Source organism: Staurois parvus, unplaced genomic scaffold (genome assembly GCF_062004578.1).
Source record: "Staurois parvus isolate SC_StPar_1 unplaced genomic scaffold, SC_StPar_1.0 ptg001507l, whole genome shotgun sequence".
In the NCBI taxonomy this organism is placed as follows: Eukaryota; Metazoa; Chordata; class Amphibia; order Anura; family Ranidae; genus Staurois; species Staurois parvus.
Genome location: NW_028319303.1, coordinates 162,279 through 306,457, shown reverse-complemented (window position 1 = coordinate 306,457; position 144,179 = coordinate 162,279). Strand labels below are relative to the sequence as shown.

The following is a 144,179-nucleotide window of genomic DNA, read 5'->3' as shown; positions in this document are numbered from 1 at the left end:
CACAGAGCTCTGTTCTGTCTTCCTCTTCACCGATCAGCAGGTCCCGGCCGTCAATCATTGGCCAGGACCTGCTGATCGGCTTGTGCTGTGACTGATCACAGCACAGCCAGGGCGACAGGCATGCGTGCACCCCTACCCAGAAGAGCTGGATCAAATATGCAGCACAGGAGAGCCGCTCTGCCTCTGTACTCATACGTGAGGAGATTGGCAGACATATCCAATAAAATAAAATTTTGTCAAATTTAGGCCAAAATGTATTCTGCTACATGTGTTTGGCAAAAGAATCCAAATAGGTGTATATTTGGTTTGTATAACCAGGCTATTTTTTGCTATTTAGCACTGTGCTACCTTAACTGGTAATTGCACTGTGCAATGCTATAACACAGCAACACTGTCCCCAAACAAAATTTTTTTTTTTATACCTTTTTTTTTTTTTTTTTTTTTCAATGCTACTAACGGCGAACAGCAACCTTTGATGGGACTGTGATAGTGTGGTGGGAAATCTGATGCTAACTCACACTGGGTGGGAACTGAATGACTGACACCACCAGTGATGCTAATACAGTGATCAATGATAATACGCACGGTCACTGTACTAATGTCACTGGTTGGTAAAAAGTTAACATCTTGGGTAATCAAGGGGTTAAGTGTGTGCCTAACAGGTAATATGTGCCTTTTTTTTTTTTTTTTTTTTTTTTTTTTTTTTTTACTAAAATCCTTTTTTCTTTCTCCCTACTTTTGCAGGGAGCAGAAAAAGAGAGGGATATTATTCCCGCTGTGCAGAGCCCCGGACACGAATAATTGGCCCACTTTATGGCTCTATGTATCTGTTAAAGCGTCTCTAAATGCTGCAGCCAGTATGCTGTGCTGTATATGTTACACAGTCCTGAACCCTGTGACCAAGCCCCGATGGGTGGGATGAAATGCATCAGAGGAACTGGCTAGCACAGTGCTGAGGCTACTCTACACATACACGCTGGTCCAGAGCTGCCCCTTATCTCTGCAGCCTATGTGTTGTTATTCATTGCATACTCCTGATTCTGGATGGAGCCTCTACACACTGCTATACACCCTTTCTAGCTAACTTTATATAAAATCAGGGATTTTTAGTTCACATGCATTGCTGGATATGTTTAAGACGACCAACTACGTCAAAGTTATCCCTCTCTGGCCAGTCCCTACTCTGCTCTGTAAAATGCAGAATATTTTCTTGCTTTGATGTGTGTTTGCCACATGTTAGCATTATATCCAAGTCCTGAATGCTGCATTCTATATGCTGTGTTGCACAATTATTATTCGTCAATTATTTTAATGATGGTCTTCTTTGAAGTCAGAGCAGAAAGGTTTCTTTCTTGTGGTGATACAACCATATTTTACATGGGTCATGCCCAAAATTTGCTTTAATCTGCTATGTTTTCCTCAGAGTGGAAACAATATCTGCATTTTTAGGTATTTTTTGTTAGGTATACATTTTGCAGTTTAAGCTGGGAGCTGTTATTGCAGTGATGATGGAATCGTACTGGACATTCACTGAGCTGTTGGTCCACATCTGTTGTAGCGGTGAAGTGATGGCACAGATCATTGTGAATGATGGAACCCTTTCCTTGAATCTTTTTACTGATGAGCGTACTTTGGGTCTCTATAAAGACAGTGGACTTGTCCTAGACTATCACTGAGCTGTTGGGCCACTTCTCTTGTAGAGGTGAAGTGATGGCACAGCTCATTGTGAATGATAGAACCATCTGTTCAATCACTTTACTGATTAGTGTACGTTGTCTCTATAAAGATAATGGACTTCTCCCAGACTATTGCTGAGCTGTTCGGCCACGTCTGTTGTAGCGGTGAAGTGATGGCACAGCTCACTATGAATGATGGAACCATCTTCTTGAATCATTTTACTTCTGAGCATATGTTGTGTCTCTATAGAGACAATGGTCTTGTCCTAGACTCGCTGAGCTGTTTGTCCACTTTTTTTGTAGAGGTGAAGTGATGGCACAGCTCATTGTGAATGATAGAACCATCATCTTAAAAAAATGTTACTGATGAGCATATGTTGTGTCTCTATAGAGACTATGGACTTGTCCCAGACTATCACTGAGCTGTTGGGCCACTTCTTTTGTAGAGGTGAAGTGATATGATGGAACCACCTTCTGGAATCATTCCTTTGAATGTGAGTTATGTCTCTATAGAGACAATGGACTTGTCCTAGATTACCACTGTTAGGAAATAAAAGGTGGCGCCCTCTAAGTGCAACATAAAACTCTTTAATATGACTAGATATAGTACAGGCCACTCACAAAGGTATGGTGGTATGTGCTTTTGATCTGGTATATGGGTAGGCATCCGCTAGGGGAAGAGACTCAAGCCTCTGAATGTGTAGGGTGATGCTGGTGGCTCCCAGCATATCCTCCAGGCTCAACCTGGATTTTAAAATCAAACTTTAGAAAGGTTGTTGTGGGGCTGGTGGTACAGAAAGTGAAGGTGATGGTATATTTAGAAAACTGCCCTTTGGAATTACAGTAATTATGGCACTGTCCTAGAGCATGGATTCAGTAGTAGCATGGCACAAGGGCTGCGCCATCCTCCTGGAAGACTGGGTGGAAAGCCACTCGATAGTACGGAGCTTCTGTTTCCCAAGGTGATGGCCAATTTACTACATCAGAGAGCATGGCACTCTCCTCCTAGAAGACTGGGTAGACAGCAGGCTGATGGTATGGATCTGCTGTTTCCCAAGCTGATGGCCAATTTACAGCAGCAGAGAGCATGGCACTCACCTCCTGGTAGACTGGGTAGACATTAGCTTGATGGTACAGATGTGTTGCTTCCCAAGGTGAAGGCCAATTTACTGCAGCAGAGAGCATGGCGCTGTCCTCCTGAAAGACTGGGTAGACATCAGCCTGATGGTATGGATCTGCTGTTTCCCAAGCTGAAAGCCAATTTACTGCAGCAGAGAGCATGGTGCTCTCCTCATGGAAGACTGGGTAGACAGCAGGCAGATGGTACGGATCTGCTGTTTCTCAAGCTAAAGGCCAATTTTGCAGCAGAGAGCATGGCCCTCTCCTCCTGGAAGACTTGGTAGATAGCAGCTTGATGGTACAGAGCTTCTGTTTTTGAAGGTGAAGGCCAATTTACCGAAGCAGAGAAAATGACGTTCTCTTCCTGCAATATTGGGTGGGCAGTTGCATGATTTTGTGAAGCTGCTGTTTTGGAAAGAGAAGGTACATTTACAACCAAAATAATGGAGCTATCCTCCTGGAATGTTGAGTGGACAGCAGCTTGATGTTGTGAAACTGCTGTTTCAGAAATGGATGGTACATTGACAACAGCAGAAGTAATGGTGCTCTCTTCCTGGATAATTGGGAGGAGAGTATATTGCTGTTGTGGAGCTACTGTTTCAGAAAGGGACAGTACATTTACAACAGCAGAAATAATGGCACTGTCCTTCAGAAATATTTGGGGAGCAGTAATTTGTTGTTGTGGAGCTTGTGGCTCAAATTGTAATGGGTAGTAAATCTACAATTCCAGAAAGGATGGGACTATCCTCCTGGAGCATTGAGTCCAATAGTAGATTTCAGTTGTGGACCTGGTTTTTTAGAAGTTGGAATGGACAGTAAATTTACAACAGCAGAAAAAAAGGCACTATCTTCCTGGATTATTAGGTGGAGAGTATCTTGCTGTTATGGAGCTGCTGTTTTAGCAAGGGATGGTACATTTTACAACAAATAATGGTGCTGTCCTCCAGTAATATTAGGTGGGCAGTAGCTTCATGTTGTGGAGCTTGTGGTTCAGAAGTTGGAATGGACAGTAAATTTACAACAGCAGAGAAAAAGGCACTATCCTCCTGGATTATTGGGTGGGCGGTAGCTTGCTGTTGTGGAGCTGCTGTTTTGGAAAGGGATGGTAGATTTACATAAAGAGTAAACAGGTGCTGCACACACCTAGCTCATTATCCAAGGTTTATTCAAAGGTATAAAAGACAAAAACACTCATGGACGAAGCATGTATAAAAAGCTTTTACATAATGAAGATGGCCACAACGGCAGGCAAGGTCTTCCAACTGTCAGTGCGGTCAAAAGGTTGACGTGTTTTGAGGACAAGTCCCTTTCCTCAGAGCTGCTGACTAGCCTGTATGAAGGTCAAGTTATAAATAACCATGGCTGCTCATTACAGGGGGAGGTATTAGAGGGGGTTATTTGAAGTGCAATATTAAGTTACTTATAAGAATATATACATAAATAAGTAAATGCATCATTTGCAAATATGAATAATAATCTTAATAATAAAAGTGAATACTATAGAACGAAATGGATTATATATTTGTAGTTAATGTTGTATGTGGTTGCAGACAATATATATTAATTGAAGTATATTTGAACATAAAGTTAAAAACTTATTATTGGAAATAGTAAAAGGTTATAAAAACTTATTCGAATAAATGGGGAAGGATGTGGAAATAAAAATACAAAACAAAAAAAAAATTATGAAAATGTGTCTGAGTTGATACATCACCATCAGGTAGCAGTGAACTGAAAAAATAAATAAAATGAATGAAATGGAGTAGAGTGTAGATACCTCTCAGACTGGTTCAAATGTGATGTGAATGAGGTACCAATGGTAGAAACAAAACAGTGGTGCTGCCGATACCTGGATGGGATTGTGTGGGTAAGAGCAGATATAGTGTGGAGGATGGCCGCTGGAACACACACCAACATGGCTGTGCACTCCAAGGCCAAATGGGAGGGACATGAGGATGCTATCCCGCCTGTGGGGAGGGAGGAGCAGCCGCTGGAACGCACGCCGCGACCGCCCTGCGCTCCACAGGCTGGAACCAGAAGTACGCTGAGGATGACATCACATCCGGCATCGCTTGGAAACACCGCCGACACCAGCCATGCCTACAGGACTCCTCCCAGGGGAGAGGAGGGACTGGAGCCAGCACGGCTGTGTGACTGATGACTGTGAGAGGGTGGAACAAATATGTATAACACTGAAGATGGCATGAATAGCCGATGGGATGAGTGTGGATGGACAGGAAGATTATGTGGGGGCTGGAAGTGGATATGAACAGTACTGGGGGAGAGATGAGAGAAAGGAATGCGATGAATGATGTTTACTGGGAAGTGAAAAGAACACTCTGCACAGCCTTGGTCATGTTGAAAAAATATAATCAGAAAAAATAATAAAAAAAAAATAAAACAATAAAAATTATGAGAACAAAAAAACACACATGTACTGGTATAGTTAGTTATTTTTATTATATATATATATATATATATATATATAATATGTCTGAGTTCATGACAAGTAATGTTAATGAGCGTGCTCATAGAAAATGAATTAAGGTGATAGAAAAATGGTGGTGATAAAAAAATTACAAGAAAACAATGATCCCAATACATGTAATGGGACCATAATTAAAGGAAAACGACATCTCTAAGAACTCAAACGGCAATGCGCCTGATGTAGAGAACACAAAGTGAATGAGGGTGTCAACTCCTACAGGGTCTCCATCATTCATGTGGGCATGTGTATAGTGGAGTGGTCAGAGGGAGCTTCTGTTAGTGAATGCTAGATGAGAATTGATATCTAACCCCTTGTTTAGTCCCCTGGGTGACAGGGTGCCCAAGCGATGGATCCAGAAAGTTTCTCTCTGGCATAAGCGTCAAAACGTCTGCCTGTGTCTGTCTTTGGGTATGCTGTCCAGCCCAAACACCCTAAGACCCACTGGGCTCTTATCGTGTTTGCCTTTTGAAATGGTTGGGGATGGAGTGTTTCTCACGACCATGTTTAATGTTCCTTTTGTGCTCCCCAAATCTGATACGCAAAGTGTGGATGGTTCTACCCACATATAACAGACCACGGGCAAATGAGACAGTACACCACATACTGTGTGCTAAAGTTAATTAACTGTCTGATGTTGTATGAGATGCATCACAGCCCATGACCTCCCCCTTCTTTTTTTTTTTTTTTTTTTTTTTTTTTTTTTTTTTTTTTGTGCCACATATATTTGCAACAACAGTTGCTGACACCACACTTGTAGCTACCCTTCTGATCGAAAAGTATGGTCCAAGGGGACCCCATTGAAGTCTGAATGTTTCTAACTCTATTAGTGGCTATGTAACTCCTGTAGTCTTTGGGTTTTCTGTAAATAATCTCTGGATGTTCTGGGATGGCATTATTAAGGAAGGGGGTCCTGTTGTAGAATGCCCCAATATTTTTTGAAAATATTTTTTTATCTGGAAGGCCTTAGGGTTATATTGGGTACAAAAGTCAGTTGGTTTAGTGAGCTGTTTTCTTTCTACAGGAACTGGATCTTGCTCTGGAATGACCAAAGAGTATTGTGTTACTCTGCGCATCGTAATCCTCTAGCCGTGAGCAGGTTCTTTTTAGCCTACAAAATTGGCCCAAGGGCACAGAAATAGTAGATTTCTGTTCTGGAGCTGGTTTTTCAGAATTTGGAATGGACTGTAAATCTACAACAGCTGAGAAAAAGGCACTATCCTCCTGGATTATTGCGTGGGCGGTAGCTTGCTGTTGTGGAGCTGCTGTTTTGGAGAGGGAAGGTAAATTTACAACAGCAGAAATAATGGCACTGTCTTCCAGGAATATTGGGTGGGCAGCAGCTTGATGTTGTGAAGCTGCAGTTTCAGAAAGGGATGGTAAATTTGCAACAGCAGAAATGGTGCTGTCTTCCAGCAATATTGGGTGGGCAGTAGCTTGATGTTGTGGAGCTGGTGGTTCAGAAGTTGGAATGGACAGCAAATCTACAACAGCAGAAAGGATGGCGTTTATCCTCCTGGACCATGGAGTTAGTAGATTTCTGTTGTGAAGCTGATGGTTCAGAAGTTGGAATGGACAGCAAATCTACAACAGCATAAAGGATGTAGTAATCCTGCTGGCGCACAGTCTGTAGTAGATTTCTGTTGTGGATCTGATGGTTCAGATGGAATGGACAGTATATCTACAACAGCAGAAAAAAACACTCTATCCTCCTGAAGTATTGGGTGGATAGAAGCTTGATGTTTGGGAAAGTGAAGGTGATGACACACTTCGACTACCACTCTTGGGTGTAATGGACGTGCTATCCTCCTGAAGTATTGGGTGGATAGTAGCTTGGGAGCTGTTGGTTCAAAAAGTGAAGGTGATGGTACAGTTAGAGTTGATAGATTGGATAGCGGAGCTGTCGGTGAAGAACTTCTGGTCTTGGGCTGCCTGGTTCTTCCCAAACTCCTGTTTATACGTTTTACAGGAAAGATGGTGGCCAACTTCAGGAAAAGTAATGTGATGGCATACAGCCTGAAGTGGCAGCTGTCATGGCCAGGCTCCATTTGCAGTTTGATGACAAGCAGGTAGAGTATCAACATCCACTTTTCACCAGAATTCCTCAAAAAAACAGAATAGGTAGATTGAGGCCAGCAAAACATGTGCTCGAGCCAGTTCTACTGATGCAAACAAGGTGGGAGATTCAGCAAGGCCTCTGTGAAAAATTTATGACTGTGTGTTTGCAATTGGAATCCTTGTATGGAAACCCTGCAGCACGTTCTTTGTTAGTACGGGCATGTGCCACAAATCCAGGTAGATCTGATTTGTCGTGCTTTCTCTGTACGGCATTGTTGCCGGAGGCTGATAAGGATATACAGCAGGGTAGGTCAGAGCTGGTTTTGGTGGTGGTCAGTTCGCCCACTGTTGTCTTCTCAGCATCTTCAAGGTTGTCAGAGGTGACATTCAGAGATGGAATCGGTACTTGGGTACATCAGATATCTACTAGTGTGTAAAGGGTCGCAAACTTTGTGGCAAATCCATGAAAATCCTGCAACATGTTCAGCACCTGTGAAAAATCTAAGTAGTTCTGATTTGTGATGTTTCCTCTGTATGGTGTTGCGACTGATCCATTAGGAAATCCAGCAGGGTTGGTCTTTGCCAGCGTGGTCGGATCGGGTGGTGAATGTTTGGTGTCATGAAACATATCCTCATTCATCAACTATTTTCTTCACGTTGTCATCAGCATCCATTTGCGAGACAATTTTGGTGGTGGGGATGTAAACCAAACCGCCATTGTCATCTTCATGTTCCGAGGAACATCCAGGATCCCAGTGGCGTTATGCTGATGTTGATCTTTGTGATCTGCACTGTTCCGGAGAATAGCAGAGCTAGTATGTTTACCAGCATTATATTCAGTCTGTGGATAGAAGAGACTAGATTAATAATGTGACTTTACATCGTGAGATTAGAACAAGGAAAATGAAGAGGTTTTTAGTGAGTTCCAAAAATTGGATTTTTACTTAATTGAGAAGCTTATAAAGTTCCAGCATATAATTTTTATTTATATATATATATATATATATATATACTTTCTTTTCAGTGGAAGAGAAACTTTATGCAGGCTTGGCACCGGACATCCTCACAAATCTTGCTGAGTCCATCATGCTGTATTATGCAACACACTTCAATGCAGCATTATAGCGTATACAGGGCCCATAGAAAGTGAGGGAATTCCCTTTTATAGACAATCGTCCTCAGGTCAGTTGTCTACATTGGAAGATTTCCCCTCATCTCCTGTTCTGGGAACAACTAACCTTTTACATTTCTCACTTTCCATTAGCAACAGTGACCATTGCTGTTGATAAAGAGTCAATCACCCCTCCAACACTAAATCTAACCCTTCTCCTCCCATCCAAAACTAAATCTAACCCTTTCCCCCATCTAAATTGAAATCTAACCCCCCCCCCCCATCCAAAACTGAATTTAACCCTTCTTCCCCCCCCCCCGGTCCAAAAGTAAATCTAACCTACCCCCCCCCCCCCCCCATCCAAATCTAAGTCCAACCCTTAATTTTCCCCCTTCCTCTATCCAAAAATAAAAAATAATTGCCCCATGCGCACATGAGCCTTTCAAGGGTCCATGCTACACCTGTATAATAATACCATGGAATATTACAATATAAAGGGGTAGTGCTACATCTGTATAATAATACCATGGAATAATATAAGGGGGTAGTGCTACACCTGTATAATAATACCATTGAATAATATAAGAAGGTAATGCTACCCTGTATAATATAAGGGAGTAGTGCTACACCTGTATAATATCATAATGTAATTTGTAAATGCAATACAGTAGAGTCCACACTGTCATGCGTTGCTGTAATGCACACACCACTCTGCTCTATCATCTTTTGCATTGCTCTCCACTACCACAGCCCACTGTGTCCCTGGTGCGTTCTCGTGTTCTGGAGATCAGGTGTGATTTGTAGGGAGGTTGGAAGGATTATGAACACCATTTTGAGGTTACATTTTACCCATCATTAGGATTCATCAACCCTGTTGTTCATTAGCCCTGGTTTACATCAATGCAACCCCCAAAGTCGTGCAACTTCATTGCTGCTCGCTGCCACTCTGTGACTTGCATTGACCTCTATTATTCAAGGCTCACTATGAAATTCCACAAAAGTAGTGCAAGGAACCTTCTTTCAAGTTGCCACGACTTGAGTTGCAGGGGTTAGACCGGTTCCATTTGTAGATATGGGATACAGCTTGTCCTGCGACTTCAAACTCACAAGTTGCATGACAAGTCACATTGATGTGAACTGAGGCTTAATCCTAATTGCTATATGAAACAAACACAAATGAGGACCACTGAGGTTAGATATAAAAATGTCATATAGTAATTAGGATTAAAGGACAACTCCACCCAAAGCTGATATTCTGGTTCCATTGCTGTCCAGTAATATGCCGGCTTGTTCTATCTGCCTGGCATGCTTGTGGTAATCTATCCACACCAGAGTTCTCTGTATCAAAAGGTGCTGCTGTGATTGATGCATCAATGTGTACATCTCACCACACTGTATACTGTACAGTCTGTGGGGGTCCTCTACCTCCCAACACTGTGTGATGGACTGATCATTAGTGCTCTGTGTTATGTGACACCTAATTAGCTCATGTCTAACTACACTGTATACTTAATCAATGATTGGGTGCTGTGTCATGTGATACCTTTTTATAGTCAGCAACATGTCTACCTATGCTGCATACTAGTCTGCCCATTTGGTGCTCTGTGTCATGTGACACCCCCTAATTGGCCCATATCTACCTACCTTGAGTACTATACTGACCCTTGTGTGCTCTGTGTCACATGATACTTCTCGCCAACACTGTCTACCTACCCTGCGTACTAGTCAGATCATTAGGTTCTCTGTGTCACGTGGCACCCTCTAATTATCCCTTCTTGATCTACACTGCACACTAGACTGATCATTGGCTGCTCTGTGGGATGTGATACCTCTCACCAGCCACATGTCTACCTACTGTGTGGGGCAGCACAGTGGCTAAATGGTTAGCACTTTCGCCTGACAGTACTAGGGTCGTTGGTTCGAATCCTAGCTACGGCACCGCCTGCCTGGAGTTTGCATGCTCTCCCTGTGCGGGTTTCCTCCGGGTACTTTGGTTTCCTCCCACACTCCAAAGACATGCTGGTAGGTTAATTGGATCCTGTCTAAATTTGGCCCTTTGTATATGAATGTGAGTTAGGGACCTTAGATTGTATGTCCCTTGAGGGTTAGGGACTGATGTGAATGTAAAATATATATGAAAAGCGCTGCGTAAATTGACGGTGCTATATAAGTACCTGAAATAAATAAAATACTCTGAATACTAAACAGATTATTCCAATCTCTGTCACGTGACACCTTTTGCAATCACCATGTGCACATACACTGTGTCCTAGACTGATTACTGGGTGCTCAGTGTCATGTATGTATACATTATATTGCCAAATGTATTGGGACACCCCGCCAAATCATTGGATTCAGGTGTTCCAATCACCTCCATGGCCACAGGTGTATAAAATTGAGCACTTAAGCATGCAGACTGCTTCTACAAACATTTGGGAAAGAATGGGTCACTCTCAGGAGCTCGGTGAATTCAAGTATGGTACTGTAATAGGTTGCCACCTGTGCAATAAGTCCATCCGTGACATTTCCTTGCTACTAAATATTCCACGCTCCACTGTTAGTGGTATTATAACAAAGTGGAAGCAACTGGGAACAACAGCACAAAGTAATAGGCCACGTAATTTGACAGAGCGGGTTCAGCGCATAATGTGCAGAAGTCGCCAACTGTCTACAGAATCAGTAGCTAAACACCTCCAAACTTAATGTGGCCTTCAGAATAGCACAGCACCAGTGCGTAGAGAGCTTCATGGAATGGGTTTCCATGGCCAAGCAGCTGCATCCAAGCCTTACATCACCAAGTGCAATGCAAAATGTTGGATGCAGTGGCGTAACGCACACCACTTCTGGACTCTAGAGCAGTGGAGATGTGTTCTCTGGAGTGACCAACCACGCTTCTCTGTCTGGCAATCCGATGGACATGTCTGGGTTTGGTGGTTGCCAGGAGACCAGTACTTGTCTGACTGCATTGTATAAAGTTTGGTGGAGGGGGGAATTATGGTGTGGGCTTTTTTTTTTTCTTCAGGGGTTGATCTTCCAGTGAAGGAAACTCTTATGGTGACATTTTGGACTATTTCATGCTCCCAACTTTGTGGGAAGAGTTTGAGGATGGTCCCTTCCTGTTCTAAGATGACTGTGCACCAGTGCACGAAGCAAGGGTTGAAGCTGTTATAGCTGCAATGGGTGGGCCAATTCTATATTCAATAATGAACCCTACAGACTAAGACTGGGATGTCATTAAAGTTCATATGTGTGGAAAGGCAGGCATCCGAATACTTTTGGCAATATAGTGCATACACAAGTTAAGAAGTGTTATTTAAAAAAAAAAAAAAGTAGCACAATCCAAAAATTCAGCATTGTAAAGCCAATGTACATCACCATGAATGTCACCTACCGATCGTTGAAAGAAAACATTCAGTTTTAGTAAGAGGCGGGATGTCCTCTTTGAAGAGGCAGGTTTTCAGGGATGGCTACAAATGGAGAGGACAAGGGGCAGGAGATAGGTCAGCATAGCAGCAGGTTTTTACTCAGCTCATCCATAACACATTATCTTTTGTATCAATTCTCTTTCAGATTGTAGTGCTCTCTGATCCCTCTTGTATTGTAGCTGTACTGTCTGCCTCCATTCTGTAAAGTGCCACACATACTGGCAGTGCTATATAAATCCTGCATGACATAGGTCTGAATAGGCAAGGGGAGGGGTCTCTATAAAGTCTGCTACTGCACTAAGTTTCCTTTTACTTTATGGAAGTTTTCTTTTATAAGAGTCAGGTTTAATTCTGCTAAGAAATGATTCCTCTAAGATTTCAGACTGGCTAGGTGTTTGGCCTGTTCCCAAGTCTAGACCTGTTTTATAAGGCTCCTTTCACACAAACCTTCCGATCGGATTTGTCTGTTTTTCAGGTGGACAGGCAGGTGGTCCATTTACATCTGACCGGCAATAGAGGAGAGTGGGATGTGTGCTTTTGCTTGGGTTGTACACTCACCAGCCACTGTATTAGGTCCACCTTGCTAATACTGGGTTGGACCCCCTTTTGCCTTCAGAACTGACTTCATTCTTTGTGGCATAGATTTACCAAGATGTTGGAAACATTCCTCAGAGATTTTGGTCCATATTGACTTGATAGCATCACGCTGGTGCTGGAGATTTGTCAGCTGCACATCCATTATGCGGATCTCCCATTCCACCACATCCGAAAGGTGCTCTATTGGATGGAGAGCTAGTGACTGTGGAGGCCATCGGAGTGTAGCGACCTCAATGTGATGTTCAAGAAACCATTTGGAGATGATTCAAGCTTTGTGACATGGCGCATTATCCTGCTGGAAGGAGCCATCAGAAGATAGGGACACTGCAGACATAAAGGGATGGACATGGTCAGCAACAATACTCAGACAGGCTGTGGCGTTTAAATGATGCTCAGTTGGTACTAAGGGGCCCAAAAGTGTGCCAGGAAAATCTCCCCCAAACCAAGACAGCACCAGCCTGAACTGTTGATACAAGGCAGTATGGATCCATGCTTTCATATTGTTTATGCCAAATTCTGACCCTACCATCTGAATGTCGCAGCTGAAATCCAGACTCATCAGACCAGGCAACATTTTCCAATCTTCTGTTTGTCCAATTTTTGTGAGCCTGTGTGAATTGTAGCCTCTGTTTCCTGTTCTCAGCTGACAGGAGTGGCACCCAGTGTGGTCTTCTGCTGTAGCCTATCTACTTCAAGGTTGAATGTGTTTCAGAGATGGCATTCTGCATTCCGTGGTTATTTGAGTTACTGTTGCTTTTCTATCAACTCCAACCAGTCTGTGCATTCTCCTCTGACATCAACAAGGCATTTTCCTCCACACAACTGCCACTCACTGGGTATTTTCTCTTTTTCGGACCAGTCTCTGTAAGCCCTAGAGATGGTTGTGCATGCAAATCCCAGTAGAGCAGCAGTTTTTGAAAAACGCAGACCAGCCCATCTGGCACCAACAACCATGCCATGTTCAAAGTTACTTAAATCCCCTTTCTTTCCCATTCTGATGCTCAGTTTGAAATTCAAGTCATCTTCACCACGTCTAGAGGCCTACATGCACTTTCTGCCAAGTGATTTATGTCACCAAGCAATTGAACATATGGACCTATTAAAGTGGCTGGCGAGTGTATTAGATGTTAACTTTCTGCTTACCTTTTAAAAATGTTCAATAAAGAATAATATGGGGACAAAGGAAAAAAATGACAATTTTTTAAAAAGGTCTTTTAGAGTCCAACTTAGTTACCAGTGAGTGAAGACCCCAGAATTATTGCTCTTACTCCACTGCTACTAATGTGGATACGAGTGCATGCTTGTCTGTGTACATGGGGTGATGCTGTTGGTTTTAACAATTTTTATTACGTTTTTTTTTTTAATTTTAAAGTGTCCTTACGCTTTTGTTGTGAAAAGAACAATTCCCTCTGGGTGATCTATGTACATTGCAGGGAACTTAAACTTTGTAGCAGATTCCTTCCTGTTTCTACTCTAAAAATAAAAGCTGTTTTGTAGTTCTCTTTTGGATTCTGATTGTGAATGGGAGTGATTTAATCAGCGGTTGCATTTGCAGGGCTCTAAGGAGGAAAGCTGCAAGGTCTGCATCCCTTTTTAGAAGTGATTAACCCCTTTGGAGCATCTCACCAAAAATGACATTTTTGATGCAGAGGATACTTAATATCTGACTTTGTATAGACTTCTGGGAAAATAAGCAAGCCAATCAGATGAGCAGGAAAAGGCATTTCTGGAGGCTTTACAAACATCAACTGTATACAGAAGGACTCCAGGTTGCCATATTGCCTTGAATTTTACAGACAACTACAACATTTCAGGCACCATACAGTACATACTCCACAAGAGAATAGACAGGAAAAGGTTATGGTTAGTTTTCAATTTTTGAGGGAACCCACTCTGGGATTCCTCTAGAACACAGATGTCAAACACAAGGCTTGAGGACCAAATCCAGCCCTCCAGGCTATTTCATGTGCCCCCCCCCCCCCTCTCATCTCAGTAAGCAGCAGAAGAGAGTACAGAACTTCTCTGCCAGATCCTATTCAGTGCAGCTGCGGAGAGGCTCATCTGTGCAACCCCACCCTGGGACTCAGCAATTGGCAGCAGAGAGGACAGAATTCCTCCTACAGATCCTGCACCTCTCTGTGCAGCCACAGCACCCCCTCATCTCCAACTCCCTTGGTCTCAGCATTCAGCTGACTCCAGCCCTCCCCTCTGGGCCTCCTCAGACCCTGCAGTTTCTGCTTACCAGCTCTGCCTCCAGCAGGTAAGGGAAGGTGCGCTTGATGTAAGGGAGGGTGGGGTGCTCTAGACATTTAGTCTTACAAATACAGTTGTGTTCAAAATAATAGTGTGTTTGAAAAAAGTGAATAAAGCTCAAAATCCTTCTAATAGTTTTTATTTCCATACACACAAATGCATTGGGAACACTACACATTCTATTCCAAATCAAAACATGAAAAAAAAATATATCAAATTTGTGTCGTTCCTCTAAAAAAAATTTAAGAAAAGTGAATATTAGACTGTAAAAAAAATAGCAGTGTTTGTATTCTTCTTTACAAACTCAAACATTCACTATATAAACTAAAAAACGTTTGAAGATTTTGCTTTCCTTTGAATCACTTAATTAATATTTAGTTGTATAAGCACTGTTTCTGAGAACTGCTGTACATCTGTGTTGCATGGAGTCAACCAACTTCTGGCACCTGTGAACAGGTATTCCAGCCCAGGATGATTGGACTACATTCCACAGTTCTTCTCTATTTCTTGGTTTTGCCTCAGAAACTGCATTTTTGATGTCACACCACAAGTTTTCTATCGGATTAAGATCCGGGGATTGGGCTGGCCACTCCATAACATCAATCTTGTTGGTCTGGAACCAACATGTTGCACGTTTCTTTGTGTGTTTGGGGTCTTTGTCTTGTTGGAACACCCATTTCAAGGGCATTTCCTCTTCAGCATAAGGCAGCATGACCTCTTCAAGTATTCTGATGTATTCAAACTGATCCATGATCTCTGGTATGCGATAAATAGGCCCAACACCGTAGTATGAGAAACATCCCCATATGATGCTTGCGCAACCATGCTTCACAGTGTACTGTGGCTTGAATTCAGTGTTTGGGGGTTGTCTGAAAAACTGTTTCCGGCCACTAGACCCAAAAAGAACAATCTTTCATCAGTCCACAAAATGTTGTGCCATATCTCTTTAGGCCAGTCAATGTGCTCTTTGGCAAATCGTAACCTCTTCAGCACGTCTTTTTTTCAACAGTGGGACTTTGCGGGGCTTCTTGCAGATAGTTTGGCTTCACATAGGCGTCTTCTAATTGTAACAGTACTCACAGGTAACTTTAGACCTTCTATGATCTTCCTGGAGCTGATTGTTGGCGTAGTCCTTGCCATTTTGGCTATTCTTCTATCCATTCGAATTGTAGTTTTTCGCTTTCTTCCACATCTTTCAGGTTTTGGTTGCCATTTTAAAGCATTTGCGATCATTTTAGCTGAGCAGCCTATCATTTTCTGCACTTCTTTATGTTTTTCCCTCTCCACTCAACTTTTTAATCAAGATACGCTGTTCTTCTGAACAATGTCTGGCATGATCCATTTTCCTCAGAATTTGAGAGAGAAATGCACTATAACCAGCATGTATAACATTTGCTGCCTTCCTTCCTTAAATAAGGGCAATAATTGCCACCGGTTTTTCAAAGACTGAATGACTTCACTAAAAGAACTCCATACTGCTATTATTTTGAACATGCCCCTTTAAATTAGTGATTCAATTACACAGAATCAGCAGCATGCACGTCATGACTGTTGGGTCTGTTGGATTTCTATTACTCTACTACACCTGCTAGTAAATTATTTGGCATGTAGAAATATCATATCTACCAAAATCAGTGATTGATCAGGTTAGTGATGTCTGACTGCTATTATTTTGAACACAACTGTACATCTGGCCCTTTGAGGGCCACCATAATGCTGATGGGGCTCGCCATGAAATTGAGTTTGACACCCCTGCTGTAGAGAGTACTCACTTTGATTTTTTGGAGATGTGAAGGAGTAAAATAGGAAGGTTCGCCTCTGTCTCAACTCCCAAAGGGTATCCATACAGCCCATCAATCCACCCCCCCCCCCCCCCATATTGGCACTCTCAATGTAGCAGCCAACTGGGACATGTGTATATCTAAATAGGTTGAGTCCCAAAAGGGGCACTGTGCTACCCTAGGTGTGCCCAGGGCCCCAGAAGGACTGCCAAGGGCTGTCTGCTGCAGCACCTGAGCAATGGGGATTACTTTCTGTGCATTCCTTGGAGCTCTGTTACCAATGCCTAAAGTGGGGTCTGTAGGCTATTTTGGACACAAGCCTCCCTAAGAGGTTAGGAGGACCCACCAGGGAGCAGGAGCCACCCAGGGCTATGATACTCGTGATTCTGCAGATGCATATACCACAAGGCGTAAAAGGGAGTAAAACTTTACATTCTCAGCTTACTTCAGAAGAGCACACATCACAGAGGTGGTTGTCTGGGTCATACCGCTGCAGAGGTCTCTGCCCTGTTTAGCACCATGCAGGTAACTTAACATATTACACTACATGCCAAGGTGGGTACCTAACAAAAGATCCCATGCTCAAATCAACTTTACAGGCCGGCTTCTCTGGCAGTGTCTGGGTATCATCCTTGAAGCGCTCGCAGTGGGGACCGGCCTGGAAACTGCACAAGATGCTGCTGTGGAAACCATGCTGCGAGGAAGATTGATAAAAGAAATTCAGTAAGTAATAAACACAGTACCCTTAATAGAGAGGTGACATTCAACAGCAAACATCAGTAGGCACAGAACTGAGGATTTCTGTGAGGGGGTGGGATTATATACAGTTTATCCAGAAAGTATTCACAGCGCTTAACTTTTGCCACATTGTTATATTACAGCCTTATTCCAAAATAGATTAAATATATTTTTTTTCCTCAACATTCTACAAACAATAATGAAAATGTGAAAGAAGTTAAGGTTTGAAATCTTTGCAATTTATTCAATATAAAAAAAATGAAAAACATAAGTAGTCACAGCCTTTGCCATGACACTCAAAATTGAGCTCTGGTGCATCCTGTTCCCACTGATCATCCTTGAGATGGTTTCCACAACTTGGAGTCCACCTGTGGGAAATTCAGCTGATTGGACATGATTAGGAAAAGCATAAACCTGTCTATATAAGGTCTCACAGTTAACAGTGCATGTCGGAGCACAAACCAAGCCATGAAGTCCAAGGAATTGTCCGTAGACCTCCAAGACAGGATTGTATCAAGGCACAGATCTGGGGAAGGGTACAGAAAACTTCTGCAGCAATGAAGGTCCCAATGAGCACAGTGGCCTCCACCATCCATAAATGGGAGAAGTTTGGAACCACCAGGAATCTTCCTAGAGTGGGCCGCCCAGCTAAAATGAGCGATTGAGGGAGAAGGGCCTTAGCCAGGGAGGTAACCAAGCACCCCATGGTCACTCTGAAAGATCTCCAGCGTTTCTCTGTGGAGAGAGGAGAACCTTCCAGAAGAAAAACCATCTCTGCAGCACTCCGCTAATCAGGCCTGTATGGTAGAGTGGCCAGACGGAAGCCAATCCTCAGTAAAAGGCAAATTGCAGCCCGCCTGGAGTTTGCCAAAAGGCACCTGAGGGACTCTCAGACCATGAGACACAAAACACTCTGGTCTAATGAAACAAAGATTGAACTGTTTGGCCAGAATGCCAAGCATCATGTCTGGAGGGAAACCAGGCACCACTCACCACCTGGCCAATGCCATCCCTACAGTGAAGCATGGTGATGGCAGCATCATGCTGTGGGGCTGTTTTTTCAGTGGCAGGAACTGGGAGACTAGTCAGGATCAAAGGATAGATTAATGCAGCAATGTACAGAGACATCCTTGAAGAAAACCTTTTCCAGAGTACTCTGGACTTTAGACTGGGGCGACGGTTCATCTTTCAACAGGATAACAACCCTAAGCATACAGCCCACATAACAAAGGAGTGGCTACGGGCCAACTCTGTGAATGTCCTGAAGTGGCCCAGCCAGAGCCCAGACTTAAATCTTGAACGTCTCTGGAGATATCTGAAAGTGACTGTGCACCGACGCTCCTTATCCAACTTGATGGAGCTTGAGAGGTATGGCAAAGAAGAATGCGAGAAATTGCCCAAAAATCGTTGTGCCAAGCTTGTAGCATCATACTTAAAACGACTTGAGGCTGTAATTGGTGCTTCAACAAAGTATTGAGCAAAGGCTGTGAATACTTATGTATATGTTTTTATTTTTTTTAATAAATTGCAAAGATTTAAAAACAAACTTATTTTGTCATTATAGGGTATTGGTTGTAGAAAAAAAATTAATTTAATCCATTTTGGAATAAGGCTGTAACATAAAATGTGACAAAAGTTAAGCTCTGTGAATACTTTCTGGATGCACTGTAGGGGTCCACAGTTTAGTCTGTTTTTTTTTTTTTAAACCAGTGTCCAGTCAACTGAAGGTACTTTCCTATAACCCAGTTGTCTCTGAATATGCTCATGTCCTGTACTGGTACTGTATAAATTTCCTGTACTGGTACTGTATAAACAAGTACTGCCCATGTCCTGTACTGGTACTGTATAAACAAGAAAGAGGCCTTGAATATTTCTCTGTATATTGATGTGTGGGTATGGCCTAGACACAGCAAATTAAACAGTTCTGAGAAATGCTATCTTTACCTTTCTTACAATTTTACACCCATAACAACACCCATATACATATTTACACCCATATACATGATGCCAAGCTATTTGTAGTTATCAATGGAACACAAAGGCAGTGATGATCACACTTGTATTACATTGACACTTGCTGCTGCCTTGTAACAGCAGGAAGTGTCAATAGAATGCAAAGCAGCAAATGTGACTTTTTAACATAAACATTCACTGGTGGTGATGCAATCGCTGTCATCCAAAACACATGAATTGGGAATATTCATCTGCAGTAAAATGATTGGTGAAAGTCAGATTTACTGCTTTAAAAAAGTGTAACCCTTTGTGCATCCACCTCCAGCCACTGATAGGAAGACAAAGAATGGAACAGGAGCAGTCATGGGAATGCTAGTGAACCTGCAACAAAATGTTACTTGGTAAAATTAAGCATAGTATTGCTTAGATGTCAGCATAGTGGTCAACATGCACTACACGGACATTCTACATGCACATTTTGAAGCTACAATAACAGCCGCCAATGATGATTCAGATGACCCAGGTGCTCCTCACAGCTCCCACTTTATTTTGGGAAACCGAAAATCAGTCTCAGATTTCACTTGCAGTGTTGCCTGCTCTGGTGTATAATTCATCTGAAAACATATAAAGGCAATCTTTGAAAACTGGTACTGTTTAAAAATTATTTTTTTTCTGCAAATGTGTAAAATCCATTTCTTTGAGTACATCACAGGACACAGAGCAGGCTATTCATGACTGTGGGTTATATGCCACGTATAGGTGAATGGACACGGGCAGATCAATCAAACAGGAGGTACTCCTCTATATAGCCCCTCCTACACAGGAAGTGCTTCAGTTTTTATAGCAAACAACAAAATTCCAGAAAGATGGGAGGGAGCTCGGTGTCCTCTGATGTACTCCAAGAAATGGATTTTACAGGTAAGTATGTAGAAAAAAAATCCAATTTTCTTTATCTTACAGCACGGGACACAGAGCAGGCTATTCATGACTATGTGGGATGTCCTAAAGCAATAAATCTGAGGGGTGAGTGACACCATATTAACCACCATCAATCCCAAAGGTCCTACTCAGCTGTACGTGACAAGCTGCAGCCAAAGGCAGAATCTTCCACAACTCTGACATCTACCTGTGTAAACCTTGTGAATGTATGAACTGAAGACCATGGAGTGGCCTTGCAAGCCTGAGCCATTGACGCCTGATGGCAGATAGCCAAAGATGCTTTCACACTCCTGGTAGAGTGTGCTCTCACCCGAAAAGGTGGAACCTTATTCTTCAAACCATGAAGAGATTACCTGGCGGATCCAATGAGAATTGGTCAACATTGATGCCGACTGCCCTTCCTGGATTCCTGACCCGTGCCGCCAAACTCAAGTAGATCCTGACCACCCGAATTACATTCAGAGTATACAGCGATATTTCCCCTGCTGACTGTGAACTAGAAAAAAAAAAAGGCAAGACACTATCTTAATTCAAGTGAAAACTAGAAACCACTCTAGGCAAGAAGATGGATGAGGAGGCAACATCATCTTATCATCATGATGCAAGACCAAAAATGGCACCTTACATTAGTGTCTCCAGCTCTGACACTCTTTCTGCCGAAGTGATAGTAATCAAAGAAGCCACCTACTGAGTGAAAGGATTAAGTTTCTTTAATTGGTTAAAAAGGTGGCTTCTGCAAGGACAGCCAAGACCAAGTTCAAGTCCCAAGGACACAAGAATGACCTGACAGATGGGACTGTCTGTATTACACCCTGCATGAAGTATGAATCAAGGAGTGAGAAACAACAGTCTCTGGGGAAAAAATGGATATAGCAGAAATTTGACCCTTTAAAGCAGTGGTTCTCAACCTTTCTAATGCCGCGACCCCTTAATACAGTTCCTCATGTTGTGGTGACCCCCAACCATAAAATTATTTTCATTGCTACTTCATAACTGTAATTTTGCAGTGGGAGGAGTAGTGCCATGTCATTGGTGTCAGTGGAAGGAGTAGTGCCCCATCACTGATGTCAGTGGGATGAATAGTGCCCCATCGTTGGTATCAGTGGGAGGAATAGTGCCCCATCGTTGGTATCAGTGGGAGGAATAGTGCCCCATCGTTGGTATCAGTGGGAGGAATAGTGCCCCATCGTTGGTATCAGTGGGAGGAATAGTGCCCCATCGTTGGTATCAGTGGGAGGAATAGTGCCCCATCGTTGGTATCAGTGGGAGGAATAGTGCCCCATCACTGATGTCAGTGGGATGAATAGTGCCCCATCACTGGTGTCAGTGGGAGGAATAGTGCCCCATCACTGATGTCAGTGGGATGCATAGTGCCCCATCGTTGGTGTCAGTGGGAGGAATAGTGCCCCATCGTTGGTGTCAGTGGGAGGAATAGTGCCCCATCGTTGGTGTCAGTGGGAGGAATAGTGCCCCATCGTTGGTGTCAGTGGGAGGAATAGTGCCCCATCGTTGGTGTCAGTGGGAGGAATAGTGCCCCATCGTTGGTGTCAGTGGGAGGAATAGTGCCCCATCGTTGGTGTCAGTGGGAGGAATAGTGCCCCATCGTTGGTGTCAGTGGGAGGAATAGTGCCCCATCGTTGGTGTCAGTGGGAGGAATAGTGCCCCATCGTTGGTGTCAGTGGGAGGAATAGTGCCCCATCGTTGGTGTCAGTGGGAGGAATAGTGCCCCATCGTTGGTGTCAGTGGGAGGAATAGTGCCCCATCGTTGGTGTCAGTGGGAGGAATAGTGCCCCATCGTTGGTGTCAGTGGGAGGAATAGTGCCCCATCGTTGGTGTCAGTGGGAGGAATAGTGCCCCATCGTTGGTGTCAGTGGGAGGAATAGTGCCCCATCGTTGGTGTCAGTGGGAGGAATAGTGCCCCATCGTTGGAGTCAGTGGGAGGAATAGTGCCCCATCGTTGGTGTCAGTGGGAGGAGTAGTGCCACATCGTTGGTGTCAGTGGGAGGAGTAGTGCCCCATCATTGGTGTCAGTGGGAGGAGTAGTGCCCCATCATTGGTGTCAGTGGGAGGAGTAGTGCCCCATCATTGGTGTCAGTGGGAGGAGTAGTGCCCCATCACTGGTGTCAGTGGGGGGAGTAGTGCCCCATCACTGGTGTCAGTGGGGGGAGTAGTGCCCCATCACTGGTGTCAGTGGGAGGAGTAGTGCCACATCATTGGTGTCAGTGGGAGGAGTAGTGCCCCATCATTGGTGTCAGTGGGAGGAGCAGTGCCCCATCATTGGTGTCAGTGGGGGGAGTAGTGCCCCATCATTGGTGTCAGTGGGAGGAGTAGTGCCCCATCACTGGTGTAAGTGGGGGGAGTAGTGCCCCATCACTGGTGTCAGTGGGAGTAGTGCCCCATCACTGGTGTCAGTGGGAGTAGTGCCCCATCACTGGTGTCAGTGGGAGGAATAGTGCCACATCATTGGTGTCAGTGGGAGGAATAGTGCCCCATCATTGATGTCAGTGTGGTGGAGGGGAGAATAGTGGGAGTGTCAGTGGGAGGAATAGTGCCCCATCACTGGTGTCAGTGGGGGGAGTAGTGCCCCATCACTGGTGTCAGTGGGAGGAATAGTGCCACATCATTGGTGTCAGTGGGAGGAATAGTGCCCCATCATTGGTGTCAGTGGGAGGAATAGTGCCCCATCATTGATGTCAGTGTGGTGGAGGGGAGAATAGTGCCCCATCATTGGTGTCAGTGGGGGGAGTAGTGCTCCATCACTGGTGTCAGTGGGGGGAGTAGTGCCCCATCACTGGTGTCAGTGGGAGGAGTAGTGCTCCATCACTGGTGTCAGTGGGAGGAATAGTGCCACATCATTGGTGTCAGTGGGAGGAATAGTGCCCCATCATTGGTATCAGTGGGAGGAGTAGTGCCCCATCATTGGTGTCAGTGGGAGGAGTAGTGCCCCATCATTGGTGTCAGTGGGAGGAGTAGTGCCCCATCATTGGTGTCAGTGGGAGGAATAGTGCCCCATCACTGGTGTCAGTGGGGGGAGTAGTGCCCCATCATTGGTGTCAGTGGGGGGAGTAGTGCCCCATCATTGGTGTCAGTGGGAGGAATAGTGCCCCATCACTGGTGTCAGTGGGGGGAGTAGTGCCCCATCACTGGTGTCAGTGGGAGTAGTGCCCCATCACTGGTGACAGTGGGAGGAATAGTGCCACATCATTGGTGTCAGTGGGAGGAATAGTGCCCCATCATTGGTGTCAGTGGGAGGAATAGTGCCCCATCATTGATGTCAGTGTGGTGGAGGGGAGAATAGTGCCCCATCATTGGGGTCGGGGGGGGGAAATAGTGTCCCATCGTTGGTGTCAGTGGGGGGGGGGAATAGTGCCCCATCGTTGGTGTCAGTGGGGGGAGGAATAGTGCCCCATCATTGATGTCAGTGTGGTGGAGGGGAGAATAGTGCCCCATCATTGGGGTCGGGGGGGGGGGAAATAGTGCCCCATCGTTGGTGTCAGTGGGGGGAGGAATAGTGCCCCATCGTTGGTGTCAGTGGGGGGAGGAATAGTGCCCCATCGTTGGTGTCAGTGGGGGGAGGAATAGTGCCCCATCGTTGGTGTCAGTGGGGGGAGGAATAGTGCCCCATCGTTGGTGTCAGTGGGGGGAGGAATAGTGCCCCATCGTTGGTGTCAGTGGGGGGAGGAATAGTGCCACATCGTTGGTGTCAGTGGGGGGAGGAATAGTGCCACATCGTTGGTGTCAGTGGGGGGAGGAATAGTGCCACATCGTTGGTGTCAGTGGGGGGAGGAATAGTGCCCCATCGTTGGTGTCAGTGGGGGGAGGAATAGTGCCCCATCGTTGGTGTCAGTTGGGGGAGGAATAGTGCCCCATCGTTGGTGTCAGTGGGGGGAGGAATAGTGCCCCATCGTTGGTGTCAGTGGGGGGAGGAATAGTGCCCCATCGTTGGTGTCAGTGGGGGGAGGAATAGTGCCCCATCGTTGGTATTAGTGACACAAATGATGGGGCACTATTCCTCCCACTGACACCAATGATACTTACTTTGCTGACCCCTGCTCCAGCCTGGGCTCGCTCTCTCACTTACCTGTCAGCTGTCTTCCTTCTCTGGCCGCTCTCCTCTTCACTCGCTCCGGCAGCTCCCTCGGTCTTCTTTGATGTACGCGCGCTGCCGCTCGGCTCCTCCTCTCCAAGCTCCACCTCCTCGCCGGTGATTGGCCGCCTGTGTGCCTCTCCTGAGCTACAGTTCCGGTGGCCAATCAGCGGCGAGGAGGCGGAGCTGCTGAGCGATCCCGGAGGTGTGGCCAGGTGACAGCAGCGTATCATCCCGCCCACACATCGCCGGAGACTGCAGCGGTGTCTCGGTTCCTAAGACCATCGGAAATATGTGTTTTCCGATGGTCTTAGGCGACCCCTGGGAAATGGTCGTTCGACCCCCAGGTTGAGAACCGCTGCTTTAAAGGTTAATTTAAGTTCCCCTCTCGACTGGAAAAAGGAGAAAAACCTTTCAATCACACATTTCCACGGGTGCCACTTCCTAGCTTCAGACCAGGCATTTAAAATCTCCAGGTCCTGTAATGGAAGCTTCCTGAAGTTGGCTTCATGGCACTCAACAGAGTGGAGAAAACAGGACCCAAAACCCCCTGCTCTTTTCAGACTTTGACTTCAATCCTAGCAATCGAAAAGCAGGATATATTACTGGACCCAAGACAATAGGTCTGGGCGGACCGGAAGTGCCCAAGAAGCAACTATACACTATGTTGTTGTACAAGCCCTCCTGGGCTAGGCCGGGCTACAACTATAAACAGTGTTACCTCCTCCTAGATCCAACGCAAACGACATGGCAATAGTTGAATTGGGGGAAGGCACAGATTAGGGGAACTGGTCCCTAAGGTGTTTCCAGTGCATCTACCCCTATTGCCAGGGGGACTCTTGTCCTGGACACAAGTCTAACTTGTTGTAGAACCTGGAAGTCAGTAGATTCACATCCAGTGTTCCCCAATGCTGGCAGATTGCCGATAACATCTTGGGATGCAGGACCACTCTACTGGTATCAGCTGCTGAGCTCTAGGGAAAAAAAACGCCTGCAGTTTCTATACCTGGAATGCAAATGCTGGTCTGCCCCAGACAGAATGTGGTTCACCTTTTACTGAACCTCACGACTCCTGGTGCTGCCCTGGTGGTTGATATATGCTACTGCCGTGGCATTGTCGGACCGAATTCTGACCAAAAACCTGTGCCATTGGTTTGTCCAATAATCCAGAGCAAGGCGTACTGCACGAAGTTCCAAGATATTGATGGGCAGTATTCTCTTCGGTGGAGATCAAGTCCCCTGATCTGTAGCCACCTCCAAACCAGCCCCCCTAACCAGAGAGACTGGCATCGGTGGTTATATCTTCCATATCACTGGAAGGAAAAATTACCCCTTCTCCTGATTCTGAACAACCAACCACCAATTCAGACTCTGCAATAGCCTGGAGACAAAGCCCTCACCGACAATCCAATGCTTGGACCTTCATGATCCAGACAGAATGTTCCTCTACAAAAGACCTTTAGTGGAACCGAATGTAGGAAACCGCTTCAAAGTAGATACCATTTCCTCATGGAGAGACATATTGAAGGATACCTTTTGCTTCTTATATTTTGCTGTAAACTTGAAACCGACTGCTTCTGAGCAAAGGAACATTGAGGCATTCTGAGATTGACACCCCAGTGCCAGGAGCTTTGTGAACACTCAGGGGGCTGAAGACAGCCCAAGGGGCAGTTCCCCCAAAACAAACAGTGGCAATTCTTTATTGCAAATCTCTGAAACCCATGATGAGCGTGCAAAATTGGCGCACAAAGATATGCGTCATTGAGAACTATGGGCACCTGAAATCTATCTCTTGCAGAGAGGCTACCACTGATCAGACCAATTCCATCTGAAACCAAAGGACGTCTAGACTTATATCTAGTGTCTTGAGATCTAAGATATAGGGTGTATCAGAAACAGTTGCACAAGCCCCCTTGGATTACGCAGGCTAATGCAGTGTATAATCGTGTCCTCTCTGGTCATGCAGCTCCCCCACAGGTAATACTCACACATTGTCATCCAGCCATAGACTGTCCATGTCCTAGCTATCTCTCAAGGGCCTCACTAATCCGTCAGCCCACATGTGACTTCAAGCATAAGCCAAAATAGCAGCCCCTCTACTTCCTGCCTCCACTGCACAAGAGAAGGCTATAGAGAGTGGTCCCATGGCCTCTAGTGGCTGGAGGAGAAAACTGAAGCCCAATACTCCTTCAGAGATACACAGAGCATGGCCTGGCCAGACCAAACAGTACACTGTCCCAGTGGCCAATGGGAGAATGGCCAGTCAGATTTTCAAACACTGCAAATGTAAACTTACCATTCCTGCCGTAGGACTCTGAATCATAACAGGAGTCCAACCATCATGACGGCCCTGTCATAAAAGACCTTCAAGGACTCTGTCCCCCTTACATCTGGGGTCCTGCCCCTTGGACCTGTATAGTACCCTGCTGGAAAACACCTTGGTCAGAAAAACACTGCACAGGGTTCCATTATGCAGGGTCCAGCATTGTAAGGCTGCATTACAGACACACCTCGAGGATTCTCCTCTCCTATCCAAAGAGGCTCAGATACCATCCATTTTGGCTAACAGCTTTTCAAATGGATTCAATCGAAGTCCTTGATTCTCAGCAGAACTGTTTTAGACCTCCAAGTATACTCCAAGAGCACACGCAGCACATCAGTGACATCTACCTTACAAACACTGGCGAAAAAACTGAAGTACTTCCTGTATAGGAGGGGTTATGTTGGAGAAGACTTCCTGTTTGATTTATCTGCTAGTGTCCATTCCTCTATAGGTGGCATATAACTCGCATTGTCATGAATAACCTGCTCTGTATCCCGTGATGTACGTAAAGAAATGCCAATCAAAAATATGAGTTCGGGAAAAGGTCCTGCTATTAGGCTTGCTAGAAGCTTGGATTGACAGGTACAATTCATGCAAAAGCCGACTGTCCTGTAGCACCAAGAGGTGTTAAATAAAAAGTTACAGCAATTTCAATCTGTATAGCAGTTACATACATGAAAAGATTCAAAGGATACACTACCAGACTCTGGATTTGGTACCAAAATAATCATTTTATTGTTTTTTTAATTCCAAAAGTATCATTTGCATATAAATATCCTTCCCAATGTAGAGATGTCATTGAACAATATAAAATGGTGGTGCACATCAGAAACTGAAGAAAGTAGTGGTGTAGTTATATTAAGGCAGGCAATTCTCCTCTTCATGTACCTGCTAGAAACACTATTGTTGGCGCAGAACAAGCGTTATTTTACTGACCCTCCTTTTAACAAAAATATAGCTAAAAGATAAAAACGTGACATATGCTTGAATTTCTAAAGCTGAACACCAGGCAGATAGACGCAAGTGAATGCAACTCTGTATTCATTCTTAAATAAAAAAATTTCTCAGAGCAGCAATCAGACAGAGCAATTTAGTGTGCTGCATGCAAATGCACAGACAAGCAATATGCTGATAGGAGGAGAGAGCAGAAAGATTACCTCATTAGCCAGTGGCTGCTCTTTCACTGTCCAGTCAGCAGACGGGAGGTGGAGTGAGGAATCCACTGAATGCTTATTACAGTATTATAAGAGAAAGTGGTGTCCACTGGCCTGGCTGTGATGAGTGGCATGTAAATGACAGAACTGGATCAGCAGGAATACAAATACTTTAGCAGGTAAAAAGTAGCTCTTTATATGTTTCCTCTACACATTTAGCCACTTGCCTGGGGTTCAGCTTTAAAGAGCAAGTTTTCCCTTTCCAAAAAGCGCACTATACTATCCCCATCAGTGGCTTTCACAGGAGAGAGTACATTCTGCAAATGTGCAGCCTGAAAGAACGGACAGCACTCCCTCCCATGGCACTTGGGGGAGCTGGTCCTAACAGCTGCTTCGTCCCTACAATAGTTCAGGACAGAGATATCAAAGACTGCAGAAGATTTCAAGAGGGCTTCTTTTTAATGTGGTTTTGGCCTAGGTTCTTTAAACAGTAAGGGAGCCCTGGCTATCAGTTAGGTTTAGCACACTATACTGCTATACCCATATGTGGCAGCACAGTGTGCTTTATGGTAAAGATGAACTTAAACTTTAAGTGGTTAGAGTTCACCTCTATTCAAAATGAGATCTGTTTTAGGTAGATGGGAGTTGGCTGCATCAAAACCACAGCAAGATAAACCCATTAGAGTTCACAGCTCTCTCTCCACCCATGCAGGAATTTACAGCCTAAACCCCTCAGAGTTATATACACACAAATAGTATAGGCTAGTTTAGGTGTAAGCCAGCTAGCCTACCCACATGGTTTTGGAAGGGTGGGAGGCACATTCTAACAAAGAGAGAAAGAGTTCAGTCTTGCCAAGGTGAGATACCTTCAAAACTGGAATGAAACATTACAGCAGATGAGAACAGCTAAAAGATCTCCCTAGAAAAAAACCCAAGATAATATGACGACACAATTATAAATTGAAATATTCATTTTAAAAAATTATATCAATTTTGGGTGGACTAAATCTTTAATACTGGCAGCGGTAAACTACTAACAAATGCTGCCTTTGAATTAATTTAATATACATCTTCTTAAACAGAATACAACATCTTAAACTATTTTTTAATAAGTTCCAATGAGTTTGTAATTCAAATGAAGCACTTTTGGGTGGATATAAGTGATGGGAAGAGTGTTGCCTTTTACAAAGTGAGAACACTATCCTGCCAATCAAGGATGTAGGAAAACATGGCTACTAGAGAGCTGCAGCAGGGTGATCTTATTTAGAAAAAGGGGGAAGGGTTTAATTCCAACCAGTCACAATTCAACTGGCTGATCATATCTACATTCTTGAACACATGCTCTTTAGCTTCAATGCACAAAATGCCAAAGAATGAAGGACAAACTTGCAATCCTTCAGATTATAATGTTATCAGACTTTCACTTGAATGATCCTGCTGGTTAAAAATGTACTGCAGTCAATTCATGCCAAAAGATACTATTATTGTCATGGGCAGATTGGGATATTAGACAAGCTGTTCCCCTGAGAAAAGACTGGAATCTGAGATTTCTACTGTGTACAAAGATGTGCACTCAAATGCAAGCAAGTATATTTATTTACGTATATCAAAAAAAGTTGCGCTACAACCAAACCTCAAGCTGTTGGCACAAAAAAAGTGTATATAATGAAATTCAAAGGTAAGATACTGCTCTGCTAAAGTATATGTGAATAATCCAATCTATAAAAGATCAAACACAGTTTAAATAATGCACACAATACATCAAAAACTTGTGTGCAAAATTTTGTGAAGAACAAAGTTCCATATAATCAAGTCCGTGTCAAAAAGTTGCAAGTCCAAACTCGATCTGCGAACACTGAGGTCACTATTGCGTGTTCACAGATGGAGTTTGGACTTATCACTTTTTTACACGGACTTTATTATGTGGGATTTTGTTCTATGTTATTGTGTACATTATTTAAACTGGTAATTTTTAGATACAAATTAGCGAAGCTCCATCTCTTATCTTTGAAGTATATTAATATAACAGCTATTGAAAAAAAAAAAAATAAAAAACAGTTCAGCACGCAGTGTTACGCCATCGTACGGATTCAAATATCATCTAACACTGGTGGGGCAGGTTAAAGTAAACCTGTACTGAGAGAAAATAGAGGCAGCCATTGTTGACCTCCTCCTGAAAATGGTAGATTCCTGGCTGCCTCTGAACTTAAACACTCTGAGCCATTGATCCAAAAAAAGTACATAGAAGTCAGAACTGCTGATCTGTATACTAATTCTGTCTTGATAACTCGGACCAGAAGACAGGCAACTAGCATTTTCAGGCGTAGAAGTCTATCACTTTTCTCTCTGAGTTACTGGATGAATACGAGCATTTAAAATAGAACTTTTTTTTCTCCATTTTGGATAGAGTAAGGGAGGGTTATAAATAAAGGTTTTTGTTTTGCCATGTGTCCCATGGGAGAGATTTACCTTCACTTTCTGTTCCATTTCCAAAACAGGAAGTGAGAGGAAATCCCTTTAAATTGAAGGGAATCTCTTGGGGGCCACCAGGTCACCAGAAGATTTCCCCTCTATTGCTTTTCTGTGGACAACCCAAAATGTGTGATTTTTTTACTTTCAATGGTGATGGCAAACAGGACAAATAGAGAAAGTGATTCTCCCCAATGGGGACACAGACATCAATAAAAACAGAGGTGTTCTAGTCCTTCTCCACTCTATCCAAATCAAAAAAAAAAAAAAAAGGGTTGCCTTTCGTTTAGTTAGGAAGGCAATTATTAGGTCATGTTTTCTTCCAGTAAGATGAAGCAATGAAATTGTTACCATTCCAAAAAAATATACAAAAAAATAAAGTAGTTAATAAAAATATTCAGTAGCTTTAGTTATTTCTCTCCACCTGCTAAGCAACCTCAGGCATATCAGTTACAATAATCTCTATTAAACAAGACAGACTAACATGTTTGTTCTCCCTAAATAGTACATTTTTACTTATTTTTACTTAACGATTTAATTCAATTATTCAAATAATGAGCATTAGCTGATACCTGTAAAACGTTTAATGTCTCTATTTTTTCAGACCTTGTCCACAAGCACCAATGTGCTTCACAACATTCTGCAAGCTCCTTAGAATCAGAGACTGTAAAACTGTATAAACACCAAGAAAAGTAGAAGTTAAATAAAATGTCTGTCCTGCATCAAAGCTAATTCAGATGAAGTGCTATCAGTGCTGGTGTATGCCAGTCCTTAAAGTGACTCTGTCGCTGATTTAAAAAAAAAAAAAAAAAGCCCACCCTGCAAAAGACTATTTATACTTACCGGATGAGCCACACATTCTTAAAGTCTTTTTCATTTTTTTTTAGCAAAATTGGCTGCAGACTTTCAGCATCTGTCACACATTTCCAGGTATGCTGGATGTCTGTGGTTCCACCCAACAGCTTCTACTACTGTGGCTGCAGGGTAGAACCAAAGCACTTCTAGGATTCTGAGATGCTAAAGATTTTAACAGTGGGTTCCTTTGGGGAAAAAAGCAAAAGAAATGAAGAACAGGCAGAGGGACAGTTAAGTATATTTTCTTTGGGTGTACTATTTTTAATATCCCTACAGAGTCATTCTCAAGGAATTTTTAATATATAGATTCTTTTTAACCAGTCTGCAGAATCTAATATGGGCCTAGATTCAGTTTTGTGGGAAACAAGCACCAAAAAGAATTTCTGAAAACTCAGAGCAGCTCACAACCTGGATACACTTTCTATTTACAGTAAGACAACAGGAAATAAAGAATAGGATGTTCAGGACAATCCCAGATATCGGCCAAAGCAACGAATACCAAAAAGAACCTGCTAAAAATGCTTGTACAAAAGTGGTGAAAGGACAGCTTTCTGCAACAATCCATTCAATGACAGAAGGCCATCTTTATCGTGTTCATGGGATCTTTCAGAGAGGAATCACTGAGATGTAAGTCAGTTAAGACTGGGGTTTGCATCTCCTGGATTTCTCAAGGTCACTATAGTGCAATGAAGACAGTACAGATAGCACAGTTGTTAAAGCCATCACAACAGACCATAAAATCCTTTTTCCAACTGAATTCTGCCTTCCTTTAATATTTAATTATAGGCACTGTATACAGAACAACACTTCGCTGCTTCTGCAAACAGTAATCCCAGCCTTTCAGCGTTAACCTCTAAGGGTTCAAGAGGCACATTTTAGAAGATGTAGTGTCTAACGGACAACAGCCCATGACTGCTTAAAACGCAGCTGTATGCGAAGCTCAGTATGAGCACCGGGTATCATCATTCCTATACAGCTTGATGTTCAACTGGAAGATCAAAGAAAAGATGGAGAAAGGCTAACTATTGTAAGAATGTAATTCAAAAAGGAAGAAAAATCATGAGCAAATAAAGTGGCAGTTGACGTTTTATGATAAGTCTTCAGAAAGCTGTTGTGCTTGATCGGGTTGCATCCTTATAGCTTCTTCATATCCAAGAGGCTGCAAAGAGTCTTCCCTTCAGCAGATCATCTTCATGATTTCCCAGCCTTCTTCTGAGACTTGCTCTCTCTGTCTGAAAATCCTCCACCATACTGCTCCATTACTGGAGGTTTCAGAGAAGAGGAATCCATAAACATGCTGGGAATGTCACTTCCAAAATAGATCTTATTGTTCGCTGATATGGCTTGATACTTTATGAGCTCCAGATACTGCGGTGTCAGTTTTAACTGAAAAGGAGAATGTGACAAATGTAGAGATACATAGTAAGTTAATGCACATAGAAAAGAGAGATCCAGAAACAAATCTATTTCTCAGCTATTAATTATCCTTAAATGAGAAGTAGGGCCAAGTTATTTTGGCTAGATCTCTCCTATGGAGCAGAGGAGTGAACTTCGTTCTGCACTCCTGTGACCCCCTTGTAGCTGGCTAAAACCCACTATCATCTGACATCACCCAGCTGGAGGGGCAGAGCAGAGAGCCAGTGACCTACAGTCACCAGCTCTCTGCAGACTGAATACAAAGAAATGAGCCATCAGCCGGCAGGGGACAGCTGCAGCTGGGTTTGGTCTGCAGCCATCTAGATATGATTTTTTTGCTTTTATTCTTTTCCCAAACTTCTCTTAAGGTAAACCTGTCATAAACCTGGGAAATTTAAACTAAGGTGAGAACATTTCTTAAAGTGTTACTAAACCCAGGACCCTGCATTCACTATATCTGCTCTCCCACAGTACACAAAATGTGGAAGTGCAATTATTTTAGTAAATATAAACTGCTAAATACCTTTTATCATCAGCAGTTAGAGCAGTCTTGTGACTTCAGCAGAGCACTGGTTAAAAAGTTTTTTTTCTGATCTAGAAGGATGCAAAACCCCTGACTTTTGTCTAGACTGTGCTGATCGGCCCTGTGCTGATTACATGCACTCTCCTAAAAAAAAAAAAAAAAAAATCTCTCTAGCAATACACACTAAACTGAGCATGTGCTACGGGTTAGGTCTGTCTTATCAGGTGGACATCTGAACAAGAGGAGGGACAGAGAAAATGGTTACTGTTGTGGGTTTAGTAACACTATAAAGCTTGTTTTAGTAACAACTTTTTTCAGGTAAATGTCCCTCTTACCTTGTTAGCCTCTGCAAACTTCTCAGCAGTGTAAAATTCAGCATCCGCTCTGGCTCTTTCCCTAGCAAGGTAAGCTGAATCTGAGATGAGAACACAAAGGGCAGGTGTTAATCAGCAAGCTAAATCAAATATGACCTCCAGTCTTACCTTCCATCTTGCACAGTTGCACAAGCTCCTCTCCTATACTAGAATTATTCATTTTGATTTCACTGAATACTGTGAGCTTCTAACAATGTGCATTAGAAACTGCAGCAAGTCAAACAACTAGCCATTTCCTCCCCAGCCTTACTGTACCTGGCTCATCCCTTTTATTAATTTCCTTCAATCTTGGAGGCTCAACATCACATGTAGGCAACACCTAGGGCAGTCTGAAGGAATGGGCATTTCTAAGCAGACTGCTTTTGGATGCAAACAGCCAGCCACCCGTCAATGAACTTCAACATAATTTCTCCCAAGAGCCAGCTGACTCCTTGCATCAGGGCAAATGGCTCTTGAGAAGAGTACTGGGGGGGATTGGGTGCTGTGATGTTTTCAGGAAACCATGTGCACCTCCCACTAGCCATGATCAGCCTGCATTGCATAGCAAAACAGAAAATGAAAAGACTGTATTTAAAAATATCATTGAATATTTTATGATGGGGAAATAGGAGAAAAACAGGAAGCAAAAGTATAAAAACAGCTTAAATCTCAGTATTTCTGCTAAAATGTCAAATAAGTGCGTAACACCGGTGATGTCTAAAGCAGAACCCAGGGCAAATAGCTAAATACACATTTTCAGTTTTATTAACCTAATGTACGGTTTACTATCTTACTGTTAAGCCAGTCTTGTGTTTCACACACATCTGCATAGTGAATGAGCCGTAATGTAGGTGGACCATTCTCCTTCAGATCAGAATGTCAGAGTGAAGTTTTAAAGGATAATTTCACCTTTAAAAAAGAATTATAAATGCACATTTTTTTGGCAGGTAAAATAATGTGCATTATTTTTTTCTTGAAAGCCTGTAAAGCGGTGCACCCACCCGTGATCTGCAATGTCAGGCTCTTGCAGATTTTCAGTACAGTCAGCCCATACCAGCAGAGAGTTACTGAATCTAGGAAGCTCAGTGGACCACAAGAGCAGTCATCAGTGCCCCGGAATTCATTGAGAACTGCAAGCTGTCTGCCGCAATGACTGACGGTATTTGTAGGCATTTGGTCACAGAACTCTGTGAATGAATGCCACGGCTGTGGGGGCGGAGCTCTGCAGTTTTCAAATGTGACAGTAGGTGTGGAGAGAATATCCCCCACACAACATCACAAGAAATGAGTGGATGAGCAACATGTTACATGTTCTACTCTAAATATAGGTGTAACATCTTGAGAAAGGTGAACTTATCCTATAACTAATTTACATACTTGTTCCAGATAGTGCCTCACATTATGTCAGGTATGGAACTAGCATTTTGTGAAGCAGCAGTCAGCCATATCAGCATCCATATTCTCTTGGTATAGGTTCCTTTAATGTCCATCTATGTAGCATACTAATAAAGTATAATTTTATTAAACCATGAGGTGCAATGTCAAATTTCACCAGCTGGTGGCACCTCTAACTATACAAAACAGTCCGAAGCCGATGTGAGATTTGCATTAAAACTAAAACATTTTTCAATTTGCTTATATGGCTATATTCTAGTAAACTACACTGGTGAACATCTTAAATGCAGTACCTATAAAACACTAGAACGTTTAGTCTATGAATTATCACTTTGGCATTTCTATTTCAAGGCATTTTAGAAGTAATATACAGCAAAGTTACACTGCAATTTTTGCTTGATTTAAATTATTGTATTTTAAGTGGATCTGTTCATTGTGCCTTGAACTGAAATTATGAGCAGAGAAAGCAGAACCCCATAGCAGCAGCTGACCAGGACTAAACCATTGGAAACCTTTAGGACGGTATGCATGCTTGCTGTTTATTGCAAAACCGATGACAAAATCAGCATGGGCACAAATAAGACAATGAACAGGCTCTATGGCAGGGGTACTGAATTCAAGTACATGGAGGTCCAATCAGTAAAAGATTCTTCCAACGAGGTCTGGATCGCATGTTTGTGCCATGACTCAAATTCTTCACATCACAACCCCTATCTCCTCTTAGGTTCATTACCTTGTAGCTGGAGAACGTTTGTGAAATTGAACGTGGTTCCACCCCGCATGGAAATGTGCTGTACTTCATCAGGTGGGCAGGGGTACCACTAGTTCCTAAATGCACCCTCACACATCGCCACCTATGGCACATTTTCACATACACCAAGCGGCTTGGTGCAGCGCAATTTTAAAAGCAGGGTCAGGAACTTCTTTACGGTCTCTCTTTAGGGTAAGGCAGCACTTTAAAATGAATGGGCTGCCCAACATGCGACACGTGCATGCAAAGTCCCTCTCTTCCCTGCCCTTCACATCAAAATCCCTCTTCACATTACTCTCCTCAGCCCACCCATAATTGTTCTCACCCCCCCTCATAATTGTCCTTTGCCCCATTACTGTCCTCAGCCCCCCCATTAGTGACCTAAGTCCAGCCATAAATGTCCTCAGCCCCCTATTACATTACTGTCCTCAGTCCCCCGCCTCACATTAATGTCCTCTGGCTCCGCCCACTAACATTACTGTCCTCTGTTACACACACTACAGTTCTCAGCCCCCCTATAACTGTCCTTAGCCCCCATTACGGTCCTCTGCTCTCCCATAATTGTCCTCAGCCCCCCATTACATTACTGTCCTCAGCCTCCCTCACATTACTGTCCTCAGTCCGCCGCCTCACATTAATGTCCTCTGGCTCCCCCCCCACTAACATTGCTGTCCTCTGCCCCCCCCCCCCCCACCCACACACACACAAACATAACAGTTCTCGGCCCCCCTATAATTGCCCCCATTACTGTCCTCTGCTCTCCCATAATTGTCCTCAGCCCCCCATTACATTACTGTCCTCAGCCTCCCTCACATTACTGTCCTCAGTCCCCAGCCTCACATTAATGTCCTCTGGCCCCCCCACTAACATTACTGTCCTTGGTCCCCCCCCCCCCACACACATTACAGTTCTCAGCCCCCCTATAATTGTCCTCAGCTCCCCCATAAATGTCCTCAGCTACCACATAATTGTCCTCAGTTCTCAGCCCCCCTACAATTGTCCTTAGCCCCCATTACTGTCCTCTGCTCTCCCATAATTGTCCTCAGCCCCCCCATTACTGTTCTATCTCCCCATTAATGTCTTAAGCAGCCTTACTTCACATTCTCTCCCTCCCTCCTGTCCTACCTTACACAGGAGAGCAAGAGGCACAGGAAGATTGGACAGAGGCCGGAAGCTGCAAGCTGGTGATTGGTTGCTAGGGCTGAACTAGCAACCAATCAGCTGCCTGGTAGCTCGGGAAACAAACCCGCCATACTGAGCTGTCTATCCTCCCGCTGGAAGCTACAAGGATTACAGCGGTGACGGCTGCAGGGCGCAACAGGCTTCTCAATAGTACGACCACGGCAGTCTGGGCAGGATAGGGAGTTGGTCTGCCATTTAGTGATGCTGGCTCTATGGAAATGATTTACTAAAACTGGAGTGCACAAAATCTGTTTTAAAACAAAAAAACTGAACTAAACTATTTTACAATATTTCATGATATCTTTCTTCCAGGTCAAACTCTATTAACCTTTTGAATGGATCATCAGCCAAAACCCTTTGTTCAAACTGAAAATAGTGATGGAGGGTTAGAACTTCTATCAGCTCTTAAATGTATATTCTCAGTTTTTATCAAAATGATTTTCGGTCATATGTTAGCAAGTTGTACCCCCACAGAGGAGATTTCTCTTTTCTGTCTGACACCTGTCCCCTGGACAGGAAATGAAGGGAAGTTTTCCTCATGAATAAAATCCTAAAAAGACTTCTAAACTCACTGTGCTAGCAAATGAGTTTTTATTGCTGCCAGTATACCATGGGACCCTGGGGAGGGATTGCCCATCTTTCCTGTTTTGACACACAACAAGGGGAAGCTTTTCTGTCAATTCTTGCTCTGTCTGACACCTGTTAAATAGGCTGCAAATGAGGAGGATATTTTGTCAAAACAAGGACACAGAAAGTAACTAAACCCATTTATTTAACAGTGCAATATAAAAAGTTACATTCCAGGCATGCCAGAAATGCCAACTGTCACATGTGTCTGTGCTCCCAACCAAATCCATCAAACTATCACATGGCTGGTGTCATAACTGACCACAAGTGCAGCACCACAGCAGTTACAGATCAAACAGTAGCTAAGATGGCAGCTTTCTTGGCTGAAAAGGATAGGAGGGTTTACTTCCACTTTAAAGCAGAGCTAAACCTAACAATTTAAATGTTTACCAAAATGGTTACATTCGAAGCATGCCTTGAATGATAACCATTACAGTTATTAGTGTGATCATGTTAGGTCTCAACCAAACTGTCAAGCCATCAAATGTCTGGTGTCATAACTGATCACACCTGCAACACCATAGTAACTGCAGATCAAACAGGCTAGGATGGCAGTGTCTTTGGCTATAAAGAATAGTAGGGTTTAGTTCCACTTTAACAGAGGTTCTAATCCTCCTCTACACTAAATAAAATCTTACAGCAGAACACATTAGTTCTTCTGTCTTATGACCTCATCTGTAAATGCACAGATTACTGATTATTCACCAGAGAAAAGAAATCTCACACTGACCTTCAATCTCAGAAATGCGTTTCTCAGTTTCCTTCTCCATTACTTTTTGTTGATACTGAATTTTTGCCACTTGTGCAACTTTTTCTGCCTCTGTCATGAAAACACAGCAAAGTGCATTGTTACAGACTATCATTAAAAGGAGAAAAAGCTCTTATGACTGTATTTTATAACATTCGAATACGCATAAATCCCACAAAATACAGCTCGTTTTTCACCAAACTTCCTTTTTAAATCTAAAAATGTTATGTATACACTTTACAATGTGTCACAAATATTTGACAACATGTTCAGGTATAGGTTTAGAATTAGAAACAAAAGGTATGTTTAGGGATTAAAAGCTACATTGTGGGAGGCAAGAGAGAAAATCACATGCTCGTCTGTTCTCCTGCTTTGCTTTAATTTCTAATTCTTTAATTCAATTTTCTCTTCAAAGCAGTATTCCACTTGGAAGGTGCAAACTTACCTATTACCGCTTTTTTCCTTTCAGTCTCTGCCTCTTTCTCTACCACCTTTTGCCTCTGCGCAGCAATCAATAGCTTGGTCTTCTCCCCTTCCCTGAGGAAAAGGTAAACACTGGCCAGGTAAATACACAAGGTTTTACATGCTGCACATTGATAAATATTTGAAATCATTACCTCTTCAGCATTTTGGATGTGTCTGATATGTCCAAAGTCTTAAGAGGTAAAATAAGGTCACAATTGCAGTTCTGTGAGGTAAATCCCACTTAGGCCCCCATTTAGCCGTTTACACAGTCAGCCATCCTTCCCTAACTGCAGGTAACCCCATGGTGTGTGGCTACATGTGAACGGCTGCTATCAGCCTGTCATTGGTTTACATATACGCTGAGCAGATACCATCATTTACACACACCTGGGATTCCAGTCATACGAATCCATGTGAAGGTGCATTAAACAGCTCCTACAGAAACAAGTGTCCTCAGCGGAAGATTTTTCCTCTATTCCTGTTCTGCTTACAATTAAAAAAAATTTCCTTCACAGTCAGTGCTAGTTACAATGGTCACCTAGACAAATAGAGAGTGTTAATCTCCCTAACAGAGACACAGAGCAATTAAATACTGACACCCCTTACACCTCTATTCAAAACTTTTGGTATTAGCTACACCACTGTAATGCATACAGTGGAACAGAACTGCTTCAAGCTGGCCAGATCAGCATGCCTTACATTGACTGCATTTCCCCTTCTGCACTAAGCCCATGATCATTTCAGTGATCATTATCGTCACTCTTCTGATTTAATGAATAACTGTTGTATCCTCGCTGTTGTGTGCCTACACTGTGGTTGCCTGCGTGCCCCCACGGTTTTACCTCAGTATGCCTTTCTGATCTCCCTCAGGCTTTCTATGTAACCATCACTTTCCTTCCTAGTCTATGTACTCTTTAGTGAACAAAAGGGACATTCTCACTGGACAGAGGGAAACAACTGGGCCTTGTCCAGAATTTAGTAAAGTCAAGTTTTTATTAACCCAGTGAGTTTTCTGTTTCAGAAACCTACAGAGTGAATGGTTTTCTAAATAATAAAAGGTGTACTTTTACTTAAATACTATTTGTATTAAATACTATTTTTATTTTTAGTATTTTAAACTTTTCTTTTTATTTTAGATTTTACTCAACTCTTCCTATTGTATACATGCATTACTCTTTTGCTCACTCAGAGATTACAATCAGAAATGACTTGCTGTCACTAGTTTTCTGTGTCAATATATTAGGGATATTAAAAAGTTAATACTAGGGATGCACTGAAATTTCGGTGGCCAAAACGTTTTGGCTGAAATCACTCCTATCAGCCTTTGGCTGATATGAAAAAAAGCACCAATACAGGTGCCGAAAATAACCGACCTTGCCGCCACTGCCACCACCGCGACCAAGTGGTTCTCACCCTTAGCTTAGAAACCACTGAATGATCCCGGCGCTGGGCATAGAGATTAGTGAAGGAAAGATGGCCTCAACTCATCTATATGCCCTTGGAGGACTGAAGCAATGTCACTTCTGGCTCTGGCACCTTGTAGAAAAGGCCATTTTTTAAATTTATTTATTTTAAAGCTCTACATCAATGCTTTTTTTGATCTAATGCTTTACATTGTAGAGGAGAGACATGGGGTCTTATTGACCCCATATCTCTCCATACTTATTTCTATCACAAGGGATGCATGCCTTCCTTGTGATAGGAATATAAGTGACTAAATTTTTTTTTAAAGGGACAGTGTAAAAAAATAATTAAATAAAATGTAAAAAAAGTTTAAAGTGCCCCTGTGCTCGCAAGTAGTGGTGATACGTAGGCCACACCCACATAAGTAAATGGTGTCCAAACCACACATATGAGGTATCACCACAAACGCCAGAGCAAGAGCAATAATTCTAGCACTAGTCCTTCTCTGTAACTTTACACTGGTAAACTGTAGAAATTTTTAAAGATTCACCCATGGAGATTTTTAAGTACCGCAGTCTGACACCATTCCACGAGCGTGTTTTAAATTTTAAAGCATGACATGTTGGATATCTATTTACTCGGCGTAAGATTATCTTTCATATTTTACAAAGTTTTTTTTAATCAGTGTATTTTTATATTAATTATAATTATATTAATTTTTTTTAAAAAACTGTCCATTTCGGTTTCTGTTTTTGGACAAGTGCTTCCTGACTTTTCGGTTTCGGCACCAGAATTTTCATTTAATGCACCACTAGAGTTAATATGCTTGTGAAGCCTGCACTATGTTTGTTCACTTAAGAACTTATGTTCTTTTCATGGAGAAAATCTTCAAAACATGCAACAATTGCAAAAAACATGAAATGCTAGTTACTGGAGCCATGAACAAAAAAAGCAAATTAATTGACCTAGAAAAAAGCACAATAATAAAATATTTTTCTACGGAATATGACAGACAAACATTTTCACATCTACGTTATAATCTGTAGGTCGGCCACGTGACTTACATTAGTTCAAAGTTTCTGCGGATAGCTTCTGGAATCTTTGGCTTAGTTACACGTACCGCCTAAATAGCAAAATTTACAGACAATACCACAGATTAGCTTGCAAAATCATAACAATTCAATAAAACTATATTATTCGGAAGCTGTTTAATACCTGTATCGTGAGTCCAGGGGCCATGGAATTAAGCTCCTTCTGTAGTGACAGTTTAAGGTTCTCATCAATCTGATCTATACAGACACACATTGGAAAATGTTAAGTGGCCTACCTAAATAAAACAAGTTCAACAGTTTACAAGCACAAAACACTGAATAAGGGCTCGTTCACACTTGACTGTTTTTCCAACTCTTGCCAAACGCCCCTATAGCATTTGACAAGCATTGGTCCGGCGTTTGCCAAGCGTTAAAAACGCCCCACAAACGCCTCTAATGAAGTTTGAATGGTGTTACCACTCCGCAAACGCCTTGCAACCGCACCGCAAATGCTGGCCGGGCGTTTGCAGAGCGTCACCATAGACTTGAATAGGAGGCTTCAACTCCTCCTGACTCGACCAGAGGCGTCCATTTTGCCGCGACGCTAACGCTCTCGTTTGAACAGCACTATGTGCTGCAATGTGCAGAATTTTCCCAGGCATTAGGGAAACGGTAAAAACGCTTCCCAAACGCCTGTCTGCCGCTTGCTAACAAGGCTAGTGTGAACGTAGCCTATGTGTCATTAGCTTAACAACAAAGCAATATACAGTAAGACATTTTGATGAATAGTACACAGGAAGTATCTCTATTGTTTGTACGTGGTGCTCCCCACTATATTTTCTTTAGTCTATAAACAGAGGAGTGGTGTTGTAGACTGAGCGGGTGACACGAAACGGACTTGAAATAAACAGAGAGGACTCATACACGAGGGAGAGGCAGATGGTGCTGAATTGATAGCTAATACCCAGCTTTTGAACATCATAAGATACTATCAAGATTGTAACAGAAGGGAGAAGCATTTGCCAACTACAATAGACCTTGAGGGGTTTGCTGCTTTTAGCAAAATTAGTTTAATGTCCATTATTTTAATTATGGCCAGTAAGATTTATGTTGTACATAAGAGATTTGAGCTGCGGTTGTTGTTGTTTTTAACAGTTAAAATGCTACAGAAAAGAATTTAGAATTTTTATTTTATTCCCACATGTTGGATTAAGATTGACATAATGCCTGCACACATCTAGTCTACTGAAAGAACACGTCAAGAACCCTAAAAGCCTGGGAGCTCTATTAGCCAGTCAGCGATTTCCTACAATCTTTTTCGCATAATAGCCCTTGGATTTTGAGGGCTGCAAAAGCAATGAAGTATGTTCAACTACCTCTAGGTACCTGCTAGCCCATCTAAAGGCAATTTAAAAAGAAAACAATACTTTACCATACCTCAACAGCCCCCCTTGTACTTCCCATGCTATGTACAACCCCTTTACAGAACTCAGAGCAGCGGGCAACTTGTACTGCTAGTTTACCCTTCCATTCTCCACTGAGCCAGCAAGGCCATAGGGTAATCAACATGAGTTGCTTCCCTCCATAGATTCTAATGGAGAAGCAATTTCCATGCATACTTGCAAGTAGATGTCAGATCCCCTGTTGATTTGATTTATGTAGAGAGAGTATACACATCATGGGGAAAGCAGAGTCGGGCCTGACAGGTTTGAGATGTCAAAGTACAGTGATTCTTAAATCCACAGGATTACCCTGAAGTTGGCCATACACTTATAGTTTTTTTCTATTCATCCTGCAGGCTGAGCCTCATAAATTACGGATTCCTCCATCCACACTGTACAGTGTAGATGGATAAATCACCTGCTGTGGTTACTGTATTTTGACAGCCAGCCCTGCCAAACAGTGGCTGCATCTGAATGGATGTGCTGCCGTTCAGTTGATAATTTTCCACATGGACAAAATTCAGTGTATTGCCAGCTTAAGGCAGAAAAAAAAACAAAGTAAAAAACCGTAAGCAGGACAACCCTTGAACAACATGCACATTTCCTATTTTCCCATGTTTTATCCTTTTGAAGTCCCTGTATGGACAGAAAAATTAACTCCCAAGAACTCGGGGCTAAACAGACTCCGAGATAACACAGAAGTGTGCAGAGAACACAACAACTCGGAATATCTGACAGGATTAACAGGGTTTTTGTGCACTTATGAAATAACAAAACAAAATGCTTTCAATAGTAACAGACCAAAAGAGATCATGTAAGAGAAGTTTATTGTTAGGGTTTACATAAGTTTTAGTAATATTAACATTTCAACTTTTTAAGGTCTCATTAAAAATCTTAAAAAACTGTTTTTCTGTAGGATAAATAAAACACAGATTCCCACACCTAATGGAATAAAAAATTAATGGAATAAAAAAAAAAAAAAATGAGGCCGAAATGTTAGAAATCTGGGTGTTACATAAATGTGTGAATTATTCTAAGTACACTTAGAACTGTGTTAAAGCTGAACTCCAGGATCTGTGTTTTTCTTTCAGATCTGAGCAGTAAACCCATCTAAATCACTGCCTCTGTGCAGGAGCTTCCTGTATTACAGTTCCTGCTATTCTCTCCTTGTGAAGACTGTCTTGTATCTGCCCCTTCCTCTAGTATTTTGATGTTATCTTGCAGTAGGTGGGCCTGCTGAGTTCCTCTCACAGCTCCAAAATCTGCACAGCACAGTGATGCCACCTTTGTATGGTTATATATGAGCTTGCAAAGGTGTTTGGTGCATACAAAGTTGATGTGGAATACTTGGGGGCTATTGAGGGAAGAAAACGGAATGAAAGTTTTGGGCCCAGAGTTTAGCTTTAAGTTTTACTTTGTCGAAAAATAAAGAAAAAGTAACCTTGTGTAGTTTTCGTATAAGCAGAAAAATAGCTTTTAAAAAATGTCATAAGTATTCATAATTCAGAAATAAGTAATCCTCGCTGATTACTCCAATGAATTTTACTCACCAAACAGCTCTATATACACTTCCTGCAGTGTGTGAACGCTGCAAAACTGATTCAGCTCATGGTGGATTTTGTTAAAAATTAATGTTTTGTCATAATCTGCTGTGTAGTTCCGCACAATGTCATACACTGTAAAAAGAAAGAGAACACATTTCAAGTACATCAACATTGCGCTTTGCAGTAAGCTGAAGATGCTGCAAGGTTCTTTTCTAATTTTCATACAACTAAAGTCTATAAAGCAGCTTCTGTCTGCCATAATAAATAGGAACCTTCACATCTTATTTTCTATAGGCCCCTTTCACAATGATGCACTGAATCTGACCATGTGTAGCACAATGTACTCGTGAGTTTGGTGCGGGTTAGCTGCACTTTCCCATAGAGTTCTATTATGCCCCATGGTTTGGGTGCACTTTCTGAAAGCACACCAAAAGTCCCGCATGCAGGAGTTTGGTGCACCTTCAGAAAGAGCACCCAAATCATGGAACATAATAGAACTCTATGGGAAAACACAGCTTACCGCCGTGCGGTCAATCCATACCGCATTAGTATGAAAGGGGCCATAGGCAATGATTTAAAAGTCCCTACAGGTAATCAGTTTGAATTAACCCTGAATAATGGGCCTAGAATTATTGCTCTTATGAAGACATGCACAAGCAAGTTTCGTACATAGGTGGTCCCCACATATGCATTTACATGCATTTGTACATGCTCAACATTTATTCTAGGGTTGGGTGGGTGTAACTAATTACACTTTTTTTTCTTTAAATAAGAGTTCAATTACCTTCTTTCCTGGCCACAGAGGCTGAGAAAAGTGACATTATACATGTTAATTATGGGGTTTTACTAATTAGGGGAGATCAGCAAATGTTCACTGGTCGCCATCCCATCTACCCATTGACAGGCCTAAGCCTGCAGCCGCAACAGCAGAGCCAAGGAACCATGACAAGAAGGAGAGGGGGGGGGGGAGGGGTTCGTGAATGCAATCAGGCAGCTGTACAGCTTTCACAAGAAAGTCGACAGTCAGCATGTGAGATATACACACACACTCATGTAAAACTCCGCACGGCAGTAAATAAAAGGGTGAAAAGGATATGTCGTCTTTTCTTACACAGCTAATCAGGTTTCTGGTACTTACAGGAAATGTGCTTACAGGAGGAAAGTACAGGGATAACCTTATTAATGTGTCGTTGTTCCATTGATACACATATAGACTGAAACAGGAGTTGAAAATACCTCAGAAAGTTCCCAATTTCTGAGTCTGAACAAGATGTACCTTCTGAATACTGTGACATGTTTTATTTAACCTTTCAAATTATGACATTTGAAAGATTATCAACCCCTATGCTAAGATAAGGGGCAACAAGGCCCTGGAAATATTTGATTTGTTTCAGTGGTGGCTGCTGGAGTGTGAATTCAAACTTAGCTTAAGCCAACCATAGATGATGAGATTTTATTTCCTGCAACCACTGGTTTCAAGACAAAAAATCACTTGATTCCTCTATCAACACAGTGTTGATGGGCGAATCCCTCCCGTGGAGGTATTGTAGCTATCTCTGCCGGGAGAACACAGTGAATATTGCTAGCGGCTATAGCCTGAAAAATCTGACATCCTGGTTGTACAAAAATTGAACTGGTTACAACCAGCCTGCCCATAGATGGTTCAAATCTTGACCGCTCCCTGCTGAACTATGGCCGGCTGTAGGCAAGATTGAAGAATCACCATATCAACAATCCCTAGTTAACAGTTAGTTATTGCATATTGCTTTGAATACAATAAAACAGCCACAGACACCACAATACTGACCTGCTGAAGGAGTCAACATATTCACAACCTCTATCCGGTCAAAGTAAATCATAACACCCCCACTAAAACGAAGAAAGCATAAATGTACAGATGTTAGGAAGCATGTCCTATCAACATTTCATACAGATAAAATAAATACTGCAGAGTCTAACATGAGACATTTGCAAACCTCCTAAATAAGTATCAGAATAGTATCTTTCAGATGAATGGGGGGACCATCAAGGACCCACTTGTGTCCAGTCACCTGAAAGTGCACTATATAACCCATCCGTTATTATTGGAGACCTTTGTCCTATACGATAAAGAAATAGGTTTAAAGTGTTAGTTTGTTTTCTTTAGAAAGTACCCACAGCCTGAGTGGAAAAGCCTATTCCCTACCTGCTTAATGCACAGTGGAACCCTTGCTCTCTGTGGGGGAGCAGTGGTCTATCTATAGAGATCTAACATCCCACCTGTTGAGCCAGAATTAGATTGTTTCAAACAGCTGCATGCATGAACTTTGCTTATTGCAAAGCTCCAGCCCTGATTCATTGGTGGGTTTGTCAGACCGCTGCTTTTACACAGAGATCAAGGATCCTGCCATGAAGCTGCTGGCAGGGGCAGGTTTTTCTACTGAAGCTGTGGCTGGTTAAACTTGAGTTCTGGTGCTAGAATTATTGCTGTCACTCTGAATTTCCCAGCGATATGCGGTGCAATCAGTTTACATATGCATGCCAGATCTACATGCTCCTTTGCATTTGCACGTGAGCACAGGGAGGGGGGGGGGATGGTGCTTAAAATTATTTATTCGATTTGCATTTTTTTTTTCAGTTCAACTTTAATACTATCACAAGGGGTGAACAACACTTTGGGCATTGACAGCATTGACAAGTACTCATTATGGAGAGTTCAGGGGGTCTATTAAGAACCCCGATTCCTCCTTTGCCCTCCAAAGTAGCTGATGAAACAGATTTGCCGTTACAGCCAGGGAAGCACAGCTCTGAACCTGGAAGTGACAAAATCCTAACTGCTTCTGGCCCGAATTTTTCATGGGAGATTGGGGAAGGGATGTTCTTCCATCTCCTCTGTGGGCAGCCGACCCAACTGCTAACAGTGGTCCTGGACTCTCCAGCGGAAGAAAGCCTGGAAACTGTGGAGGACAGCGGTGGGGGGGCCATCCAAGCCCAGGAAAAGTGGTTGGGCAGCGCGGAACACTTTTACATGAAAGCCGATCACTGGTGGTAAAAAAAACCCCAAAACACAGTATCAGGATCACGGCTGCAGTGGTGATCCTGGTATAACCACCTCCTGTACGCTAGATGAGAAGCTTTAAAAATGATTATTAACTTTAAGACCCTGAATATCTTTTGCTTTGCTGCACTTGGAATGTAATTCCATTTAAGCAAAGAAAAAAATACTGTTCAAATGCAATTTTTGACATTATAATCAAACACACAACTCCAAAAATATAGGATTTATGTTAACAAAGACTCCGCGTCAGGCCCTACTGGGAAGTCCTATAGAGGGGGTGCCGAAACATGCATAACGGTTGATAACCTTTATCTTTACAGCAGCTAGAATCTCAATTGCGAGATCCTGGTAGTCTCCTGTGATCCCGTTTTATCTTTTGAAGGCCAAGTTAACATACATCATGACAAATGAACGCCTGTCAGCGTTAATCCTAAATGACAAACTGGCCCTCTGCGAAAACCTGGGACCGATGGATCAGAAACCTAATGGACATCCCATGACTCGGATAGCCTACTTATATTTTTTTAGATGAGGGTGCACCTCTTTTCCCTTTCTCCTCTTTCATTCTTAGTTTTTCTTTTCTTTTTATTCCAGTCTTCCCCTTTCTTAAGGGGTGATCTCTAAATTATCCGCTGTATGAGGCACACTGACTATAATTGGTCCCATGGTGAGCAACAGGTGATATTGTAGGGGTGCCCACAAGGAGGACTTGTTGCACACCATCTGAGCAATGCGGAGTGTACCTTGGCTATGGAAGCCTTGTCATAGGCACAGCAGAGAAGTAACTTGTTTGTTGGTTTTCTCTCCTCACATACCCAACTTGGTATGTCAAGCATGTTAAAGATACACCCCGGCATACAAGACCTTCTATAACACTTAGAAATATTATTGTATTTTTCTTTGTCCTTTACACCGATATGTGCCTGGATGTGTATGAAGTTGTAACTGTTTTTTCTCCATCTCATATGTTTACGGGATGATTTTTGCACGTTCTTGGAAAATAAAAAAAAAATCCCTGGACCGGATGGCATACACCCACGGGTCCTTAAAAGAATTGAGGTCTGTCATTTCAAAGCCATTGTTTCCAATTTGTAGGGACTCTTTAATGACTGGCATAGTACCACTGGATTGGTGTAAGGCCAATGTGATGCCAATATTTAAAAAGGGGTCAAAGTCTTTACCAAGTAATTATAGATCTGTTAGTGTAACGTCTATAGTTGGGAAGATACTGGAGAGTGTAATAAAAGACAACATAGATGAGTTCTTGCTGGAAAAAATATATTTTAAGCAACAGACAGCATGAATTCATGAAAGACAGAAGTTGTCAAACAAATCTGATTTCTTTTTTATGAGGACGTGAGCAAAACCTTGGACAGAGGGGTGGCGGTGGACGTGGTATACTTGGATTTTGCAAAAGCGTTTGACACAGTTCTCCACAAACGGATGTGTAAGGTAAAGTCTACAGGATTGGAAAAATCCATATCTAAATGGATAGAAAACTGGCTAAAAGATCGTATTCAGAGAGTAGTGGTTAATGATTCATACTCTGAATGGTCTAGGGTTGTCAGTGGTGTACCCCAGGGTTCAGTGTTGGGACCCTTACTTTTTAATACATTTATAAACAATATAGGGTCTGGGATTAAAAATACCATTTCAGTCTTTGCAGATGACACCAAACTGTGCAGTGGAATAACGTCCTTACAAGATGTTTCCAACTTACAAGCCAACCTCAATGCTCTGTTTAATTGGGCAACTATGTGGCAAATGAGGTTTAATGTTGATAAATGTAAGGTTAAGCACTTGGGGGCTAAGAATATGCATCCATCATACATACTAGGAGAGAATACAACTGGGGGAATCAATGATGGAGAATGTTTTGGGGGTTCTGGTAGATTCACAAGCTTAATAATGGCATACAATGGCAAGCTGCGGTTTCTAAAGCGAGCAAAATCCTCTCTTGTATTAAAAGATCTATAGACTCCAGAGAGAGAGATATATCATATTACCCCTGTATAAATCATTAGTAATACCTCATCTGGAATATGCAGTTCAGTTTTGGGCACCACATCACAAAAAGAACATTGGGGAACTGGAGAAAGTACAGAGAAGGGCAACCAAACTGACATGAGGCATGGAGGAGCTCAGCTATGAGGAAAGATTAGAGGAACTGAATTTATTCTCTCTTGAGAAAAGGAGATTAAGGGGGGATATGATCAACATGTATAAATACATCAGTGATTCATATAGTGAGCTCGGTGTAGAGTTATTCACCCTGAGGTCATCACAGAGGACAAGGGGCACTCTTTACGTCTGGAGGAAAAGAAATGTAATCTCCAAACACAGAAAGGTTTCTTCACAGTGAGAGCTGTGAAAATGTGTAATAGACTCCCTCAAGTGTTGTTGTAAAAAGACAGCAAGATATCCCAAAAGAGTACAATGAAACACTATCTATACAAGATGGCAGAGCAAATTTTTAATACTATTAAATCTATTTTAACATTTTTAGTAATTGATAAGATTGTAAGGACTGAGGACAGTATAAGGCAAGTGGTTTTACTTGTATCAGAGCTGCTTTTCTCCTTATATAAATCAACAGAAAGGCAAAATCACATTGGTACCACTTAGAAAGAAGCCAAATACACTGGTAAATTAACTATAAATGATGTCAGAAGCTTCTTAAATGCAAATCAAATGTAGTTTGATTGCACACTACATTTGCCCAGTGACACAAGCGCAAAGCCTGTCGAAACTGGTCCTAATACTGAAATCAACTCTGGTGTCAGGAACATAACCTACTTTCAACAAGAACTTACAATTTGGACATTTTCAATGGGCACCATTTAACTACATGTTCAGAATAAAAAAAAGGGTTGCTTTAATGCCCAAGTGTGATTATGTTTCACCCATTTGGAAATGTGTCCTCTTCACATAAAAACTTTTGCTTTCCAGTGTCTCTTAATAGTTAATGCATCACAAGGTGTGGGCATTGTCACATCACCAGTGTGCACTTATCCAAACATCAGCCATATAATGTGAATAGCTCAGTCTTCCTCTGCCATATGGCAAATAGACATACCTGGTACCACAGGGTACATTTTTCACTTCATCAGTTTGTAATGTTGTCTGGAAAACAAACAATGTAATTTATTTTTAGGTAAACTCAGAAAAGTGAATAAAACATCAATATTTTTCCAGGATCAGACAAACATACATATGAAAGGCATTCATCTATTAATACAGAAAGGAGTGGTGCCAAGCATGAAATCACCATCTTCTTTAACCACTTGCCACCCGCTCACAGTAGTTGTACTACAAGCAGCACTAGTAGTAGCGGCAACTGCAGGCCGGGCCCTGTACTGGTATGTTGCAACCTTGGGCTCCCCTTTTGATCCATGCTGTGATTGGACACAGCATGAGTTTGGCAGTTGATTTGAGCCAGGTAACAGTGATCTGCCTGTTTATTCTCCTGCTAAGGAAGAAAAAACAGACACATAGTAAAGTAAAAGCAGCACATATTACACAAATTACACTTACTAGGCATACAGTCAATCCCTTGATTGTTCCCCGATGTTAACCCCTTCTCAGCCAGTGTACAGTATTAACACTATCGATGTCAGTGTCAGTTAATTGACCCTCTCAGACAGTGTCTCTTAGCGCAGTGTTTCTTAACCTTTTTTCAGCCAAGGCACACTTAAACTGGTAGTAAACTTTTTTTCTTAAAATACACAACATGGGCTCCGGTGGTTTAAGCCATAATGTGCTAGTATGCACCACATACTAGCACATTATGGCATACTTACCTTAAAACAAAATTTCCTCCTTCCCAATTCATGGGCTGTGGCCCCTTGAATTGCCAAGCCATGATGACAACACGATTTAAGAAGAAATTAAGTTTGCAATTTTTTTATTTTTTTTATTATCAGATGCGTTTTATAAAAGAAGGTAGTAAATGTTTTGTTTGTTTTTTAACCATTTGCCCTCCAGAGGATTTACCCCCCTTCCTGACCAGGCCATTTTTGTGTTACGGCGCTGCATTACTTTGACTGACGATTGCACGGTGATGCAAGCCGCACCCAGATGAAATTTACATCCTTTTTTCCAACAAATTGAGCTTTGTTTCGGTGGTATTTGATCGCCTGTGCGTTTTTTATTTTTTGCGCAAAAAGCAAAAAAAGACCGACAATTTTGAGAAAAAAAAATATTTTGGACTTTGTGCTATTAAACATGTCCAGTAAAAAAATTTTAAAAAATCAAATTTCATCAAAAATTTAAGCCAAAATGTATTCTACTACATCTTTGCTAAAAAAAAATAAATTCCAATACGTGTAAATGAATTGGTTTATGTGAACGTTATAGCGTTTACAAGTGGCGGTATAGATACTGTGATTTTTTTTTTCCTACTAGTAATGGCGGTGATCAGCGACTTTGATCGGGACTGCGGCGGTCATTCTAACTTGGTGCCACTGACATCCCCAGTGACACCAATACAGTGATCAGTGCTAAAAACCAGCGCCGACAGTGTACTAATGACACTGGGCAGGAAGAGGTTAATATGAGGGGCGAACAAAGGGTTAACTGTGTTGTGTAGGGAGTGTTTTACTATGGCGGGGGGGGTGGGGGTGCTTCACTGTAAGCACACTGATCGGGATGCTGACGGAGGAAGACTGTCTGCAAACAAAACAGTCTTCCTTCCCCGTCTGTGATTTGTCAGTAATCGCTGGGCGCCGGTGCGTAATCACCGGCCAGGACCCGGTGATTGACATCAACACTCATAAATGGCGGTGCGTGCCCCCTCTTTGGAAATGAAAATTCCGTGTATATATACGTGATTCTGCGCACCCGTGCCGCCGTGTAGTAGTATATCTGCTATACGGCGGCAGGAAAGCGGTTTATTTGGTTTTTTTGTGGAGATCACAAAAAAATAAAACCCAGTGGTGATCCAGTACTACCAAAAGAAAGTTCTATTTGTGTGAAGCAAAAAAAATGTCATGAAGGGGGTAAAACCTTCTAGAGCTCCAGTGGTTAATCAATATTCACATGTGGTCACACCTCTTCCATTCCACAGCTTCTCTATCTTTTGTATACAGAGGCACTGATACAAACAAAGCATACATTTAATTTCCTGATTTACCAGCAAAGGGTTACAATCACCTTACTAGTATCAAATAGGATAAAGGTTAACTGAGAAGTCTAAGTAAATCTAAAGATCAATCATTAGCCAGAACCGTATTATGATTGACTGTTACATCTGCATATTGTTGGTGTCCTCTTTATATGTGTGGTTTCTCTATGTGTGCTCAAGTTTCTTATGACAAATCTACATATTTCTGGTAAGAACCTTTGATTTAATTTTTTTTTTAGGAGGCCAGGATTGATGTAAACTGTTACATATACACTGTGAATCAGATAAGCGACATTTGAAGAAAATGAATTAAACCACTATACTCAACCACTATACTGTACTCTTTTAAAAATGGTAATCATATGCAGGCAAACATATTTCGGAAGAAAAATGAAAGTTCAGACATTAACTAATAAAAAGATTATTAATGTTGCGCTATGTCTGAAAAAGTTCAATAAACTTAAGTACAGTTGTACCTCGGTTTACGAATGAAAAACCATTGAAAATAATGCCTCGGTTTACTAATGTTTTACTAATTTTTTTTCTCAATATGAAGTGTATGTCAGTGCTGATTTTTAAATGCAATTCCCAGCATTTTCTTTTTTCTTCACTATAGCTCACAAGATTAGCTGTCACTTTCCCCAGAGTTAAAGGAAACGTTGTTTCTTTTAAGAAACTAAAAGGAAACTGTTTCTTTTAACTTGGGGAAATAAACTAAAAGAAAAAAAAAAAAACTTTTAGCTGGGGGGAAAGTGAAAGCTGAATTTCTGAGCTATAGTCAAGAAAAAAAACAAACCAACACAATAATACATAAAAAAAACCGGCATGGGGTCCCCCCTCCCATCTATACCAAGCCCTTCGGGTCTGGTATGGATTTTGAGGGGAACTCTCATGCCAAACTTTAAAAAAAAAAAAAAATGGCATGGGGGTCCCCCCCAAAATCCATACCAGACCCTCATCCGAGCATGCAGCCCGGCAGGCCAGGAGAGGGGGGGGGAGCAAGCGCCCCCCCCCTCCTGAACCATACCAGGCCACATGCCCTTAACATGGGGGGGTGCTTTGGGGCAGGGGGGCTCCCCGCCCAAAGCACCTTGTCGCCATGCTGATGGGAACAAGGGCCTCTTCACCACAATCCTGGCTGGTGGTTGTGGGGGTCTGCAGGCAGGGGGCTTATCAGAATCTGAAAGCTAAGCCCCAAATCCCGGCCCCCCCATGTGAATGAGTATGGGGTACATGGTACCCCTACATATTCACAAAAAACAAAAAAGGTGTAGTGTGAAAAAAGACAGGACACGGTCTCTGACAAGTAGATCCAACGTCAATAATGATGGCTGCCGCCCCGAAACGAAAAAAAAAAGAAGAAAAGGTTCTGTTCCTGACGATGGCTGCCTGCCCTCTGCCTTTGAGCTGGCTTGACAGTTCTTAAACATGTAAGGGGTGGGGCCACCCAGGGGCATCACGCATGTGACCCGTTACATGGGGCGGGGTCACTCGGGTGATGTCCCCAGGTGGCCCGGCCCCTTACATATTTAAGAACAGTCAAGCCAGCTCAAAGGCAGGGGGCTGGCAGCCATTGTCTGGAACAGAACCTTTTTTTTTTTTCGGGGCTGCGGCGGACATCATGGTTGACGTTGGATCTACTTGTCTACTTGTCATCAGCATGGGGACAAGGTGCTTTGGAGGGGAGGGGGGAGCCCCCCCTGCTCCAAAGCACCCCCCTCCATGTTGAGGGCATGTGGTCTGGAGGGCTGCATGCTCGGATAAGCGTCTGGTATGGATTTTGGGGGGGACCCCCACTCCATTTTTTTTTAAATTTTGGCGCGGGAGTTCCCCTCAAAATCCATACCAGACGCTTATCCGAGCATGCAGACCCAAAGAGCTTGGTATAGATGGGAGGGGGGACCCACGCCAGTTTTTAAATAATTTTTTTGATGGACGGAAATTCTTTTACATTAAGCGGTCAGTGGGGAACCCCGCTGACAGCTTAAACATTAACACATGGTTGTCACTACTAAAATACCGCATGACTTGATAAAATAACTCATGTGGTATTTTAGTAGCGTTTACTTTTTTCTGCCCTCCGGAACGGATTAATTGGTTTTCAGTGCATTCCTAGGGGGAACGGCGTTTCGGTTTACAAATTTTTTGCTATACGAAAAGTCCTGCAAGACAAATTAAATTTGTAAACCGAGGTTATACTGTACACGTAATAAATGTGAAAATAGCCATAAACATAATAACTGAACAAATTAGTGTATATAGGCAGTGACATACATAGTCCATGTAGAAGGCATAAAAGTCCACATGAATATTAAACTTCGCAATAAATTTGTGAAACAGATTCTCATTCTTTAAATGTGATGCTGATCAAGTTCTTTTTCATCCAATTAGTCACCCATGTGTGCAGACCACCCCCATATGAATAAATGGAGGCTTACCAGATGAAAAGACCCCTTAACAATAGGGGATAATTTTCAGCTTTCTGTAGATAAATTATCATCCTAACTTCCATAACCTGTCAGGACCCAAGATCTCTCAAATCATGTCAGGACCCAAAATCCACATACATCAGTAGGTCATCCCTGTTGCGGTATCAGGATAGTGTCATGGAAAATAAAGCATGCCTCTCATAGTGCAAGATGATCAATGTACCTTTATTTGCGCAAATAAAATCCTACTTACAAGTTTACAAGAAATAAAAGCATTAAAAAAAGTTTCCAAAATGGACGACAGCGCGGTGACATCAGAGGGAGGCTCCACTGACGCGTTTTGTCATCAAAAGACGTCTTCCGGAAGTTTATTGAACTTTTTCCTACTTAGCGCAACTTTAATAATCTTTTTACTTTTTATAAGAGAGGATGTCCTCTTAAGTGTTTGAGGCTTTGTATATTGGAAAAATGGGGAATTAGCGCAGTTGAATTTGTTTGTGTTATTATTGATCAGACATCTCTGTCTTTGCTCTCCAGCCCTTTGCAAACAAAACTGCCTGCTGCTCAAGCCAAATATTTGAAATTTTGACTCATCAGTCCAGAGAACTTGTTGCAATTATTCTACACCCCAGTTCCTATGTTTTCATGCATAGTTGAGTTACTTAGCCTTGTTTCCATGTCCTAATGATGAAGGATACAGGAAGTTACTTCTCCATTATGTCATACTATCAGGGTGGCGTATGGTTGATCCCAAATTTATTCTGCAGTGGGACAACGACCCCAAATATGCAGTCAACGATCTTCAGTGTAAAAAAGAACAAGGCATTCTAGAAGCGATGGCTTGGGCCCCCACAGAGCCCTTATCTCAACATCATGGTGTCTGTCTGGGATTACATGAACAGACAGAAGGATCTGAGGTCTACATCCACAGATCAATGGTTAGTTCTCCGAGATGTTTTGAACAACCTACCTACCGAGTTCCTTCAAAACAGTGTGCAAGTGTACCTAGAAGAACTGATGCTGTTTTAAAAGCAAAAGGTGGTATGGCTACGAAGGAGAGAGGACGTGCAGCCTGAGAGCTCCTGCTTGCTCTGAGCTAAATGAAGATTCACAGGGCATGGACAAATCTCGCACTACACACTGAGGTGCAGGGGAGGCAGCAGGTATGTTCTACCCCATTCGACCCCCACAGACTTGCTCTGGAGCCCTTGATTCTTATTTTGCTGGGTCCCTGAGATCGTGCCACGAGGAATCCAAGATGGCGCCGGACCGCCCGACACTCACGGCCTCTCCTCCTGCCGTTACCTATGATCAAGGGGATACCACAGGCTCGGGCCAGGTATGCAGCGACAGCCCCACTACCTCTCATGCTTCCACATTGCCCTTGACCGCGGGTTCGGTCCTGGACGACATTGTTGGAGACTGGGATATCAGAGAGCACATTAGGGCCCTCCCTACTAAAGCTGACATGATTCAGTTAATTGCCACTGTTAAATCCTCGTTCAAGGAGGCCATAGACACAGTGCAGGCAGATATCACTGCTATAGGCCACAGGGTGGAAGCTGTAGAAACTGCTCATGAAACTTTAGCTCATTCAGTTACAAAACTCGGGGAGGCCTCACGCACGCATGAACATATGCTTGACTCTTTATTGATACAGCTAGAAGACTATGAAAACCGGGAAAGACGCCAAAATATAAAGATCTATGGTTTGCCTGAGGAAACTCGTGTGCAAGATTTGGTGCCCACACTTCAAAGGATTTTCAGTCTGATTGTGGGAGACTCTGCTGCCACATCGGTTGAAATTGACCGGCAGCATCATGCCCTACTTCCGCTGCCACAAGACGTTAATAAGCCCAGAGACATACTATGTCGCTTACATAAATATTGTGTTAAAGAAGCAATCATGTCGGCTATACACGCAAGGAACATGTAGATTTTGATGGGGCCCACCTGCTACTCTTCCCTGACTTGTCCAGATGCACCCTTATGATGCGGAGAGCCCTAGGCCAGGTCTTGGCCTTGCTACGACAAGAGCGTGTGCTCTACCGCTGGGGTTTCCCCTTCTGTCTTACTGCCCGCAGGATTGGTAAGACTGCTGTTTTGCGCACCAAAGACAACCTTTCTACATTCCTGAAAACTCTGGAGCTACCTCAAGTGGACTTCCAAGACAGGCGATACTCCAGTGATGTGCAAATTCCTATGGGCCCAGACAGCTGGCAACCGGCTCCTCAACGCACCCATTGACATCAACGTCAGAGGCAGGAGACTTCCCCCAACTTCTGTGGACAGTCTACTTGAAGCGTTCAAGTTTTCTGGTTTGTTTCATGGTTGTTTACAACTAGTTAATTGTGCAACTTAAATGTCTTTCTGCATGTTGTAGTGCTCTTCCTCTGTGCCCTACTGGCTACATACTTTCCTTGGCTGGTGGTATGGGGGCGCAGAGAGAGATAGATTTTGGTTACACCTTACGGGCTTCTCCGTTACAGTCCCTCTTCTTAGTTTACTGTTCAGCACGGCCCCGGGTTGGTGTCTGTTTCTCCCTCATGGCTAGTCACTACCCCCAAGTAGGATTGTCTCCAAATTAGAGAGATATTACTGTGAATTACAGTTCTTTAGGGGGATCTGGGTGGCCCTGTCCGGACCTGTTTTTCCCCTTTTTTTCTCGATATGTGGCACGTGGCCCTATTTGTGAGTTCATTGCCCTTTCTTTCTACCCCTCTCTGTTTTCCATTTCTTTCTGTACTCAGGTTTTGATTGTGTCTCGGGATCCGTGGATTTGGAGTTGTTTGGTTTTTCCACTGTTCCCTGGACTGGGCCTCCTGGAATGGAGATCTTGGTCACCCCTTAAGACTGTCTGATTGGCGTCTTCATTGACAGTAGTTTCCTATGATGACAGTGGTCTATGCTCCAGTTCTAAGCGGGGGAAGCTTTAGCAGGAATTATGCCGCACAGGCCCGACTGTGTTGCTGTTCCAGGAGACCCATTTCACGGGGGCTTCCGCACCCAGGCTCCGCCAATCCGTATTTAAATCAGTGGTTCTCCTGCCCGTCCCCGCTCCCTAAAACATGTGGAGTGTTGATTGCAGTCCATAAGTCTTGTCCTTTTGTCCCTGTTGACCAGCTGGTAGACCCGGAAGGTAGATTTTTGTTCCTTAAGGGTACTACTATTGGTGAGGTTTACACGTTTGCTAATTTGTATGCTCCCAACACGCGTACCATTGACTTTTTTCTAAAACGTTGAAGAAGCTACTTTCAAGGAGGGCCTCCTTGTGTTGGGTGGGGATTTTAACTTCCCCCAGACACTGATCTAGACTGTTCATCTGGGAAGTCGACCTTTTTATTTAAGGTTCTTAAACATTTTCGTAAGTGCTTGCAGGATCTTCACCTAGTGGATAGCTGGAGGGTGGACCCATCCCCTTCTGACAAGGGCTATACCTATTTCTCCCACGTTCATAACTCTTTTTCACAGATTGACCTAATTTATCTCAATCAATACCATTTAGGCAGCATTGGCACCACGGAAATTGGCTCTGTAACCATTTCTGACCACGTTCCAGTTTCGCTGACTGACTCTACACTCCCCCCACAAATCTGCTTGGACTTGGCGATAAAATTAAACTTTGCTAGATGACGCTACTACCCGTGCCGCCATTGAATCCTCAATTGCTACTTACTTCCAACTCAATTCCAATGATGAGGTTTCCCTGGGGGCGTGGTGGGAGGGCCACAAAGCAGTAATTAGAGGTGAGCGGATTGCTCACGGTTCCCGACATAAAAAAGCCAAGAGCTTAGAAATTGAGACTCTGGTCCAAAATATTCGCTTACTTGAACAGACTCATAAAAGTAGACTCAGCCCTTCAGATTTGTCTGCATTGACGGATCTTAGGGCCAAACTGTTGAACTGCCTTGAGAGACAGGTTAAAAATAAGATGAGGTATTATAAATTTTATGAGCATGGGAATAAGTGTGTCCATCACTTGGCTCGCTAACTAAAAAAACGGCAGGCCTTATCTCATGTGCATAAGCTGATAGTTCGCGACAAACCTGTGGTTGACTCCACCCGTATTGCAGATGCTTTCCGGGAATATTATAGCTCCTTGTATAATATTAAATGGACTCCGGACCAAACTATTCCACATAGGACCTTTATTCATCAATATCTTAGTGAGGTGAAGTTCCTCCGCCTGGCGACAGACGTGATCGAGGCTAGAGCGCTCGGTTACTTCTCTTGAGGTAGCCTCAGTTATCTCAGACCTTCCTAATGGTAAGAGCCCGGGACCTGATGGCTTTTCTAACGCTTATTATAAACACGTGTCAACCTTCTAGCTGGTCCAATGAGTGCCCTCACAGCCTCCTCCCCTTTATCTAGAGAAGCCTTGCTAGCTCATATTGTTGTTATTGCTAAACCAGGGAAGGACCCCTTGTACTGTCAAAACTACCATCTCATTTTGTTGCTGAACTCTGATGTTAAGATTTTCTCTAAGCTTATAGCGACCAGACTGAGGGAACTCCTTCCGGGTATCATCCATCCTGATCAGACAGTGTTTATTTTGGGCCGAGAAGCCAGAGATAATATGATTTGAGCCCTGAATGTCCTTCATTGGACCCGTTTTGGCCCACATTCTTCCTCCTTTCTGGCGCGGTCTAAGGATTGCCGAGAAAGCATTTGATAAGGTGAATTGGCAATTCATGGAAGAGTCCTTGCTGGCGTTGGGGGAGAAGATGATGGGTTGGATTATGGCTCTGTATGTTGAACCTGCGGCTAGAGTTAAGGTTAATGGGACATTCTATGAACCACTACATATTCGTAATGTTACTAGACAGGGTTGCCCTCTGTCCCTTCTCCTGTTCGCCTTGGATTTAGAACCACTTCTGCAGAAAATCCGGGGCAATGATGAAATCAAGGGGGTGTCTATTGACTCTGGGGCATATAAACTTTCGGCATATGCTGACGATATTTTGTTCTACATTACTAATCCCTTCATGACTCTACCAGTGCTGCTGTCTGAATTTCATAGGTATGGCTCCCTTTTGAATTTTAGAATAAACTATGGGAAGTCAGAGATTCTGCCGGTTACGATCCCCACGGACCTCGCACACTCATTAAAGGCCAACTTTCAATCTGGCTGGCGGCCCCAAACGTTGACTTATCTGGGTACCCAAGCTCTCCCCAGACCCTAAATTGTTATATTCAGAAAATTACAGGGTGTTCTTAAGGGGGGGGGGGGGGTAGGGTGGAGAGGACCCTTGATGTTTGGCATGACACAGCTCTCACATGGTTGGGCCGAATTAACGCTCTTAAAATGATCATGCCTAAAATTTTATATTTATTATCGACGATCCCGATCCATCTCCCACCGATATTTTTTAGCGGTTAGCGTCGGTTGTTTACGACTTATTTGGCAGGGGAGGAGGCCTCGATTGGCGTTTTTGCTTCTCCGCAGGCGTAAGGAGTATGGGGGATAGGGAGTTCCAGATGTTACCCTTTAAAGCTATGGCCCTGGTTCGTATTCTAAACTGGACGCATCACGCTACGGATAAGGTATGGGTCCCTTTAGAAAAGAGTATAGCCAGTAGAAATTTGGCTGGAGCCCCTTGGGTCCCACATGCGCATCGAGGGCTATCCAGTTGGACTTTAACATCTGGGGAGGAGAAGGGATTGTTAGATGTCAGACCTTAGCCCCATCCGGGCGTCTTCTACCCCTGGATGGTCTACACAGGTCCTTTGGCTCGTTCCTTATGGATTTTTGGCATTATCATCAGATTCATGATTTCTTTCAGAGGTTGCTCCCCAGAGTGCGAGCCTGGAACTCCCTGACTTCCTTTGAGACTTCATGTGTAGAGTTGGGGGATTCCAGACACTTGTTATCCCTGATGTACAGAGGTTTATTGTCCACTTTTTCTCAAATGACTTCTAACTATATTCGGGAATGGGAAGCTGACTTGGGTTTTACCCTGGAGCCCCCGCAGTTGATGAAAATTATTCAGATGACTCATGCCTCATCCATTAGCTCCAATACGCAAGAGTTGTGCTATAGGTTTTTTGTTTTGTTTTTTTAATCGGTGGTATAGGACATCTTCTCGAATAGCTAGAATTTTCCCTGGTGCTAATAATAGATGTTGGCCGGGATGCCCTCAGGGAGTCACCTTTTTACATCTTTGGTGGCAATGCCCCAAGATTCAAAAGTTTTGGAGGGATATTTCCCCCTGGATGCAGAGAACGACCCTTCAGCCTATTGATTTCACCCCTTTACACTGTGTTTCATGGCACCTCTTCCTCAATCAAAATGTATAAATGTAGTGTTACCCCGCATCTTTTGAATGCTACTAAGAGCCCAATACCACGCCTATGGAAGCAGAGTAGATGCCCTACTGAGGCAGAGTGAAAGTGAGTTTGATAGGGTTTATCAGGCGGAACACTGGAACCATACTGTCAAAAACTTCCTTGAGAAATTTCATAGCATTTGGGATGGGTGGCTGTACTATTCTATGGAATTGGAGGACCCAGTTACCTCTCCTTCAAATATGTGCTCTATATGATTTTTGATCCTTTCCTTGGGTCCCTTGTCTGGGCCTCCAGACCTCCCTCCCAGCTGGTCCCCTATACTTGCTCAGACCCAGAATCTCTATAGACGGCTAGCCGTGTGGTTGGTCTCTCAAGGGTTCTTCTCCCCCAAGTTGCTCCCCTCCTGTCCTGCCCTGAGCATTGAGCCCTCAATCCTGTGTTACTATTACTATTCTACTGGCCCTGTATGGCCTTTACTTTTCTTTTTTCCTTTTGCTTCTCCCTCTTATTTTTCTTTTCTCTTGTTGTTTGTTATATGTCCCGTCTTATAGCACATTAGTGCTGAGTTCCTGCAAATGCCCTTTGTGCTATATATGTTATTTATACAATCTATGTTTGAAGCTTAAAGTTTATGAGGGCATGTTTGACCTTTCGCCCTGAGATTGGCTAGCCTCGTGCGGAGACGTAGCTCCTGCGTGGCAGTCAGATCTCTAGGCGATACGTTTTGTGCCGCTTCTCACTGCCCAGATGGCAGGTGGGGGGTATGTGGCATGTTATGTTAAGTACCATGTGCTGGACTTATGCATGTACTACATTATTGTACACTGGGACTACTGTTGGACCCTTTTCTAATACTGCTATTTGCCTTCTATGTTTCAGAACATCTTATCCTTACTGCTTCTTTACCTTCTGTTTTAAAAATCTTTAATAAAAACAGATTATACAAAAAAAAAAATGGCAAAAAGGTGGTCACACCAAATATAGATTTAATTTGGATTACTCATCTGTTCATTTACTCTCCATTTTGCTAATTGATAAAAAATAAACTTCTGCACAGCAATAAACACACACACACACACAATATAAAAAGTCTATACACCCTTTAAAATGTTAGGTTTCTGTGATGTAAAAAAATGAGACAAAGATAAGTAATTTCAGAACTTTCTCCATCTTTAATGTGCCCTATAAACTGCAAATTCAATTGAAAAACATACTGAAATCTTTTAGGCTGGTGGGACGTAAACATAAAAAACTAAAATGCGGTTGCATAAGTGTGCACACCCTCTTATAACTTGGAATGTAGCTCTGTTCAGAATTAAGCAATCACATTCAAAATCATGGTAAATAGGTGTCACCACACCTGCCATCATTTAAAGTGCCTCTGATTAACCCCAAGTAAAGTTCATCTGTTCTAGTAGGTCTTGTCGGACATTTTCTTAGTCGCATCCTACAGCAAAAGACATGGTCTCAGAGAGCTACCAAAGCATCAGAGGGATCTCATTGTTAAAAGGTATCAGTCAAGGGAAGGGTACAATAGAATTTCCAAGGCATTAGTTATACCATGGAACACAGTGAAGACAGTAATCATCAAGTGGAGAAAATATGGTGTAACAGTGACATTACCAAGAACTAGACATCCCTCTAAAATTGATGAAAAGACGAGAAGAAAACTGGTCTGGGAGGCTGCCAAGAGGCCTACAGCAACACTAAAGGAGCTGCAGAAATATGTGTCAAGTACTGGCTGTGTGGTACATGTGGCAACAATTTCCCATATTCGTCATATGTCTGGGCTATGGGGTAGAGTGGCAAGATGGGTGCCTTTTCTTACAAAGAAAAACATCCAAGCCCAGCTAAATTTTGCAAACACACATCTGAAGTCTCCCAAAAGCATGTGAGACAATGTGTTATGGTCTGATGAAACCCAGGTTGAACTTTTTGGCCATAATTCCAAAAGATGTTTGGTGCAAAAACAACACTGCACATCACCAAAAGAACACCATACCCACAGTGAAGCATGGTGGTGGCAGTCATCATGTTTTGGGGTTGTTTTTCTTCAGCTGGAACTGGGGCCTTAGTCAAGGTAGACGGAATTATGAACAGTTCCAAATACCAGTCAATATTGGCACAAAATCTTCAGGTTCTGCTAGAAAGCTGAACATTAAGAGGAACGTTATCTTTCAGCATGACAACAACCCAAAGCATACATCCAAATCAACAAAGGAATGGCTTCACCAGAAGAAGATTAAAGTTTTGGAATGGCCCAGCCAGAGCCCAGACCTGAATCCGATCGAAAATCTATGGGGTCATCTGAAGAGGTCTGTGCCCAAGGGTTTCCCCTCACAATCTGACTGATTTGGAGTGTTTTTGCAAGGAAGAGTGGGCAAATATTGCCAAGATGTGTCATGCTGATAGACTCATACCCAAAAAGACTGTTTGCTGGAGTAAAATCAAAAGGTGCTTCAACAAAATATTAGTTGAAAGGTGTGCACACTTAAGCAGCAATATTATTTTAGTTTATTATTTTTACTTCCCTTTGCCTAAAAGATTTCAGTTTGTTGTTCAACTGAGTTGTACAGTTTATAGGTTAAAGGTGGAAAAAGTTATGAAATGATTTATATTTGTCTCATTTGTTTACATCACAGAAACCTGACATTTTAACAGGGGTGTGTAGACTTTTTATATCCACGGTATATTGATACACTGTTGTGCTCAAAAGTTTGCATACAATTAGAGAATTGGCAATTTACAGTACCATTTTTAAAGAAAACATGAGTGACCAGGCAAAAAAACCCCCAAAAAACTAGCAAACAAGTTAAATGCCCCCTGTTCAAACGTCTGCATCCCCTTAGTTCTTAATACTGTGTATTGCCCCCTTCAGCATCAATGGCAGCGTGCAGTCTTTTCTAATAGTTGTGTATGAGGCCCAAAATTCTTACAGGTGGTATAGCGGTCAATTCAACTTGGCAAAATGCCTCCAGGTCATGCAAAGTCTTTGGTCATCTTGCATGAACCGCACATTTAAGCTCTCCCCAGAGTGGCACAATGCTATTAAGGTCAGGAGACTGTGATGGCCACTCCAGAACCCACACCTTTTTCTGCTATAACCACTGGAAGGTCAACTTGGCCTTGTGCTTAGGGTCATTGTCATGCTGGAAAGTCCAAGAGCCTCCCATGTGCAGCTTTTGTGTAGAAGAACGCAAATTGTCTGCAATTATTTTCTGATAATATGCTGCATTTATCTTGCCATCAGTTTTCACAAGACTCCCTATGCCTTTAGAGCTCCCACACCCCCAAAACATCAGTGAGCCACCACCATGCTTTACAGTGGGGATGGTATTCTTGTCGCTATAGGCCTTTTTGACCCCTCTTCAAACATGGTGCTTATGGTTATGACCATAAAGCTCTAATTTGGTCTCGTCACTCCAGATTACAGTGTACCAGAAGCTGTGACGAGTGTCAAGGTATTGTTGGTCATATTGTAACCGGGCTTTTTTGTGGAATTGGTACAGTAAAGGCTTCTTTCTAGCAAATTGGACAAGCGGCTCATTTTTGCTCAAGTATCGTCATATTGTGCTCCTTGAAACAACTACACAGCATTTTTCCAGAGCAGTCTGTATTTCTCCCGAGGTTGCTTGTGGGTTTTTCTTTGTATCCCAAACTATGCTTCTGGCAGTTGTAGCTGCAATCTATCTTGATTTACCTGGTCTTGGCATCAAGAAATCCCTGAATGTTTCACTTTTTATTACCTGATTGAACAGTACTGACTGGCAAATTCATGGCTTTGGATATCTTTTTATATCCTTTTCCATATTTATAAAGTTCTAATACCTTTTACGCACGTTTTTGACAGTTCTTTTCTGCTCCCCATGGCTCAGTATCTAGCCTGCTCAGTGCATCCACGTGAGAGCTACCAAACTCACTATTTATACACAGACATTAATTGCAATTTAAAAAGCCACAGGTGTGGTAAATTAACCTTTAATTGCCATTTTAAGCTGTGTGTGTCAGGACCATTAGGGTGATTTCTTTTATTATGATGATTAAAAAAGGAGCTAAACAGGTATATGATAATAAAAGGCTTCATATGATCACTATTCTTAAATAAAAAAAGACAGTTTTTGGCATAACCAGTCATATTTTCCAAATCAATGCCAAAATGTCACAATTTCTGCCAGGGTATGTAAACTTTTGAACACTACTGTATATTCTATTTACACAAAAATACACAGTATACACACAGATGAAAAGTTTGCTCTACAAGAATAGCATACAATTAGTAATGGGACTTACCTGAACTGAACGAAAATTAGTGATGAAAGGGAGCATTATATGGTATCCTGGTCCACTTGGATTACTTAATAAAGCGCCCCCTCTGACAAAAAACATGCAAAAGTACATTTATGTTATATAGAGATAACACAACCAAAACAAATCAGTGTAGTGGCAAATGTCAAAAACTAACTTCTGCCCTCTGGGAGATCAATATACATTACAGGGATTTTAACAAATTATGTGGAAGATTCCTACCTCTTTTTTCTCTGAAGCAATAGCTCTTTGAGTTATATAAATAAATCTGAATGGGAATTACTTTTTCATTATTAATCGGCTAATGCACCGGTAGTGTTCTAATGAGAAAAGTTGCAGCGTCTATACAAGTGATTAACCCTTTGGGAGTCTCTTGCCAAAAATTAAACTTTTGTTTTAGAGAATGCCTAAAGTCTGACTTGTATCTTTGTGCAGACTACTAGGAAAATTAGTAAGCCAATCACACAAACAGGAAATTACTTTTCTGGGGAAGTTCTATACACCAACTGTGTACAGTAGACCTCCAAGTTGCCATATTGCAGTGAATTTTAGAGAACATTACAACAGTGCAGATAGAAAAGGAAAAGGGCAATTTTAATAGCATTAAGTTTCAATATGACTTGTGTAGCAATTGTAAATGCTACATTTTATTTGCTATTATTTTGTGCCACTAAAGTGGAGTTGCCCTTTATGATTATATAATATGGAATCTGTAATATCTTGTTAGAAAATTGACTATAGGACAGTAACGTTAGTTATGCTCCAACACAGAAGCAATGAGTATGGAATGCAGAAATAAACAAATACCCCCATAATACAATGGCTATAGGAAAACATTCTAGAGCAGCCTTTCTCAACCTTTTTTACCCAACAGAAATCCTTGAAAAAATTTTCAAGTCTTGGGGGAAGCCTTTCTAAAAGCAACTTCTTGGGGGTCAGAGGGAAGAATGCCCCTTACATTGATGGTCAGTGGGAAGAAAGCCCATTTAATTGGTGGTCATTTGGTGGTTAGTGGGAATATTGCCACTCTTACAGTGGTGATCAGAATGCCACCCTTACAGGTAACTAAAAACATCACTGGTGTCATGCTGCTGGCTTTGGTAAGTGGCGTTAGCCCTGGAACTATGCAGAAACCATCAAATAGGAGGTCACCTGGCCACAGCTCAATGAACCCTAGCAATCTCAGGATGAATTCTAGAATTCCAAAGAACCTTGATTGAGACTGGCTGTCCTAGAGTATATTAGGCATTTTCTGACAAATTCCCACTGTTGGCATGGCAGTGACAGTCTATAACCTCATTATAGTACAGAGGGTTGTGCTGGGAGAAAAAAAAAACAAAACATACCTTTTAAAGGTTCGATCATTTTTTAATAGAACAGTTTTCTACTGTTTATGATCAACATATCTGATCTGTACAAATTAACGTTTGTAATTACCTGTAATACACAGCCAGATGACCTTCTTCTACTTTATGAATAGATGAATGTAAAATCAAGGCAATTAGGACAGTGACCACTCCAACTACCGCTCCCAGCTGTGCCATGATCATTCTGAGGAGGAAACGAGCAATATTTTGTATCAAAGTATTACAGCTTTATATTTTCTAATCAATAGTCATGATGAGCAAATAAAACATGATGAAGTTCAACCTCCAAAACCCCCATATCACACCAGAGAAAGCTGTGCAATTCCAGCAGCAGTAAAAGCTGCTTCAAAATTTGCTCAATGGGTGGCCCTGTTCTGTATGACAAAAGTTGATTGTTCAACTATTGAAGGAGCATACTGGAAATATTTTAGCCAGATAGCACCTGCATCCAATCAGATGTAGCTGCTGTTTGGGTATACTGACAGCCACCACCTGTGCTGTTTAGCAAGGATGGAGAAATTTGTCACATTTCTTTAGTTGAGCCCACAGACTAATCAAAAGAAATCTAATAGTGTATGGTCAGCTTAAGAGCACAGCTACCCCAACTAGTACTGCATAAACTATTGTCCTTTGCAGTGAACTAGTGAGAAAGCACAAGGCATGCATCTTATGAGTAACGTTAAGGCCTGTTCCAGAAAAACTGGTTAATAACTAACTTGGCAAGTATGGACGTTTATCACGGGTCTCATGTCACAGGATGATGCAACCCTAACTTCGAGAAACAAACAAGTTTTAGGGCATTACTTACTAAGGCATTTCTAGTAAGCAAGACAAACAAAAAAAACTATTTTCATTTGTAGCAAATTTGTAGTGCTGCTTAATAAATCACCTTTAAACAACACTTTTTTTTTTTTTACGCATGATAAAGAGTGAAGCATAACAGTGTATCTACTGTTACTGCTTCAAAACATATTACCATTCTGTTCAAAAGAACAGAAGTTTATAATAACAAGATTCATACAGAATAAATAACCTACACAGTAGCTTCATTACCCTAAATCATATATGTATAAAAAAAAAAAAAGACAGAAATAGAACAAATATTTAGGTTTAAAATTACTTTCATTAAAGAAGTAATAAACACAAATAAAAAAGGCATTCTCCCTGCAAAGTAAAAGCATAATGTGTTAGTATGCATTGCATACTAGCACACTATGAAAGGCTGACCTTGAAACGAAACCCTCCAGCGGCTTGCTGTCACCGCTGCAGAGGCTTCCATATTCACCTGGTCTTCCTACCAGGTTCGTGGGCACTTGAATGGCCGAGCTGCAATGATGTCACGGAGCTCCGAAGGAAGGGCACGGGTATGCCGTTCCTTCAGAGCGCATGCGCCAGCAATGTCCCCAGCTCTCCACCAAGCGAACATCCCATAAATGGTGCACGTTTAGGAGATATTCAATTAACCTTCAGGTAAGCTTTATTATACGCTTACCAGTATGTAAAAATCACAGAGGGGAGTTCAATACCACTTTGAATAAATTGTCAGTAAGGACAGTAAATAAAACAAAATGTAAAAAAGGAATTACATAATACAGTTATTGGTATTTGGCAAACATTTTGCTAAAACCAGAAATATGTGAAAAATACGAAATACATACAGTATATTAAAACTTATACAGGAAATGTTTATCTTAACAAAGAATCTGTAAATAAGTCCATCTGGTCCTGAGATTTACACTGCACCACACAATCTGGCAGGAGAGAAGACCTGATTTTCATCTGCTACAGTAAAGCAACACTTACAGACTTTGTCCCTCCCCCAGCCTATAACAGCAAGGAAAGCATATCAGCAAACTGATGATCGTGTCACTTTGCTTTCTCATTTTTTGCAGCAGAACGGATTGGTTCTCTTTGCAGCTTCTCCCTCTCCAAGTTTGAGCTCTGCTATATAAGAATTGCAAGAGATCAGAGTATATGATCAAAATGCAAAATCATGATTGATCTGGAAATTTGTAAGCATAGTCTGTGAGGAATCCTACAAAACATATTCACTATGCCCTGTAACTATGCAATGTCACAAAATCACAGAGCCTGATGTCTGCACTACAGAGATGGCAAAAAAAGCAGAAGGAGGCGGAGCCAGAACAGGAATCACTTCTTGCAGGCAGCAAGGTACCATGGAATATGTAGTCTAAAACTTGAAAGTAAACAGCAGAGAAGAAACTGGAAAATCAGTCAGGAAAACCTGGGAGATGTTGAAAGGGATCACAGCAGACAGGCAAAACTCACAAAATTAAATATTTTCATTACCAATTGTTTGCATTGCTATTGCAATGCTGATGTTATAAAATGAAAGTGTATGCTGTGCCCATAGAACACTATTAAAAGGTCAAATTCTGGTAACTTATGCTGCTTGTTTTTAAAAAGATACATTAAAATGATGTATTAAAACTGAACTCCAGGAATTTTCAAAATTTCTCTTACAGTGGGGCTTCCTCTGCACTGCAAGGGTTAAATGCTTGTTTCTACTTTGGGTACCATTAAAAAGCAGTTTTACCAAACATATCCTTCGCTTCTCTGGCAGCTAGCGCTCTCTGCCTGCCTGTGCTCTGAGATATGGGTGGGACTGCAGCATTGATTCAATGCTGCAACTGTCCTCTTCTGCTCTTCTACACCGAGGACTGATAGAAAAAAAAAAAAAACACTGATCGCTCAGTTCTCGCCAGTTACTGTTCTGTGCTCTGCCACTCCAGTGATCACTGAGGCGCCAGGCCATGCAAGGGGTGGGAGCGGCTGACTCAGGCTTTACTGTCGGGATGCCTGCAGAGCCTGGATCAGTTCTGTGATGTCAGCCAAAAGCAGGTTTTAGCCCACTTATGGCTGAATCTGGGTCATAGGAGAGCATAACTAAGTGCACTACTGTTAACCACAGAAGTATGGCCAAAAGAGCTTTGACCACACTTCTCCTTTAATTTGTGTGTTTTATACCTGCCTGGAATTCAGCTTTAGACCCAGTTCACACATATGAGAATTGGATGCATTTTGAACCACATCCAATTCACATGACATGTGAACCAAAAGCCTTTTCTATGAAGCCAGACGACATGTGCGGGCCGGTCACAGTGCGATTTGTAAAAGAACCCTGTGCCATTTTCAGTCCGATGCAGGTGCGACTTCCAATAACATGCACTTTAACAATTTGCACTGGATTCATGCCTGAGCCACTGAACAAAATCACACTGGTGTCTTGAAGGAAAAAAAAAAAAAAAAAAAAAAAAAATCACACTACAAACCGGACCTGCACACATGTAACTCAGGCTGATATACCATTTCAAAAACTGAGAGCATTTTATTTACATTTCTTTTGTTTTCACTGCCAGATAGTAATAAAACATTTCTATGCCTACAGGTAAAAGCTGTCTCTAGCTAGTGTGACATGAGCCTTATCCATTACCTTCCTATATTTCTGGCAGACTCAAGTGATAATATCTACACAGTCAGAGCTCTGGACTCGTTTCCACTTGCTTTCGTTTCTGAGAGTCTCATTCCTTCTCCTCAATAAGGAATGTTTCCCTTCTGATGCTGCATTTGCCATTAACCTCCCTAGCGGTCTGATTATGTCCATATTTCTGTGCTCAAAGCGGTACATTTTTTTGCATGGAAATATGTATTTTTTTTTATTGTAGGTCTGTAATTTTTAGGAATAACTCACTGAAATCTGTCCGAACAAGAGTCTAGTAAACATCCCGGGTATGTTAAAATTTGAAACACAAAATAATAAATTATTTAATAAATCATAAAAAAAAATAAAAAATTTAATTCAATAATATAATCAAACCAAAAACACTGAAATTTTAAATATAGTGCCAAGTTCGCACATCACTGAGCAAAGTCACAAAATCATTTTCAGTGTCTGATGACGAATTTCCCCACAAATCATTATCACTCAATTCTGCAAGTAGTTCTAATTTACTATTGCTGTTCTCTAGCTGATCTAAAACCGCTTTTGACTTAAAGGGATGCTTTTTGGACGCCATGGACATTTCTCAGTTTCCAGGCAGAAAGAAAAAAATGCAGGCAGGGCACAGGACAAAGCACTAGGGACAAAATGAATGTGAAATGGTTTGATACAGTAATGTTATACTATGTGATTTTAGTGAATTTAGTGAATGTCACTTTTTGTCATTTTCAAATTTCCCGCCGCTTGCAGGGGATGGAACCCAGATGACAGATGCAGGCATCCGCTGGAGGACATTGCCGGGTACACTGCAGGAGGGACATCGTGGGAGCGCAGGACAAGGTAAGTGAAGAACAGATCCCGGAGCAGCGCCGCATGGTAAGCCAGAGTGGAGCTCGGTGTTACCATTTGTGGTATTAAAACTTTACCCCGAGCTACACTCGGGAATACCGCCAGGGAGGTTAAATAAAAATATTACTATCAACTGGAGAGAGCAAGGCCCATTATAACAGCTATGGCAAGTATGCAGATGTGCAAAGTTCATGCAAACATATACCCTAACCTGAAGTTCCTAAGATACACAAGAAAACGTATGCAATTTAAATCTCAGGCTCTACTGAAAATTCTTCATTCGGACAGAGGCTTTTAAGACACTGAACACAGTTGGCAAGTCTAACACAGTTCTAAAGAAGTTCGATTGGCTGTCTATGTCTGCACAGTTGTTATGTACTTCCTAGTACAGGCAGTCTTATTCATGCCTATTGGGTTGCAGCAGCTGCACGGACACCGTCGCTGGTTCTAATCTGACATCTGTGCGAGTGCGTGTCCCCAAACACACACAGTCCGTGTTCGGGGCCATGCACATGCACAGCTGTCAAAGCGGGACCAGTGGCTGTGTCAGTGCTACCGTGGCGTCCCAAGATAAAAAGAGAAAAAAAAAAAGACCATCAACCTTAGCATGTATATGTCTATGTTTCACATGTCCAGAAATGTAATATCTCTGATCCAAAAATATAAAATGTAGTCATGTCCATTTTCCATCAGACTTCACCAGCAAAATGGATTGGTTTTAATAACTGCTAGCTTTCAGTCTTTCACCCTTTCACCAAGCCATGGAGCTATATAAAGGAACTGTGCAACATGATGAGTTTTTCAGCTGTGCTACAGACAGCTGTATGAGGAAGCCCAGCCTCTTCCATGCAAAGTTTATGCCTAAGCAAACTACTCATAAAAAGCTGCCAAAATCCATAAGCTAGGCAAACAAAACACAACTAGAGCCGATCAAAGAGAAAAAAAAAACTCTCCAGAGATATGAAACTATGGGATAACAAACTCACAGCAAAAACTTTTATTAATTAAAAACTTTTAATCGCTTAATAACCAGTATACTGTATCATTTGTGATCCTTCCTCCTTGTAAACAGCCACAACACATCCTGCTGCTGCGAACAGAAGAGATCCCAACTGTCTCTTCATTTAGAGGAAACGACCTTCCATCTAGACGTCTAAAAATAATTTCTAGAAAACTGTTATTCAACACTAAATCCTTCAGCCGACCTGTATCATTTTTGGAATATTGATTGTTTCATGATCTGTGTAACTGAAGGAGTAGCAGAAGAGTGTCTACTGCTTACACTCTACTTGTTAAAAAAATTATTATATATACTGTATGTATACATATACATTATGCGCACAGTACTGTGCACAAATTTGTGGCAGGTGTGAAGAAATGTTATATTTACAAAATAGTAAGTGAGCGAACAGAAGAAAAATCTAAATCAACTCAATATTTGGTGTGACTACTCTGACTTTAAACCAGCATCAATACTTACACAGTCAGGGATTTAGTAGGAGTAGAGTCAGGAGTATAGTTAACCAGTTATATATTAAGAAGGGCTAATGATCATCAATTTCATATGTAGGTTGAAACAGTCATTATCTGAAAGAGAAACAGCAGTGTAGGAGGCTTAAAACTGGGGGAGGAAGAGCCAGACTCTGCTACTAAGGAGAGGCTGCAGAAGACAGTGTCCTGTCACAGGTCATGCACCATGTCAAAACTGAGCACAGCAACAAAACACAACAGTAATTGAACTGCATCAGCAAAGTCTCTCCCAGGCAAAGATTTAAAAGCAGACTGGGATTTGAAGATGTGTTGTTCAAGCTCTTTTGAAGAAGCACAAAGAAACAGGCAACGTTGACGACTGTAGATGCATTGGCCAGCCAAGGAAACTTAAAGCGATTCTAAAAGGTCCCTTTTTTTGGTAAAATAACAAACATATCTATACTTACCTGCTTTGTGTAGTGGTTTTGCACACAGCAGCCTGGATCCTCCTCTTCACAGGTCCCCCGCAAGTTCTCCTGGCTGCTCCTGTCTGTCGGGTGACCCCACAGCAAGCAGGTTGCATTGAGGGCACCCGCTGCTCCATAGGTCCATTCATACACAGAGCTGCGTCTTGGCCCATCCTCCCTCTCTCCTCATTGGCTGACTGGCTGTGATAGACAGCAGCGGGAGCCAATGGCTCCCTTCTTGTGGTCTTTGCCAATGAGGAGGCAGAGACCCGAGGCAGCCGAAGCAGACATTCACATCGCTGGATCGCGATGAGCCTCAGGTACGCATTGAGGGGGCTGGGGGAGCTGCTGCACACAGATTTTCTTACCTTCATGCATAGAATACATTAAGGTAAAAAACCTTCAACCTTTACCACTTTAACGTAGCAAATGAAGGACACATCAGGCTTACTTCCTTTAGACATTGGAAGATGTCCAGCAGTGCCATCAGCACAGAACTGGCAGAAACCAGTGGGGCCCAGGTACACCCATCTACTACCTAGAAGTCTGGCCAGAAGTGGTCTCCATGGAAGAATTGCAGCCAAAAAGCCATACCTACAATGTGGAAACAAGGCTAAGAGACTCAACTATGCATGAAAACATAGGAACTATGTGCAAAAAAATGGCAGCAGGTGGACTGATGAGTCACAATTTTAAATATCTGGCAGTAGCAGAAGGCAGTTTGATCACCAAAGAGCTGGAGAATAGTACAATAATGAGTGTCCTCAGGCAACAGTGAAGCATGGTGGAGGTCCCTTGCAAGTTCTGCAAATGGAGTTGGAGATTTGCTCAGGATCAATGGTGTCCTCAATGATGAGAAATAGCGGAAGATACTTATCCATCATGCCACACCATCAGTCAGGCATATGACTAGCCCCAAATGTATTCTGTATCACGACATCAATCCCAAACATATAGCCAATATCATTAAGAGCTATCTTCAGCGTAAAGAATAACACGGAGTCCTGGAAGTGATGGTTTTGCCCCCATAGAGCCCTGATCTCAACATCATTGAGTTTATCTGGAATTACATGAAGAAACAGAAAGATAAGAGGCATCCTAAATCCACAGAAGATCTGTGTTTAGTTCTCCAAGATGTTTGGACCAACCTACCTGCCGAATTCCTTCAAAAGCTGTGTGAAAGTGTACCTAGAAGAACTGATGCTGTTTCGAAGGCCAAGGGTGGTCACACCAAATATTGATTTGAATTTCTCTTCTGTTCATTTACTTTCTATTTTTTTAATTGCTAAAAATGAACATTGAACACTTCTATTTCAAAAACATATATACATATATATATATACACACACACACACACACACACATATATACACATACATACACACAGATATATTTTAGGGATATTATACAGTGACTATACATCTTAGATTTTTTAGCCAATAACTATTTCATGTTTACATAAGCAGGAAAAAAAAAAAAAAAGGGAGGTCCAGTAGTGTAAATAGGAGGATGTACATTGTGTACAGGGGGGTCACAAAGCTAAACACTCCAATTGAACAAATGTAGGATGTATACAGGACCCTCATAACTGGGCGATCATATAGCACACAGAATACAGGAGGGCTCCTATAAAAGCCGGTTAGTATGTGGATGTACTGTCCTACAAAGTGGGAATGTTGTGTATAAGACTGATAACTCTGCGCTCCTGAAGTACCCAAGACAGATAAGGGCTCCAATAAATGCATGCTAATTTGTGGCTGTATCGTTCTATAAGATGACTGTACATTGTGTGTAAAGCTGGCCATAAAGGAGTCAAAAACTGAACAAAAATTCTTGTCGGTTGCCGAAACATTCATTTTTCGCTTCATTAGTGTGCAGGCTGCGACACAATTTTCGTGCTGCAATTGAAAGCGCCTGATCCAACAGGTAGGGTTTAAAAAAGAAGAAAAAAAAACAAAAAAACACACAAATGTATCATCTATTTTTTTTTTTTGATTAACAGGAAATTAAATCTTCCACTCATCTATGGCCAGCTTTAGACTCCGATAGCTCTGTACAGTACACAGGACAGATAAGAGCCTAGATAAAAGAAGACTGGCATGTGGCTGCATTGCTGTGTACAGATGTAGGATGTGTACAGGGCCCTCACAGCTGAGCACTCTTCCAGTACACAGAACAGATGAGAGTTCAGAAAAAGGCAGGGCAGCATGTGGCTGTATAGCACTATAATGCAGAGTGTATAAGGTGTACAAGGCCCTCACTGTTCCGCACTCCTGCAATACACAGAATAGATGTACGACATGTGCAGGGCCCTCACTGTTCCGCACTCCTGCAGCACACAGAATAGATGTACGATGTGTGCAGGGCCCTCACTGTTCCGCACTCCTGCAGCACACAGAATAGATGTACGACGTGTGCAGGGCCCTCACTGGTCCGCACTCCTGCACTACACAGAATAGATGTACGACGTGTGCAGGGCCCTCACTGGTCCGCACTCCTGCACTACACAGAATAGATGTACGACGTGTGCAGGGCCCTCACTGGTCCGCACTCCTGCAGTACACAGAATAGATGTACGACGTGTGCAGGGCCCTCACTGGTCCGCACTCCTGCACTACACAGAATAGATGTACGACGTGTGCAGGGCCCTCACTGGTCCGCACTCCTGCAGTACACAGAATAGATGTACGACGTGTGCAGGGCCCTCACTCCTGCAGTACACAGAATAGATGTACGACGTGTGCAGGGCTCTCACTGTTCTGCACTCCTGCAGGACACAGAATAGATGTACGATGTGTACAGTACCCTCATAGTCAAGCATGCCTAAAGTACACAGAATACATACAGGACTGTCATAGCTGAGCATTCCGATACCACACAGACCAGACGAGAGCTCCAATAAAGGCAGACTGCTATGTAGCTGTATTGCCCTAACATTAGCGTGTGTGTTGTGTACAGGACTCTGACAGCTCCGCAGTCCTGTAGTACACAGTACAGATAAAGGCAGGCTGCTATGCAGCTGTATTGCTCTATAAGGAGACAGTATGTTGCGTACAAGACTGATAGATCAGCACTCTTACAGTACACAGATCAGATGAGAACTCAGATAAAGGCAGTTCACTATGTGTCTGTTTTGCAGCATTTCCCTACAAGGACAGATGCAGGATATAAAGGGTTGCCATAGCTGAGCACTCCTATAGTACACGGGACAGATGAGGGCTCCAATAAAAACAGGCTGGTATGTGGCTGTATTGCAGCATGGCCTATGAGGAGAGCGTATATTGTCAGTAAAGCTCTCACAGCTAAGCAATCCTATAAGACAAAATAGATGTAGGCTGTACACAAGGCTCTCCTACAGGACACAGAATGGATGTAGGATGTACACAGGACTCTCCTACAGGACACAGAATGGATGTGGATGTACACAGGGCTCTCCTACAGGACACAGAATGGATGTGGATGTACCCAGGGCTCTCCTACAGGACACAGAATGGATGTGGATGTACACAGGGCTCTCCTACAGGACACAGAATAGATGTGGGATGTACACAGGACTCTCCTACAGGACACAGAATAGATGTAGGATGTACAGTTGTGTTCAAAATAATAGCAGTCAGACATCACTAACCTGATCAATCACTGTTTTTGGTAGAAATATTTCTACATGGCAAATAATTTACTAGCAGGTGTAGTAGAGTAATAGAAATCCAACAGACCCAACAGTCATGACATACATGCTGCTGATTCTGTGTAACTGAATCACTAATTGAAAGGGGCATGTTCAAAATAATAGCAGTGTGGAGTTCTATTAGTGAGGTCATTCATTCTTTGAAAAACAGGTGGCAATTATTGCCCTTATTTAAGGAAGGAAGGCAGCAAATGTTGTACATGCTGGTTACAGTGCATTTCTCTCTGAAATTCTCAGGAAAATGGGTCGTTCCAGACATTGTTCAGAAGAACAGCGTACCTTGATTAAAAAGTTGATCGGAGAGGGGAAAACATATAAGGAAATGCAGAAAATGATAGGCTGCTCAGCTAAAATGATCGCAAATGCTTTAAAATGGCAACCAAAACCTGAAAGACGTGGAAGAAAGCGTAAAACTGCCATTCGAATGGATAGAAGAATAGCCAAAATGGCAAGGACTCAGCCAACAATCAGCTCCGGGAAGATCAAAGAAGGTCTAAAGTTACCTGTGAGTACTATTACAATTAGAAGACGCCTATGTGAAGCCAAGCTATCTGCAAGAAGCCCCCGCAAAGTCCCACTGTTGAAAAAAAGACGTGCTGAAGAGGTTACAATTTGCCAAAGAGCACATTGACTGGCCTAAAGAGAAATGGCGCAACATTTTGTGGACTGATGAAAGTAAGATTGTTCTTTTTGGGTCTAGTGGCTGGAGACAGTTTGTCAGACGACCCCCAAACACTGAATTCAAGCCACAGTACACTGTGAAGACAGTGAAGCATGGTTGCACAAGCATCATGATATGGGGATGTTTCTCATACTACGGTGTTGGGCCTATTTATCGCATACCAGGGATCATGGATCAGTTTGAATACATCAGAATACTTGAAGAGGTCATGCTGCCTTATACTGAAGAGGAAATGCCCTTGAAATGGGTGTTCCAACAAGACAACGACCCCAAACACACCAGTAAACATGCAACATCTTGGTTCCAGACCAACAAGATTGATGTTATGGAGTGGCCAGCCCAATCCCCGGATCTTAATCCAATAGAAAACTTGTGGGGTGACATCAAAAATGCAGTTTCTGAGGCAAAACCAAGAAATAGAGAAGAATTGTGGAATGTAGTCCAATCATCCTGGGCTGGAATACCTGTTCACAGGTGCCAGAAGTTGATTGACTCCATGCAACACAGATGTACAGCAGTTCTCAGAAACAGTGCTTATACAACTAAATATTCATTAAGTGATTCAAAGGAAAGCAAAATCTTCAAACATTTTTCAGTTTATATAGTGAATGTTTGAGTTTGTAAAGAAGAATACAAACACTGCAATTTCTTTGAACAGTCTAATATTCACTTTTCTTCCAATTTTTTTTTTTTAGAGGAAAAACACAAATTTGATATATTTTTCTTCATGTTTTGATTTGGAATAGAATGTGTAGTGTTCCCAATGCATTTGTGTGTATGGAAATAAAAGCTATTAGAAGGATTTTGAGCTTTATTCACTTTTTTCAACACAGTGCTATTATTTTGAACACAACTGTACACAGGGCTCTCCTACAGGACACAATAGATGTAGGATGTACACAGGGCTCTCACAGCTCTGATCTCCTGCAGGACACAGAATAGATGAAGGATGTACACAGGGCTCTCCTACAGGACACAATAGATGTAGGATGTACACAGGGCTCTCACAGCTCTGATCTCCTGCAGGACACAGAATAGATGTAGGATGTACACAGGGCTCTCACAGCTCTGATCTTCTGCAGGACACAGAATAGATGTGGGATGTACACAGGGCTCTCCTACAGGACACAATAGATGTGGGATGTACACAGGGCTCTCCTACAGGACACAATAGATGTAGGATGTACACAGGGCTCTCCTACAGGACACAGCATAGATGTAGGATGTACCCAGGGCTCTCCTACAGGACACAGCATAGATGTAGGATGTACCCAGGGCTCTCCTACAGGACACAGCATAGATGTAGGATGTACCCAGGGCTCTCCTACGGGACACAGCATAGATGTAGGATGTACCCAGGGCTCTCCTACAGGACACAATAGATGTGGGATGTACACAGGGCTTTCCTACAGGACACAGCATAGATGTGGGATGTACACAGGGCTTTCCTACAGGACACAGCATAGATGTGGGATGTACACAGGGCTTTCCTACAGGACACAGCATAGATGTGGGATGTACACAGGGCTTTCCTACAGGACACAGCATAGATGTGGGATGTACACAGGGCTTTCCTACAGGACACAGCATAGATGTGGGATGTACACAGGGCTTTCCTACAGGACACAACATAGATGTGGGATGTACACAGGGCTCTCCTACAGGACACAATAGATGTGGGATGTACACAGGGCTCTCCTACAGGACACAATAGATGTAGGATGTACACAGGGCTCTCCTACAGGACACAATAGATGTGGGATGTACACAGGGCTCTCCTACAGGACACAATAGATGTAGGATGTACACAGGGCTCTCCTACAGGACACAGAATAGATGTAGGATGTACACAGGGCTCTCACAATTCTGATCTCCTACAGGACACAGAATAGATGGAGACGCAAATACAGGCAGGATTGTACTTGGCTGTAATGAAGTATAAGGACAGATGAAGGGTGTATAGGATGCTCTGGTAGCGCAGTTCTCCTATACCATAGAGCTCAGACACAGGCAGGCTATTATGGGGCTACATTCCTTATAATGAGAAAGAAATATATATAAATATTGCAGGGCACAACACAGCTAGGCACTTCTACAGCACACAGAGTGGATATAGGATGTGTACAGGGCTCTCATAAATCTACACTCTTACAGTGTACAGAGCAGATGAGGGTTGAGGTACAGGCAGGCCAGCATGCGGATGTACAGTGGATATAAAAAGTCTACACACCCCTGTTAAAATGTCAGGTTTCTGTGATGTAAAAAAAAATGAGACAAAGATAAACCATTTCAGAACTTTTACCACCTTTAATGTAACCTATAAACTGTACAACTCAGTTGAACAACAAACTGAAATATTTTAGGTGGAGGGAAGTAAAAATAAAAAACTAAAATAATATGACTGAATAAGTGGGCACACCCGTAAACAAATACTTTGTTGAAGCACCTTTTGATTCCATTCCAGCACTCATTTTTTTTTGGTATGAGTCTATCAGCATGGCATATCTTGACTTGGCAATATTTGCCAACTTCTTGCAAAAACACTCCAAATCTGTCAGATTGCGAGGCCATCTCCTATGCACAGCCCTCTTCAGATCACCCCACAGATTTTCGATCGGATTCAGGTCTGGGCTCTGGCTGGGCTATTCCAATACTTTAATCTTCTTCTGGTGAAGCCATTCCTTTGTTGCAGCTCCTTTAATGTTACTGTAGGCCTCTTAGCAACGTCCCAGACCAGTTTTCTTCTCGTCTTTTCATCAATATTGGAGGGATGTCCAGTTCTTGGTAATGTCACTGTTGCGCCATATTTTCTCCATTTGATGACTGTCTTCACTGTGTTCCATGGTATAGCTAATGCCTTGGAAATTCTTTTGTACCCTTATCCTGACTGATACCTTTTAACAATGAGATCCCTCTGATGCTTTGGAAGCACTCTGCGGACCATGGCATTTGCTGTAGGATGTGACTAAGAAAATGTCAGGAAAGACCTACTAGAACAGCTGAACTTTTTGGGGGGTCAATTTGGGGCACTTTAAATGATGGCAGGTATGTACTGACTCCTATTTAACATGATTTTTAATGTGATTGCCTAATTCTGAACACAGCTACATCCCCAGTTATAAGAGGGTGTGCAGTCTTATGCAACTACATTATTTTATTTTTTTTATGTTTACTTCCCCCTCTAAAAGATTTCAGTTTTTTTTCAATTGATTTGTACAATTTATAGGGCACATTAAAGGTGAAAAAAGATCTGAAATAATTTATCTTTGTCTCATTTTTTTACATCACAGAAACCTGACATTTTAACAGGGGTGTGTAGACTTTTTATATCCACTGTACAAAACTATATGAAGAGTGTATGCTGTGTACAGGGCTCTCATAGCTCAGCCCTCCTATAGTATACAGAACAGATAAGTGCAAACTGGTACGTGGATTTATGGCAGCATTGCCTATGTCAGTGCTCTGAACTCCTACAGCACACAGGACAGAGGAGGGCTCAGGTACAGGCAGGCCACGATGTGTCTGTATTGCAGTAATACCTAGCAGTGTAGTGTACGCTGGCTGTGTACAGGGCTTTGGTAGCTCTGCACTCCTATAGTATACAGGACAGACATATATGTGTCTGTATTGCAGCATTCCGCCAGGAGGACAGGTGCAGGCAGTATAGAGGGCTGTCACAGGACAGAGGAGGGCTCGGGTACAGGCAGGCCACTATGTGTCTGTATTGCAGCATTCCCCTAGGAGGACAGGTGCAGGTAGTATAGAGGGCTGTCACAGGGCAGGAGTCGGGTACAGGCAGGCCACTATGTGTCTGTATTGCAGTATTCCCCTAGGAGGGCAGGTGCAGGAAGGATAGAGGGCTGTCACAGGACAGGACTCGGGTACAGGCAGGCCACTGTGTGTCTGTATTGCAGCATTCCCCTAGGAGGACAGGTGCAGGAAGTATAGAGGGCTGTCACAGGACAGGACTCGGGTACAGGCAGGCCACTGTGTGTCTGTATTGCAGCATTCCCCTAGGAGGACAGGTGCAGGAAGTATAGAGGGCTGTCACAGGGCAGGAGTCGGGTACAGGCAGGCCACTGTGTGTCTGTATTGCAGCATTCCCCCAGGAGGACAGGTGCAGGAAGGATAGAGGGCTGTCACAGGACAGGACTCGGGTACAGGCAGGCCACTGTGTGTCTGTATTGCAGCATTCCCCCAGGAGGACAGGTGCAGGAAGGATAGAGGGCTGTCACAGGACAGGACTCGGGTACAGGCAGGCCACTGTGTGTCTGTATTGCAGCATTCCCCTAGGAGAACAGGTGCAGGAGGTATAGAGGGCTGTCACAGGACAGGACTCGGGTACAGGCAGGCCACTGTGTGTCTGTATTGCAGCATTCCCCCAGGAGGACAGGTGCAGGAAGGATAGAGGGCTGTCACAGGACAGAGGAGGGCTGGGGCTCAGTCAGCACAGTATGTCTGTATTGCAGCATTGCCGTATATGGGGAGTGTACGCTGGGTGCTGGCCTCTGCACTCCTATAGTAGTCAGAGGAGCTGCGATATAGACAGGCCGGTGCTGTGTGAGGAGAGCTGTATGCGGCGCTGTGATAGGTCAGCCCTCCTATAGAGCTCACATACAGTCAGTCTGCTGCGTGTGTGCGGGGCTCTCATAGTTCAGCCCTCCTATACAGCACACATATGGGCTCGGATACAGACAGGCTGCAGTACCGCCCGGAGCTCCTCTGACACACAATTCCCACACAGGTAATGTCTCTGCCACAAGCCGCCCTCCTCGTACGGCTTGTCCCGGTCCTCCGCTCACCTATCCGGCGGACTCCCACCCCCTGCTCACGCACGCCGTACTTCTCACCTCACTTGCTCTCTAACTCGCCGTCCCTCACTCTCTCATAGTCCGCGTTCCGGCGCACCTCCAACTACGGAAGCCCGATTGGGCCATAGCCGGCTCCATAGCAACGGCTTCCGGTCGCCCAAAGGAATAGGACGCAACTTCCTGCCCACATTTCCCCGCTGCCATCTTGCTACACCACACTGCAGGTCTGTGACTTCACAGCGCCCACTTCAGGCTTTCCTTGGTTCTACAGCCGACCCTTCCCAAACTGCACCCATTTCACAGCGCTCTCTTCTTCCTCCCTGATATTACACTATTCCACAGTGCCCTCTCCTTCCCTTCCTGTTACTACACCCTCTTCACAGCACCCTCTTCTTCCTCCCTATTACTACACTATTCTACAGCGCCCGCTGCTTCCTTTCCCAGTACTACACCCGATGCACAGCGCCCTCTTCTTCCTCCCTATTACTACATTCTTCCACAGCCCCCACTCCTTCCCTTCCTGGTACTAAACCCGATGCACAGCACCCTCTTCTTCCTCCCTATTACAACACCAGGGACGGACTGACCATTTGGAAACTTGAGCACCGGCCGAGGGCCCGGGGTCAGTAGGAGGCCCCATGAGATGCCCCTGGTACCTTTTTCATAGGTTTTTTTGAGTTTGGGCAAGGACACAGGGGCCCCATGATCCCCTATTGCCCAGGGGCCCCATGAGTTGTCAGTCCGCCCCTGTATGACACTATTCCACAGCGCCCGCTGCTTCCTTTCCCAGTACTACACCCGATGTACAGCGCCTTCTCCTTCCTCCCTATTACTACATTATTCCACAGCCCCCGCTCCTTCCCTTCCCGGTACTACACAAACTGCACAGCGCCCTCTTCTTCCTCCCTGGTACTACATTATTCCACAGCGCCCGCTCCTTCCCTTCCTTTTACTACACCCGATGCACAGCACCCTCTTCTTACCTCCCTGCTACTACACCCACTGCATAGCGCTCTCTCCTTACCTCCCTTGTACTACACCCGATGCACAGCGCCCTCTTCTTACCTCCCTGCTACTACACTCACTGCACAGCGCTCTCTCCTTACCTTCCTTGTAGTACACCATTCTACAGCGCCCACTCCCTTCCTTCCTTGTACTAGACCAGGGGTAGGCAATCTGTGGCTCTCCAGCTGTTGTGGAACTACATATCCCATGAGGCATTGCAACATTACAAAACTGACAGTTACAGCTATGACTTGCAGGGGCATGATTGAACTTGTAGTCCTGCAACAGCTGGAGAGCCGCAGGTTGCCTACCCCTGTACTAGACCCACAGCACAGCGCCCTCTCCTTCCCTTCCTAGTACTACACCATTCTATAGTGCCCACTCCCTCCCTTCCTTGTACTGCACCCACTGCACAGCACCCTCTCCTTACCTCCCTGGTACTACACTATTCTACAGCACTCGCTCCTTCCCTTCCTTGTACTACACCCACTGCACAGCAGCACCCTCCCCTTACCTCCCTGGTACTACATTATTCCACAGCACCCGCTCCTTCCCTTCCTGGTACTACACCCTCTGCGCAGCACACGCTCCTTACGTTTCTGGTACCACACCCACTGCACAGCGCCTTCTACTTTCCTCCCTGGTACTACACCCACTGCACAGCGCCTTCTACTTTCCTCCCTGGTACTACACCCACTGCACAGTGCCCTCTCCTTCCTCCTTGGTACTACATCCACTGCCCGGTGCCCTCTGCTTCTCTTCCTGGTACCTCACCCATTTCACAGAACCATCTCCTTTCTTCCTGGTATTACTACACCCACTGTACACCGCCCTCCCTCCCTGGAACTACACCAACTGGACAGTGCCCCCCTCCCCGATACTGCACCCACTGCACAGCACCCTCTCCTTCCCTTCCAGACAGATTTGATTGAACCGTGTGCAAGGGGTTGTAGAACTTTTGATTTATTTTCTGATTTCAAAATAGTCAATGAAAAACAAGATCTGTCAGAACATACAGGGGCTAAATCTTAACAGAAAACTGGAAGTGGAATTGATGGGCTGAGAAAAAACTACAACCTATACCCGCTGACCAGAATCTCAGAAACAACAAGCACAATTACATTTTATATACTGTAGTTTACAACGTTCCATTCTATGCCCAGCATACTCATTGATCCAATCATTCAATGAATCAATCATTTTAATATTCTAGTCTATGTATAACAATTATTGATCGTTAATCATCATTTTGATTTTCTTTCATCAGATTTTGCAGGATTGAATATGTTCTGTGTGTCCAATCTAAGCATTGATAGTGTGATCTCTGTAACGTACAGTTGTGATGAGATAGCGATAACTTCAACCTCTGATGGATACCACAGTCAGTGACTCAATGAGAATGACATCTTGTAGATCTTGTGAAGTTTAATCCATAAACTGAGAGAATCTTACAACAATGAAATTCCATAGGTCAAAAGAACATGCTGTTTCCTGCTCCATGCCATGAGGCTTACTGCAATGCATTTCTGGGAAGGGGGGAGGGCTATCTATACAACATTAGCTAAACTAAAGGAAAGGGAGGAGCAGAGACAAAACACTGAAAACATTTAAAGGCATATGACAGTCAATATGACAGTCATGTGAAACATGACACTCCCCGTCGAAATCTATGATTTCTATTATAATAAACATTAGTTCAAGTTCAATATAATAATAATAAAATTTCTTTCCAGGAACATCTGCAAAACAAGAGGGAAGGGAAAACAATGCAAACATTAAGCCTAATACTTGCAGACGTTGGACTCAAAAGTCCAGGCTGAGACATGGAAATCCAAATTCAGAGGGGAAGGCAGCAACATGCACGATTCCTTCTTACCTCCCTTTAAATCAGGTTGATGACTTGTCTTCTTCTTTGGGCAAAAGGAGTACTAGTTCCTTTATAGGCCTGAAGTAGAGGTGTGCAGAACCTTCTTTCATGGTGGATATAGCCAAGATGTGTACCGAAATGTAGTAGTAGGTACTTCACGACAGCCGCGGTCAGCAGGGTTGAGGCTTGTGGGAACATAGTGCCATTCTTCAGGCGTAAAGACATGAATCTCTCTTCTGGTGGCATTCTTTAGGGATGCTTGGGTGTAAGAGCCTGGTATCTGCAGTTGTTCTAATGCTTTTAGAGACAGTTTCCAGGATTCCCACCTTTGTTGTTTCTCTTTGGGTAAGGGGGTATCCCAGTCTGAGCTTTCAGAAGTAAGTTGTCTCCGCAGTATCTTACCCTGAATGGTGAGAGGTGTAATGAAACCTAACGGATCATAAATGCTGTTTACTGTAGACAATACTCCTCGCTTTGTGAAGGGCTTATCACAGGCTGATGCTTGAAATGTGAATGTGTCTTGTTTAACATTCCAAAGCAATCCAAGACTGCATTGTGTAACAGAAAGGTCAGATCCTAGTTGGAATTTCTTCACACTGACAGCATGGTCATCAGAAGGAAAGGCTATCATGACCTTGTCGCTGTTAGAGATGATTTTGTGAAGTCTGAGGTTTGCAGTGGCAAGCATGTTCTGGGTTCTAATAAGAAGGTCAATAGCTTCTTCTTCATTGGGCAGAGATTTGTACTCCGTCGTCTACATAGAAATTCCTTTCGACGAACTGTCTTGCATCAGATCCAAATTCTTTCTCAAGCTCTTGAGCTGTTTTCCTTAGCTACTGCAGGAGAAGGACTGTTATCGAAACATGTACCTTCATTTGATAGTCTATGACTTCATCGTTGACATCATTATTGCGGTACCATCGGAACCTGAGGAAGTTTCTGTAATCTTCACGGACATTGAAACAATGGGACATCTGCTGAATGTCAGCCATAACAGCAATTGGCTCTTGTCTGAAGCAAAGTAAAACTCCTATGAGATTGTTGTTCAGATTAGGCCCAGTGAGAAGATTGTCAATGAGGGAGACGCCTTCATGATGAGCACTTGACTCAAAGACCACCCTAATCTGATCAGGCTTGCGAGGATGGTAGACACCAAAGCATGGTAGATACCAACATTCTTCTCCTTCCATAAGAGGAGGTGCAGGCTCAGCATGCTCTCTCTCAAACACCTTCTGCATAAAGTCCACCAAGTGCATTTTCATCTCAGGCTTCTGGTTCAAACTGCGATTTAAAGAAACAAACCGTGATTCTGCATGTACCCTGTTGTTTGGTAGTCTCTTGCTTGGGGTATGAAATGGTAGCAGTGCTACCCAACTGTTGGAATCATCTTGGTAGAACTCTTTACTCGTGGTTTTCAAGAATTCTTTGTCTTCTATGGTAGCTGCTAACTCATTGTCTTTAGTGGTTACCTTGAACACTGTTTTGCCGATGTTGTCATCCCAGAGATTAAGAGCTTTCTTATTGTCTTGTATGATGTGCTGTTGTGCACCTTTTTTAAACAGTCTTTTTTTCACAATATATTTATGTGGTTGTTATGCGGAACAAGTTGTTCGTCCATTTGACAGGACATGTGTTTTAAAGGAAGTGACTGAGTAGGACCAATTGTCCTTGTCTAGGCAGACATTGCCTATGATGACCCATCCTAGATCCAGACGCTGAGCATATGGTGCATTGTGTGGACCATTGATTTGATGACGAACTTTGTGCACCCTTAGGATGTCTCGACCAAGTAACAGCAGGATATCAGCATTTTCATTGAGGGATGGTATTTGGTTTGCTATGTGCTTTAAGTGAGAATGGTGAAAAGCAGCTTCAGGAGTAGGGATCTCCTCTTTGATGCTTGGAATCTGGTTGCACTCAGTGATAGTGGGCAAAGATATTTCCACATTGTCATTCAGAGGAGCAACTACAAGACCACTGGCTCTCCTGCCTAAGACTTCTGTAGTGCCGGAACAAGTGCTTAGAGTATAAGGCAGAACATCTCCAGTTATGTTCAACAGTTCAAAAAACTGTGTTCTTGCAAGAAATCTGTTACTCTGATCATCCAGAATAGTATACAGTCTTATGGTCTTTTCAGGTTGACGTTTGGGGTATACACGGACCAAGCATATCTTTGCACAGGATTTGTCGCAGAATCCTTCTCCACAGACCTTTGTACATGTAGAGAACACTGGGGTGGTAGGTACGGCTTGATCTGGGCGCTCCCCACCTTGCTTTGCCTCAGGAGGATTGTTTGTGAGCGTAGTAGAGTTGTGCGAATATTGATGAAGAGCTTACACATGGTCATCACTGTCACACTCTATACATTTGATGATCGCTTTACAGTCCTTTGCAAAGTGTTCTTCAAAAGTTCCTTACGTTCTTAGAGAGTTTTCTTTCTGAAGCCAATACATTTCTTAAGTGGATGTGGTTTGTTATGTATTGGACATTGGCGATTTGGGTCCTCAATTCTCTTGTTTTGATCAGTCTTTTCAAGAACTGTAGCAGGTGCAGGTAGAACATTAGTCCTTTTTACTAACGCTGGACCTCTACGGTCTCTGTGCGACATACGTGTGTTTGTAGGTCTTGAAGAGAGTGCACTGAGAAGGTTACAGTCCCCATATGAGAAACTTGGGTCATTCTTAGTGTCTGCAATTCTTTTGATGAACTCGCAGAAGTAGGAAAAAGGAGGAAAGGCAACTCTATGTTCCTTATACTTTGATCCAAGCACTGCCCATCTTTCTTGTATTCCATATAGTAGCTTGAGAACAATAGATTTGATGCCATGAGAGGTGTCAAGGTAGCTGAGACCAGGTAAGTTGAGGTCAGCTTTAGCAAGTTGAAGCTCTAACAGAACATCGCTGAGTTCTTGAAACTTTAGATTGTCGCTAGCAAAAATCCTTGGGAAGCTTTGCAAACGTTTGAATAAAGCATCTTCAATGGTCTCTGGGCTGCCAAAGGTATGTTCAAGTCTGCCCCAAGCAGCATTAAGGCCTGCAGCAGGGTTGTCTATGAACTGCTTTGAGTCTCTTGATGCGTTCAGTAGACTGGGGACCTAGCCATCTGATGAGTAGATCTAATTCCTCTGTGGCATTGATGTCTAGGTCACTCATTGTCGCCTTAAAAGTGGATTTCCAGCCCCTGTAATTTTCAGGCTTGTCATCAAACTTGGTGAGGCCTGTCTTAACAAGCTCTCTGTGGAGCATGTATTTAGAAAACTGTGACATGTCCGTGTTTTCAGATTTTGGGTGCATGACTGCAGGTGGAACAGAGTTGGTTGTGACGGTTGGTGGACTTACGTGAAGTGACTTGGGAACATATGTTGCTGCTGCTAAGGTATTCAATGCCGTAGCAGGCTTAGAGTCCATTGGCATGTTGGTTTGTAGAGTGGTGCGTTTGCTAGGAGGTACTCTGTTGGTGCCAAAGTATGATGGATGGTCTATTAAATACACCCCAATGTCTGCGGCTAGCTGAGATGCTGCAGTCTGATGTATTGGAGGATATAAGGGTAAATGGTCTTGAGGTACAGTAGGTGCAGAGAAGAGACTTTGAGTACTTTGGCTGCTGTGACAGGGAGTTGATGTTCTGGAGAGGTGTGTGAAGAATCTGAGACATAAGATACAACTGAGTGTCTGGAACTGTTGTCTCTTTCATTTACACTAGTGGCTTGTTCTAAGACCCTTAACCTTGCCATAGCTGTGGCATGCTCACATTGTTTTTCCAAAACTTCAATTTCTGCCTTTTGGCAGGTGGCTTTAGCTTCTTTCTCTGCGGCCTGAGCCTCCATTTCTGCTTTCTTATGTGCGGCCTGAGCCTCCATTTGTGCGGCCTGAGCCTCCATTTGTGCGGCCTGAGCTTCCATTTCGGCTTTCTTTTGTGCAGCCTGAGTCTCCATTTGTGCGGCCTGAGCCTCCATTTCTGCAGCCTGAGCTTCCATTTCTGCTTTCTTTTGTGCAGCCTGAGCCGCCATTTCTACGGCCTGAGCCTCCATTTCTGCTTTCTTCTGGGTGAAAGCTGCCTTAATTTTAGAAGCTTCAGTATCAGCACAGGCTTTTATTAGTTGTTGACTGAGTGTAGAGCAATTCTTCTTTATCAGTAATGAAATTCTCTTGCACTTTCCAAAATGGATATCTTAAGTGTTTTTCTCTCTTATCTAAGTCCTGCTCTGGATGAAGCTCTGATTGTGGTTGTGTATTAGTCTCCCAAAACTGTATATCACTTTCCTGAAACATCATGTTAGCAAGGAGAGGGGTTGATAGAAAGCTTACAGAGAAATGTATAACTTCTTCTGTGGCTGTGTTCAGGTTTTAATGCAATAATTGCAGAAAGGTTTTCTTTTTCTTTCTTATAAGTTCACAGACAAGAGTTGTGTACACATGTAGTGTATAAACTTGCAGTTGTAAAACATTCATATCAATAATTTGTCCTGACACTAATGCGTGTTATGCTGGGATATACTTGGAGGCATGTACAGACTTGCGTAGAGGTGGTTGCACTCTCTATAGCTGTTATATCCAGTGTCCATGTATCATTTCACTGTGTATAATAGTTTGCAAAGATTCTTATGAAGACAGTTCACTGACCCTTTGATTAGCCAGGATGAAGCATTTAACTGTTCTTTTGACTAGTTAGGGTGAAGCATTCAACTAGTTCTTTTGACTAGCCAGGATGAAGCATTCAACTAGTTCTTTTGACTGTTCTGTGTGTCCAGTCTAAGCAGATAATGTGATCTCTGTAACTTACAGTTGTGATGAGATAGCGATAACTTCAACCTCTGATTGATACCACAGTCTGTGACTCAATGAGAATGACATCTTGTAGATCTTGTGAAGTTTAATCCATAAACTGAGAGAATCTTACAACAATGAAATTCCATAGGTCAAAAGAACATGCTGTTTCCTGCTCCATGCCATGAGGCTTACTGTAATGCATCTCTGGGAAGGGGGGAGGGCTATATATGCAACATTAGCTAAACTAAAGGAAAGGGAGGAGCAGAGACAAAACACTGAAAACATTTAAAGGCATATGACAGTCAATATGACAGTCATATGAAACATGACAGAATATGAAGAAGAAAGGATGAGTTGGAAAATTCCATTCATTTCAAAGCTGGCCTTTCAATTTTCATGCACTTCCCAATAAATGTTTGGCTTATTGATTTAGGTACATTTATAGGGTTGCAAGGATTGACTGTTTTAGACATTCGAATGATCACTAAAAATTAAAGTAGAACTAAAGGTCTTTTTTTTTCATTTTGCCATCTGTGCCCCACTCCCTTCACTTCCCGCCCCACTTGCTTCACTTCCTGTCCCACAGCTAAAGCAGGAAGTGAGAGGAAATCCCTCCAAAGTGAGGGAAGCCATGATTGCCTCCAGAACTAGTATCCCCAATTGAACGATTTCTCTTCTATTACTGTTTTGGTGATAACCCAAAATTTGTGATTTTCTTTTACTTTCACTTTTAGTGATAGCCATAAACAGGACAGAAAGGGTGAGTCTCCCTAGCAGGGGGCATAGACAGCTAGAAATACCTGACATGTTCTAATCCCTCCCCACTCTATCCAAAACTAAAAAGAAAGTTTTGCCATTAGTGATACTTTATTATGTGTATGGCCAGCTTTACAAATCATGTGTTTGAAGCCCGTCTATGAGAAATACTATATTATCATTATTTTTAGAATGGTAAAAGGAGGGTGGCCGGGGGAAGGGGGGTGGGGTGGTCAGCCCTGAGAACAGCTCCATCAGGACAGATACTTACAAAGCTATATCGCTGGTAAGGTTGAATAAACACACCAGTCCACCCGGTTCAACATGTGTGTTTATGTCACTGCCATTTCCCATATACCTGTATATTGTGTTCGCTAAGATGCCCATCCAGTGTTCTGAAATTACTGACACTCCCTGCTGACACCACTAACTGTGAAAGGGAGTTCCACATCCTTGCCAATCTAATAGTAACGAACCTCCTATACAGTTTAAGGTTAAATCGCTTCTTGTCCAACTTCATTGAGTGTTCCCTTGTCTTCTTAACCCCTTCGCACCTAAGGGTAAAACAAATGTTAATGCCTGAACACAGTTTTGCAACTTTGGCATGTGTTAGTAAAACTGTACATATCATCACAACTACTTTGTGCATCCAGGTGGCTCATACCTTGTATTTTTCAGATCCAAGTGGGATTTAGTTTGGTGGTCAATGGTAATGGGTATCTCCTGATTTTTTTTTTTTTTTTTTTTATTATCATTGGAAAACTGGCCAAAACAGTAAAAAAACACCCTTTTTTAAATTTAGCTGTAAATTTATTGCTACTATTATAACCTACCACCAAAGAACAACCCAAAATAAATTGTCCTGCTCGGGCTATCACAGCGATACCACATATGTGTATGTTAGTTGTTGTTTGTACCCGTAGTACAGCCCAGAAAAAATAGTGTGCATTTTGCTTTTTATAACTTACCTAGAACACACTGACGCTGATACGAATTACATTGTTTTTAATCCTGCCCAAAAAAAAAAATACTGAACCTAACCTTGACCTTTGACCCTAACTTTGATCAAACACTTACCCTGCTACTGACCTAGATCAAACCTTGATCTAGGTTTTTGGGGTTTTTTTTAAATGCACACTTGTTTTTTTTCTCTCTGCAAGGAGAGAGAGATACAATGTATCTCCTCCATTCAAAGAGAGAAACCACAGGTGTGGGCTTCACAGTGTCTGATCAGTGTGATAGCCAATCGCAGGCTATCACAGCAATCAGGTGACCCAGAATCAAAAGTTCCAGGTCCCGATCGTCAGTACAGGACCCAGGGCTATCGGTGCTTCCCCAGTTTCTGTGCTGAGTCACGCGGCACGCTCCCAGCAAAAAAGACAGGTATGCAAATATGTGGCCCCATGGAAAAAAGCCCACTGCAGTGGGGCCGCATATTTGCGTACAAACAGCGCCAAGGAGTTAAGCAACCTGAGACTGAATTGTTTTCTCCCTATACCGGAATCCCCATCCCCATTTTGAATATTCTAATCATATCTCCTCTTAAGCGTCTCTTCTCTAGGGAGAATAAGTTCAATGTTTGTAGTCATTCCTCTTAATTGAGATCCTCCAGCCCCTTTATGAGCTTTGTTGCCCTTCTCTGGACTCTCTCTAGTTCCAGCACATCCTTCCTGAATTCCTGGATGGCATACTCAAGATGTGGCCGAACCAGAACAAGTTAAATCCTTACCTTAGCTATTTTAGAAACCAGGAACAAATACACAATGTTCACTAATGTAATAATGCTTTACTTACTGTATAATACTCATTGATATGAGGTACCCTCCATAGAGTAGCATATTCCTTCACTCCAGTAGAACAGACCCTCCCTGTAGAGGCCCCAATAGAGTAAAACAACTGAGAAATACAAGACCTTGAACTGATGGAGGCACGGGAACCAGGTTGGAGCCAGATGCTGGTTGCACTGAATATCAGAAACAAGGACATCTGTGAGGATTTAAGAAAGCATGCACAAGACCCTCTCCAAATAAATTCAAGGAGCAAGTTATAGGACAGCCTGAGGGTCAATAACATAGCAGATGGCAGATCTAGCACAGGCAGACAGCATATGAGTCTCAAGAGAGTTGGGTGCACTCACAGAGGTGATTTGTAACCCTGTCCAGGCACAGTTCACCTACTTGGTTCAGTTAATTTGTGTAGTGTAAGTGCTCAGAACTGTGCCTAGGATCAGTTAAGTACAAGATGCCCAGGACCACTGGGAAGAGGTGATCCCAGGCACAGTTCACTTGTGCTACAGTAAAGTTCACTGCAGTGTGAGTGCAAACCATGCCTGATCACAGAACTCTCCACTGATCATAGAACTCTCCCTTGTTCACTGATCACAGAACTCTCCACTGATCAGAGAACTCTCCATTGTTCACTGATCACAGAACTCTCCACTGATCACAGAACTCTTCATTGTTCACTGACCACAGAACTCTCCACTGATCACAGAACTCTCCATTGTTCACTGATCACAGAACTCTCCATTGTTCACTGATCACAGAACTCTCCACTGATCACAGAACTCTCCATTGTTCACTGATCACAGAACTCTCCACTGATCACAGAACTCTCCCTTGATTACTGCTCACAGAACTCCCCATTGTTCACTGATCACAGAACTCTCCATTGTTCACTGATCACAGAACTCTCCACTGATCACAGAACCCTTCATTGTTCACTGATCACAGAACTCTCCACTGATCACAGAACTCTCCATTGATTACTGATCACAGAACTCTCCACTGATCACATAACTCTCCATTGATTACTGATCACCGAACTCTCCACTGATCACAGAACTCTCTCTTGATTACTGCTCACAGAACTCCCCATTGTTCACTGATCACAGAACTCTCCATTGTTCACTGATCACAGAACTCTCCACTGATCACAGAACTCTTCATTGTTCACTGATCACAGAACTCTCCACTGATCACAGAACTCTCCATTGATTACTGATCACATAACTCTCAACTGATCACAGAACTCTCCACTGATCACATAACTCTCCATTGATTACTGATCACCGAACTCTCCACTGATCACAGAACTCTCCATTGTTCACTGATCACAGAACTCTCCACTGATCACAGAATTCTCCATTGTTCACTGATCACAGAACTCTCCATTGTTCACTGATCACAGAACTCTCCATTGATTACTGATCACATAACTCTCAACTGATCACAGAACTCTCCACTGATCACATAACTCTCCACTGATTACTGATCACCAAACTCTCCACTGATCACAAAACTCTCCCTTGATTACTGCTCACAGAACTCCCCATTGTTCACTGATCACAGAACTCTCCATGGTTCACTGATCACAGAACTCTCCACTGATCACAGAACTCTTCATTGTTCACTGATCACAGAACTCTCCACTGATCACAGAACTCTCCATTGATTACTGATCACATAACTCTCAACTGATCACAGAACTCTCCACTGATCACATAACTCTCCATTGATTACTGATCACCGAACTCTCCACTGATCACAGAACTCTCCATTGTTCACTGATCACAGAACTCTCCACTGATCACAGAACTCTCCATTGTTCACTGATCACAGAACTCTCCATTGTTCACTGATCACAGAACTATCCACTGATCACAGACCTCTCCATTGATTACTGCTCACAGAACTCTCCATTGTTCACTGATCACAGAACTCTCCATTGTTCACTGATCACAGAACTCTCCACTGATCACAGAACTCTTCATTGTTCACTGATCACAGAACTCTCCATTGATTACTGATCACATAACTCTCAACTGATCACAGAACTCTCCACTGATCACATAACTCTCCATTGATTACTGATCACTGAACTCTCCACTGATCACAGAACTCTCCATTGTTCACTGATCACAGAACTCTCCACTGATCACAGAACTCTCCCATGTTCACTGATCACAGAACTCTCCACTGATCACAGAACTCTTCATTGTTCACTGACCACAGAACTCTCCACTGATCACAGAACTCTTAATTGTTCACTGACCACAGAACTCTCCACTGATCACAGAACTCTCCATTGTTCACTGATCACAGAACTCTCCATTGTTCACTGATCACAGAACTCTCCATTGTTCACTGATCACAGAACTCTCCACTGATCACAGAACTCTTAATTGTTCACTGACCACAGAACTCTCCACTGATCACAGAACTCTCCATTGTTCACTGATCACAGAACTCTCCATTGTTCACTGATCACAGAACTCTCCACTGATCACAGAACTCTCCATTGATTACTGCTCACAGAACTCTCCATTGTTCACTGATCACAGAACTCTCCATTGTTCACTGATCACAGAACTCTCCACTGATCACAGAACTCTTCATTGTTCACTGATCACAGAACTCTCCACTGATCACAGAACTCTCCATTGATTACTGATCACAGAACTCTCAACTGATCACAGAACTCTCCACTAATCGCAGAACTCTCCACTGATTACTGATCACCAAACTCTCCACTGATCACAGAACTCTCCATTGTTCACTGATCACAGAACTCTCCACTGATCACAGAACTCTTAATTGTTCACTGACCACAGAACTCTCCACTGATCACAGAACTCTCCATTGTTCACTGATCACAGAACTCTCCATTGTTCACTGATCACAGAACTCTCCATTGATTACTGCTCACAGAACTCTCCATTGTTCACTGATCACAGAACTCTCCATTGTTCACTGATCACAGAACTCTCCACTGATCACAGAACTCTTCATTGTTCACTGATCACAGAACTCTCCACTGATCACAGAACTCTCCATTGATTACTGATCACAGAACTCTCAACTGATCACAGAACTCTCCACTGATCACATAACTCTCCATTGATTACTGATCACCAAACTCTCCACTGATCACAGAACTCTCCATTGTTCACTGATCACAGAACTCTCCAATAATCACAGAACTCTCCATTGATAACTGATAACAGAACTCTCCACTGATCACAGAACTCTCCATTGTTCATTGATCACAGAACTCTCCACTGATCACAGAACTCTCCATTGATTACTGATCACAGAACTCTCCATTGATCACATAACTCTCCATTGATTACTGATCACCAAACTCTCCACTGATCACAGAACTCTCCATTGTTCACTGATCACAGAACTCTCCAATGATCACAGAACTCTCCATTGATAACTGATAACAGAACTCTCCACTGATCACAGAACTCTCCATTGTTCACTGATCACAGAACTCTCCACTGATCACAGAACTCTCCATTATTTACTGATCGCATAACTCTCCATTGATTACTGATCACAGAACTCTCCACTGATCACAGAACTCTCCATTGTTCACTGATCACAGAACTCTCCATTGATTACTGATCACAGAACTCTCCATTGATTACTGATCACAGAACTCTCCATTGATCACAGAACTCTTCATTGTTCACTGATCACAGAACTCTCCACTGATCACAGAACTCTCCATTGATTACTGATCACAGAACTCTCAACTGATCACAGAACTCTCCACTAATCGCAGAACTCTCCACTGATCACAGAACTCTCTCTTGATTACTGCTCACAGAACTCCCCATTGTTCACTGATCACAGAACTCTCCATTGTTCACTGATCACAGAACTCTCCACTGATCACAGAACTCTTCATTGTTCACTGATCACAGAACTCTCCACTGATCACAGAACTCTCCATTGATTACTGATCATATAACTCTCAACTGATCACAGAACTCTCCACTGATCACATAACTCTCCATTGATTACTGATCACCGAACTCTCCACTGATCACAGAACTCTCCATTGTTCACTGATCACAGAACTCTCCACTGATCACAGAATTCTCCATTGTTCACTGATCACAGAACTCTCCATTGTTCACTGATCACAGAACTATCCACTGATCACAGACCTCTCCATTGATTACTGCTCACAGAACTCTCCATTGTTCACTGATCACAGAACTCTCCATTGTTCACTGATCACAGAACTCTCCACTGATCACAGAACTCTCCATTGTTCACTGATCACAGAACTCTCCATTGTTCACTGATCACAGAACTCTCCATTGTTCACTGATCACAGAACTCTCCATTGTTCACTGATCACAGAACTCTCCACTGATCACAGAACTCTTAATTGTTCACTGACCACAGAACTCTCCACTGATCACAGAACTCTCCATTGTTCACTGATCACAGAACTCTCCATTGTTCACTGATCACAGAACTCTCCACTGATCACAGAACTCTCCATTGATTACTGCTCACAGAACTCTCCATTGTTCACTGATCACAGAACTCTCCATTGTTCACTGATCACAGAACTCTCCACTGATCACAGAACTCTTCATTGTTCACTGATCACAGAACTCTCCACTGATCACAGAACTCTCCATTGATTACTGATCACAGAACTCTCAACTGATCACAGAACTCTCCACTAATCGCAGAACTCTCCACTGATTACTGATCACCAAACTCTCCACTGATCACAGAACTCTCCATTGTTCACTGATCACAGAACTCTCCACTGATCACAGAACTCTTAATTGTTCACTGACCACAGAACTCTCCACTGATCACAGAACTCTCCATTGTTCACTGATCACAGAACTCTCCATTGTTCACTGATCACAGAACTCTCCATTGATTACTGCTCACAGAACTCTCCATTGTTCACTGATCACAGAACTCTCCATTGTTCACTGATCACAGAACTCTCCACTGATCACAGAACTCTTCATTGTTCACTGATCACAGAACTCTCCACTGATCACAGAACTCTCCATTGATTACTGATCACAGAACTCTCAACTGATCACAGAACTCTCCACTGATCACATAACTCTCCATTGATTACTGATCACCAAACTCTCCACTGATCACAGAACTCTCCATTGTTCACTGATCACAGAACTCTCCAATAATCACAGAACTCTCCATTGATAACTGATAACAGAACTCTCCACTGATCACAGAACTCTCCATTGTTCATTGATCACAGAACTCTCCACTGATCACAGAACTCTCCATTGATTACTGATCACAGAACTCTCCATTGATCACATAACTCTCCATTGATTACTGATCACCAAACTCTCCACTGATCACAGAACTCTCCATTGTTCACTGATCACAGAACTCTCCAATGATCACAGAACTCTCCATTGATAACTGATAACAGAACTCTCCACTGATCACAGAACTCTCCATTGTTCACTGATCACAGAACTCTCCACTGATCACAGAACTCTCCATTATTTACTGATCGCATAACTCTCCATTGATTACTGATCACAGAACTCTCCACTGATCACAGAACTCTCCATTGTTCACTGATCACAGAACTCTCCACTGATCACAGAACTCTCCATTGATTACTGATCACAGAACTCTCCATTGATTACTGATCACAGAACTCTCCATTGATCACAGAACTCTTCATTGTTCACTGATCACAGAACTCTCCACTGATCACAGAACTCTCCATTGATTACTGATCACAGAACTCTCAACTGATCACAGAACTCTCCACTAATCGCAGAACTCTCCACTGATCACAGAACTCTCTCTTGATTACTGCTCACAGAACTCCCCATTGTTCACTGATCACAGAACTCTCCATTGTTCACTGATCACAGAACTCTCCACTGATCACAGAACTCTTCATTGTTCACTGATCACAGAACTCTCCACTGATCACAGAACTCTCCATTGATTACTGATCATATAACTCTCAACTGATCACAGAACTCTCCACTGATCACATAACTCTCCATTGATTACTGATCACCGAACTCTCCACTGATCACAGAACTCTCCATTGTTCACTGATCACAGAACTCTCCACTGATCACAGAATTCTCCATTGTTCACTGATCACAGAACTCTCCATTGATTACTGATCACATAACTCTCAACTGATCACAGAACTCTCCACTGATCACATAACTCTCCATTGATTACTGATCACCAAACTCTCCACTGATCACAAAACTCTCCCTTGATTACTGCTCACAGAACTCCCCATTGTTCACTGATCACAGAACTCTCCATTGTTCACTGATCACAGAACTCTCCACTGATCACATAACTCTCCATTGATTACTGATCACCAAACTCTCCACTGATCACAGAACTCTCCATTGTTCACTGATCACAGAACTCTCCAATGATCACAGAACTCTCCATTGATAACTGATAACAGAACTCTCCACTGATCACAGAACTCTCCATTGTTCACTGATCACAGAACTCTCCACTGATCACAGAACTCTCCATTATTTACTGATCGCATAACTCTCCATTGATTACTGATCACAGAACTCTCCACTGATCACAGAACTCTCCATTGTTCACTGATCACAGAACTCTCAACTGATCACAGAACTCTCCATTGATTACTGATCACAGAACTCTCCATTGATTACTGATCACAGAACTCTCCATTGATCACAGAACTCTTCATTGTTCACTGACCACAGAACTCTCCACTGATCACAGAACTCTCCATTGATTACTGATCACAGAACTCTCAACTGATCACAGAACTCTCAACTGATCACAGAACTCTCCACTGATCGCAGAACTCTCCACTGATCACAGAACTCTCTCTTGATTACTGCTCACAGAACTCCCCATTGTTCACTGATCACAGAACTCTCCATTGTTCACTGATCACAGAACTCTCCACTGATCACAGAACTCTTCATTGTTCACTGATCACAGAACTCTCCACTGATCACAGAACTCTCCATTGATTACTGATCATATAACTCTCAACTGATCACAGAACTCTCCACTGATCACATAACTCTCCATTGATTACTGGTCACCGAACTCTCCACTGATCACAGAACTCTCCATTGTTCACTGATCACAGAACTCTCCACTGATCACAGAATTCTCCATTGTTCACTGATCACAGAACTCTCCATTGATAACTGATAACAGAACTCTCCACTGATCACAGAACTCTCCATTGTTCACTGATCACAGAACTCTCCACTGATCACAGAACTCTCCATTATTTACTGATCGCATAACTCTCCATTGATTACTGATCACAGAACTCTCCACTGATCACAGAACTCTCCATTGTTCACTGATCACAGAACTCTCCACTGATCACAGAACTCTCCATTGATTACTGATCACAGAACTCTCCATTGATTACTGATCACAGAACTCTCCATTGATCACAGAACTCTTCATTGTTCACTGATCACAGAACTCTCCACTGATCACAGAACTCTCCATTGATTACTGATCACAGAACTCTCAACTGATCACAGAACTCTCCACTGATCGCAGAACTCTCCACTGATCACAGAACTCTCTCTTGATTACTGCTCACAGAACTCCCCATTGTTCACTGATCACAGAACTCTCCATTGTTCACTGATCACAGAACTCTCCACTGATCACAGAACTCTTCATTGTTCACTGATCACAGAACTCTCCACTGATCACAGAACTCTCCATTGATTACTGATCATATAACTCTCAACTGATCACAGAACTCTCCACTGATCACATAACTCTCCATTGATTACTGATCACCGAACTCTCCACTGATCACAGAACTCTCCATTGTTCACTGATCACAGAACTCTCCACTGATCACAGAATTCTCCATTGTTCACTGATCACAGAACTCTCCATTGATTACTGATCACATAACTCTCAACTGATCACAGAACTCTCCACTGATCACATAACTCTCCATTGATTACTGATCACCAAACTCTCCACTGATCACAAAACTCTCCCTTGATTACTGCTCACAGAACTCCCCATTGTTCACTGATCACAGAACTCTCCATTGTTCACTGATCACAGAAATCTCCACTGATCACAGAACTCTTCATTGTTCACTGATCACAGAACTCTCCACTGATCACAGAACTCTCCATTGATTACTGATCACCGAACTCTCCACTGATCCCAGAACTCTCCATTGTTCACTGATCACAGAACTCTCCACTGATCACAGAACTCTCCATTGTTCACTGATCACAGAACTCTCCATTGTTCACTGATCACAGAACTATCCACTGATCACAGACCTCTCCATTGATTACTGCTCACAGAACTCTCCATTGTTCACTGATCACAGAACTTTCCATTGTTCACTGATCACAGAACTCTCCACTGATCACAGAACTCTTCATTGTTCACTGATCACAGAACTCTCCATTGATTACTGATCACATAACTCTCAACTGATCACAGAACTCTCCACTGATCACATAACTCTCCATTGATTACTGATCACCGAACTCTCCACTGATCACAGAACTCTCCATTGTTCACTGATCACAGAACTCTCCACTGATCACAGAACTCTCCCATGTTCACTGATCACAGAACTCTCCACTGATCACAGAACTCTTCATTGTTCACTGACCACAGAACTCTCCACTGATCACAGAACTCTTAATTGTTCACTGACCACAGAACTCTCCACTGATCACAGAACTCTCCATTGTTCACTGATCACAGAACTCTCCATTGTTCACTGATCACAGAACTCTCCACTGATCACAGAACTCTCCATTGATTACTGCTCACAGAACTCTCCACTGATCACAGAACTCTCCATTGATTACTGATCACAGAACTCTCAACTGATCACAGAACTCTCCACTGATCACATAACTCTCCATTGATTACTGATCACCAAACTCTCCACTGATCACAGAACTCTCCATTGTTCACTGATCACAGAACTCTCCAATGATCACAGAACTCTCCATTGATAACTGATAACAGAACTCTCCACTGATCACAGAACTCTCCATTGTTCACTGATCACAGAACTCTCCACTGATCACAGAACTCTCCATTATTTACTGATCGCATAACTCTCCATTGATTACTGATCACAGAACTCTCCACTGATCACAGAACTCTCCATTGTTCACTGATCACAGAACTCTCCACTGATCACAGAACTCTCCATTGATTACTGATCACAGAACTCTCCATTGATTACTGATCACAGAACTCTCCATTTATCACAGAACTCTTCATTGTTCACTGATCACAGAACTCTCCACTGATCACAGAACTCTCCATTGATTACTGATCACAGAACTCTCAACTGATCACAGAACTCTCCACTGATCGCAGAACTCTCCACTGATCGCAGAACTCTCCACTGATTGCAGAACTCTCCATTGATTACTGATCACCGAACTCTCCACTGATCACAGAACTCTTCATTGTTCACTGATTACAGAACTCTCCATTGATTACTGATCACAGAACTCTCTACTGATCACGGAACTCTCCATTGTTCACTGATAACAGAACTCTCCACTGATCACAGAACTCTCCATTATTCACTGATCACAGAACTCTCCATCGATTACTGATCACAGAAGTCTTCACTGATCCCAGAACTTTCCATTGCTCACTGATCCCAGAACTCTCCACTGATCATAGAACTCTCCATTGTTCACTGATCACAGAATTCTTCATTGTTCACTGATCACAGAACTCTCCATTGTTCACTGATCACAGAATTCTTCATTGTTCACTGATCACAGAACTCTCCACTGATCACAGAACTCTCCATTGATTACTGATCACAGAAGTCTTCACTGATCACAGAACTCTCCATTGCTCACTGATCCCAGAACTCTCCACTGATCACATAACTCTCCATTGTTCACTGATCACAGAATTCTTCATTGTTCACTGATCACAGAACTCTCCACTGATAACAGAACTCTCCATTATTTACTGATCACAGAACTCTCCATCAATTACTGATCACAGAAGTCTTCACTGATCCCAGAACTCTCCATTGCTCACTGATCCCAGAACTCTCCACTGATCACAGAACTCTCCATTGTTCACTGATCACAGAACTCTCCATTGTTCACTGATCACAGAACTCTCCATTGTTCACTGATCACAGAACTATCCACTGATCACAGAACTCTCCATTGTTGATTGATCACATAACTCTATACTGATCACAGAACTCTCCACTGGTCACAGAACTCTTCATTGATCACTGATTACATAACTCTCCACTGATCATTGATCACAGAACTTCCCACTGATCACAGAACTCTCCATTGATTACTGATCACAGAACTCTCCACTAATTACTGAACTCTCCACTGATCACAGAACTCTCCATTGATCACTGCTAGTATAGCTACTATTACCCTCCCCCTATACTGACAATGCTGCTGTCCAAAGGTGCTCCTGTGCCCCCTAGCACAGTCTTTCACTGGGAAGATCAGTGTACTGCAGTTTCTCCACCCACAGCTCTTATGCAGCTGAGAACAGAGGGGATGTGATCATTTATATAAAAGGGGAAAAGGTTTTTTGTAATGTTTGTTTTTACATCTATACACAAATGTTTTGCCTTTTATTTCCAATTTAAACTGAATGGGTTGTTTTACAAGATGAGAGTTTACAATCACTTTTTAAGTATATGTGATTCATAAGTATGAGCTTCTCTATGTCCTCATTCATGCGCTTACATCTGTAGTCTGCAAATGAGCCATGTCTGAAAGCAGTTCAAGCTGTCAGGTTCTGTGTTCAGCTAGCCCATTTATGTCTATAAGTACCCTGCAGCTGCACAGACACAGCCGCTTGCCCCAAATTGACAGCCATGAGGATGAGTGGCCCAGAATGCAATGTGCATTCAGGGCTGCTTACTCACACAGCTTTCAAATTAAGCGGCTGTGTCTGTACAGCCGCTGAGAGCTGGAGAGCAGAATGACTGGAAATAAGCTCATCAGTCTGTTACTTCTCTGTCACTGTCCGATCACAGTATGGGTTAGGGATATAATCTGTTAGGGCTCATTTACACTTGGTTTGATTTCAACACACATTAAAGCACCTACCGTTTCAACATGCAGTTTTGATTTGTTTGTTTTTTTATTATTCGGTGCTGCTTTTTTGAAGCTTTAATGAAGCTTGGCAAATGCCATGTGCATGTTTATTTTCTATTTGTTTTGAAGGGGCTCATTAGACCCCTGCCTCAGTAATACCCCCAGCTCATTAGTACCCCAGTTCAGCAGATCCCCAGATCATTAGTACTTCCACTCAGCAGATCCCCAGTCCATTAGTACCCTCATTCAGCAGATCCCTGGCTTAGTAGTACCCCCGTCCCTGCTGATCCTCTGGTTTGTTGACCCTCCTCACTGCTGATCCTCCCCCACACAGTCCTGTTTCTCTGGTCAGGGCTCACCTTCTACTATAGCATTCCCATGTTGTGCACCATCTACTCCCCTTCAGTCCGGACCCTGCTTACCTTCCTGCTGCTCCATGCTTCACAACAGCTGTGACATCTGCACCAGACACTCCCAGAATATATACACATGAACTGGAAGAGACTGCTGATGACGTCTTTCTGGTTCGCTTGTTGGTTTCCCAGTGCATCCTGGGATATCGCATAGGTGCAAAACAAAGTGAAGCTAACTCTGAAAAAATGCCCCTCAAATGATGTAGGTGCTATTAGCAAGCATTGTGATAGACATCTATGGAGGCTGTGGTGATACTTTCAAGCATCATGGGGTATACTCTTTGCAGCAAACAAAAGGATTACAGCAGGACTGTAAGGTAACCATTTTAATTAATGAGAGGTGCTTTGATGGGCATTTGAAGTGCTTTAAAAAAGCGTGTCAAATGCCACATTTTGAAGCAAGCGTAAACAAGCCTTAGGATTGCCTGCAAGAGGGCAAAATCAGGGGTCTTACCTTGCCAGACAGGGCTGTGCTGTGTAAATCTCAGGACTGGATGAACATAAACAGTCTCACTACCTGTCCTACCCACCCCCTGCTGTTGTCAGTTAAATTCCTTTGAAGGGGAAGCAGGGTTGTGACTTACTGGCACTGTATGTGTGTCTATGGCCCAGCTCAGGAGTGCAAGCTTGCTAAGGAGGCAACCAGAGCAGGGAGAAGGTGACAATACCAACAAGTTTAAAAAATGCCCCCTTCATAAGGACTTGAGATTGAAAACACTATGCATGAACTAGAAGTGACTTCAATGACCGTTAATGATATTTCTTCCAGTGTGATTACAAACACAGGTCTTGTCAGCAGCTGGATTGACAGTGGTAATGCTAGTGACAGACTGCATCATATATGTGTAGCGCTACACTCTTGAGGTCCGCTGTGTTTCTGGATCCCTCTAAGCTTCCCACAGCCAAGTAGCACGCATTGTGCACACTTGCATCCACAGTCAGTGAACAGTCCATGAGCTTGGTTTTTGTTATTTTAATTAGGGGATATAACTTGTATAGGGTAATAGGTGTAGCGCCCACTTGGTAGGGCTAGTGGAAGGTAAATTTATTTGTGGCTCGTGGTAGTGAATGACCCTGAATTACTGTGGGTTCAGTGTGAGGTCAGGCTGGGTGACTCAGCAGGTTGGGACTCTTTTCCCTCCACCTAGTTCTGGAGGTACCTAGAAGCTTCCAGTAGCCAAAGGGCGGAAGGGTGGAGACCTTAATCTGCATATTCATGGGAGTCTGACCAGTCCCAGAGAGAAGGCTCTGGTAGTATGGTAAACCAACCGATAAATATGAGAGAGCCATGCTAGCAGGGGAGTTCGGTGGAAGATGAATTGCTGAGAGGTATTACTGTAAAGCCTGGGAGGGAGCCCCGGAGGGGGGTTCTGCTTTTAGGCTGGAGGTTGAGGAGACACTGAAAGAGGGAGCTCAACTGCCTTGCCTTCCAACGGGTAAGGACAGCATACAAAGCTTGGAGAGGAAACAGTCCATCTAGAAGGCCTGAAAGCAATTCTATCCACAGCTGCAGGACAAGGACAGTGTGAGTATCTCTATACCCTCAGGGCCTAGAAGGAAGAGGTCTGCTGGATGCAAGTTCTGGCAAGTCTTCAGGGGACAGTTCATAGCTTACCTAATCCCTTGTCCTGGGATCAGATACCATAGCCAGGTGGGCTGGTATTCTGTGCACCAAGGGGACCAAGAGCTCCTACATATTGTCACGTTACTAGAAATCCATTCAGGGGATACCAAGCTCCTAGAAGGGGATCACTTTACTTAGGACTGTAATGGTTCCGGCTGGAACACAGTCAAGTGTTTGTCATTTCTTTTACTAAGTGTGCCAAAGCAGGAAAACATCCTCATAATTCTGTTTCTTCAATCAAATTGAGCATCCCATAATCCGTTTACCCTATTCAAGTTTTAAACCCAAGTCCATGGACTGTTTACTGACTTTTGGATGCAAGTGTGGAAAATGCATGTTACCTGGCTGTGCAGAGCTTAGGGTGACCCAAAAACTCAGCGGCCTCTTAACAGGGTAGTGCTACATACAGGTTATGGGATGCCCAACTTGACTGAATCGATGCAAGGGGACGACTTCCTTCCTATTTACAGAAACAGGTCATGGACTGTTCCTTTCCTAGAAAGCTTAGCTTTCCTTCCTTAGCTTAGTTTGTTGCAAACTACATGCAGAGATATCTCTTTAGAACTTCTCCCAGCTCCACAGCCTGCAGACACTACCAGCTCTGAAGATCTCCCAGGATAGAGATAAAGGATTTAGCACAGCTCTGTCCTTTGAAAGCTTGCTACATGTGACAATCTCTCCTTGTAAATTCCTGGGTGTGACGATGCACTCACGCTTTCCTCCTTGCTCCCACTGCTCCCAGGCCTTGATCCTGTTCATGCCATAATGCTGAATGGACCCTCCTGAGCCAGCCAGAGCCCAGCCTGGAGGTCAGCATCCCCCTTCCCCAGACTTAGGGGACCACTCCCAGGCCACCAACAGTCTGCTCAGCACTTCATCTTCCACCCGACTCCCCTGCCAGCCTGACTCCCTTGGCCTCACCACTCTAGCAGGACCTCCAAACCTGGGATTCGTTAGACTCTCATAAACATGCAGATTAGGTCTCTACCCCTTCTGCCCACTGGCTTCTGGAAGGTTCCATGGTCCTCCAGAGCTAAGTGGAGGCAATAGAATCCAAATCTATTAAGCCACCCAGCCTGGCCTGCAGTAACCCTGCCTAATTGAAGACTTGCACAGCTACCATGAGTCATACACAATATATTTACCTACAATACTCTACTAACACACTAGATGGTGCTACATATGTCAATTTTTCATTTTGCCCTTAGTTCCACTTTATTCACTATTGAACAAGGATGGTTCTGATAGCTCCATCATTTCCAACACAGCAGTGTCAGCTTTCCATTTTTTTTATACTAATAATCTTAAGGGCCTTTTTACACTTGTCTGTTTTGATGCAGTAAACCTTTGGCATTTTGCTCCATGAATATGCGTGTCAAGTAAAAACCCTATTCAATAATATTTAGACAGTAGAGTAGAATTAGGACTTTAAAATAATGTGTAATCAGGGGCGGACTGACAACTCATGGGGCCCACGGGCAATAGGGGATCATGGAGCCCCTGTGTCCTTGCCCAAACTCAAAAAAGCCTATGAGAAAGGTACCAGGGGTATCTCATGGGGCACCCTACTGACCCCGGGCCCTCGGGCACTGCCCGAGTTTCCAAATGGTCAGTCCGCCCCTGGTTGTAATTATAATGTCTATTTCTTTTCAAGGCTTGAATTGGGCTTTAACATTGAGACATGTAGAACATTACTCTCCATTCTTTCCTATGTGGCTGATTCAGATTTGATCTAGGTGCTGTGGGTTAGTTTAAAAATCTAAGGGAGAATGTATGGTCATATGCACACCTACATGTGTTACCATGTAGAATGCATGCACATGAAACAGTGTAAATCCAGGCTTAGTCATTGTTATCTATAGTCAGGCCAGTAATTCATATAGGGCTTAAGCCAGCCATAGATGGATCAAATCTCAGTCAGTTCAGCAGGGACCAGCTGAGATTCGATCCATCTATGGGCAGGTTGTTTGTTCTGAAATCGATCCATCAATTGACTTCAGTACAACCAGCCTGTCAGATTTTTTTCATTGTGATCACTTACAGCAGCAGTGATCATTGTGTTCTGCTGGCAGACCACAGTGACGCTGAGGAAGGGATTCTCCCATCAACACTAATTGTGTTGATGGAGGAATCAAGCAATATTCTTCCTTCCACCCATGGTTGCAGGAAAGAAAATGTATGGCCTGCCTTACTGATACTTTAGTATGGTCTCAAAATCTTGTTTTGTAATTATTACACGGGAGTCATTTAGTAGGGTTATCAGCTGTATTCTGCTGCAAAACAATGTTAAATTTAAAAAAATATCACAAGGCCCAGTAATTAGATTTAATAAGAAGTATTCTTTGTTCTAGTGCCAGTTGTCCTAGTTGATATCCAGATCTCTCTGCCCCGTTTACCCCCCCCCCCCCCCCATACCCCCACAGCCAATTTACGGTGCTACCAGGGTTAATAAAGCCAATTGACCTATCAAACACTTGCCAAGATTGCCGACTATGCCCCCCCCCTTCTGCCCACTCCTCCATTCATAGAAGCTGTACTATCAATTCAATCCATCAATAAAAAAATTATCTACAATGGAGGAGAATCTTTGCATTACAAATGGGTTTCTATGAACAAATCTCTAGCTGTTGGGATTTGAGCACAGGTATCTCTTGTTTGTTGTATTGTTGGGTCAGTAGCCAGACCTGAACCTTGTAGCTCTCCCCTTTAGCACCTGATGGATAAATGCATGCACTAGCTGTTGGGATTTGAGCACAGGGATCTCTTGTTTGTTTTTTTCTATGAACAAATCTCAGCACAAAATAAATGACAAATATAGGTGATATAGGCACAAATAGTTTATTAATGGCAAGTAAAATCATAAAGATGAAATGTAATATCAATAAATAAATAGAAAAAAATATAAACACACATGGGGCCTGCCCATTAGTTTAAAAGTACATTGAAAAAGGCACACAGCAATGCCACCTTTCCTCCAAAACAATAGATATAGTACAGTTTGTATGGCTTATGTTTTACAAAAGTGGCCACTGATATTTCCATTGTTCCTCTGTAAACTCATTGTTTAGGCTAGGTTCACATACGTGCGGGTGGTGCCGCTGCGGATCCGCATAAAAATCCGTGCAGCTGCACCACCTGCACAGAAGAATGAGGACCCGCGGGTGGGTGCCATTAGTTTTAATGGCACGCCGCCCGCACTTGAAATCACAACCGTACTGGGTACCAAGGTTCCCGTGCGGGCTGCGTTTTCAGAAGAAGTGCAGGGACTTCTTCCCTGCGTGTCCGGGGGCACGGGAGTCCATTCAAATGAATGGGATCTCGTGCCCGCGCAAAACGTGGACTGCAGGAACGCAGATATATGAACCAGGGGTAAAGGCTCCGTTCAAGCAGTGCTTTTCGCAGTTCATTTTTCATTTTTTTACACACCTTTTTGTTAAGTTTTTGATGTGTTTTTACCGCAATTTGCATTTTGTTCAGCTTTTTTTTTTTTTTGTTAAAGTTGAAGTTTTTTTGTTGCTGGGCAAAGTAAAAATACAAAACTCCAAACGTGGCAAAAAAAACACTACCATGCATTTCAGAAGATTCTCCATTGAATTGCGTTTCAAAAAGTCCTTGACCATTTCCAAAAATGCAGCAGCTCAAAAAAGCACAGAGGTGAACATGTTCCATAGGAAACTATGTTAAATGGACTGTAAGGTGTTTCTGCAAAAAGCATTAAAAAACGCACTGGTGTGAACAGAGCCTTAAAACAGCAATCCTGCAGGATCATCTGCCTTTACTAGGGAAGCTTGGTCTTTTTGCTATTTTATTACTTTTCCTCAAGAGGTCACTAGAGAGTTGATGTTCATTTAAATCTAGAAAAGTTGAACTCCATTTTCTTGGAAAAAAAAATTAGCAAATAAAAAATAAATAAATATAGCATATACAATTGCGACTCAAGTCATATTGTAATTGAATGTTATTGAAAATGACCTTTCCTTTTCAATCTGTAGTGCTGTAATTTTCTGTAAAATGCAATATGGCAACCTGGGGGCATCCTGTACACAGATGGTATACAGAAAGCCCCCTAAAAATTAAATTTCCTGCTTGTGTGATTGGCTCACTGATTTTCCCAGAAGCCTATACTTAGATACAAATCAGATTTTGGGCATCCCCTGCAACAAAAATGTAACTTTTGGTGAGATACTCCCAAAGGGAACTCACATCTAAAAGGGATGCAAACCCTGCCACTTTCCTCATTAGGTGCAGCAGCTGATTGATAATTAAAAAAAAAACACTCCCATACAGATTCACTGTGAACATGGACACATGACAAACAAACAGCTGTGTCTTCAGAATAACAAAAGATAGGAATCTGCTACAAAGTTTGTTATAATCCTTGTAATGTACAGAGATCAACCAGAGGGAAATTTTTTTTCTCAACAAAAGTGGAGCTACGCTTTAAACTCTTTTTTTAAAAGTGACCAATAGAAATTAGCCATGGTTCTTACTACTCTACCGCTATCATAGTCCACTGCAATACTCTATAAACAATAAAGTCATATTGTCTTCTACAGGGTTCTGCATTTTATTGCCACCACCTATAGTTGCCAGATAAACCTGCAACTGCTGCCGATTTAAAAAATACCATTTACATAAATTTAATAGATAGTAAATATAGCAAATACATATTAAAATATTTGATAAATTATATAATTAACATAAATAATTAATAATATGTACGAAGTATTGCCATTTTCATTAGTGGGACTCTCTAAATGAGGACTAATATTGCAACAATGTAAACGAATATCAGTCCCAGACCCCCCCAAGAGAATGGCACTTGAATGTCATGCAAGAGAGAACATTTCAGTGTTAAAAATGAGGTACTATTTTTTATGAGGATTTGGAATATGTTTTTGGATGGGTTTTTGAAATGATTTAGACGCTTATAATGTAGAAAAAAAAAGAAAAAAGGTAAATTATGGTCCAATAAAAAAAAACTAAGTTTGCACCAAGGACCTGATTTGGTCATTAAAACAATATATTTTCTTTTACTGTGACTGGATATTTGTCCATAAGAGATTTGTCATTTTTTGTTTATAAACATTTTCTCAGTCACTTAAATTTTGCAGTGGACGGTAAACCCTGTTTGTCTTCATTTTTTATAAAAATTTTAGCGAAATGTAAAATGTTCAATTATACAGCACCTTTTGGGAAGGCATAGTAATAAGAAAATCAGCTTGTGAATCACGCAAATTGGAAAGCTTTGACTGAATAATTAATCTGAAGAGGTGTCCAACATAAAGACAATCGTACAAGCAATGGATCATGATTGGCTAGATTGTAGAATTGGAGGATTCTACATAATCAGCCGATCTGCTGATCTGATCAACAATAGTAAAGAATAAAAATAAAAATACAGTATAATATCAGTGCATACAAAATGCTACAAAGCCCTTCACTTTGTAGGGCTGAACTATGTCAGTACAACATATATGGCATGCCTAGATATAATAAGGCTAATATACTAAAGAAGTATAGAATCTTCAAACAATAAACTGTATGAATAATCGCTTCAACTATCCAGTCAAGTGAAATGCAAATTCCTGTTCACTTTAAAGTAAACCCTCACCTTGTAAATAACCCATTCAGTTTAAAATAGAAATAAAAGGCAAAACATTTGTGTATAGTTATAAAAAACACTATACCTTATTTCTCTTTTTTATGAGTGATCACATACCCTCTGTTATCAGCTGCAAAAGGAGTTCAGAGAGGTGGGGGAGGAAAAACAGAAGTACACTGGTCTTCCCAGTAAATGGCTATGGGGAAGGTGTCAGTACAAATCTTATCATTGGAATCAGGGGCGGACTGACAACTCATGGGGCCCCCGGGCAATAGGGGATCATGGGGCCCCTGTGTCCTTGCCCAAACTCAAAAAAGCCTATGAAAAAGGTACCAGGTGCATCTCATGGGGCCCCCTACTGACCCTGGGCCCTCGGGCAGTGCCTGAGTTTCCAAAAGGTCAGTCCGCCCCTGATTGGAGGAGAACACACTGCATTCCCAGGACAGTTAGAAAACTGACCACACTGTGCTCTCCCGCTTAGTGTATCAGTTTTAATAGGAAAGCAGAGGGACTGGCAGGAACACCGGGGATTTCACACAAAAGAAGCAATACAAAGAGAGCAGGATACTTTTTGATACAAGTACATGGTACAGCAGGCACATATCAGAAGTATGAAATGTTGGGTTTACATAATCTTTAAATACTCATTCATATTCACAAGAAGTAAGTGAACAGGAATGTGCTTTTCACATGACTGGATAACTGAAGTGAATAATCGTACAATTTATTATGTGAAGATTCTCAACTTTTTTAGGTCTATTTTACACTTGCTGTTGGGAAAGGGAAGGTTGGTAAAAATATGTGGTTGAGCCCAGTTTTTACTATTCCACCTAGCAGCGGCCCCCTTGGTGCAATGTGAAAAGCGATTCACTGCTGATTGCTTTTCACAGACAATATAGGTGTAAACAAGCACTTAGTAAATCAACCTCACTGAGTCTGCAAAACAGATTAACTAGCATCATGGCCAGAGTAACGGCCTAGAAACAGTCCTTGAAATGTAACAGTCTTTAAACTTAGGGATACCAAACACAGCAGCATCTTTCTGTAAAAATACTTGATTGTCCCTGTGTCTTCTCATGTCTATGGTATCCAAGTATGATCCAGAGTGACCATGTTTTTAAAGCTGACCATCCACTCAACAATCTCTGTAAAATCTTTTGATTTTCCAAAACTATATAATACGAGGATGCTCCTGAACAATCCATTCAAATTGTACAAATCAAGCAGACCCTTGCGCTGCATGGCTGATGGTAGACATAAAAGAGATTGTACAATCAAATTGTATTGTGTATGGTCACTTTTCAAAAGGCACTGCAAAATGCATCAGCCCACAGCAGCACGGATACATTGATCTCAACACAAACCTGCTTAGAATAGCAAACAAACTGGTTTACATTGCCACACACTGCTGGTACGTTAGGTGCATGGGCTGCTTCACATCTCTGTTTTCCAGTTTGTAAGTATTTGCTCATTACTTTGGAAGAAAATTGTCTCGCAGACTAGTCGGTTCGGCCATGTGTTCTTTTATCCAGCTCAGGTAGTTTGTCATCCGGGCATACACTCCAGGCTTGTTTTCCTTGGCACACTCATCACCCCAGCTTATTACACCGTAGAGCACCATTTGGTCATTATGCTGGCAGATAAGAGGACCACCGGAATCTCCCTAAAAACAGGGAAGTATAGATGATTAGATGTAAACTGATCAGAGCCCATTGTACAAGACTAGACATGAGATAAATAAGACATGTAAACCCATACACATTACAATCTGACTGTACAATTTACCAAAGTAAAGTAATATGAAGATCTAGCTAAACTATCTATCTAGTTTGTATCTAATCAGGAAGCCCCTCCCACTAAAATTTGTTGGCAGGTCTAAAGGAGATGGCACAGCCAGATTGTAAATGGTCTAGAGATGGCACAGCCAGATTGTAAATGGTCTAAAGGAGAAGGAATAGCCAGATTGTAAATGGTCTAAAGGAGATGGCACAGCCAAATTGTAAATCGTCTAAAGGAGATGGCACAGCCTGATTGTAAATGGTCTAGAGATGGCACAGCCAGATTGTAAATGGTCTAAAGGAGAAGGAATAGCCAGATTGTAAATGGTCTAAAGAAGATGGCACAGCCAGATTGTAAATGGTCTAAAGGAGATGGCACAGCCAGATTGTAAATGATCTAAAGGAGATGGCACAGCCAGATTGTAAATGATCTAAAGGAGATGGCACAGCCAGATTGTAAATAGTGTGATAAGTGTTGGGGCAGGATAACTTAAAATGGGTACACAACTACTGGCTGAACAGCGGCTGCATCTGATTCGGGTTCTCGGCACACGCCAGCTGCAGGGGGGCATTTGATGTAAGGGGAACTCTGATGGGGGTAATGGATGTAAGCAGGACCCTGATGTGGACATTTGATGTAAGGGGGCACTCTGATGTGGACATTTGATGTAAGGGGGCACTCTGATGTGGACATTTGATGTAAGGGGGCACTCTGATGGGGGTAATTGATGTAAGCAGGACTCTGATGTGGACATTTGATGTAAGGGGAACTCTGAGAGGTAATTGATGTAAGAAGGACTCTGATGTGGACATTTGATGTAAGGGGGCACTCTGATGGGGGTAATTGATGTAAAAAGGACTCTGATGTGGACATTTGATGTAAGAGGAACTCTGATAGAAGTAATTGATGTAAGAAGGACTCTGATGTGGACATTTGATGTAAGGGGACACTCTGATTGGGGTAATTGATGTAAGCAGAACTCTGATGTAGACATTTGATGTAAGGGGCACTCTGATGGGTATAATTGATGTAAGCAGGATTCTGATGTGGACATTTGATATAAGGGGCACTCTAATGGGTATATTTGATGAAGAAGGACTCTGATGTGGACATTTGATGTAAGGGGCACTCTGATTGGGGTAATTGATGTAAGCAGAACTCTGATGTAAACATTTGATGTAAGGGGCACTCTGATGGGTATATTTGATGTAAGCAGGACTCTGATGTGGACATTTGATGTAAGGGGCACTCTGATGTGTATAATTGATGTAAGCAGGATTCTATTATTCTATTACCATTACTTTTACCATTTTTTCCCTTGAGATGAAGTGACAACACGGGGCCTAAAAATTGATAGGTTTGGCAGGGCTTTTTTTTACTATAACTGGTCAATTCTGAACATCCAATCTCCATCTAATGTGTCCCTGATAGTTGTGAGGCATTGTGAACTCAAAAGAGGTTTACATCATAAAAGCAATCGTAAGCAGTTCTGTTCTAATTAAAATCTTACCTTGCAAGCATCCACCTTCCATGTGGGATCTCCAGCACAAAACATATTGTTATTGATAAGCTTCCCATAATACTGTTCTGTCTGGCACACATTCTGAGGGATTATCTGAACCATAGTAGACTTCAGGATCTGAGAGTACTTAATGCTATCTGTAGAAAAGGAAAATAACGCAGAGTGAGCAAGGTAAAAATGTACAAAGAATGCAATAATTAGTCAGTCAGCAGATAAAATGGAAAAAAACATTATTAACATACCGTAAGACTCCTTTCCAAATCCAGCAATTTCACACTTTGTTCCACCTTCGAGATTAAGGTCTGCTGGTGGCAAACAGATAGTCTGAACTTGGTCTGTCATAGCAGCACATTTCCCAGATTCTGAGCGTATCTTCACCAGTGCTAAAAAAAATAACAGGTTCTTAATGTTAGAATCCTGGACAATAAAACCTGGAGCCCACAATAGACTATTCATACTTACATAGTTAGTCTGGCTGAAAAAAGACAAAAGTCCATCCAGTTCAACCATTAAAAAAAAAAGTTATAATCCTATACCCACAGTTATTCCTGAGGAAGGCAAAAAACCCAGCAAAGCATGATCCAATTTGCTCCTGCAGGGAAAAAAAATCCTTCCTGATCCCCCGAGAGGCAATCGGATATTCCCTGGATCAACTTTACCTATAAATGTTAGTATTCAGTTATATTCTGTGTATCTAAGAGAGATTCCAGGACTTTTTTGAAACAATCCACTGAGCTGGCCAGAACCAACTTTTGAGGGCGTCTATTCCACATTTTCACAGCTCTCACTGTGAAGAAACCTTTCCATGTTTGGAGATTAAATGTCTTTTCCTCCAGACGTAAAGAGTGCCCCCTTGTCCTCTGTGATGACCTCAGGGTGAATAACTCTTCACAGAGCTCACTATATGAACCACTGATGTATTTATACATGTTGATCATATCCCCCATTAATCTCCTCTTCTCAAGAGAGAATAAATTAATTTTCTCCAATCTTTCCTCATAGCTGGTCTCCTCCATGCCTCTTATCAGTTTGGTTGCCCTTCTCTGTACTTTCTCCAGTTCCCCAATGTTCTTTTTGTGAATTGGTGCCCAAAACTGAACTGCTGGGCATTACGTAAAAAGTTGTATTCAGTTAATAGTAGACTGGAGCTTATTCAACATATTTTTCCAGTGCAAGGATAAATCAATTATTTGCTGTTTCTTTAATAGTGTTTGCCGAGCAGCGTTTGCCACTTACCAATGTCATTGTCCAGAGCATTTGTCACATCACTGTAGTGTTGGTGACGGATGATTTTCTCCACCATAAACTTCTGTTCTCTGAGTTCATTGGTTTCATCAAGGTTATTCTTTCCCAAAATGATGGCATAGTCCTTGGGTTCAGGAGTCTCACTAAATTAAAAAACAAAATTAATCAGATTGTGCATTTAAAGTAAACTTGTGCTTTGTGCAATAGGTTGATTTTATTGGTGGTCCCCAGCTGCTCATTTTTACCATATAATTAAGGGAAGTTAAAGTGTTTCTAAACCCGGGACCCTGCATTCACTATATCTAGTCTCCCACAGTACATACAACATGTAAATGCAATTATTTTAGTAAATATAAACTGCCAAATACCTTTTCTCATCAGCAGTATAGAGCAGTCTTGTGATTTATATCAGTGTTCAGCAGAGCACTGGTTAAAGCTTGTAGGAGGAGTTTTCTCTCTCTCTCTCTCTCTCTCTCTCTAGGAGGATGCAGAACCCCTGACCTCTGTCTGGACAGTGCTTATTGGCCCTGTGCTGATCACATGCACTCTCCCAAGAGAAAAAAAAAAACTCTCGGGCAATACACACTAAACTGAGCATGTGCAGAGTGACTTCACACAATATGTTTTATCAGGAGATAAGAGGGGGACACTGGAAGAAGGGGAGGATCAGAGAAGTCAAGATCAAACAGCATTTTTACACAATGCAGAGGATTAACCCCTTAGGTTCTACAGTGTGTATAACAAACATGCATTACTGCATATACAGACTGATTTTACTGTTGTGGATTTACACTTTAAGTATAAGGAGCTGGTGGGTCTGCCATTGAAGTGCACCTGTTCCTTTGCCCTGCTTGCACAAAGAATTGGTTCATTTTTAGTAGTCTGGATAAAATTTTTCCAAGCTAAATAGCAGATCATGGTTTTTGTCACTTGCATACATAAGGCTTTTTTAACCACTTCCTGCCTAAGGGTAAAACAAATGTTAATGCCTAAGCACAATTTTGCAACTTTGACATGTGTTACTAATATCATACAGATCAACTACTTTGTACATCCAGGTGAATTATACCTTGGTTTTTTTCAGGACAAATTGAGCTTTCATTTGGCGGTAAATGGTAATGGATATCTTTTTATATTTTTTAAAATTTAGCTGTATATTTCTTACTAATACTATAACTTACCACCAAAGAACAACCCAAAAGAAATTTTCCTGCACACGATGATAGCAGCGATACCACATATGTGTATGTTAGTTATTGTCTATAGTACAGCCCAGAATCAATAGTGCGCATTTTGCTTTTTTTATCCAACCTAAAACACACTGACACTGATATGAATTTAAAAAATGTTTTTTATTTTTAAATCCTGCCCAAAATTTACTGACCATGACCCTGACCTTGACACAGCACACAGGAACAGAGCTGAGGCTGTCAAACACAGGCTGTGCCCATCTGTCATTTTTCTCTTGGTGTCAGGAAAACTCATTAGAAGTGACCTATGCTAATAGCAGAGGAATGAGGCAGTGGACAGAAATGACACTAAGGCTGGCCATACATTATATAATTTTCTTTAGAAAATTGCTTTAGATTTACCAAAAAACATATAATAGGAGGTCAAACCTAAACAACACTTTCAATTGTATCCAGTTAGGCAGACCCTTGCACTACATAATTGAAGGTAAATCTAAAGGAAATTGAGCAGAGAATTGTAAGAAAATTGTATAGTGTATGGCCAGCCTTAGTGCTCTGGATTGAGACAATCACACACTATAGAGGGTTATGCTTTGTTCATATTTCAAGTCTGAGGTTTACAACCACTTTAAGGTGTACTGATATATATATATATATATATATATATATATATATACACAGTATATATGATATCAAACTTACTACTGCTAACAGCACTTTTCACTTATTGAATGCTATGAAGGTAACGCATTCACAAATGAATGACATTAAATAATAAAGCTGATTACAAATCTATTGCTGTGCACACTGGACACCAAATATAGGGTATTAGGCAGGGGCGGACTGACAACTCATGGGGCCCCCAGGCAATAGGGGATCATGGGGCCCCTGTGTCCTTGCCCAAACTCAAAAAAGCCTATGAAAAAGGTACCAGGGGCATCTCATGGGGCCCCCTACTGACTCCGGGCCCTTGGGCAGTGCCCAAATTTCCAAATGGTCTGTCCGCCCCTGGTAATAGATGAAAGCCAGAAAAACATGATGGACAATCACTTACCCGTCTGGAAAACAATGTGCTGCAGTGACCACCCAGCAGGGATGAATAAGACTTCCTCCACACTGAAAGAACAACTGCTGTTTGTTTCTGCGGCTGACTTGGTAGAGTGTGGCTATCCATGGCTGGGATTCAATCGGACTGCTCATTCCACCAACAATTTTATACAGCTTGTGCTGGCGGCGGCCACAAGAAGGTTCTGCATTGTAAAAATAGACTAAGGTCACTGTGGTTCATTGACAAAGTCATAGGTATCAGTCATAAGTTAAAAAGAACACAATCTGACATCTGCATTTGGGTTAGAGTCTCAGCCTGGGCTTGTTTAAAGCATCTGAACTGCAGGTGATGATGCCAAATGTTCCAGCATATCTGGAATTGTTTAACACCAACCTGTTTTTTCCACTGTTGGAGATACTGTTGTTTCTTCTGGTTCACATTTTGGGATCTGACAAAACATAGTGGAAATCCCTTTGGGTCCCCTAAAGTAGCACCATGGTCTCATTCCATGCTCTGGGTTTCTGCAAGAGAAAAAAAGATATAAAGGTTACTATTTAATCATCAGAAAGCATATAGAACATAGGCTTATACGGCAATATTTCTACATATATAGGACACCTTGATGTACTTATTTATACCTAAGGACTTCTTCATAAATAAATGATTTACCAAAAACATCTGATTTTAGAAGGCTAACTATTCCAAGCAAAAAGTGCAAAAACGTTTATCACAGTGGGTATGTATTTTTTGTATAGTCAAGTTTGAGTCTTTCAGCCTCGTTTATGAAAACTTTGATCTGGATTTGCTATACAACTGGTTTCTGTCGTGGTGGACGTATCCTTTGGTGATTCATCTACATAAACTACCTTTAGGATAATGTTGCTTTGGTTTATTTAGATTGCTCAGAACAAAATAATGTTGTATTATGCATGAGCATTCCTGTTCCTATCGACAGGAGAGAGGAGTAACAGGTCACACAGGACCCAGATTATGATTTATCGCCACCAAGTTACTAAAACTCTGATTTTCCTGGAGCATTTGTATTGTAGTAACTTATTGAATGGTTTAAAGCCAAATTATATGTACCCCTTTATGTTATGATTTCTGCTTGGAAATGTCTTTAAATACCTTGTTCTCTGAATGAAGTTGTTGCTTCATGCCCTTCTACTCCAGTGCTCTGTGCTGGCAGAGCTGAGTAGCAGCCACACCCCTAATCACAAATAAGCCCAGGCAGACTTGTATTGAAGAGAAATGGATGGAGCCAGTGCTTGTTATTGAACTGGACAATCAAATTTACACACCCTGCACAACTGCTGTAACAGTAGAGTGGAGTTAACACTATGAATATAAATATTGTTAGTATTCTAATGTCTATCTGACTGCTTATCTCTTTCCAGGGCTTTAATGAGCCTTCAACCATTGAGACATGTAGAACATTACCTGCAGTAGTTGTGCTTCCCTAGACCATGCTTTAAGGCATCCTTCATGTTGGCATTGAAATAATGATTTCTTAGGAGTGGGGAGTCCCAGCGCAGGCAGTTATAGTTGTGAGTGGTTTTGGATGCAGTACCTCTATAGTCCTGGCCCCTGTCTTTGTAGCATGTAGCTGGAAGAAAAGTGGCACTGTGAGCTCAGAATCGCAAAAAAAAATGAATTTCATGTAAGAACAGCAACAATTAAGGGGATTTGCCTTATACCTGTTTCACATTGTTTTCCAGTATATCCTATAGGGCAGGCACATCTGTAGGGTCTGCGGAGGGTTCTTTGATACAAACAGGTTCCTCCATGTAAGCAGACACAATCTAGAGCGAGAGAAAAAAGTACATAAACAAATGGAATATAATGCAATACCATGTGTACCTTTTCATGAGGAACATGAATAAGTCATAGTCAATCTAATTAAGCCACCTTACTTGACCTATTTTATAAAGAAAATCCCACTGCAGCAGACACATTGCAAGGAAAGAGTATCTTTAATTTGATTAAATTCTGCAGATTATTAAAGGATAATCAAAGGTTTTTATTGCTGTCTGTGTCCCCATTAGGAAGATTCACGCTCTCTGTTTGTGGCTGCCCAGCTGCATTCTGGACAAAGGTGGTCAGCCACTCTGCACAAGCGCCATTTAAAGAACACTTTGCATTTACTGAAGGAAGACAAAGGATCCTCTGATTAGACAAGATGAAGAGGCGGAATGGTGATGTCATCCTCTACACCTTTTCCAATCAGAGAATGCTTTGCATGCATTCAGAAAATGCAAAGCATTTTCTGAATTGTACCCTTGCTGAGTTGCTTGCCTCCTGTGTTGAGAATGCACTATGTATATGTCATTCCTCTGTGCTGTTAGTATATGTCCTTCCTCTATGTGCTCTTAGTATTTGTCTGTCTTCTATTTGCTCTTAGTATATGTCCTTCCTCTATGTGCTCTTAGTATATGTCCTTCCTCTATGTGCTCTTAGTATATGTCCTTTCTCTACGTGCTCTTAGTATATGTCCTTCCTCCATGTACTCTTAGTATATGTGCTTCCTCTATGTGCTCTTAGTATATGTCCTTCCTATATGTGCTCTTAGTATATGTCCTTTCTTTATGTGCTCTTAGTATGTGTCCTTCCTCCATGTACTCTTAGTATATGTCCTTCCTCCATGTACTCATAGTATATGTTATTTCTCTATGTGCTCTTAGTATGTGTCCTTCCTCCATGTACTCTTAGTATATGTCCTTCCTCTATGTGCTCTTAGTATATGTCCTTCCTTCATGTACTCTTAGTATATGTCCTTCCTCTATGTGCTCTTAGTATATGTCCTTCCTATATGTGCTCTTAGTATATGTCTGTCTTCTATTTGCTCTTAGTATATGTCCTTCCTCTACGTGCTCTTAGTATATGTCCTTTCTCTACGTGCTCTTAGTATGTGTCCTTTCTCCATGTACTCTTAGTATATGTCCTTCCTCCATGTACTCTTAGTATATGTCCTTCCTCTATGTGCTCTTAGTATATGTCCTTCCCATATGTGCTCTTAGTATGGGTCCCTCTTCTGTGTGCTCTTAGTATGGGTCCCTCCTCTATGTACTCTTAATATGTGTCCTTCCTCTGTGTTCTCTTAGTATGGGTCCCTCCTCCATGTGCTCTTCGTATGTGTCTTTCCTCCATGTGCTCTTAGTATGCGTCTTTCCTCCATGTGCTCTTAGTATGTGTCTTTCCTCCATGTGCTCTTAGTATGTGTCCTTCCTCCATGTGCTCTTAGTATGTGTCCTTCCTCCATGTGCTCTTAGTATGGGTCCCTCTTGATGTGCTGTTAGTATGTGCCCTTCCTCTATGTGCCCTTAGTATGTGCCCTTCCTCTACATCCCTTTAGTATGTGTCCTTCCTCCATGTGCTCTTCGTATGTGTCTTTCCTCCATGTGGTCTTAGTATGTGTCCTTCCTCCATGTGCTCTTAGTATGGGTCTCTCCTTGATGTGCTCTTAGTATGTGCCCTTCCTCTCCATGCCCTTAGTATGTGCCCTTTCTCTATGTTCTCTTAGTATGGGTCCCTCGAACCCCTCGTGTATCACAATGTATTGGTTTCGTACTGTCGCATGTTCTGTCTCCCTTTGTAATGTACAGCGCTGAGCGAACTGTTGGCGCTTTATAAATATTGTATAATAATAATAATAATATGGGTCCCTCCTCCATGTGCTCTTAGTATGGGTCCTTCTTCTATATGGCCCAAAAACACTGAATGAAGAAACAGATTTTGAAAGTAGCCTTTACATTAGCTATACCTAATTTCAATCAATTCTCTTTATATACTACCTACCTTCTCTATTGCTTGTTTTTTTGGAGAGCGCCTGGAAGACAAAGAAATAGTCTCATCAGTAACAGAATATATTGCAGCTGAAAACAAGGATACATGATGGCCAAAGAAACTTACTGATTCCAGTCCGCTGATGAGCACACAAACAAAGGCTAAGGTCAGGATAAGCTTCATCTTCTCCAATGTGTTCTCTTTGTTGCTGGAATAAGAATGATATACTTAGAGCGTCTGTTATGACAAGTTATATGAGAACCATAAAAAGTATTTTTGTTTGTAGAGGAGCGCATTAAAATATTAGGGGAATGACTCAATATATGTTTATCAGACCAAAAAATATTAGTGCACTTCAAACAGCCAATTAAATGACAGTGTATGTGTCCTATATAAAAGATGGCAGTGTTGTCAAGTAGACTGAATGTAGAAATCACTTTTACTTTTCACATTCATACTGCCACTGACAAGAAGGTGAAGTGGCGATGGCTGCCTTGCTTCTGTTCTGGGTTTAAGGTGTATGTCAAGCATTTTTTAAATTATATCTGGATAGTGTGGGGCAGGGGCGGACTGACCATTTGGAAACTCGGGCACTGCCCGAGGGCCCGGGGTCAGTAGGGGGCCCCATGAGATGCCCCTGGTACTTTTTTCATAGCCTTTTTTGAGCTTGGGCAAGGACACAGGGGCCCCATGATACCCTATTGCCCGGGGGCCCCATGAGTTGTCAGTCCGCCCCTGGTGTGCGGTAGGGTATAATCGCTGCTGCATTTAAACTGCTGTCTGGGACTCCGCTAAGAGAGATCCCCCGTCTGCTGTCCTGCTGGCAATAGTTTCATCAGACAGGAAGCGAGGGAAAATCTCAGAAAGCAACAGAAATAAAAAAGCAGTAAACACCTAATGGGGGCTATAACTCTTCACCATTCTATTGAAAAGGTAAAAAAAAGACATACACTTGAAATGAGAATTCTTGGCCATAGAGTAATTTTTTCCTGGGTCAGTATATGAGATTCTCAAAGCAGACTGAAAAAAAGCGCTTCTATATATCTTTTATGCTGCTTTCTACTACAAATCTAATTGAAGCAGGCCATAGATGAAACAATTTGCTTTCCTTCCACCATGGATGAAAGGAAAGAAAACTGCTCAGTTGGGGGAATGCCTCCCGTGGTGCTATTGTGTTCTACTGGAAGGGAGCCTTCCCTGCCAGCAGAACACAATGGCAGCTATAGCCACTGGCAGTAATCACATACAAAAAAAAAAAATCACACAGACTGGTTGTACTGAAGTCGATCAATGTACAGTACAACCAGCCTGTCCAGAGATCGATCGAATCTCAGGCAGCCCCTTCGGAACTATGGATGGCTTTAGACACCAATTATCCAAAGCTTATTGATGAGCAATAGATTTAAAAGACAATTTCTACAGCATCTTGGAACGCTATGTGACACCATAATTGGACCTTGCAATTACAAATGAAAGAGATTTCCGTTAAATATGATGGAATATTTAAAAGGTAGGCTTTTATCAAGACAGTCTCTAATGCAGTGTTTCTCAACCTTTTTTCAGTCAAGGCACCCTTTAAAATTATGGACAGTCCCTAGGCACCCTTTAAAATGATGGACAGTCTTGAGACACCCCTTTCCAAAAAGGGGTGCCTCAACATGTCCTTAATTTTAAAGAGGCACCCCATTCAAAAAAGTGAAACACTATTCTAATAGTTTTATGTAATGCAGCAACATCCACACATGTAGGACACCCAACATTAGAGGTGATTTATTCTTCCAAAGCCAATACACTTTTGCACACTGGTACCGACCAGTATTCCAGTGTTTCTCTTCCCCCTCAGTTTTTCTCCATCACTGAGCTAATGTAACCCCAGCACTCATGGAGAGGGGCAAGGGAGGGGCAAACTAGGATGCTGTGCAGGCAGATGACATCCTCCTCAACTGATTATGTCATTGGTTGTCAGGATGCCGGCGGCTAGAAGGTTATAATGGCGCACAATGAAAACCTGTGGCTTTGTGTAACAAAAAGGCAGACTTCATCCACCCGCTGACTTATAAACAAGTTTTGGGCAATTGTTAGACATTTTGCCAAGGCACCCGTGAAGAAACCTCAAGGCACCCCAGAGCGCCTGGGCACCCTGGTTGAGTAAGGCTGCTCTAATGTACTAATGATTTTGATCAGAAAGTTTATCTAATTTGAATTTATTTGTAAATAAAGTGACACAAAACGTAAGGAAAACTATATTTTTATATATATATATATATATATACCTGAATATTCTACTCAAGTATGATGTATTCTTAACTCAATAAAGTACTTCCATTGATCTCAGCCTCCTTCAAATCTCCAAATTCCTTTTTTTTAGCTGCTGTGATTCAACTTCCTGTTGGAGGGTGGCTACGTTCGTTCTCCACGGTCCTGTTCTGTGTATGTTGGAATGTAGCCACCCTCTCTTGCTCACTCCTGAGATGGACTAGGAACTATGCACTATGTGATTTGTAGTATGCATAGAGCCATGTACATGACTGCAACTAACCTGCACTGCTCGTTCCAAACAAACGGAAGTGAGAGGGAAAAGGAAAGTTTCAGTAGATCACAAAGGATGATACAAGGTAGCAGAAAAACACAACTAGAAAAGATTTTGTGAAAAAAAGACTACAGGGTCATTCAGTAGTGGATGCGAATGAATAAGGATAGTCAGTGTCACTTAATGGCTTTGCTTAGTCTGTACTTTATATATGGTACCGGCCCTCCTAGAGAAACATTATACCCAGCTGACTATGCAAACTCCCATTGTCAGCTATTGATTCTAAAAGTGTTTACTGGTTACAATGTAACAGTAAGATGTCACTTGGCCGATATTTATATGCTGTTATCTCAAAGATGTTACTTTTCAGGGACATCAGCACTTCTGCAGCGGCTGATTTTGATTAGTAAGCTGCTTCTTTTAGTAAAGCTCCTATAGGACTTTAGATTTTTATCAGATAACATGAAACTGATATCTGTGAGCATTTCTAATTGGTAAAAAAAAAGTAATTGTAGATTGTCTGAAAAACATTAAGTCATAAGTAGTTGCTACCAGTAATAAGCATAGCCATGTCAAGGAGTATTTGAGCATCAGCGACCTCTACCTTGGGGTGCTTGGTAACACTCCATTCTATAAAGGGGGTACATTGATAAGTTTAGAAACACTAGTCTGTATTAAGATGGCCATAAACCTAAAGCTCGACACACATGCTACAATCTGATTGTATAATCTCCTTTAGATCTACTAACAACTATGTAGTGCAACTGTCTGCCTGATTGGATACAAATTGATTGGTTAGATTACAGTATATTACATTGTTTTGGTAAATCTAAAGTTGACTGTAGACAGATTGTATGGTCAGATTGTAATGTGTATGGCAACCTTTACAATTGTATTTTACAATCTCTCTACAATCCCTACAATTATGCAGTATGAGGGTGCTCCTAAACAACATAATCACTTTACATCCAATCAGGCAGGCGCTTGTCATAGATAGTTTTTGATAGATTGTAAAGTGCTGTGTAGACTGTTGATGCTATATAAATCCTGTATAATACTAATAATACATCTAAGGATTGCTCAGTCAGCTTGTAATGTGTATGGTCAGCTTGCTGCAAGATCTGCAGCTTTCTACGTCTTATATTCATAAAGGCTCGTAACTGATCTAATCACTGCTGTAAAATAATCTCTTCCACCCATAGTCCTCATCATGCTGAAATTGATCACACCCTCCCAGTGGGGAATCCGTCCTCATACATGATATGTCTAGAGGTAGCACTTACCACTCAGAGGTCCAGCTTTCACCTTGCAGCTGTCTGCAGATGTTTTCTCTCTGTTGGCTGTCAGTTGCCTCTGTCCTGCAGTAGATGGGACTGTGTGCCTTATAATGCTCAGCTCTGTTCTCTGATTGGCTGGCATTGTGCCTTAGGCGTGGCAGCCTGTCATTGTGCAGAGGCTGTACCGCAGGCTCATCATCCAGTACATTAACTCTTTGCAAACAGGAGAGCGCGCCTGTGACTCAACTAAAGGGGATTCACATGAGTTTCGTAGGAAATGAACTGATCAAGGCGACACATGCCACACAAAATACTAAAAAAGGAAACACAAGCAAAAATCAATGTTATGAATTTTCGCAAGCCAGTCTGAACTTTTTTCTATTCTAAATCAGATCTGGGAGACAATGCATTATATTATGGGCAAGCTCTAAAAGTTTTTTCCTCCTGTGTATATAAATAGGAGATATTATAATAGCCATCATATGTTTAAAATAACTATAGGCAAAACTTTTTTTTCATTTTGCATAAAGTAAGAATACTGTCAGGTTTTTTGTGCCATCTGTGTCCCATAGGGGAGAATTCCCATCACTTCCTGTCCCATCACTACAACAGGAAGTGAGGGAATCCCCGGGTGTCCAGAACTAGTGTCCCCTTTGAAGCGATCCCCTATATTACTTTTCTGGGGACAACCCAAAACTTGGGATTTTATTGTAACCCCTTGATGCCAACATCACATAAATATGCGGCCTCACAGAACTGGGCTTTTTTCCATGGGGCCGCATATTTGTGTACCTGTCTTTGTGCTGGGAACACACCACACCGCGTGCTCCCAGCACAAAGACTGTGGTGTCACAAAGAGCCCCGGGTCCCGTTCTAACAATCGGGACCCAGAACTCCCAATTCCGGGTGACATGATCGCTGTGATAGCCTCTGATTGGCTATCACAGTGATCAGTCACTGTGAAGCACACCCCCCTTGTTTTTTTTTTCTCTCTGAATGGAGGAGAGAGATACATTGTATCTCTCTCTCTCCTTGCATAGAGAAAAAACAACAACTGTTTGTAAATAAAAGATTAAATATTAAATAAAAAAAAAAGAAAAAATACCTAGATCAAGGTTTGATCTAGTTCAGTGCCAAGGTTAGTGTTTGGGTCAGGGGCGGACTGACCATTTGGAAACTCAGGCACTGCCCGAGGGCCCAGGGACAGTAGGGGGCCCCATGAGATGCCCCTGCTACCTTTTTCATAGGCTTTTTTGAATTTGGGCAAGGACACAGGGGCCCCATGATCCCCTATTGCCCGGGGGCCCCATTAGTTGTCAGTCCACCCCTGGTCAGGGTCAAAGGTCAAGGTCAAAGGTCAGGATTTATATTTTTTTAACTGGCATCAGTGTCAGTTAGTGTCAGTGTGTTTTAGGTAAAAAAAACAAAAAACAAACACGCACTATTGTTTCTGGGCTGTACTACAGGTACAAACAACAAATAACATACACATACTGTATATGGTATCGCTGCGATCGCCAAGAGCTGGAAAATTTATTTTGGGTTGTTCTTTGGTGGTAGGTCATGGTACTTAAAAGAAACACACAGCTACATTTAAAAAAAATGTTTTTATTTTACTATTTTTGGTCAGTTTTCCTTTCATATTTAAAAAAATCAGGAGATATCCATTATCATTTACCACCAAATGAAAGCCCAATTTGTCCTGTGGTTTTACTAACTAATCAAAGTTGCAAAATTGTGCTTAGACATTAAGATTTGTTTTATCCTTAGGCATGAAGGGGTTAATTTCACTTTCTATTATAATGGTAAACAGGACAAATAGAGAAGGTAGATCTCCCTAACTGTGGCAGACAGAAATCAATTCCTGACAGGGGTTGTAATCCCTCTCCACTCTATCCAAATCCAAAAAAGATGTTTTGCCCTTTAGTCACACTTCAACTAACTACAACAATGATCAACAAAATTAAAATCAAGTTAAAGTGGAACTGCACTGCATCTGAGCACCGCAAACCAAAAATTATATTTAATTCATATTTAATATTCAAGGCAATCTCATCTATCCATCAAAGTCTTCATGCTTTATTTTGCTGAGAGATCACTTTGAAAAACACCCCCTAGCATTTCTGGCAGTGTCCATCTCGAGTTAGGGCAGAAGATTTATGTAGCATTTACTTCCTGGAATCCACCTGCCCTTAGTTGAGGCATAGGCTGAGCTGAGAACCCTACCTCCCCTCCTGAAGACTCCTGGGATGTATGACATCATTTGCCAAGGCATGAAAATCAGAAAGTAACTGGAAAAATGTAATAAAGGTTTAAAACAAGTAAATATGATTTAGTTTCCTATCTAATTACTAATGCTAACAGCATAAGGATTAAGAATGTCCATGCTGATTGAGAGTGGAAAGCACCACTTTAAATAAATGAAATGCAATTTAGCTGATTTGGGCTGAATTCACATCTAGGACAATGTGCGTTAACGCATGCACCACCGCACACTGTGCATACACGTGGCCATTTATTCTGAATGGCACCCCAATACACATATACAGCATAAAGAAATGCAAAAACAAAAGACAAAGGAGCACGCTTCCGCCCTTAGAGGTTAGCGCATGCTCTGAAACGCGTTGCTATGCATGCTGGTCCCTGACGTCATCACGTCGACTCCAATGTTGCGCCTCAACGTGCGTTCAAGACGCCATCTTCAGGAGTCTCCACATTCTGGCTGGCTTTTTTCTTCTGCTACCACGATTCCCTGAGAGCAGACGTGGCTGTCAAAGCCGAGACACAGCCGTTCCTCTACCTCCATGAGGCTGCACCTCATGAGCTTGTTTTACTACGAATATATGTGAGTTGTTCTACATTTGGTACTTATTAAAAGTGGTTCATACTGCACTTAGAGGCACTTCTTTTCTTTTCCATTTACACAGAGGTCTGCTACACTACTATAGGAAACTTGCCCTAGTGCCCCATGGACCTTTCTGCAGCCCTATTCATTGGACTTTATGGACTATTTTTTAACTAATTTGCATGGTCGCAGTTTTTGCGCTGATTGTTTTTTTCTTTTTTCTTGCTTGTCAGCATAAAGAAATGCATCTGCCCTTTGGTACACCCCAGCACACATATGTGAATGCACTGTGCTGGCAAAAAAGAACACAGGTGCCCCAGTATAGTACAGGTATTTTTCATGCATGTGGATCTGTAATAAAGGCACATTCAAACACATCGACATGTATTAAAGCAGAACTATAGGCAACACTTTTTTTAATTTTGTATAGTATAAGGGAGGGTTATAACCCAGTAAGTTTATTTTTTGCCATCTGTGTCCCATTGGGGATATTTACCTTCACTTCCTGTCACATAACCAAAACAGGAAATGAGTCAAAATCCCTGCAAATTAAGGGAAATCCCTGGGGACCCCCCGGTCACCAGAACTAGTGTCCATGTTGGAAGAATCCTCCCCTATTACTTTTTTAGGGACATCACACAATTTGGGTTTTTCTTTTACTTTCACTCAATGATAATGGTAATAAGGGCACATATAGAGGGTGAATCTCCCAAATGGGGGCAGAGACTGCAAAAAAAAACCTAATAAGTGTTCTAATCCATCTTCACTCTGTCCAAAACTGAAAAAAAAGTTTTGCCTTTAGTTATAGTTTAACACTCAGATAGGTGTGACTAGGCCCTTCAGGTATAACCAAAGGCAAAACCTTTTAGTTTTGAATAGTGTAGAGCAGGGGTGGGCAACTGTTGTAGAACTACAAGTCCCATGAGGCATTGCAAAATGGACAGTTACAAGCATGACTCTCAAAGGCAGAGGCATGATGGGACTTGTAGTTCACCAACAGCTGGAGGGCCACAGTTGCCCACCACTCATGTAGAGGGAATAGAACATCTGAGATATTTTTATTGCTGCATGTGCTCCCGTTTGGGAGATCCACCCTCCAGTTTATCAATATTATTGAGAGTGGAAGAAATCCCAAACCTTTGGTGACAACCAGGGTTTCCCTAACTTCCTGTTTCGCTATGGGACAGGAATTGAAAGGAAATCTCCACAATGGGACACAGGTGACGAAAAAAAATTGACAGGGGTTAGCAAGAATTAATTAAAAAAAAAATGGTTTGTCTTTTGTTTTACTTTAAGAATTCCTTTTTCTTTCCTACTTATTTAGCAGATTAAAATAGACCTGCCCTAAGGAAACTGTATAGGCTGCTTTGACTTGTTTTCCAGCAGGAGCGCCCTATGGACTATACTTTCTGCTATTGACAACTTCCTTTTGAAAATGTCTGTTACCCAGGGCTGGATCTAGCCTTTCTGATGTGAGAGTGCAATGAAAAATGTCAGGGGGGCAGAGAATGGGAGGTCAGCAGGGCAGTGTACATGTGTGTGTATAAAGTGCAGCGCTATAAACGCATGAACATGAAAAAGATATTGATGCAATAATCATTAAGAATTATGCAAACAAATAAAGTGCAACTAAGTGAATCAATAAAAGTCCAAAATGATAATATATATTAATCAGCAAATTACAAACGATAATAGTCAAATCAATTGCAATGTATCCAAGTGAATAAGTGCAAATGTGTAAATATCCATGAAGGGAATCCACCACCTTGGATGGACGTACACTCACCAGAAAACAAACATTAATGCGCATCTGAATATAATCTGTCACATCTGGAGGTGCAGAGGTGTAGAGGCAGCTCAGGGGTTAATCCTACACCTTCATCCATATACAAGTGGGGCAGGTCTCACTTGTCCTGGGGAAAATCAGCTGAACCACAGGAGCCAGAAACGCTAATATAGTGTAGTATTTATTTGAGTAATTCACAGAACAACAGTAAAAATCCACGTGGAGTAAGGTAGAATGTAAAATAAAATACCAAGATGGCCACCGCTCCATTCCTCGGCAGCGGTGGCATGACTTCAGCAATGTAGGCTCCACCCGACGCGTTTCGTGCAACAGCACGTCTTCAGGGGTAGCCCATCCCAACACCCCCAGGTGGTGGTGTCTGTCTCTATGTGAGAAGTGATCTCAGAGCGAGTGTGAAAGAGGACCTAGTGGTGGAGAGTGTGATGAGGCTGAAGCATTATGGGTGGAACTGCACATGGGGGTGCACACTACAAAGGTAATCAGTGGAGTTTTTCATAGGCCTCCCAGTGTTAATGAGGAGGTGGAGACTCAGCTCTTTGCACAGATCGAAAGGGCTGCAAGGGCTGGGACAGTGTTAATAATGGGGGATTTTAACTACCTGGAAATTGACTGGAGTAATGGTACTGCAGCAACAGTTAAAGGGAAAACATTTTTTAAACCTACTACAGGACAATTTTATGGTACAGTTCATAGAGGCCCCAACTAGGAATGATGCTCTGCTGGACCTGGTAATCTCAAACCATGCAGAGCTTATTACGAATGTCCATATAAAAGAACATCTGGGTAGCAGTGACCATAACATGATTTCATTTATTGTTGGCTGTAAACAGTAAGCACATATCCTCAACTTTTTCAAAGGTTGAGAGCTGCTCTCCAAGACTTAGACTGGGAGGGAATATTGGCATCGATGAACACAACACAGAAATGGGAGTTCTTCAAAAAGACTATATGTGAACACACTGAAAAATATATTCCCATGCGCTACAAGTTTAAAAGGCTAAAAATCAAACATCTGTAGCTTACAGCCAAAGTTAAAAAAGCTATAAATAATAAGAAAAGAGCTTTTATTAAATATAAAAATGAAGGAACACTATCATCGTTTAAACATTACAAAGAATATAACAGAATATGCAAAAAGGAAATAAAGGCCGCAAAAATTGAAAATGAACGACAGATTGCAAAAGATAACAGGACCAACCCTAAAAAATTCTTCAAATATATTAATAGTATAAAAAGGTCCGGTCCGAGCATGTAGGCCCTTTACAAAATAATCTAGAGTGGATGACTGGGGGCAAATTTATTTAACACCTTCTTCAGCTCTGTGTATACAAAGGAGCATTAGGGGAGCTCTTGTCCATAATGGGCATGGTATTAACACCCCAGATGATCCACATTGGCTCACAATTGATATGATCCAGAAATATTTAGACAGAATAAAGGTGAATAAAGCACCTGGACCAGATGGCATACACCCACGGGCCCTTAAAAAATTGAGCTCTGTCATTTCACAGCCATTGTTTTTAATTTTTAGGGACTCTTTAATGACTGGCATAGTACCACTGGATTGGCGTAAGGCCAATGTGGTGCCAATGTTTAAAAAGGGATCAAAATCTCTACCAAGTAATTATAGATCAGTTAGTTTAACTTCTATAGTTACATATAGTTACATAGTTAGTCTGGCTGAAATAAGACAAAAGTCCATCCAGTTCAACCATAGAAAAAAAAGTTATAATCCTATACCCACAGTTTGTCCAGAGGAAGGCAAAAACCCAGCAAAGCATGATCCAATTTGCTCTTGCAAGGAAAAAAATTCCTTCCTGATCCCCCGAGAGGCAATCGGATATTCCCTAGATCAACTGCCCTCAGCATCTCCTGTGAAAGCAGAAAGTGAGTAAGTGTTTGGGGACAAGGAAGTGCATTAAGGGTAAAAAACTATAAGGCCCTTTTCACATATCTCATAGCGGGAATTTTAAAGCATGATTCTGCATATTGCATTGGACCAACCCATTCACATGAATGGGCTACCCTATGCATGTTTGTTGCTCCTGCTCTTTTTTGGATGACAAGCTTCACACAATTCTTAAAGATGCAGATTTCCACGCGACAATTGGGGCAAAATCACTCCGCATCTGAGGTGCAATTGAAGGATAATGGGATTCAAATCACTTCCCTTGACGCGTTTCGTCACGAAACGCATCAAGGGATGTGACGTCGGACGTTACAGATTGACCGGAAGTAGCAGAGCGGCCATCTTTACTAAGGTGATATCAATACATGCGTTCCTGGAAGCTGCTTGGAGATCCTGTCATATGGGAATACATGCATTTTACTATTATATATATGTAAGCATATTTTATTAAAGCCTCGACTGATTGATTTGAATACTACACTACATAGTCCTTTCTTTCCTTCTGGGTGATGCTTTATGGACGGCCTTGAGATGTGTATCCTATGAGAGCAACCTTATTCTTATATCATGCTTGGGGACAAGTGTTAGTCCGGTAAAGCGCATGATTTGGAAGGTGGAGGAGAGTGTTACACGAGTGATTATTATATCACATATTTATTTGGAGGATACTGCACTATTATTGAAAAATCTTCTTTTGGAGGTATTTTGCACAGCTATTATGGAATGATCCTGAAGGAATTTTTGGAGATTACGTAAGGGGAATATTATCCTAAAGGCCTCTGTTTATTTTATTTAGGGTAAGAGTATTCACTCTAGCTACTTAGAAGCTCTCACGGGGTGTTTCACATTGTCACGTGATTCACGTTTTTCACATATTGGCAATTCATTTATGTTTATATATATTTTGATCATTTGAATATTGAGGATAATACTACTAATAACGATCTAGTTTTTTTATATATATTTTGGAGGTATACGGTGGAAGTCGACAATATGCTTGGATTATTACATCGAAGGAATAAAGATTTGAGAAGATTCACTGACACTAAGAGGGTTTATATTTTATACTAAAAGGGTAATTTCAGAACTTGTGTACATGGAATAATATTTCCTGCATTTTCTTTTACGTTATTTATTTACTGATACTGAGTTTGAATAAGCCCTCAGCCAAATATTTTTAGATGGCATTGGGAAGTGTTAGAACCTCTGATAGGTATATTATTTATTTTGGTGTCCCCATTTCATTTCCTATCCCAGGGACAGCCAGTCAACTTTCCAACAAGGACATTGACAGCAATACAATCTTACTGGTTTTAAACCTTTCCAGCACTGTCCAAAATGAAAAAAAAAATAAGTTTTGGCTTTTGTTCTACTACAACATTAGTTCCACTTCCCCCAGTAACTTATGGTATTGCGTGGGTAACAATGCATATCTAGGCATTTAAACTGTTACGTAAATTGTAAACAGTTCTCTAGGACTAGAGTATACAGTATGTTTCATATGTTCCAATTGATTTCTTTTTTAACTCTTCATTATGTAAGGCAAGTTCCGTAAAACATCCAATCTTCCTAAATCTAATCTGGCCCAGATCCTATTCATCCCAGCTGTGTGCATGTTACCCTGAAGAATGCAAGTCCCCAAGCATTGTGTACACAGTGAGAAAGTGACTCATGCCTTTTCCTTCAATCTCACGCTTTATCATCGCCCTGCCAATTTCGGTCATTGCTCATTATAACTCATACAACAGCTGTAACGGGATCTCTCAGAGACTTTGTTCTATTGGTCAGATTTAGAGAGCACAAGCTAATTTATATTAAATATGAAAGAGGTACAGGAAGATAAGGCGCTGATTGTTATGATCATTACCACTGCAATTATTATTACATCAAAGTTTATTTAACCACCTTCCGTCTGCCCTATAGTACAATGATGGGCGCAAGGTGGTTCTCTCGTTCTGATAGGATGTCATATGATGTCCTACCATTCTCACTGTGCATGCGCGGCTCAGGGAGTGCACAGCGCGGCAATCGCGAGGGGCACAGCGGATCACGGAAAGAGCCGAGGATGTTGGCTCGGTCATGTGATCAGCTGTGTCCAATCACAGCTGATCACATGTAAACACGGAAATGCTGGTTATCGGCATTTCTCTCCTCTCGAGCTGTCACGCTGACAGCTCGAGAGGAGAGCCGGTAATCGGCTTTCCGCGGAGGGGACATGTACACTGATCATCAGGGCACTGATGATCAGTGTGCCCTGATGATCAGTGTGGCCCCAGAAGTACCACCTGTCAGTGTCCATCAGTGCCACGTGCCAGTGCCCATCAGTGCCACATCAATGCCACATATCAGTGCATACCAGTGCACATCAATGCCACATATCAGTGCCCATCTGAGCTGCCTTTCAATGTCACCCATCAGTGCCAGTCAGTGCCACCTATCAATGCCAATCAGTGCCACCTATCAGTGCCAATCAGTGCCGCCTATCAGTGCCAGTCAGTGCCACCTATCAGTGCCAGTCAGTTCCGCCTAACAGTACCAGTCAGTGCCGCCTATCAATGCCAGTCAGTGCCACCTATCAGTGCCAGTCAGTGCTGCCTATTAGTGCCATATATCAGTGTCATGTATCAGTGCTGCCCTTCAGTGCCCATCAGTGATGCCTGTCAATGCCCATCAGTGCAACCTACCAGTGCCTCCTCATCAGTGCCCATCAGTGCCACCTATCAGTGCAGCCTATCAGTGCCCATCACTGCAGCCTCATTAGCGCACATCAGCGAAGGAGAAAAATCACTTATTTACAAAATTGTATAACAAAAATGAAAAAAAAACTTTTTTTTTCAAAATTTTCAGTGGTTTTTGGTTTGTTTAAGAAAAAATAAAAATCCCAGAGGTGATTAAATACCACCAAAAGAAAGCTCTATCTGTCTCAAAAAAATGATAAAAATTTCATATGGGTACAGTGTTGCATGACCGCGCAATTGTCATTCAAAGTGTGACAGCACTGAAAGCTGGAAATTGGCCTGGGCAGGAAGGGGGTATAAGTGCCCTGTAGGCTAGTGGTTAAAGCCCACCTTTTGTTTCATTTTGGGACACAGTAAGAAAAGTAGGGAAATAAGGGCAGACTGACAACTCATGGGGCCCCCAGGCAATAGGGGATCATGGGGCCCCTGTGTCCTTGCCCAAACTCAAAAAAGCCTATGAAAAAGGTTCCCGGTGGCATCTCATGGGGCCCCCTACTGACCCCGGGCCCTCAGGCAGTGCCCAAGTTTCCAAATGGTCAGTCCGCCCCTATTTGGGAGGGTATTTTACTGCCACTAACCAGCAATGAAAAGAATGGGGAAGGGGGGGTATTGCCACTGAAATTAATGATTTGGAGGGGGTGTTACTGCCACTAAGAAGCAATAATTTGGGGGCTATCCTCCCATGATTTAGGGAAAGGATTACTGCCATTGACCACTATTAATTAGGGGAAAGGGGGGTTTATTGTCACTGGCCACCAATAAATTGTGAAGAAGGAAGGGGACTACTACCACTGATCCTTTGTCCTGAGGTTTATGTGTGCCTGTGAAATAGTCACAGTAATTTTGTGGATACAAGACTGCTGCATATTTGTGCTTTGTATACTGTAGCCACGTTTACATATCATTTGCATCTCGCTTTCTCAGTTTCTGAAGTTTTCAGGCACATCCTCATTGCTTCAGTTAATGTATCATCGAGATATTTGTTCAGTTAGGGGTGTTTTTTCTTGCTGGTGGATTTGCTACATTGGGTAAAGCATCTAAATATTATTAAACAAAAAAGATAACCTCTGCTCTTACCAAACACTAATGTGTATAAATGCCTATTGAATTGTGTTGCAGCTACTCACTGTTGTGCATTCATACACCAATAGAAATCAAGTGCAATGCAACTAAAATAAACTGTGAAAAAATAAGATAAGTATAAATAAATGTCATATGTCAATAATAACAATATCATATGATTAAGTCATTGATCACGCAATGAAATGCGTCAGTGGGCGAGGTCATGTGACGTCATCACGCCTGTAAGTGTGAGTTTGGTCATCTGTAACATCAGTTCGGGGATATTCATCCTTAAGGGGGCAATATGACCCTATGAAGAGTGTTTGTTTTTCTTTGTGTTTTATTCTTTCTTAATAAATTGGAGTAATTATTTTAATACTGCACTATGAGATTCTTTCTATTTTATCTTTTTTATTGAACTGGTTGGAGTCTTTGGTGTTACAGGGAGTGACACTCATCTACTATAAGCTGGTTGGAGGAGTGCTGCGAAGGGTTATACCCAGATTGTTGGGAAAGCGTTTTTGATCATACCTTTGTGTAGGTCAATTCCAGAGGTAAGTGGCAGCACTGAGAGGTGGTGGTGTGTCAGCGAGTTTTTATGGAGCATATATATTATATGCATGTCATGAAGCACCGTTTTTTTTTTATTTGTTTGTTTTTTGAAGAAAGGAATCCAGATTAATAATTTTGTGGGACTGCATGGACTTTTGCTTTTAATATCACATAAATTGTATTTGCGTCTCGTGTTTAGATTGGTTTAATTCACTGTATATGTGGTTCACATGAATGTTTTATAGTATATGATTTTTTTTATATTCTAATTTTTGCATAGTTTATTTTAGTTGAGCTGCACTTTTATGTTATTAACATCTGTATATTATTACTTATTATTAATTATATTAAGTCACTGGTACCATTTTCAATTAAGGCCCCAAAGAAGTTCCTGAATATACACAAAACCAGCTTGAGAAGCGTTTAAATGTAAAAGATACTAGCTCTAAATGTGGCATCCCCCTAAATACTTGAAGTTTATTGCACAGTTATATTGCTTTCTTTGCTACTGATTTGTGTATATTACCTGGTAAGAAGTATTTCAGGACTGAAGCAGGTTATTTTTACCTTGTAGGAAGTGAGATCACTCCCCCTCTATCATGGGAATGCTGCATGAATGGATGACTCAGAATTGTTGTGCAGCGGTGGCACATTTGGCAGCGTCGCCCACAATTGACCTGAAGTGAAATGGCTCAGGCATGCATGATCCCCTTGGCATAACATGATATCTTTTTACTGACTCAGCTGTCAGCTTGGTCTACAAGCAGTCTGTGATTTCATTAGCATACTAAGGCTGGCCATACATTATACAATTTTCTTGAGATTTTTGCTTTAGATTTACCAAAAACCATATAATATGAGGTCAAACCTAAACAACACTTTCAATTGTATCCAATTAGGCGGGTCCTTGCACTACATAGTTGAAGGTAAATCTAAAGGAAATTGGGCAGAAATTGGACAGAAAATTGTATAGTGTATGGCCAGCCTTACAAGCAAATCATTCAGGCAGTGCAAAAAAGCAATTTTGATGTGAACAGTGCCATAATGTACCAACCAGAGTTTGAATAACTGTAGTCAGACCAGAAAAGGTAACATTTTTGTAGTTGCTATGGGTTAAGAACAAGAACAGAGGGCAGATCTTCCAGTGGGGACAAAAGAGGATTTCACTTTCTTTGGAAAGATCTCCTCTCACTTTCAGTTGTGTCCTGAAACAGGAACTGAAGGAAATCTCCCCCAAAAGGAATATAGACAGCAAATGTTTTTTTTTATATTGACGGGCTTTAATTATATCTTATTATTCTCGGCTCAATCTAAAATGTTCAAAAAAAACATTGGCTTCACGTGAGTGTTCAAAATCATGATATGTGTACATTTTTGTTTAATAAAAATCTTACAATCAACATAATAATCATGATATGTGTAGCACCCTCTAGTGCTAGAAAGGATTTGTTTTGTTAGAAGCATGGGATGAGTGGATTCACCTCAGGGCAGGCTGGGTGGATCTACAGGTCAGGGCTTCTGGAGCCCTCCCACCCTTCTAGAAACTGCTGGAACTTTCTGGAAGGAGGAGGAGGCCCAGATTTGCATGTTTTGGGAAACTTGGCCAATCCCCAGGCAGGAGGCCAGGCATGGTGGGCAAGCGCAACCCTTAAATATGACAGAACCTGTGCAGCAGGGGAGACGGGTGGAAGATGGACTAAAGGAAGGTGCTGGAGAGTGAAGCCTGGGAGGAGAGCCTACCTACAGACTGGTTGCTGGACAGAAGTATCACCACTGTGCCAAGTCTCCTAGAGAGGACAATCCTGTCAGCAGGGAAGGAAAGGCCGGAAAGCAGCTGAAACCCACCAAGCGGACAGGACAGTGTGAGTCATTGTTCACCCCCTGGACCAGATAAAGGCAGAGGACAGTCATGTGCAATACTCACTCAGTCCTTGGACTACTTAAGTGGAAGATCTTGAAATTCCTTGCCCAGGAATACCGTCAGTGCAGCTGGGTGAAGAAGGAAGGATTCATGTGGGGTCTGAGGAGGTACATTAAGGGGACCTCAGTGCTACTTAAAGAGACAGTGCTGCTTTTTAATCCACATTTTGTAGATTGTACCATTTGCTAAGAAGTTTGTCCTCAATTTTGCAGTTCCTTGGGCATTTTTATATGCCCCTAGACCCCATCCGAGTTGTTAACCTCTCAATAAAAAACAACAACAAAACAGCTCAAGGACTGTTTTACTGACTGTGTGTGTGATGACTTGGAAAATGTGTGTTGCCTGGTCGTGCAAAGCTTAGGGGGGACTCAATCAAATCCAGTGGCCTTCAACGGGTAGCGCTACATATACAATGCATCCATTGAAGAACATAGCATGTAGAATTACATATTGTTTGTTTACTTAAAATGTAATTCTACTTTAATTATTTTGTTTAGGATGAGTGAACAAGGGTTTGATCACGTGCCTGGTTTTTATTACCATCGATGACCCAAGATGGGGAGATATCCTTCACCTTTAGTCCAGTCAGGTCTCTGATTTCAGCTGAACTTGCTGTGAAGTACTTTCCCATGTGATTCTAAGGCCTATCTGCACTGATGCATCGCAATAATGCACGTGTTGCCATGATGCATGTTAACGCGTATTATGTGAATTAGCTTGTTGTGACACCATTCATTTTGAATTACACCCTAAAGCACTAAGCCAATGATAATGTACACCTTGGTAGAATTCCCCTGGAGGTAATCCAAAGCTCACAGTGTCTTCCTGGCACTTTGAACAGCACAGGAGTATAAGATGAAGAGCCGGTAACTCGTTCTCTCTATCAAAGTACTTTATTCATAAAGGGTACAGTGTGCAAGTTACAGCAACTTACGCGTTTCGGTAAAAAAACTTGGCTATGAATAAGTGTTTTTACCAAAAGGCACAAGATGCTGTAACTTGCACACTGTACTCTTTATAAAGATAGAGAGAACGAGTTGCCGGCTCTTCATCTTATACTACTAAGCCAATGAACCTTAAAAAACATATGGGTTGCAGTACAACACAGAGTAATGCACTACCGTGTATTGTAGTGCGCTGCATCAGGAAAGACTTATATAACTGGGTTTTGCCCATTCTGTTGTGTTGGCAGCTCATTAATTTGAATGGGCTGCCTAAAAACAAGGCACATGAACATGTGACACAATGGGGTTTATTTACTAAAGCTGGAGAGTGCAAAATAAGGCTCACTTCTGCATAGAAACCAATCGGCTTCCAGGTTTTATTGCCAAAACTTAATTGAACAAGCTGAGGTTAGAAGCTGATTGGTTTCTATGCAGAAGTGAGCCTGATTTTGCACTCTCCAGGTTTAGTAAATAAACCCCAATGTGTGTTAACATACATGGATTAACACAACACACCAAAATGAATACAGGGAAATGGGCCCTTAGAGAATCAATGATTTGATTTTTTTTAATTTTGCAGCACAGCTCCCCATGCATATTTGTTTTTTTCCAAAATCCATACGCAATTACATCTCTGTGCCAAACAACCCACAAATGTTAAAAGAACAATGAAAACGATCCTGTTCCTTTTTGGCTTGGTGTATGGGAAACAGTGGAATAACGAATTACTATAATTTAAAGGGTAGTTCCACTATATAGTTGTGCTCAAAAGTTTACATATCCTGGCAGAAATTGTGAAATTTTGGCAATGATATTGAAAATATGACTGCTCGTGCCAAAAACTGTCTTATTTAAAAATAGTGATCATATGAAGCCATTTATTATCACGTGGTTTAAAAGAAATGAATCATTAATTGCCATTTTAACCTGTGTGTGTCACCTTGTGTGTCTGTACCAAAATCAAACATTCCAGGGTATGTAAACTTTTGATCAGGGATATTTGGGTGATTCTATTATGATGATTTAAAAGGGAGCCAAACAACTATACAATAATAAATTGCTTCATATGATCACTGTCCTTAAATAAAAGACAGTTTTTTTGGCATGATCAGTCATATTTTCAATATCAATGCCAAAATTTCACAATTTCTGCCAGGGTATGCAAACTTTTGAGCACAACTGTATAGTGGGAATAGTGTTTTTTTTTTTTTTTTTCAAATTTGACTGCAAAAGTGGAACTACCCTTTAAATTAATTATAGTAATTCGTGATTCCACTATTTCCCAGGCCAAAAAGGAACAGGATCGTTTTCAAAAACATTTCTTACCCTTTTATTTGTTTCTAAGGAGAAGGTGTCATGGCTGATTATAATAATTTCTGGGCAGTCTCAAAGTGTCTTTGTCCCCACGCAGAGTGAGCTATCCCTTAATGACATAATGCTGGAAGATGGTTTCTAAATGTTTAACTCAGACCTGGGTTGATTTACTAAAATCTGGTGCAGCTGTACACGGTAGCCAATCAGCTTTTAACTTCAGCTTGTTCAATTAAACTTTGACAAACAAAACTGGAAGCTGATTGGTCTGTATGCACAGCTGTACCAGATTTTGCACGCTCCAGTTTTAGTAAATCGCGTTCAAATCTAGTTTACAGCTGATAATGAAGAACTGCAAACACCGTACAGACGGGCGATTCTGTTAAACACAACTCCACAGCCCCCTCCCGAGCATTACGAAACAGGGGGAGCATATAAGGATTTTGAAACCAGTAAAAAACACGTATAAAAGGTAAGCAGCAATTATTTTTTAAGGTATGCTATGAAAATGGGAATGTGTAATAAATATAAAGTATGTGTTATTTCGAATTGGCTACAAAAAGTGGAAATACACTTTATTCTTCTTGGACAAGTATAACTTGTTAATGTGTTCTAATGGATGCTACACATCCATTCACTGGAATTTATTTACTTAAAGGGGAACTCCAGGATTTTTTTTTAAACATACATTGGTTCAACCTGGTTACATCTATTTCTCCATAGCTCACATCCCATAGCTGCCTGTATACTGATCATGAGCGTTGCTCGCTTGGCACCTCTGCCATTCTAAGAATGTCTGGTTGGACAAGACGAAGAGGTGGGGCAGATGACATCATGATCTCCAAATCATCCAAATAGAGAATACCTTGTATTCATTGAAAAAAATTCAAGATGTTTCCTGAATGCTGGAGGTGCCCCCCATGTACAGTATGTAGATGACAGGTTGCTTGAGCAGCCAACCAAAAAAGACCAGCACTGACAGTAAGTAGCACAGGCAACAACAGTGAATATCTGCATTCCCAGTGGCACACTGGATTTAAGATATGAAAAATTTACTTACCTTGACCAATGTAAGTTTAAAAAAAAGAAAAGATAATTCCTGGAGTTCAGCTTTGGAAAGCAGAGAATGTTCACTTAGCAAAGTGTATGTTTACTAAGTAAAGTGAATGTTAGCAAAGAATTGATGAACCTGTGTTCAGTCTAAAAACTCAGGTGCGAGCGATATATATATATTTAAGCAACAGTTTCATCTTATTTACTAAGTTCGGTAAACAATCGCTTTCCTAAGTGAACAGGTTACTCTCCTTTAGTAAATTAGCCCAGTTATGTAATAGTATACACGTGGGGTTCAGACTCGTAGAGGAAGAACTTGTAATGGCTCCGGAGGTCATTGTATTGGTCAGCCATTGTTCAAGGGTCATAAAAAAAAAAAAATCCCCAGTATCATTATTTCTGTTTTCTCACGAATTAGTAATGAGGATTGGCAGGAAGAAGTGATTGTGAGTCAGGGCCTCAGCCTGGCACCTCTCCCTTACAGGGTATAATGTGTAGAACTGACACAGGATATGAATGGCTGAAACCTGTACCTTGCTAATGGTGGCAGTAGATGTATTGTGAACGCAAGCTGTTCAGTGATTCAAACATATATGATTAAATACTTTCAAAGGTCAATCACAAGAGCATCTATAAAAAGTAAAAGGAAGTTAGTAATGCATAGGTTATTCTATGTTTATTTCAGGTGGGCTGGAGAGCAGTTAACACCACATCCCATATTGTGAATATCCAGCATTATATGAGAAAAGGGATGTTTTAGGTGCTCAACAAATTTGACACTTACAGTAGTATGTATAAAATCATTACAAAGCTTTTTTCTATATTAACATAGAAAAAAACGACATCATATTAGTAGTTTTGAAAAATATAAAACCAACATGATACTTGATATGGCTTGAGGTTCACAATGCAACAATTGAAACTTGGCATGTTTCACCAAAGTTCTGGCTTCTTCAGGAGATTTACAGGTAGTTGCATGTAATTGCCACTAGAAAACTAAAATACAACAATAAACAATTTTAACTTAGCAGAATTACAAAAAATAGTAACAGAATCATCAATGCAATACATACAAAATTAATATCTACACGCCAAGGCCGCAACAAAATACTTTTAAGGATGCAGTAAAAACCCCACCATACAGTCAAGGAGATCCTCAAATTTAAGACAGAAAAAAAGGAACAAAAATAAGTATTCAAATAAGCACAACAGAACAAAATTAACCATCCTAAATCTTGCTTACATACCATGTGCTTTCGAGGTCACAGAAAGGCTGGGTGTATCAGCCATACAGCCAGCAAAAGCTGGCTTATATATCCCCTCCACCCTGTCGATAATTACCAGCAAGGTCCGGAATCCCAAATTGGGCCCGCACATGCTCACAAGCCCGCTGGAAGTGACATCACGCACGTGTGCAGGAGCACAACGGCGCCAACTTGGAACATCCATTGTTGCCCAAACAACACATAGAGTCCAGGAAGGGTTCGCCTAAGAGAACCAAAAGGCTGGAAGTTGGAACCTTGTGGCAGACAGACCCACCAGAGTGCACTACCCCATAAGGTGACACAGAGCATCCCCCTCCTGGATAGCGCCCCCAGGCGCCCGATGGTCGATCAAGGATCAAGGACCATGAGCTGTATTTAAACAATTTAATATATAATTCACAATCAAAAAAGATTCATATTTATTATTTACAATTTACAAGATCCAATTGAGACAACGTTTCAGGAACCAATCAATAGCACATGCACCAGAGCAGCACCGGGGCCCTCTGTTTATAAGAAGGACTTGTAACTAATGGACTCTTTGTGAGAACCAGTGACACTAATACAGTGACCAGTGCTAAAAATTCACACTGATCACTGTACTAATGACACTGGTTGGAAAGGGGTAAACATCTAGGATGAACAAAGGGTTAAGTGTGTGCCTAGCTATGTGCTTGGTGTACACTAGGTACAAGAGGGAGTGATGGATCGTGTTTCCCAGCTCTGCTCTGACACATGATCGATCATAGGTACAGTTCTGTTCTTCCTCCCTGCCCGATGATCTGCAGGTGCCAGTAAACATCCACTTGCCAGGACTCACAAATCGGCTTCTGCTGTGACACGTCATAGCAGGGGTCTGTGGGCAGTGCTTCTATAACTGCTATAGGGCGGTCTTCAAGTGGATATAAAACATCAAAGTGCCCCTTTACATTACAGTGCAAGGACTGACTCCATTAATATCCTGTCACCAACCACCCCCGCAAACTCCATTGCTTCCCCTGGTCCCTGGAAATATTGGCTGCTCAGTATAAAATGCCTATTTTTTGTTCCAGTCCAGACCTGGTAGCAAGGTCACCTAAAGTGCATCAGTGAGCAGCAATGAAGATTGATTTACCGAACACAGGAACTATACTAGCAAAGTGCATTCCTGGCGACTATACTAGGTCTAGATTGACTGGATATTTCCATAGAAATGAAGGAAATGGGAGAAGGGAACAACGGGGACTTGCAGGATGATTTTATAGGAGGGGCAATCCTTTATGTTTTCCTGCTGGCTATCGTTGGGGCCCTTTAAGAAGCAATGGTGACAGTAAACCAGCATGAAGTAAAGGTGCAGTAAAGAGTCTGTAATGGTGTGGTGTAGGTGCAATATAACTAATATCCTGCCTTAAGTAGCTCAGTCCCTGCTAGCAGTGTAAACAATGGGCAATGCCCTCTTACAAGTGCCTGGCAGACAATCCAAAAAGTGTACAAGTACACAGTAGATACAGCACTCCTAAGAAAAGTATAGAGTCACGTAGTCCATTAAAACCTTCATCTATATCTGTAAACCATTAACAGGGTTCAGGAAAGG

At 42.2% G+C, this 144,179-nt stretch overlaps 2 protein-coding genes across 2 annotated transcripts; both read right to left on the bottom strand.

Moving 5' to 3' along the window:
* Positions 1 to 27,256: 27,256 nt before the first annotated feature.
* LOC149435445 (erlin-1) lies at positions 27,257 to 82,056 on the bottom strand. The gene is made up of 12 exons (XM_089662643.1): positions 81,919 to 82,056; positions 66,523 to 66,636; positions 65,071 to 65,152; positions 50,018 to 50,064; positions 45,712 to 45,773; positions 43,911 to 44,036; positions 41,103 to 41,176; positions 40,952 to 41,010; positions 38,464 to 38,555; positions 38,001 to 38,090; positions 33,298 to 33,377; positions 27,257 to 32,409 (listed from the first exon to the last, which is right to left on the bottom strand). Exons 2-12 carry the CDS (start codon positions 66,633 to 66,635, stop codon positions 32,215 to 32,217), a joined length of 1,020 nt encoding a protein of 339 aa, XP_089518769.1. The 5' UTR covers position 66,636; positions 81,919 to 82,056; the 3' UTR covers positions 27,257 to 32,214.
* Positions 82,057 to 108,039: 25,983 nt separating this feature from the next.
* Positions 108,040 to 125,298, bottom strand: PLAU (plasminogen activator, urokinase). Its single transcript, XM_089662642.1, has 11 exons — positions 125,206 to 125,298; positions 121,519 to 121,600; positions 121,405 to 121,435; positions 119,307 to 119,411; positions 119,050 to 119,215; positions 118,003 to 118,130; positions 117,616 to 117,811; positions 115,363 to 115,514; positions 114,369 to 114,509; positions 114,115 to 114,263; positions 108,040 to 112,488 (listed from the first exon to the last, which is right to left on the bottom strand). Exons 2-11 carry the CDS (start codon positions 121,573 to 121,575, stop codon positions 112,297 to 112,299), a joined length of 1,317 nt encoding a protein of 438 aa, XP_089518768.1. The 5' UTR covers positions 121,576 to 121,600; positions 125,206 to 125,298; the 3' UTR covers positions 108,040 to 112,296.
* Between the last annotated feature and the right edge of the window lie 18,881 nt (positions 125,299 to 144,179).

Bases quoted from the DNA above. Each gene is read 5' to 3' on its own strand.
- PLAU (XM_089662642.1), bottom strand. From the start codon at position 121,575: ATGAAGCTTATCCTGACCTTAGCCTTTGTTTGTGTGCTCATCAGCGGA. The intron at 119,412-121,404 runs GTAGGTAGTATA...CTCTCGCTCTAG, and splicing joins AAAAACAAGCAATAGAGAAG to ATTGTGTCTGCTTACATGGA. The intron at 117,812-118,002 runs GTTGGTGTTAAA...TTTACAATGCAG, and splicing joins TCCAACAGTGGAAAAAACAG to AACCTTCTTGTGGCCGCCGC.
- LOC149435445 (XM_089662643.1), bottom strand. From the start codon at position 66,635: ATGATCATGGCACAGCTGGGAGCGGTAGTTGGAGTGGTCACTGTCCTA. The intron at 44,037-45,711 runs GTCAGTATTGTG...TTCTTTTTACAG, and splicing joins TATGTTGACTCCTTCAGCAG to TGTATGACATTGTGCGGAAC. The intron at 32,410-33,297 runs GTAAGAGGGACA...TCTCCTTTTCAG, and splicing joins AGTTTGCAGAGGCTAACAAG to TTAAAACTGACACCGCAGTA.